The 144,179-nt window shown below is 38.5% G+C and overlaps 1 protein-coding gene and 2 long non-coding RNA genes across 7 annotated transcripts in view; 2 read left to right on the forward strand and 1 right to left on the reverse strand.

Annotated features, from left to right (window-relative positions):
* LOC310888891 overlaps positions 1–712 on the reverse strand; it is a 12,559-nt gene extending 11,847 nt beyond the window's left edge. For all 3 annotated transcript variants that reach the window (XR_014576240.1, XR_014576241.1, XR_014576242.1), the window contains exon 1: positions 1–712. This exon is cut by the window's left edge and continues 1,011 nt beyond it. This is a non-coding gene — a long non-coding RNA (uncharacterized lncRNA).
* Positions 713–47,351: 46,639 nt separating this feature from the next.
* On the forward strand, positions 47,352–103,354 carry LOC310893003. The gene is made up of 3 exons (XR_014578640.1): positions 47,352–48,129; positions 102,088–102,203; positions 103,131–103,354. It is a non-coding gene; the product is annotated as an uncharacterized lncRNA (long non-coding RNA).
* Positions 103,355–130,106: 26,752 nt separating this feature from the next.
* Positions 130,107–144,179, forward strand: part of KITLG (KIT ligand) — a 59,168-nt gene continuing 45,095 nt past the window's right edge. The window contains exons 1-2 of one of the 3 annotated variants that reach the window (XM_083821384.1): positions 130,107–130,177; positions 131,003–131,225. In XM_083821384.1, coding sequence (XP_083677510.1) covers positions 130,122–130,177; positions 131,003–131,225 — 279 coding nt within the window. In that variant the 5' untranslated portion in view covers positions 130,107–130,121. Of the gene's footprint in view, positions 130,178–131,002; positions 131,226–131,800; positions 132,070–132,366; positions 136,369–144,179 lie in introns of those variants that run through there. The other 2 variants (XM_083821385.1, XM_083821386.1) reach the window with 2 other exon arrangements.

Consider the following 144,179-nt stretch of genomic DNA (forward strand, 5'->3'; position numbering starts at 1 on the left):
ACAACAAAAGCTCAGGGTCTAAAACAATCATGACTTAAATATTTAAAGTAGCCTTCTATACAGCAGGTGAATTTTAGCTTCTATGCATGTAAATTTGAGTAGATTTTCATATGCGTTCGGATAAATGCTAATCACTGGAAGAAACATTCTTTGTTCTCACCACCAGAAGGCCTCCTTACACTATGAAAGCTGCTACAGCAAAGCCATTATGATTTTTCTCCAGTTAGTTTACAGATCAGTGAATAAATTTTGTAGATTTATTTGTTCACAAAACATGCAGTCACACACTGCTTTCCTTTCATCCAGAAACTAGTTTTACAAACAGATATTTTTTAAAAAACGAGTAGCCACTTGAAAATCTGTGCTGTGAACTTAAAGTAACTCTTTAATGTCCATTGAAGTTAAGCCAGATAGTCATGTGAAAATAATTTACATTACTTTGGTTTTGCCACTTCAACCTAAATCCAGTGATAAAAGAACTGTCCAATTCTTTCTGATGTATGTGAAAGCAGCTAACACCAATGATTCAACTAAGTGAAACTATAATTTAAAATTATTTTCTCCCACATAGAAATCTACATAAACCAACTGCTCCATATTCATTCATCACCTATTTTACAATGTAAGCACTCTTCAGGCATTACACATCTACAGGACAACATTTAGACTCAGATACAACAAGAGGCTATTGCAGTAGATATTTTTCTTTCAGAACATTTAACCAAATAAGCATGTTCTTCTATTTTCCTGAAAACATCCAGATGAAGTATGATGAATGCATTCTACTTAGTGTTTTTTTTTGTTGTTTTGTTTTTTGTTTTTGTTTTTCCCTTCAACCAAATGAGCACCCACTACTTCCACAGCTGGAGGTCTCTTTTCGAGCTATCCATACCAGTGTTGGATATTTATAGAGTGGGCACCAGAGCTTGAACAGGTTTTTGAGCAGATCTGGGCCCTGGAAGACAAGGTACCCCCAAATCAGTGTCTATGTGAGGCAGGTACTCCCAGCTTTCCTGAATTTCAAAGTCTTTGGAAGCTGCTTCTGTGAAGATCATCCCCCTACAGCTCCTGCTGGATTTCAGTTGTCATACTGAACCACTAATTTGAGAATTAAAACTATGGTCTGGCTCATCATTCTTGAAAGATTACCAACCCCTCTCCGCAGTAGTTATGGGCTCCATGTTCCATGAAAGCACCAGGAGCACAAAATTTCCCCTCCCATCAGCACCAGACATCTCTGTTCACCAGGGAAGCATTTTGATGGCTAAGGACATTCTAACAACAGATACCTGTATGACCTGTATGGTATGGGAATACGTAACCTCAGTGGGTTGTTCTCAGCTTAGTTGTAGGTTGTGTTTGTGAACCTAAGTATCTCCTGTAATTTCTCATCACCTCAGTTTCTCTAGGGTAGAATGGGTAGAATCCATTAACATTTGAAAAGCTTTCTGAGATCTTGAGATGGAAGCCAATGCATAAGTGCAGATCAAAGAAAACTGTGCACCAATACTGATAAAAAGGAGAACACCGCAGCTCAAGCTATAGCCTTAAGTATGTTATTAGTGTAACCTCAGTGAAATTTATCTGCATGAGTGGAGGTTGCAAAGGATGCCCAAGGACATGGGTAAGCTCTTGAGGATCTGATGGGTGTCTTCAAAGTTTCCCCAAGTATCCTCTCACTTCAGTGGGAACGATCAGTGTTTATGACCTGGCAGGACTGGTTTGTAGACATACAATATGTTTGTAATCTTATTTAACATCTGTTTAAACAAAGCATTTGCACAAAGAGATCCCTGATACAGAAGGAATGAACTAGAAGCACTTTTATCTGCAAGAAACTAGTTGAAAGGAAGAGTGAATGATGAAACCACTTTTTTGAGGTAGTTGGTGATTTATGGAATGAGATATATGCTAATATGAAGAGCATCACAAACATGCCTAAACTAAATACAAGTATAATAATATAATCTCCTCCTTCACACTCTTATGCAAATAGGTATAAGTAAACATTCTTTAAAAAAAAGGAATAAAAAAACAACAAAAAAACCACACCACCATACCAGATAATTCTGCTGGTCCATTAATATTTTTAAGAATATAACCCATGATTTCAACCCTCACAAGGGAGGAGAAAAAAGGACGGAACAGTCAGAACAGTTAAAGAAGAAAGTCCTTTTCTGACCCGAGTCTTACCAAAGTTCTATTTTTGGCTTTCCCACAGCAAATGACAAATACTTTATCCTGTGACATAAGCCATTGTCAGAAAGGAAACCTAAACTGACTGTGACTCTGATCTTCTCAAGTAACACTGTTGGATCTAAAAATCTGTAGTATTTTTAAACTTATGTCATCCTTCTTAAAGTTGTGGCAAAATGGCAGTGGTGTACCCTCACACATTCTTTATTCTCAGACTGAGCAAAGTAACTTATTAATGTGGACACTAAGTCAAGATTCTGACTTTGCCTGTATATATCCAGCCAAAATGATTTTAATCTCAACATTGCAATCAAACATCTTTATTTCTGCATTCAACAGAATTACCGTAATTATCTGAGGTTCTTTTATTTCTTTTTTTTTTTTTCCTCCCCCCTTCAATTGGAACAAACATTAAAAAGCTGCTCCAGAACCCTAAGCACCTGAGCTATAAGTCAACAAATAAATGCTGCAGACTAGTCCTCAGAAATCACAGATGTTCTTACACACAAACCCACCCACAATGAGCTTGACTCCCCACCTGTCCCCCACTAATCATTTTGCCTTCTGCAGTTACCTATGCAATATATACACCGGACAGCACACCTTAATAACTGACAAAACAGAGCTCTAACAGACAGGACTTGAACAAAAGCAGAAAGTTTATAGTTTAGAGTGCCATCATATTGCTACAGCTCAGATCCTGCAGAATTGTTCATTAATACTCGACACTGAAAGTTGGAGAGGATATTGTTATTGCAAAGTAAATCAGGGATTTTCCTTTTGACATCATGAATTTGAGCTTGGAAGGTTTCCAGCAGTACTAAGGGAAATGACACATGCTCAGTCAACTTGGAAACAACCCCTGAGCACTTGGAGAGACTCCTCCTGGACTGGCATCTCTTTTGAAATGTCCCCCATGTTCAAGGTCCTTCTTCCAGGCACTGCCCCTTCTCTTTTCTGTTCACTAGAAATGTGGGTCTCCCTTCATTTTATCCTGCCTGCGTCACCTATAGGTCCACTGAATCACCTGAAACTCCACTGAGAATAGACACTCTCCCTGTCCACTTCTCTCATGTTATTCTATGCTTCTTATTCTCTCCCAGACACCTTTCAGTAAGTGTTTTGTTTTTCTTCTGTATTCTGCCTGTGTTGCTACTTGTATTCTCTTCTGTTTTCTATAGCCCACCCAGTTTCTGTCTCTAGATGGAAACTGTAACCTCCTTCCCATTATTTCTTCTCCTAGGATTAAACAACAATAACAAAACAAACAAACAAAAAAACAGCAACCACAACACCATTCTTGCACTTACCAGCGGGCACTGCCTCTGCCTTCCAGCTCTCTGATTGCTCTGCTGCCCCGAAACTGAGGGCTCTTTAGTAGACATTTTAGGTGAACTAAAAATCCCAGATATGCAGGTAAACACAGCCCTGGCATCAGGACTGAATTAGGAAATAAATTTAATTCTCTTATAGAATTTTTTATACCAGAGAACATAAGTATCTATGTCCAAAAGTGTACTGTTGAAGACTTCTCAGCTGTCACAGAAAGTTGAGGATGTCTTAACTTGTTGCTTTTTCCGTTTTTTCAGACTTGAAGCTCTGCAGATTAACACCTCACTGGTACTTAAACCCAATGGTGAGTTCTAAGAGAGGCAATCTGTTTTTCAGTACATGTTTAGCAGTCAGGATCTCACAAAATAGAGAGGTATATGCCCCTTCCTTCTGAAATACTCAAGGTGTTCTCAGAATTCAAGCAAAAAGAGAAAAAAAAAGTATTAGAAGACTAATCACGATGTGGGAGGCCCATGTTTAATTCTGTCTTTTGAGGAATTCAAGCTAATGTTTCCTACTTCTCAGTATCAAGTCCTAAAATCAAATAATAGACCCTGCTGGTCTAAGCCCACAAGAAGAAGTACTGTGTTCTTCAGACCTAGCTTTACAATCATGGGAGTTTCAGAAAGGGTCGAAGGTGTGGACCTCTCCACACTGAATAACTTTGTTGCCACACAATTTAGATAGCAGTGGAGTTTCCCAAACATGGGAAGTAGTTTTTCCAGTTGTTTGTTCCTCTCTGCAATACTATGTTTAATCTACATACTTAATAATAGCTAATTCCAAGAAATAGGTTGTTGCCACCAAATGAGGTTTTCTGGAGATAATTTCCACTGTCTTTCTCCTCAAGCCCAAAATTTGAGTAAAACTTACAGATATGCTGAAAAATTTATCAAAACTGTTGGTTTTCATATAATAATCCCAGTGCAGCCCTGTGCTCACAATTGCATTGATGCAGTATATTTACATAGTGTTTACAGTATATTAATCTGTTTTGGCAGGATTTTATAGTGAGACTTATCTATTACCTTTTTCCTCTGTTTTTCCCCCTCATCATTCCAAACCTTGGAAGATGATGCAAGTAAAATGGCAGTTTCTCATACTACTATTGATAGGGGCTAAGATATGTCAGTCACAAGTTGGCTAATGACAGAGGTTCTGTGCCCAGGCAAATCCCTCTTATAAACAGTAGTGGGTAATTTTTGTATGTTTTAGAAAAAAATTTTCAATTTGACTTTTAGCCATACCACAAAAGTTTGTCATGCAATAGAGAGAATAAACAGACAGTAAAAGAGATTTTTTACTATTATTATTATGTAAGGTTTTATTGCTACATATTCTGTATCCAGTATGGTGGTTAAGCTTGTAAACCTACCAAGGTCAAATTTGAAATTCAGAATAGAAATGAATTTGTTTTTGTCAAGATCAATTTGTGGTAACAGCAGTTTAATCAGCAGGGTGTAGTAACTATGGCAGAGGACTGTCAAACTGCCAGTTGAGTCTATGGGAAGCCTACTATCAAATGGGGTGATGGTTACTATTACAGTCCCATCATTTTGGTTTTGCTGAAATATTCTTACAGAAACATGACAAAGTAATTGATGGATGTAAGACAGAAAGAAATGACTTCTCTTTGACTGTGTACCTTCTCAATAGATCCTCTACTTCCTTCTTTGTCTTACTGTGTAAAAAGGACAAGGAGGACAGGAGCAAGAAGGTGAAGGTTCTGTAGAAAAACAAACAAAAAAACATGAACAAAAAAACATGAACACTTTCTTCATCATTAAAGACTGAAAATTGCGTGATAGGATTCTGCATCTACAACACAGAACTTAACCTGAAGAGCAGAAGAGGATTCTTCTTCTACAAAGCTTGTAAAGTTACATCAGTTATAACATAGCTGCTAAAGACACTGAATAGTACCTAGAGAAGTTAAAAATAAATAAATAAAAAAATCTCAGAGGAAGCCGTAGAGGGAGAAGAGTGTGGACCAGAGAAATGCAGAAAGACTGATGCCCAAAGACATAATTACCAAACAATTAAAAGTACTGCGCAAGTGAGAAAAGAAGACATTTGAAATGACAGAACAGCTGACCCCAGTAGATAAGGAATAACTTCTGCGTTCAGAGTGGCTTGGTAATACCACACACATGTGCTGCCCACAGAAAGTTCATTCCAATTCCTGTCCAAGGTCACTTCTTTGGGATTGCGCAAGAGGCAGAAATATTTCACTTTCTGGTATTCTCCCTTTGGCAAGCAGCTTTCTTCATAGCAGCTTTGAAAATATCACACAGCAAGGAATGTACATAGCAGATGCCTTAGAAGAGCACTGAGTAACATAAGTTTCATGCACCATTCTCTTCCTCTAGGCTTCTGTATTGCATATAATTGGGGGGAAAGAGGGACAAGAGGAGCAGAAGTCTCTCTCCCCTTTCTTCCCCCAATCTGGTTTTCTAAATTTCCCCAAATGCCACTATCTGCAATGTATGTACAAATCTGTACAAGAATTGCCAATAACCACATGTAAAAATCAGTAACTGTCTCATCTTGCATGATGTCTACAGATAAAGATGGAAAAGAAACTCAGTGATGTGTGAATTGTTACCCCTCGAATTGTCAGAATTTTCTAGTTCAAATTAAAGGCAATTTGTAGCAGAAGCTTCTGAGATACTCTTCACCACCCCCCCCCCCAAATCACATTACTTGTTGCTAACAGATTTTTCCACTTAGTAAAAGCCTGTAGCAAGAAAAATCATTCTCTTGGAGTCTTCTCCAAGCTCAAGACAATAATGTCGTTTTCTAAAATTAGACTCAATTTCAGGTCAATATAAACAAAAGTGGAGAGGCCTAAAGTAGTGTCTGTATTTCCTTCTCTCTTTCTTTGCAATCTATTTCTCTAATTATTTCTTATGGTTCTAGTGTAATCGTTTTAGCTTGATTATCTGCATTTAGATATAATTTGCCTCCATCTCCCTCAGACACAGACACATTCTGTGCTGCAAAGATATACAGCTCTTTCTGGATAGTCAATTTACTGCCATTACAGTAAACACGTCAATCTTCTAGTATTAAATCCTGCAGCTAAATTGTAGGTCTTGTCAAAGGTTTTGAAATTTTGTTACAGATACATCCAGAGGGAGGATCAAGCTTTACTTGCTGATTTCTCCCTCTGCCATTCTTCAGTCTGAGGTTCCTTCTTGTGCTTTAGAGTGTTCCAGGTGTGTTAAAGTTCATTAAAAACAGCAGAAAGAAAAAAAAAGAGAGATGTTGTCAACATTCCCATGCTGCATTGCTAGTATGTGGGCATAGAAGGGCACATATACCAAATGTTCCCATCCTTCTATTGTAAAGCTTGAGAAGCATGAGCAATCATATTCTTCCCCATCCATCTGTTAAATGTGTCTCATTCACCTCCTAAGAAGAGGTGCTTCAATTGAAATTGCTCATACCACTCATAAATACAGAAAAACAGCTATAACAAAACAAAATAAAGTTTTTGTGCATTGGGCAAACATCTTTGGTTTAAATTTAAACTGTTGGGAATTGGGAGAGTTTGTTTCTAAAAAAAAGAAAAAAAAAGATTTACTAAATTTATTCTACTTTTGTAATACACTTGGATGACAGACACATAGGGTTCGAAGGGATGTGAATGAGGAAAAAGTGCTTCAGGCCATATTAACCATTTGAACCACTCCCTCTGCCCCAAACCAGGATAAAAGGTTAGGTATGGAGAGGATCAGAAACTGATAATCACATAGAAGTACAGCAGGATCACATGATCTCAGCTAAGAGAGATTTTAAAATTAAATTTACTTAGACAGGAATGCTGAAAATATGGGCAGAGTCAGGAAGGACAGGCCAACTTGACTCATGTAGGCAGAAAGGCATGTACATAATTCCTGCATATGCACACATTTTAAGCATCAGTTGAGGTCAGAATCCTTTTATGCTCTTGCACTCAGTTACCCCTTAGGAGTTTGATAGGGAAAAAAAGGACAGAAAAAAAAACACATGGGGTACAGAAGTACCTCACATGTTGAGAAACTGAAGAGAGACCACACTGGTAATTCTGCAGGGTCAGCACAGAATGCCAAGGACAAGACTTGACAAGTATAAGATCACAGCTCTTTGTCCCACAGTTCCCAGGCTCTGTAACATATTAGCCTCCATAAACACAGAGTATGGCAGCAAGCCAAGATTTTCTCTTTTTACCCATCCTGACTGCTTAAAAAAAAAAAAAAAAAAAAAAAAGCGCAAGCTTTACTGTTTGAAAGAGTTAACAGAAACAGCAATAAAGCTTCACCAAAGACAGGCTGGCTCCTGAATCAAGGGAGTAAAAGAGATAAGGTGACCTTGCTTGAGAAGAGCAAGGCATTTATTTGAGCAAACGACTGAAAGGGAAGTCTGCTTGTACTTAGCCAAAAACCTGGATATTTATGGCTTCAATGTGCCCTCCAAGCTCTTCATATTAACCCACCCCCACATACAAAGACTGACCCCTAGATTTAGTGAAAAACAGTATAGCCTAATAACATTAAAACAATGTACTGTCAAGTGTCCCAGTCAATTAAGCCCAATGTTTGCTGTTCCCCTAGCAACCTAATCCTAGGGTGTGTGGATATTTCATCTTTTTCCTTGCAGCTAAATAAAACAAGGACAAGAAACAAGCTTGAGCACTAGCCTGGTGATCACCCACATAGTTTAATTACTAGCATGCTCCCACGCTGCTTTTGCTTATGCCAGTTTTCTGGGAAGTGGTGCCTAGGCCTGGCTAGAAGGATAGCCCATATGGGGATCAATTCTAATAGGTAGCATAGATACCATGGCACCAGGTTTTGTTCCTGCCGGCCTCAGTCTTCCAGCATTATCCCCAGTTTGTCTCTCTGACATCTACCCTAGAGCAAGCAATGCATAACCTTCACTTCATGTATGAAAACATCATTCTTATGAGAATCCAGCATAATTCCCCGGTTAATGCAGGTTCTTTGTACTGGTGGGATGGGGGAGGGGAAATACATGTATGTTTTGTGATTATTTTTCAGCCCTGGAAGGACACCTTTCAAGGGTTAGATGAGATCAAACACTATGTATTGTAACCGGGGCTGGTCCATTTTCTATCAAGGTCAGAAAATTATTAACATCTTCATTTATCAACAGACACATACAGTTTGCACCACTGCAGAAAGTTCAGCAGTTCCACATAGCCTTCTGACAATTAAAAAAAATGCTAAACTGGAGCTGAATTTTGTCATAAAAGAAGACATAGCAAAATGAATTCTCTTCCATTTTTGCCACAATAGCAGCACCGTGATTTTATCTACAAAATACTGGTAAGCTCAAGGAAAAGATACAAGCCAGAGCTGTTTATCATTACTCCACATACACCTGCAGGCAGCGTGTGCAGGTCAGTGCACTGACAGCTCTCTCACTTCTGTTTGAACAGATGGAGTAAGCAACAGAAGATGAGCATGTTCCTCTAGCGATCCTGCCAGCACTATGGTTTCTATATATCTACTGTAATACCTTAAAATTGAGATGGCCTTAACTTAGACTGAGGTGTAATTTTCTAAAGAACAAAAATAAACATGAATAACAAGTATATTAAAAATATGCCACACATGCTGCTCCTGAATGTCCATATTGTCAAATGCTGTGCATCCCCAGACTTCTCACCTGCACTGCCCTAATTTTATTTCCCCCAAAGACTTCCATAATGGACCAAAGATTCCAATTTCTTCTTTAACAAATAAAAAAGAAATGAACAACAACACATTATGTATGGTCTGATACCTAAAATACTTGAAATTTCTAGCAAGAGTTCATTTTCCCTAGAACTCTGACTTGGCTGAAACTTGGTATATGAGTAAAAATCATAGCTCTTGGCACCCAGGCTTCATTATCATAACAGAGATCTAAACCTATGCAGCCCTCTATGTGCTCTCTATCCTACCATGCCATGGACTTGCACTGCTATTATTAGTAATACTCTTGCTATTCTGACTTTCAGCTGCACCTCAAAAGAGTTCAAAGACCACAGTTAGAATTAGGGACCAGTACACTTGGGCACGTGCAGACACACACAAAGAAATCCTTCGGCTTCTGTCCCAGAAGTTCATAATTACAATTAAGGTTTATATTACAATAGTAATTAGAGGTGCCAAAAGAAGTTGGGACCCATTATATCATAAATACCTCTACTGCATAAATAAATAGCAAAATATATTTCTTACTTTGAAGAACCTGCAGTCACAAGCTTTCAAGCTTCCAACCGCAAGTTAAGTAACAAGGATTGACACACCTAGTCTAAGTAGGTGATTAATGTCATTGCTATCATCTGCGCTATTTACTCTTTCCTCCATATAGGACAGAATCATGCCTAATTGAAAAAAAAAATGCATTCAGTTTGACAGAGAATATAAGACAGGAAGAAGAATGAACTAAAGACACCTGTTCCTATCAGATACTTCATAAAGGGTTATAAAGAGCACAGTATGGTTTCATTAATGACTCTTTTTCAGTGCTTCTCATTAAAGAAGTTCTTTCTTTTGTCATCCAGCAAAATGGATTTAGTTCTGACATTACTCATAGAAACCTTTTCCTCCCGTCCTTACAAAATCACCAACTACCTGAAGAACTTGCATGCTTTTTGCTCTTATATAGAGATCATATGGAAGTGACAAGAAGGTGGGAATTTTATTTGCTAAGTATGAATAGTGGGATCTGTTGTCATTATATTAAGGTTACTGAGATGCCACCAATATCTGCCCACTACTTGAGTTCTCAGTTCTCCTTTCCGGTCTCTTTCTCCTCCCTTCTCAAGTCAGTAGTTTCTTACAAATAGCAAGCCTTGAGTCTTGAGATCAGGTTATTCAAAGAATACCTGAGGCTGCAAATCGAAGTAAATGGGATCGTGGAGTTCATGTCTCCTGGTTGGGACAGAAGCTAATGAGCCATCTACTACTATACAGAGATGACATTGGAGAAGGGCTCTTAAACCTCATTTCCTCAGAGGAACTCTGTGAAAGTATTCAGTCACAAAAGGAGTGAAAGGAAAGGTAAATGGACCATGAATGAAAGTTGTGATTTCTTCTTCCTTGAGAATAACTCAACTTGTCTTTTTTAAAGGACTTTTTGGAGGACTGTTTAATTTTGCATACTCATGGGATGTGAGTGTCCAAGGCAACACCGTACACAGTGGTTCTCTTCAGTATGCTTACTTGAATTTACTGGTGCAGAAGTTACCTGATAACAGAGTTGATAAAAATACATTTTCAATTACAGTTTCTGTGCATAAAAACCCTAGATCTGACCATTGCCAGTAGTGAATACTATATAAAGGCTGTGTATACAGCAGCAATATAAACACAAGGTACAGAAACAAGATGTATTGCTCTCTGTGCTAGCCTCCCTGGAACTATTAAGTAAAGTTGAAGTTCAATGTTTAGGCTTTCTTAACAAGGGTGCCCAGCTCCTCATTGCAATACCTACCTTGCTGAATTTCTTCTGTGTAGAACCAGCATCTGCAGCTCATACACTCCCAGTTCTTTCAGTGCTATATGTCTGTCAATGGGGATCAAGATAACCAAGTGTACTGAGCAAAGCATTGTCAAAATGAGCTAGTGGGAAAAGTGCAAGAGAGACTCTTGTACTCACCCTCACCAAGGCATGGGGAGAGAGGCAAATTTCTGTTTTTAAAAAATCACAGCTGTGACTCCTGAGATACCCTGCCAAAGCCTGCCAGGTCTTTGCCTCCCCTCAGCACAGTGTTGCAAATGAGATTTCCCTCTGTAGTCATGTACGTGAGTAGAGATTTGAACACCTCTTTTCTGACGCACTACCAAAGGTTCTGTCCACAGGGTTTTAGGGGATTTCTGACCAATGCTTCATTATTCTATTCTTTGTAGAATCCCTGAATATGTTTGAGTGATAGAGGGGCAGACCTTTTACATGTTAATAAAAGCAGTTACACAAAAAGTGTGTGTTCCTACCCTTGACAAACAATAAGGTAAAAATACAAACTGGAAGACCAGAGATCAAGGGAAAGGCTCACCCACTGAATAACAAAAAATTGAGGCTGTATATATAGCTCATTTTTACCTAGGCAATTCAGGAACTGAGATTTTCATTCAGATGAATTTTTGATAAAAATTCACAGAAATACAACAAGAAACACCCAGTCAACAGAAAGCCAATTGTGGAGGATGAAATCTGCCCTTTTTAACACAGTTGTCACTTCTCAACGTGACAGTATATTTCTGTCTCCTGTATTAGCTGACAGCGGAGTAGGAATTTCAGATTTCAGGTTTAGATATCTCCATCCTTTTGTAGACCTAACCTCAAGTCCTTCTATGCAAGGCACTCAGACAGTTTGTGCTAGCACAGCTAAAAGCCTTACTGATGAACAGTATTAGGTACCATCTACAACTTCAGCTGACCTGTTGAACATAAATCATGATAGTGGGTCATACTTACAAGTGAATTTCAGACCATTGCATATTTTTAAAAACAGACCAAGGAAACAACAGACCAAACCATCAAAAACTAAACACTGCATGGAAAACAGAATTCTTCCCCTATCCAGGAGAAGACAATCTGTGTCTGACAGAGTGTGTCACATTCCATGTTACACTACTGAAGGTGCTGAGTTTGCTGATGGTATGGGAAGTATTTGTAATAAAAAAAAAAAAAAAAAGTATAATCAGGTGTATTAATTACAAAGAAATATTTAATATAGTACAATTTTCTGTCTGATGCCAGTACGTCAATTACATTAATTCTCTTATATGCCTGCAGCCACAGGCATGTCAATACTACACACTGACGGAAAAAACAAATTCATGTCTTATTAAATTTGCAACTGTAGCCGCACCCATTTCACACCTGAATTTCTCATCCTCCAGGCAGATTTCACTTATACATTTTCAGGTAAAATTCTCTGTTTATGAGTTTGTTTCACCACTTATGTTCTTAAGTAGGCTGTTTCCTTCTCCTCTAAACGTTATATCTGTGTGGTCAACAGAAGATCATCAGATCATGATCCATCAGCAATTTCTGTCTTCCATTCAGAGCTAAAATCATAAGAATAAAACATATAACGTGAGGCTCATGTTGTATCATTTTTTTCTCTGTAAAGTAAACTCAGGAGTTATCATTCAACAACTTCATGTATTAACTTATCATGTGCTTTTAAACGTGAAAGCAACTAGTTTGTCTTTTTAATTACTTCACTTTTTGCTGTACTCTGTAGTTAGACAAATTCACACAACTGATATTCATTCTTTTGTTTGCATGCATGCAAGTGAGACCTGACTCACCTGACATTAGAATTTGTGTGTGTGAAGATGTGCTTATATTCATAGAAGAAAAGCACTGGTAGAAAAACAAAACAAAACAAAACATAGGAATAAAGTACTTAGACAAACCAGTTAAGATCCATAGAGACCATTGTCAGTTGCACCTTTACCTCTAATTGCTCTCTCTTATTCCATTTATTCACTGTGAGACAGAAAAACTTTACTGAAGGACATTGCATAAGCCCTTGTCCTGCTTTCTAGGACATCCTGGCCAGGTGGCTGGAACACTGGTCTTACTGGTTGAACTTGTACATTTACATTCCCTCAGGCAGACGAAGGAGGTGATTTCAAGCCTCCCACAAGGGGAGCTTTCTAATCACCTGGTTACTCGATGAGGAGGCAGGGTGCATGCAACCTCACTGTTCTTTCCAGTGCTTGTGTGAGGCCTGTCCAGAGAGTCCTTTTTAGAGAAAATGCACATTATTTGGGCAGATAGGTGGGTACATTGAAAAAAATGTAATTCATGGGGCTCAGAAAAGCTCAGATACCTACTGTCTATCATTGTCAACAAACCAATTGTCAAAAAATACTTTCAATGTGCAGGGAATTTACTGAGGAAAGTTTAAGCACTTTATGCTTTGGGAGTTTTCAGATCCAGAGGTCATTTTAGTAGAGGTTTTGGAATTGGAAGTGTTTCTCTTAAGCACCTGTACACACAACAGAGTGACATTTATATGAGTACTGAGTCCTAGCGAATTGCTGGGATATGTGAATGTGCTGGAAGGTAGTTTCTTATTTTTTTTCCCCTCCCTCTATGAACAACGAAAGTCATCATCAGCAAAGGAGACCAGTCAGCAAGTAGTATTCCTGGGCAAAGAGATGGGATCGGTCTGTAAAATATGGCTCCCCACTTAGCACATGAAGGCCACTGTGTGAGTTGCTAGCTCTTTCCTGTTGAACTAATCATTTGTGTAACTGTTTTGAAAGCCTGTATACTGGGGAAATGTAATTCACTTAGATGTTCTGCACTTTTTTTTTTTTTCACTTTCACTTTTTTTTTTTTAATTTTCTGCATTCATCACTTTTCCAGGGTGTTGCAATGTTTTTGTATGATCTATATCCCTCCTGAGGACCAGTTTCTTTCACAAAACAAAATGTAAATCTGCTGTGAAATCCTCAAGAAAGGTGGACACAGAGATCAGAATATAGGCTGGGATCTGAAGAATTTCTACTTTGCTGTATACACTTTGTAGTGCTTTAACCAAGCACTTTTAGTTTTTGAGTCAAAGTTGTTGACATGATTGGAACTAAGATGACAGACATTCATTAGTTTTTATATTTCCTCCACTATATAATGAAGATTTTGTTTCTCACCGTGAGAGTTGTTTTGAAGGTTGTAAGTCAATTAATGTTTGAAAAAAAGCTACCTAAATGATAATAATGAAAGTAGCTATAGTCTAATTAGTCTTGTTATTCTTTACATCGCTATCTTATGTGTAGTTACTCATCAATGTCCTCATGCTTCCTTTTCCTTTTCCTGAGACGTCATTATAAGACAACTGTTTAAAGGCAACAGATTGCTCACAGATCCTGAGCAAGCCTGGTAAGTACAAGAACAGCTCAGGTCTCTGCTTTTCCTATTTGTTTTTCAGACTATTTGCATTTAATATGTACTGAACTCTTCTTTTTGTCTGTGTCTAATGTCCAAGCATTTTAAAGCATAAACCAGAACAACATTGCCTGAGCTAGTAGGAGGGGATAAAGGAAATCCTATACTGGTGGAACAATTACAGGAAGCTGACACAGCCATTAAGATGTTTAGAAGAATCAACCACGAAGAAAGTGGTTTTGGTGTGGTGCCAAGTTAGAGAAGGAAATAGCTTGTACACAGGGATGAATTAAAAAAAAAAAAAAGTCATAAAACAAAAGGGAAAAAATGATTGTGTTAATATTTAGCTGAAAATGATCTTGCAATATTGGGACAGTCTGTTACCTATTTGCATTCTGTAAAAGAGTTAAACAGAGAGGGATTTCCTCAAAACTGATAATACACCCAGCAGGAAAAGACCTCTCAAAACCTTGTGCCCATTTTCATATGGCCTGACTATGAAAGTGAACGTGATTGAACTACATTATATTCAGACTCTATCCAAGTGGCCCATTAGGAGCTTTTAGCATTTGGCATAATTTCATGTTGCCTGAAAGTCTCACCTGTAATTTGCACTCATTAGAAAAATGGAGAGGTAGCTGTGACTTCATTCCCCACCTTCAAAAGCTTTCTAAAGCTATGGTTCTTTTCCTTGGTCTCCCAAATTTTATTGAGCTAAAAGACCTTGAGTTTGCATAATGTCGGTAGAGACCTTAATTTTAAAAGATAAGATCTCCATACTTATAAGGCACATTCCCATTCCTCTGATGTTGCTAATGCTGGTCAGAAAGTTCATGTTCCATCATCAAAGAGCAGTTTATCATATTTCACCACCTTGGGGCTTGCATGTGACAAGTCTGCATTTGCGCCATCTCTCCAGAATGACCAAATGTACACAACCCATGGCTGAGAGGTGCAGAGGATGGAGACAAGCACAGGAGCTGACAGCAGGAAGCTTAAGCCACTGATGCCACGGCAAATAGACAGAAACTATCCTATGAGGACTGAAAAATCTTTTTTTTCACAGACAGAAGAAGAAATAAAATACAAAGAGTGTTGAGATTGAGAACTGCATCTGGGCCTGGAATGCAGTAGAGGAAATGAAAGTCAATGGTTCTGGCTGAACAAATAGGAGAGAGAGAAATAGATACACTTGGTTGCTTATTAACATAAAATTAGAAACCACTGCTTGGAAAACACGTGGGGTAAAGAGTGGAGAGATAAGCTCATCAAAGAGCTGGGATGTGGGAGGGTCACTGGACAAGTTGCTTTAGAAAGCTGAGATGAAGAGGATAGAAGTAGAAAAGTGGACCAGATATGCTGGATAGTGAGGTGAAGGTCATCTCAGCAAGATGACTGACAGAACTGAAATAGCTGAAGAACAGAGACTGAGACAAAACATGTTGTAAGGAATGGATGGGGAAAGGGATGCACTGAAGAGGGAAAGAATCAAAGTCAACAATTATAAGAGTCAGTGCTAATTAAAACTTAACCTGTTCCATAATCTTCAGCAGAGCCTTACCTTACAGAGTCAGTCCCGCTGTCAGAAAATATCAGTGAGATCCACAAGCAAAATATCAGCCTCATAACATCATTAGCAATGTCTGCATAGAGAACCCATGTATAAATTTGTATGAATTAAAACTGAAGCTACCACTGCATCTCAAATGCCCCAAAAGTAATCCACTCTTGAGTCTAAGATGGGAAATGACAGAAAATGTCTAATCACTATTAAAACCAAAGTCAGCTTCCATAATAAATTCACTTCTATTTAACTTCTTTTCATGAGTGTTTATCTATCTGTTAGGATAAAAAATCTTTTCCATTCTATTTTTTCTCACAGCTAGGACATTTAAATTCTAAAAACAAATCACTGTTTAATAGTATTTAAAAGCTAAACAGATTGAGCCATTTCGGTTTCTCTCAGTTTTCAGATAAGTCACTTTTTTTGCTATAATTTTCACAAATCCTTTCTTTTTCTGGAGATAGCAGATGAAGTCTATAACTTAAGTGTCATTGTATTATGCTACCATCTGATTATTGGGTTAGTTAGTTAGGAAATTGACATCCTGGATAAATTTACACTGTTATTAAATAATTATTTTAAATGATTAGAAGATTGTTCAGATAACTCAGCTGGGCTTTACTGGTAGGTCAATAAGTTGCCATTGTAAATAAAAACAAAGAGGTTATAAAGAAATATCAGGCCTGCATATCAGCTTCTAACTGAGCTCACGGCTCTATACTTCTGCTTATGTCACGGGGCATAATGTTGACTTTTTTTTTTTTTTAACCTTAAAATAAGCATTAGTATTTAAGTGGATGGCCATTCCTAGGAGTCACACTGTTTCCGTAATACCTCCTTGCATAACATTATTTACATACCTAAATATTCACTAGCAGATCGGTTCATTTTTGCCTGAATGTAGTAAGAAAAATATCTTAGGAAAGCTTTATCATGAATTATTTGTTTTAAACTTCAGAATATATGTCTGTGCCACTACATTATAGTACTCTGGTTACATAATTCTGCAGTTAATCTAGAGTTATAACATGAATTTTATAGATAAATTGATTGTTGGTAATGACTAAAATTATGATATGGACCCAGACTTTCAGTTCATTATGAGAAATAATTTCCCTCAGAATGTTCTTATCTTCTCCCTCTTAAAAGGAAGCCACATAGTCTGGCATTTCTCAAAGGCAGGTAAAAGAACTAGAACACACATATCCTATTCATACTGAAAACTCTACACTTTCCTTTTGACTTCTATGAGAAAGGTCATGTCTGCCAGGGGCACTTTGCTTTCTGTATCATAGAATCATAGAATCATGGAATGGTTTGGGTAGGAAGGGATCTTAGGGACAACATCCACTAGACAAGGTTGCCCAAAGCCCCATCCAGTCTGGCCTTGAACCCTTGCAGGGATGGGTTGCTCTAGGCAATCTGTTCCAGTGCCTCACCTCCCTCATAGCATAGAATTTCTTCCTCATATCTAACCTAAATGGGATCTAAATATCTTTTAGTTTTAAGTCATTACTGCTTGTCTTATCATTACACTTCCTGATAAAGAATACCTGCCCATCTTTGCTGTTGGCCCCATATAAGCACTGAAAGACTGCTAAGGTCACCCTGGAGCCTTCTCTAGGCTGAAAAACCCCAACTCAACCCGACTGTCTTCATAAGAGAGGTGCTCCAGCCCTTTGATCATCCTCATGTCCCTCCCCTGGACTCATTCTAATACATCCATATCCCTCTTGTGCCAGGGGCCCCAGAGCTGAACACAGTACTCCAGGTTGGGTCTTATGAAAGCAGAGTAGAGGGAAAGAATCACCTCCCTTGCCCTGCTGGCCACACTTCTTTTGATGCAGCCCAGGATACAGTTGGCTTTCTGGGCTGCAAACGCACATGAGTTTCTCATCAACAAACACCCCCAGGTCCTTTTCCTCAGGGCTGCTCTCAAACCTTTCTCTGCCCAGCTTGTATTTGTGCTTGGGATTGCCCTGCTCCAGGTGCAGGACCTTGCTCTAGGCCTTGTTTGTCATTATGAGATTGACACAAGCCCACTTCTCACGCCTGTCCAGGTCCCTTTGGATGGCATCCCTTCCCTCCAACGTGTTGACCACAACACAGCTTGGTGTTGTTGACAAACTTGCTGAGGGTGCACTCAATCTCATTGTCAAAATCACCAACAAAGACATTAAACAGCGCCAGTCGCAGTACTAACCCCTGATGAACGCTGCTCCTCATTGGTTTCCAGCTAGATATTGAGCTATTGACTGCAGCTCTTTGAGTGAGACAATGCAGCCAATTCCTTATCCACTGATCCATGAGACAAAGGTGTGGTGCGGGAGTGCAGGACAATGTTAAATGCTTTGCACAAGTCCAAGTAGACGACATCAGTTGCTCTTCACTTATCCACCAATGCTGTAGCTCTGTCACAGAAGGGGTTTATATGAATGTATTCTACTAGACACAGATTTGTCTAAAGAACTATCTCTTCATTAAATATAGTGCTGTATGAAGGACATCAAGGTGCTGGAGCATGTCCAAAGAAATGCAATGAAGCTGGTGAAGGATCTAGAAACAAGTCTTATGAGGAGCAGCTCAGGGAGCTGGGATTGTTTAGCCTAGAGAAAAGAATGTTCAGGGGAGACTTTATGGTATTTTACAATTACCTTAAAGGAGGTTGTAGCGAGGTGGAGTTTGGTCTCTTCTCCTAAGCATCCTGTGCTAACTCGAGGGGTAATGGCCTCAAGTTGCTCCAGTGGAGGTTTAGGTTGTATTTTAGGTGAAATTTCTTCACTGAAAGAGTTGTGCAGCATTGAAACAGGTTGCCCAGGGAAGTGGTTGACACAATCCCTGGAGGTCTTCAAGAAACATGTAGATGTAAAACTTAGTAGCATGGTTTAGTGGTGGACTTAGTACTAGGTTAATGGTTGGACTAGATGACCTTAGAGGTCTTTTCCTAGCTGAATGATTCTATGATTCTATGATATGAGAGAGCGTAAGTAATCATAAGTACATTGTAGTACTGCTTTGCCCAAATGGCAAAATATTTATGTAAGATGTACTGATTACAAATCTCCTGCTGAACCATCCCATTATCAATAAGACAATATTTGTGATTTCTTCAGTTTTCCCTTTTATAAAAATAGGAAGTTATGCAACTTCCTATTCCTAAAATTATTCTTCCTAAAATTATTACATTATTACATTAAATTATGTAAATTATGTAAATTATTACATTAAAATAATACCTTTACTGACTATTAAGATTGAGTAAGAAATGCCAGATGCATCAATACCATGCCAGTTAAACAGTCTACTGTTTATTCCTTATGACACAAACTACTAGTTATCGGAGGAAAGTAGCATTTTAGTGTGTGTGATAATTTATAATACACAAGTAATTTGATTTTAAACATTAAGGTGTGCAAAAGACAGTTTATTTATGCTTCTTTCTAGCTAGACTTTGTCTTTCCAACAATACTCCATTCCTGTGTTAACTACCCTTTGCTTTTTTGTTCTATCCAGTTTTGGCTGTTAGAACTGCAAAGACAAATTTGTGTATTCCCTGTAAATCTCTGCTATTTGAAAGGGAAAGCATTTTCTAAAATCCAACAGATATCTTGTAATAAATGTGGGCTGTCATGTATCATAGTCTGATAGGATTTAGTAAATACAGGGGTTTTATCAGTAACTATCACATGGATAATATGGCTAGGTCATTTTAATATCCTTCTCTGTGGAGGCAACAATGATAATGTCACAGAATACGTCATTCACCCAAAAGATTCATTCAAGCACAAGCCAATAGGGCAACAAAGACTGGTACTATTCACAAAGCAAAAGAGAAAGCCTCAGGCATATCCCAGTCATGACACAGTTCAGAAGGCTATGCCAGGGTTAGAGAGCTCCATGGAGAGGTCCCTGCTGCCTTTGCCCATCAGAAAGTGGAGACAGTATAAGAAATTTGTGAACTCAGGAAAAGCATGCTGCACAGAAATATTTTATCTGGCAGAGAATGAAGGGGGGCGGGGAAATGGGGGTGGGGGGAAGAAGGCTTACTGTTGAGTGTTGTTAATTTCAAGGGACAGTTGCACACCCTCACTCAGCCATGGCATTTTTTTCTGAGGCCAGTGAACTTGATTTAAGGTGAAGGAAGCTGTGAAAGATCAATGGTGTCCCCAGGGAGAGCACTGAAGCACCCCTGGATCACCCACAGCATCTGCACCCCACTAGCTCCCACACTACTTAGTGTGGCCGTGGATTGCCCCTAGAACAAAGAGAAGATGCTTATATGTAAGAAGGCAACAAGCCAGGTAGGGTATCACCTTATCTGTCCAACAGCAAGCATGAAGAATAGCAAGAAAACTTCATTTTTCTCTGTTTGTTTGACGGGCTAAAGGAATATAAGGAATATACCTCTCCCTAATCAGGATTCTTGCTCCTAAATTCTCTCTTATCTTTTCTGTCAAGAAATGGCTTAAAATGCAGAAAAAAGAAAAAAAAAAAAAAAACACCTCCTTTTAGTCAACTGCTAACTAATCAACATACCTTCCCTGGGGGGAGAACCAGTTCAATCATTTCTTGCAGTGATATGAACATATTTTTACCTTAGAGGACAGTCCAAACAACAGGCTATGCAGTGTCATGGAGTGCATTCCTTCCCTTGATGGTTTACTAGTTTGAATGAAATAATGTTTTTATCAGATACAAGAATGAAAGCAAACACCTGTGTTAGGACACTTGCTGGGAAAAAGCAATACCTAGTTTCTAGCCCCTGCTGTAGGCAATGCTTTGTGCAAAAGTCTGAAATGATATCTGAATTCCGTGTATCTGTATTGATAAATTGATAAATTCTATTTAACCACTAAATCTTACTTACATGAGGCCCCTAAATCCCGTGGTGAGCAAAGCATCTTTTGTATGGGAGTAGTTTAGACATCCTCTGCTCTGCAACTTGACTCACACACTATGCAAGGAAAGCAGGTGCCTAACGTGGATGATGTAAATCCATTAGATAACCAGTTATTAAGACTTAGAAACAGTCTGTACTGTGATATTCAAGGCTCTTTTGAGAACATAAGCACTCCAGAAAAGCACTAGTAGAAACATGTACCTGCAGAATGTGACTGCTTCCATGGTTCAGCCAGCAACAAATTGGGCTTTTGTGGATAAATATTCTGTGCTTAAAAGCAGAAGACGACCCAGGTCCTTTTGCAGACCTAGCTCTACCTCTAATTTTATACTTCGGGGTTAACACACAATGATGTTATGCAATGATCATTTAGCATATTCTCCTTGGGATTTAGGACTTCCTCGTATTCAAAGTCCTGCATAGCTGGAAGGGTATCTGGACTTTTGGACTCAGTGATTGCATATTCTTTAAAAGGAAATTGATTCTACAGGCATTGAGAGTAGATAGGTTGTGTTCCAGGAACAACAAATAAAACACTTTTTAACATTTCAGATACTGTAGTCCAGAAATTTTAGTTTGCTCTCAGTAGTTCATACTGAGATGAATATGGATAGAAAATCTGCCTATTGATAAAACTGCAGTAAATCTCTTCTTTCACCTAAAGAAGAGGCAGAATTTGCTCTTCCACATATGATAAATAAATAATAAATATACAAATAAATAAATACCCACAATGATTGCTCAAAAAATTAACCACTGTAACAAAAGGAGATTGAAGGTTTTTACTAGAATTACATTTTAAGGCTGTCTTTCTTTCAGAAATCTTAAACAGGAACTTGATGTTACACACTCCAGTAACCAAGGAATCTGTAAATAAACATTTTTTTGGGAAGATGCAACATGGTTTGTTCCAACCAAAGTCAGGCACAGCAGAACTGTCATTAGTGTGATTACAGCAGGTATGAACATTGCAAACAGGGAGCAGTAGCTTCCACACCATCAATGAGGAAACAAGAATTGCAGTTCACACAACTCTAACATGAAGCAGTCTGAAGTGCCAGCTAATACAGCCCAGTTCTCAGGATATACAAATGAGCCCTAACAACACCATGTAGATACGGGATTCTTAACTGCTTTTAGTCTGAAATGAAACATTAACTTAATCCTGCTGGTATATCTGGCTGGTATATTACTCATTGCTTAATGGAAAAAAAAAAAAAAAAATCCTGAACTAAAGGCAAGGCCACTTTCCTTGTATTTTTTGTGTCTCCCTCTTCAAGAAAAATAAAACTATGGTTGCAGTTTGGACATCCAAATGTGGTCAGACTATACTTCTCAAGTCTTACAACTAGTTGGGAAGGTATGTTTTCTCTATTCCTACTGGAGTTACATTACTCACTTTTTTTTTTTCTTTTTTTTTTTTTCCCTTCAAGACAGTGACCTACAGCTAGAGGAACTGGACGTATCATGCGCCTCTATAAAAAGATGGTTTGTACAAATAGATTGTTCTCAAGAGAAAATAAAATATAATATTATCCTGATAGGGGGCCTACTTGAAAATTATTGTTCTCATAAACTTTAATGCTACTGGAAACATCCCCCAGAATGAAGCCCAGTTCTCTTGGTTATTTCTTGGATATAAAATTAATGCAGATTAATCCTTTACTGACAAATAAAAACATTATAGGTGGAAGTTTAGTTCCTTTTATATGCATATAAATATAAATCAGCATTATAAATCAAGCAATTTTCAATTAAACATGATCAGTAATTTACTTCAATTATGTTCATATAAATATTGAAGACAGAATTACTTTTACATTATTGATGATGAAGTAATAGCTTTTCATAGTAACTGCTTTTCACTCACATCAGCAACAACAATATCTTTTGTTTAACAGATTATAATAGGAAGAATTATGGCCATAGTCCTTGCACTATGATTAAAATACTCCACTGCAAATAGAAAATATAAAGTTACCAGCACTGTAAGAAAGTTGATATTGCAGAATTTCTGCCGTGCCCTCACCAGTTTAAAGTTTGATGTTTTGCTTCACGAACAAGGTGGGAAAGTCACAGGTTTGTGCTTCAGACTTCTCCTTCTGATCTATGGATTTGATTGACAAGGGCAAGAAAATCTTTGGAATCCTCAGGAGAAGAGGGGAGAAATTCTCCTCAGTCTCTGATCAGCCCCTCAATTTTTTTGAATGAGTTCCTCCCCTGCAATGTGGGTATACCATTAATATTTTGCCTAAGTATTTAGCATTTAAAAGGACAAATCCTACATAACTTAGAGAAAGTGCAGGATACTCATATGTACTGATTTATGCTACTTCATCTCACCAGTCCAATTCAGGCACCAAAACTGGAGGCCTAAGTAAATACTTTCTCCTCCTAATTCAGATGCCTATGGTAGGAGTCCAGGTTGCCTCCTACAGTCCTTAGAATCAGAGAAAGAAAGAAAGAAAGAGAGAGAGAGACAGAGAGAGAGAGAGAGAGGGAGAGAGAGAGAGAGAGGGAGAGAGAGGGAGAGAGAGAGAGAGAGAGGCTAAGGCAATGTTGTAGTGGAAGATATGCCTTGCAGGATCACTCATTCTTGATTGATTCCTGAACACACACAGTGACTGCACTCTCAGGTGCATGACTACTTACAGGTAATTCCATTGCCTGACTTGAGCTGAGCTGGATCTAAACCTTAGCTCTCCACTGAGCCAATGGAGAGTTTATTATTGAAATCACTTAAATTCCTCACATAATCTAAAACACGTGGCTAAAAATTCATAGAAAGAACTCTGTCAACACTGAAATGAATATCTCTACCTCCTTTCAGACTTAGAAATGAGTTAATGCTCATAGCTATTTCTCTTGCCAAATTTGGTGTATTCATTTAAGGAGTTAAATATGAATCCTTGCTCTACTTTGCTGGTAAGGAAGGAAAGAATGTCTCTTTGAAAAAGTTTTTTATGCCCTTCTCTCATTCTTCCATATACTTTTCAATTGCTGTTGTCATATTTTCCAGTCTTAACATCCCCCTGAGTAATTACTGCTGCACAATTAAGAAAACATTTAGAATGGAAAAGTCATTTGTTAAAGTTTCATTCTAAGCCAATGGCGTATTTTCGTGCTTTGACTGATAACCTTTACCCTGACAACTTGCTGGGATCTGATGGCTGTTTAGGTTCACTTGTTACTTATTCTCCATCTGAATTGTCTATGACCTGACCTCTCAAGTAGTATATTTTCTTGCTGAAACTAACTCATTTTGACAGGTCAGGAGGGTCCAGCTTGACAATCATTAGAGCACAAAAGACATATTTACTTATATTAGTGTGCAGTGCCTTTTCTTCACTACTGTTCTTCAGTGGTGGGTAAACCAGAACTACCTTTTGTCCTAGGACAGGGTTCTGTACTGTTCCCTTGACATTCTCTGCATATTTACAGTAAGTGATACAAAAAATAATGTTAGTGTTGAAGCAATAGGTTAAAAATATTAATACCCAAAATGATTTTTTTTTTTTTAAATTATGCCGTACAGAAATTAGGTAATTTATGAAAACTACTCCATATGCAGAACATTGGTGTGTAGAAGACTATATGATATATATTCCATATTTAATTCATATATCCAAATAATCATTTTTAGAGCAATACTAACAGATATTCTAAAATATATGCATTAAAATGAGTGTGTCTCATGGTGCCAATGAAAATTTGTAGGCCCAACTCCTCCTTCCACCCTTCTCCATTGCTGTAGATCTGCCACTGATAATGGGGTTGTGCAAGAACAAAGCTAAAGACGCTGAAGACTATAATAGGAGGTTGAAAAAGCAGAAATGATCAAAAAAAAACCAAAAAGTAAAGTTTCAGTCAGCTTAGCTGTTTTCCCCAGCTTTAATAAGCATATGTAATGCTACACAAAAGTGGCTAATATGGAGAATTGTTTAAGGTATTGAACTCCCCTTCCTTGTCTATTCACCTTTTTAATATTATGGTTATACCCTCAGCTTTACATTGCTTACAATTATTTTAAAAGTTCTTCAGGACTCTTTTCTTTGTGTGCCTACACCTGTCAAGTGGCATTTTGATTTCATTCTATTCCTGTCTTGTTATCTACCCCTATGTTAATTTTTCACATTCTTGGACAGATGTTCCAACAAATATCTGTCTATACAAAGGGTATGGTACCTTTTGTAAAGAACAACCTCATTAGGACCTTTTTCCAAGTGTTTCACAAATGCATTTATTAGGAGTAAGCATCAGTCAATTCTTATCCAAAATAAATATGCCAGAATTGCTTACTTTGCATATTGATACTCTACATATTCAATAACAAGATGAAACAGAATTGAACAATGGGAACAGACAAATTTCAAACTGATCCATAGTATGTTAAACTGAATAGCATAGAGAAGCTTATTAGGACTTCTGAAAGGACAATCAAGATTTGAAATCCTTGAATTTGAATTGAATTTGAAGTAAAACAGAATTTGAAATTCCACATTGCAAGTTCAAAGGGATGTACAACAAGGGGAGTGATCTGAAGTACTACTAGACATTAATGGAACTTTAAAAAGCATCACTGCTTAAAAAAGGTCTTAAGCATACAAATATATATATTGTGTGCACCTGTTTAAATTACTTTCTAAAAGTAAATAAACTGAATGCATTAAATGAGAAAAAATAACAATGCAAATATTATAGATGCATAACCTATCATGACAGTATGACATCATTCAGAGTAAAAACTTCAATTTCTGCCATGACATTACCTTGGAACAATAAGTGACACACCAAAGTTTGGACAAAGTAACGATCATTACTGGAAGTAGTGGGAAAAAAAAAACAACAACAAACATTTTCTTAGGAAGGAATGGGGATAGGCATGTTACAATTCTACAAATTAATAACTAACAGTCAGCTGTGAAAGTAGGTCTTCATTTTTAGTGTTTTCTCCAAAATCAAAAGTCAAATTGCAATCATGTATATTGATATGCATCTCACTTAAAGTTGACAAATAGAAGTAAATTTTTTTTACATAACACTTAATTAATGGCATTCTGCAGACCATTGCTTCAAATCCATAACAAAGCCAAAAATTTAATAGGATTTTTTAAAAGATTAGACAATTAAAGAGATAAAAAGAACTATATAGGTGTGTGAGAGAGATTATGTACACATACAAGATATTAAAAGAACTTTATTAAAGTTGTGACATAATCCTTTCAAGTAAGTAGGAGAATGCCAATATTAAAGCTGCCTGCACAACATTAATTCACCCTTTTATGAATGTGATTATAATACAGGCGTAAGTTAAATGATCACATCCTTTTTCCCACAGGACTTCTGCCTCTTTTTAGTCATGCTGCAGGGACATGTCCAGGCAGAGTCAAGTTTATCTGCCTACGCACCCAACAAATCAACGGTAAAAACCCCAAACCTAACAACAACAAAAACAACAAAAACCCACCTCTGGTCCAGAAGCTGTACAGTCATGTTAACAAAATGCTGCATTTGATTTAACGTGCCTTCTGCAGGAAGGCTACACGACTTCCCTGCTGCAGCTGGCTTGCTTCTGGCCAGGGGGATACAAGTGTGGTACTCGGAGCTATCTGCAGTCAGCTGTGGAGGTTTGCCTGTGGTTATATCTTGCCTGTGCATTCATATGTCTTCATTGGCAGGTGCAGATTTTTAGTTTTGAGAATATTAAATTCAGGTCTCTTAAGCAGCTTATAACTATATTTTCCATTCTGAATTTGTTCAAGACAAAATGCTGCTATGAGTTACTGGCATGTTTTGCTGAGTGACTAATTACTCCAGGAAATGTTGCACAAAGTATTTTATGTCTCTGAACACTTTTTTTTTTTTTTTCTTTTCTTTCTGGTTTTAAAACAGGTTCCAAGACAATATTGCCCGTGAATAAGCATCTTTCAAGACAGCAGTAGTTACCACAGGGAGGCCAGAAAGTCAGTTACCAAGACTGAGAGGAGTAATATCCAGGAAAAGGTGGCCTCTACCATTCTCCCTCCCTATCCTCATGTTTCTTCTGCAGAAATCATTTGAATGTGATGTGACAGGCAGTGATGTGCATGTACTCTATACTGTAACAGTGTATTTGAGCGTTTCTTGAGCATTCTTATCTTCTATAATATAAAGTAGCCAACTGATACCAATAGAAAAAATAATGCGTGTAAATTTTTTATATTAAAAATGTAGTTCTGTTTAACATTAGCCCTATTAAAACCACACATGGAAAATACTTAAAAATATCAATGTCATTTAGCTTTGAGGGCATTTTCATAGAATCATAGAATCATAGAACGGCTCGGGTTGGAAGGGACCTTAAAGATCATTTAGTTCCAACCCCCCTGCCACGGGCAGCGACACCTATGACTAGACCAGGTCGCTCAAAGCCCCATCCAACCTGGTCTTGAACACCTCCAAGGATGGGGCATCCACAACTTCTCTGGGCAACCTGTGCCAGTGCCTCACCACCCTCTGAGTGAACAATTTCCCCCTAACGTCTAATCTAAATCTCCCCTCTTTTAGTTTAAAACCATCCCCCCTTGTCCTGTCATTGTCTGACTGAGCAAAAAGTTGCTTTCCATCTTTTTTACAATCCCCCTTTAAGTACTGAAAAGCTGCAACAAGGTCAGCCTGGAGCCTTTTCTTCTTCAAGATGAACAGTCCCAGCTCTCTCAACCTTTCTTCATAGGAGAGATGCTCCAGCCTTCTGATCAACTTTAACATTAAACCAAATCACTTTAACATTTTACCAAATAACATAATATGCAGATCACCTCATTTATGCACAATGGAAGAAAAAAAAAATTAGAAAAATGGTTTCAAGCTTACAGCTGAATGTATTAACTTATACCCTGAAACCAGGAAAAATATATGACTTTCCAATCCATTTGCAAACACTTTTCTAATTTCTGCTGGTGTAAATCCAGTGCAAACATGCTGACTCAAGTGAAATTCTTTAGGGAAATATTACTGCAAATGAAGTTAGAATCTGGCATGAGAGATCAAAAAGCATTTTTAGAGAAACAGATAGTTTGAAATACTGGATTATTCTGGTTTTTATTTTTCTCTTTAAGACTACCAATTTAATTGTCTGGAGAATGCATCTTGCATTTTCAAAGTTGTTCAGCATGCTTACGGTCCACCTAAAGCTAGCTTGTATTTTTAAGGTACTCCTAAGCACACGTTAATGCTTAGACCCCCTAAAACTCTTATGACCACCTGTAGAACATTTCTCCAGGTCAATTCCCTGAAATAAATTGTGCTTGGAGTGTTAGTTATAAAACACTGCAACATTTATCTGTGAGTGTGGAGAATTACTGTGAATGAGGCATTGAAAATTGAGACTCCTAGAGCTCACTTTTTTAGCTTGTAAACACAATGTATGTTAAAAATAATTTCATTTATTATTTTGTTGATGTTGTTGTTGTAATGACAACAGCTCTTGAAACAAACAAACAAACACACACACACAATATTATAAAGAATTGAAATATCAAAAAAATATGGCTAAGGCTCTTATCAACACAGGAATAATTTCCCAGGTGATTTTCCTATTGTAGTATTTTATAGCAGAAGCCTCCTTCAGGCTAATTGTTCTGGGGAATTCAGTTTATTCCAGAATCAACACCACAATTGTTCAACATAGAAATACCCTGTGCTGGTCTGTCTAACCTAGTTCCTATGGGTAAAATGGAAGCTACTGTTTTAAGTTACTGTCTAAACACAAAGAAGGAAATAATGTGGTGATAAGAGCTGGATGAGGTGTATACTGAGTTGAGGCAATTGAACTAAAAGAGAAAAACAGACTGACCACAAAGGCAAGGCTATGGGAAAAGGCAATAGGAGGGTGAGTTCAGACAAGCCAACAGGGAGCTGTATATAACCCCTAACTGAAAAGGGAGGTATGTGAACTACATGTGGTGGGCAGTTGCAGCCATTGAAGAGTTAAGAAGATGTATCATGTACTGAATAATAGATCAGCATAAAAATAGCATTTTGGTGCATAAAAGTAAGCCATGGGGATTTTTATATTTATATGCAGAAATACAACAACAGATTTAATTAGTTTATGTGGTGAGTAAGTATAAAATAAGGCACTCATTATGATAGTATCTAGTCAACAAAACTGACCAGCTAAAACATTTCCCACGACTTGCCCAGAAAGTGCTGAAATTTACTAATTCTGCAACTAATAAATAAGTAGACATTTTTAGCCTCCTGAAAACTATATCACCACTACATCACTCCCATTCTCAGTAAATTGTTTATTAGGCAGTATAGGGTTATTTTTTCAATTTATACCTGTGTATACATAGATGAATTCAAACTTCTGTAACATGTTATATAGGTGTCACCGTAAGGCATTTATTTAAATAAGGATTCTTTCTGTGAAAATTAAACTTTGGAGAGATGCTGTGCAAAGATGTTGCCAGTACATAACTTTATCTGGAACTGCTTGCTTCATTTTCCAGATGCTCTTGGTTTAGGTATGCGATGTTTTGTTCCCCCTCTTTGTATGGCTTTCAACCAGGGTATGCATAATAGGTATCAATATGGTCACTTTAAAATAAGAACAAATTGAATCTATCAGCACTTCTAGTACTGATTATTCACGGATGCCCATGAAAACATTCTTTGGAACATTTCAGTTAAGTTTCTGGTCGCATACTCCTAAGGAGAATTTGATAAGAACTCAAAGTCTGTTATCATGTTCCTAACTCTAAGAAAAGGGGTTTTGTTTTGTTGTAGGTAACACTTTAACTCTCAAACTGATTATGAAACACTTTCCACTTCAAGAAAGCTTCAGACTGCATATTCTCAATCGCAAGTTGATTATAACAAAAACTGTAGTAATATGTGCATAATCAAATGGTAGCTATAACACCAGAATTATACCAAACTTGCTGCCAGAAGACCTTTCTGTACTACAGTCACATTCTCACTCTGCTGTGCACAGTACACAGAACCAATAAACAATGAGTAATAGTAATACCCAATTTAATAATCTAGTTATTAAAGTGGATGGACTGTTTTCTCATAAAGCTAATCTTTTTTATAATTAAGTTAGGTCCATAAAATGGTTCCAGAGAAAGCTTTGTCATTTTTAATTCTAACTCATAAAATTCTATAGCCTATTGTTCTAATACAGACAACACCTGTGCTTCTCCTTTCAAACTCAAATATTTCTGATCTTAGAAAAGGTAAGGGGATGAAGAAACAAATGAAGCACAAGAAAAAAATGCAGTAGGACCAAGCAATGTTGCCATGATACAATACTTCCTTACTGAGGATACTTCAGAGATCTTCTTGCAAGCTAGCCAGCCATTTTGTATTCTTTGTGAATGTCAAAGTCCATGTGAAATCAGTAGAAGCTACAATACACAAGCAATGATCATCTGATCTCATTAAGAATACCTTTAAAGCTTTTCAATCATGGTACAATGCATAACATACATTAAAGTTTAACAATATTGCTGCAGTATGGATCATACTTAAAAGGGAATGTGAATTGCAAACCACATCCTTCTCCAGTTAAACAACCCTATGTCAATGGCAGCATGTGTTTATACAGAAAAATAATATTTGGAAAGTATTTTTCCTATTCCTAACTGTCATTTAAAGTGATTTAATGGTTAGAAGGAGGGGAAGTCACATCATATGTCAGGTATGTTCTTTGCAGATCACTGACTGCAAATTGGCAACAACAGTTCTAAATTGTGTATGATTTGCAAGAAATGAAGAACTTCATCTTGCAGAATTCTGAGTACGTTTTTTTTTTTTTTGTAAAGTTTTCAGGTCATCAGAGGAAGCCAAGATCAGTAGCATTTTGTACGCTTGAGCAAAGATATTAATCTTACTTTATACTAGACTATTTCTGGAGACAGGAAACCAGACTTCTTTCATTTTAAAGGTACCTTAAATGACTTAGATGAAGTACACTAAAACAAAAGGTACAACCAAGTAATTGCCTTGTCTTTGCAGAATACTGACACTGCAGAGATTACAGTTTGAGAGCTCCTCTTATAACATATTTACCTGAAGAGCTACCAATACAGACCTTGAACCCAAAATACTAGAGAAATGAACTAACCATATGAAATGATGAATAAGATTTCTTACTTAATTTCTTAATTAATTATTAATTAATTAATTAAATAGTATGTATTATTTCCAATTTTAATATTTCTCCTAGTTTGAGTTTACAACTATCTTATTGGCTGTCATTTGCAACTCGTGACTGACTCATGGGTCATTTTTTTATATAAACATAAACGAGCTTTCATTTCAGATAAAAAAAGAGAATTTTAATTTCAATTCACAAAAATCTGCAGCAGCTTTCAGAGATGCAGCTTTTATTTTGCTTAAAGGAAACTTTTTTCCCATTTTTTACACCAAAAGTTAAACAAATAACCGAGTCACAGTGGAAATATGAACAGAGAGCTACAACAATCCCATTAGATTAAAACCTAGAATTCTACTGGTGATTAGATCCAAGGATGTGCTCAAGACCAGCATAAAATGTGGATTAGAAAACCCTTTCAATATTCCTCTCTTCATTTAGCACAGCTAAAGGAGCAGCAGATTTAAGGCTTGCCTACACCTAGCTTCTTGTGTAATGCACCAATTCATACCAAAGTATTCACAACTACCTAGGAATGAGTAGTCTAGATGTGGTGCACACTACTGCTACCTTACAGGAGTTGGTTTGACTTAAGATCAAAAGTTCACCACTTTCTGAAATGCAAAACTCTTTGAGTTATCTCAAATTGAGCAACAGTTAATCCTAAATCTAGGGTTAAAACAACTCAGCTAAAAGTAATAACTGAATTATTAATTAATGAAAGTAATATCTTACACAAAGGCAAAGTTTTTTTATAGACTGATTATGTCTCCTTGGAAAGGGGAAAGAGAAAGAAGAGGACTACAAGGGTGGGACAGGTTCATCTTTCTGATCACCATTTTTTTTCTGGAGAAGTTGGGCTTCTTGATAATTTGTTCATGGGGATAGGTGATTATGAGGAGGTGCACGGACTATTCTCCTGCTGCTGCAAGCAGCAATTGTGGCCAGAAAGACAAAACCTTTACAGAGCCATTTGACAGAAGCTGGGGAACACAGGTCAATGGAGCAAGTAAATGAGACAGTAGAGCCTATAATCATTATAGAATGTATCCTGTAACAGCTAATCTTATAAAGTATTAGACGTGATTACTTTTCAGATTTTCTTTCCAGTTTGAAGTATCTTTATTCACGGCAGGTTCACAGAATCATAGAATGGCTTGGGTTGAAAAGGCCTTTAAAGATCATCTAGTTCCAACCCCCTGCCATGGGCAGGGATGCCACCCACTAGTTCAGGTTGCCCAGGGCCTCATCCAGCCTGTCCTTGAACACTTCCAGGAATGGGGCATCCACAACCTCTCTGGACAACCAGTGCCACACCACCCTCTGAGTGAATTTCCTCCTAACCTCTAATAAAAATTTTCCCTCTTTTAGTTTAAAACCATTCTCCCTTGTCCTGTCATTCTCTGACTGAGCAAAAAGTTGCTCTCCATCTTTTTTATAAGCCCTCTTTAAGTACTGAAAAGCTGCAATAAGCTCACCCCAGAGTCTTCTCTTCTTCAGGCTTCAGAACGTCCCCAGTTCTCTTCACCTTTCTTCATAGGAGAGGTGCTCAGCCCTCTGATCATCTTCGTCGTCCTGCTCTGGACCCTCTAACAGACGCACATCCTTCTTGTTCTGGGGGCCCCAGACCTGGATGCAGCACTCCAAGGGGGGCCTCACAATGGCAAAGTAGCGGGGGACAATCACCTCCCTCAGCCTGTTGGCCACTACTCTGTTGATGCAGGTTATATATATATAAAGCCTGACCACGTTTTAAAAATAATTTCACCAAAAAGCAACATATGATCATTTGAAAGAGACCAAGAAAATGTAGTAGTTGAATAATGTGTTCAGTTCTTATGCTTTGTTGCTTCTTTATGACTAAAGAAAATGAAACTAGGACAACAGCTAGGAGAGCTAAACTGGACTGCCTGAGCAATAATTAACCAGCTTAATAAAAGTTTTGGCATGTAAGTATAGCTTTTATTAATAGTTTCCTCGGTCTTCCTCTGCCTGCTTCCTGTCTTTTTCACATTTCTCTTGTCTACTTTAACAATAAGCTTTTAGCTTCAAGTTGCTGCCAAAATAAGCATTAAAAATTCTGATTTATTTATCTGCTCTGATGTACAGAGATTGTGATATATCTGTTACTTTCCACAGATGCTCTCCAAATATCTAGATAGCTGGCTTAGACAGTAGGTGGTGGCCTATTTTTTCATTTTACCCCTTCCACAAAAGGGAATTATCACCCACTTTGCAGCTCACTCACGGGACTCCAGAGGAGTGACTTTTTAGGATGCTCCAGTTACCATGAACAGTAGGTGGCAACCATGTTCCCTGCTCTTGGTAAAAATACCCTTAAAATCCTAGCTCCCCTAGGCTTGTACCCTTTATCTGAAGCTGGAGCTGCCCCAAAACTTGTCAGTAATGTAGATAAAAATGTATGGTAGGTAACTTTGAAGGGAAGAACTTGAAGCAGAATCTGTGCTAGGCAAGTAGACATTGAAAGTGGTTGTTGGCAACTCCTACTCTTTCTGCTCTCCTTGGGCCTCACAAATATAGTTGCAGCCAATACTGAGAGCTGTTCTCTGCAGCTCTCTGAACTGTCATGCTCTTCCTTCTGCACTCTCCCACTGACCACTGATGTGTTAGCGCACGTTAGACATGGAACAAGCTGTATCACTGGCAGTCTGCTGTTCTAGCCAGCTCCCTAAGTTGTCTATGCCTAAAATTGATCCAGACATGTCATAGTTACCATGAGACCATGGCTACTGACAAAGTGAAAGCTGATATGTTTTTCCACAGGAATCTTAATACTCAGTGATATCTTCAGAATTGCATTCAAGAAGAGATTGCAGATCATTTAGTAAACCACAAGTGTAGAGGTAATCTGGAGATCCATTACCACAGCTGATGTTTAACTTGCTAAAATTACAATTGTTTTTAGCCAAAGAGAACAATATACTCATGCTGCTATATAACAGAATATATTCAGAAGGGTTTATCAAGGAGTTCCACAGAAATGATCTAGCCACAGTTGTAGCTCTCCTGGTGTTTGAGAGAAATTTCTAAAATGGTCCTTTGAAGCATAGCAGCCTAGTGTTTTTCTCCACGTATTACTCATTTTTTCTATTTTTTTTTTTAATACAGCAATTTTTAGACATAACTTGCTGACATTTTAAAAGAATTCATCAGACTTTGCAATGTTTCTGTGAATATCTGCAATTGTGAAAATGCTGATGAAATATCTAGCAGGACAATCAGGTGTTCTCTAGTTATTCCTTGGTAACAGCTACAATTCTCACCTGCATAGAGCATGAGTTTAATTTTAAAGTGTTGTGCTGCAAATTATGTTACATCTCAAGTAAACATGAATTTTGTGTTAAGTTCAAGGACCAATTATACTGTCTTTATATTCTTAAGTTCTTAGACTAGAAATGAGAAATGAAGCCAAGAAGTTTCCATTTGATAGACATGAAGAGGTAATATCTCTTTCTAGACAGAAAAAAAGTAGAGGCTTTTATTTCATGTATTGTGCACACTCAGCCTTGCCCATTTCTTTTAGCTATATCAGATGGTGTAATAAAACGTGTTCCTTCTTCTTACAAGTCCTGTGCAATGCAGTGCTGAAGAAGCACCTCTAATGGAATCTGCCTTAAAAGCAACCAGCACCTGCCATGTCAGACCAGCAAGACTGCTATTGACCACTGCTGAGTTTACACCTACTGACACTAGAGGAAATGTCATCAGTACAGCTACTGTATTTGTGTGTTCTAAGGTTTTTCCTCACCCCCCCCCTTTTTTTTTTTTTTTTTTTTAACGATTTGACATTGGTTAGAGGATCCCAATTCTTAACTGTTTTCAAGTGAATCAGGTCAATCATTATCTGAAGTTCTTAACAACCCATTGGAAAACAGACAAACAAACAAACAAACAAACAATAAATACAGGCAGCAAAGTCATGACAGATTTTGTCTTTTCTTTGCCAAGACAAGGCTCCAGAGCTGTTTTTTTAATTCATTTACCTAGTAGATGAGACTTTTCTTGGTCTAGTGTATCTTTCCACTGCACTATTCTGCAGTTGCTTTGTCACAATAGATATACTTTCATCTTAAGAACAAGCACTAGAGCCTCTTAGAAGGAGGAAGTAGGGTTAAGTGCAAGAATATTTAGCTACTCTTTGCATTTGCATATTTAATATTCAAATGCACTATAATAGAAAATTCTGTTTAAAAGTGTGGCTATTGGTTAAATATATATATAATTAAATCACTTAGAATGACTGATACCAATATTTCTTTCTTGAGGGGTGAGGGATAATTTTAAAATGGAATCTGACTTGTTATTTTATTAGTTCCCTCAGCACTAATCTGTAGTCCGATGTGAAAGACTTACACAGCATCAGACAAAATGCAGACTTCTGTCACTCTGTTCCAGTTCAAATATTGTTAAATATATCACTTTTGTTTAGATTTCATTAACTACCGGAAACACAAACCAACTTAGGAGTCTGCAGTATGGGCTGACCGCTGGTCCACCATGAGCCAGCAGAGTGTGCCCAGGTGACCAAGAAGACCAAGAACATCCTTGCTTACATCAGAAATAGTGTGGCCAGCAAGACCAGGGAAGTGATAGTCCATTTGTATTTGGCACTGGTAAGAGCGCTGTTGTCACTTTTGGACCCCTCACTAGAATTAAGATATTGAGTTTTTGGAATGCATTCAGAGAAGAGCAACAAAGCTGTTGAAGGGACTAGAAAACAGGACATATGAGGAGTGGTTGAGAGAACTGGGGTTTAGTCCTGAGAAAAGAAGGCTGAAGGGAGACCTCATCACTCTTCACAGCTACCTGAAAGAAGGTTGTCAGTCTCTTTTCCCAGGTGACAAAGGACACAAGGAAATGGCCTCAAGTTGCACCAGGGCAAGTTTAGATTAGATGTCAGGAAGAACATCTTCATGTAAACAGCTAGTCATTGAAACAGACTGTCCAGGGAAGTGGTGTAGTCACCAAACCTGGTGGTGTTTAAGAAACCTGTGGATGTGGTGCATAAGGACATGGTTTAGTAGCGGACTTGGTAGTGTTAGGTAATGGTTGGAATCGATGATCTTAAGGGTCTTTTCCAACCTAAATGATTCTATGATTACTGAAGCCATACAGCAGAAGTGGGACTAATTTCACCTTATTTCCATTTAAAAGATAGAGATGTGGTCTACATTAACTAGAATGTCTCTAAAGTCAAGAGAGAGAAAAAGAAAAATAATGTTTCATTAATTCCACCCATCTCAGGAGTATATTAGGAAGGGTAGCAAAGGTGCCTATTTATCTCTGTCAGCTTGGGCAACTATGTAAGTATAATGTCATACTCAGCTTTTTAGATATCCAAATTTTCAAAGGTAAATCACTGGGGAGGTGGCAACTGGTAGCTCCATTTTAGGGCCAGATCTCTTAAATGATTTCATAAATTAATGCAGGACTCAAATGTATACTATGTAAGTTTGTGGACAACAATAAATTGGTAGGAGCTTTTGACTCCCTCAATGGCAGAGAGGTCTTGCATCTTGACAAATTAGAGGGCTGGTCAATCGCCAGCCCCATGAAGTTTAACAAGAACAAGTGCTGGATTCTGCATCTGGGATGGGGAAGTCCTGGATATAAGTACAGACTGGGGGATGAGAAGATGGAGAACAGCCCCACAGAATGGGATCTGGGTGTTTGGGCAAGTTGAATATGAGTCATTAATGTGCCTTGGCAGCCAAAAGTACCAACTGTAAGCACAGCAATGCTAGCTGGTCTGGGGAAGTGATTGTCCCCCTCTACTCTGTGCTGGTGCAACCTCACATTGAGTGCTGTGTCTAGTTTTGGGCACCACAGTGTAAGAAGGATATAAAATTATTAGAGAGTGTCTAAAGAAGGGCAGCTAAAATGGTGAAGGGTCTAGAGGACAAGACATATGAGAAGTGGCTAAGGTCACTTGGTTTGTTCAGCCCAGAGTAGAGGAGACTGAGGGGAGGCCTCGTGGTGGCCTGCAGCTTCCTCATGAGGGGAGCGGAGGGGCAGGCACTGATCTCTGCTCTGTGGGGACAGGACCCAAGAGAACGGCACAAAGCTGCATCAGGGGAGGTTCAGACTGGATATTACAAAAATGTTCTTAACTGAGAGGGTGCTTGGGCTCTGGAACAGGCTCCCCAGAGAAGTGGTCACTGAGCCTGCTGGAGTTCAAGAATTGTTAGGACAATGCTGTTATACTGTTTTTAGACTTAATTACTTTTTAGGTAGTCCTCAGTGGAGACAGGAGTTGGAGTCAATGATCCTTGTGGGTTCCTTCCAACTTGGGATATTCTATGATTCTATGATTCTAAATCGCTTCCTAAATTGCGACTTTTTTTAAAAAAAAATCTTTTTTATAAAAGAATGGATGGTAAAAATAGATGGTGAAAAAAAGTGAAAACCAACAAGATCAGCAGGCAAGACAAGTATTTACAATCCTGAAGCTAAAGGGAGGAAGGAACATACTTTACATGAAAGTATAAAGTGTATTATTAATACGTGAGCTGTATTATCTTCTGAATATTTCTATTCCTTCACTAAAATATATGAATTTATTTCCTGGATCTGATAGAAAGTACTCAACTGCTTTGGAAAGTCAAATATTTATTTTATCTTACCTGGTTTTTATTTTTTAAAACTTAGTTCCTTTGCATGTAAGTCCCTAATATGTGGGCTATTCCTCTCCCCTGTGTGGAGTCTTGGTGAAATTTTCTTGGATATTTGGAGTGCAGCTTCCATGGAGCCATTAGTCCCTACATGGAAGTGCCCGCATTGAAGACTTCCCTGGTCTTGAATAAAATGAAATCACTTCTATAGCTTCAGTGGAAGAATTGAAAAATGAAATTCGTTTGTTTCCCAGTACACACATCTCATGTGAGCTGTCTTGCTAATGGAAGAACTCTGAAGAGCTCTAAAATTTGGGGTTTGGCTCTTCTAGGGGTCTAATTAAAGTGGATAACCTCACACAGTTTCCAATAAAGATCCATCTGGATAGGGAGAAAAAAAAAAGTAGAAAAACAAACAAACAAACAAAAAACTCAAACATTTTATTCTGAAAATAGAAAGGAAAGCAAATAAATGTAAAAGAAAACAAGGAAGCTCAATATGAAATGTTTCACTGGTATGCAGTACTGGCTATGACTCTATTTGTCTTTAAAGCTGACAAGAGTTTCAGTTACAGTTAATTCAGCTCAAAGCACATCATTTACATCTTTTTTATTTTTTTTATTTTTTATTTTTTCTCAATAAGAACAACACAAGCTAAAGAAAACAATCAAGTTCATTCTTGGAATAATACCAGATGTCAATGTTTTAGACTTGATCATACTTAATCATAAATTAGAAAGTTTAATGGCCAGATTCTATCCTTCACTTCATGTCCTCTTTCCATTTGGCTGGAACTCTTCATAATGAATTCCTTTATAAAGCTGTTCACATAGGAGTGTTATTCACTGGCTGCTGCTCAGCCTTAGTAGGAGGACAGAGAGCAGCAAAGATAAGAGGAAGGAAAAAAAAAAAAAGTAGAAGAAACGAAGTATATCTAACAATGACTGCCTAAACTAAGAATAAGTTGGCACTAACAGGGTAATCTTGATCTCATCTCCTGTTTATGTATCTAACTACATTTTCTGTATATGTCTTCAGATATCTAAGAAATTAATGTACTTGCAATATCCAGCTATCAACTTATCAGTAAAAAACCAGTACACATGATGTTGGAGAAGAATAGTATTTTAAAAGTTTGCATCCTGAACTCTTTTGGTCCCTTTTCAGCAGGAATCAGTTGCCAAGAAAAAGATACTGTACCAACAGGGCTGTTTCAAAATTGGTATTTATTACATTATCCAGTGGTTTTGTGATGGGGTTAAATGTCCACTGAGTACAAGGTCAAGTCTACAAAATGAATGTACTTGTGACCTGACCTACTTTGGAGTTCATACTGCTCCACCAAGTAAAAACAAAGTCTACGTAGCTCATTGCACATTGCCTTTACTCTCCTCAATCATACCTCTGTCTGAATTTTTGGACTTTCTTTACCAATAAGACCTAAAATGCATTAGAAGGAAGAAAGCAAACTGTAGCAGTCTGTTCCTCTCTACATTTCACAGTATCCTCCTCTAACCACCTGGTCTCCAGTGCTGTGATGCTAACAAAGGAATCAAGTCCTGAGAGTCTGAAGAGCCCAGCTGATTTCACACATTTTATTTTAACTATTTTAACTAGCATTTCCTTCTTGAAATGATCAGTTGTCAGGTAGCCTTATTCCTTTAATAACTCACTGTAGAACCTAAATAAAACATATGCATACTCTGTGTCCTGATCACAGTTTGAGAGATACTGGCCACAGATTTAAGCAGGGCTTTTGCAGGAATGTACTGTACCAGATCTCCCAGATATTGTGAAACTAATAAGAGGCTTAAGTTTCAAGCTTTTTAGATGACTGTTCCATAGCCAGAACCAATGTTGTATTTAAATCTTTTCTTCTAGGCAGTGAGGGAATACAGGAATTGCCATTATGCTGACAAATGGTATGCTATGGGTGTTCTACCACATGCAAAGATGGATAAAGGGTGAGTTATCTGCTGCCAAAACCTTTGCGCCTTTGGAGTATTGAGTACGATAGCAGAATATGCCATTGTTTTGTCTACATTTAGGATAATTAACTCAGATACCGAAGTAAAATCTCCCCAGAAGAAAATAAATCTATTTGAAAGTTACATTGGTTAACGGTATGCTTTGTTTTCATGGTTATTCCTTCTGTGGCATTGCAGATCTTCCCATCTCTCCCTAGAGAGAAATGTAGTGGCAATATACATTACAAAACTGTTGGGAGACCTTGTGATAGCAGTTACGTTTCATTTGAGAAATAACTGTGCAAAGCAATGTAGCCCTTTCGTAGGTTTAGAGGTGCCTTTCAGCACAACCACATGGAAGTGCATTATTGTATGCCCTCATTGAAAAGGAAGAATGGTGAATGCTACAAAACCCTGTTCACTGTTTTGCATGGCTGGGGGAACAGTTTGATAACACTGATCACACTCATGCCCATGCCCCTGTGTCTAGTAATATTTTTGCCCTTTTCACTATTTGAGGATAATGCCTTCCTAGCTACTGTTCAATTACTGTGTTCTTATCCACATCTGAGATATGGAAACCAGAAGTTATTATTTAACCCTGAAGGTTATTTTTCCAGTTAGATAATCTAAGATAGATTGCTGTACCACAAAATCCAGAAGCATACATCCCTTCTGCATGAACCTACCCCTTTTTTTCCTCTGCCAAACCATTCCTGATCTTGAAAACAAAACCAAAAACAAACAAACAAAAAAATAGCTTCAGAGATCTCTCACTTACTGAAATAGTTCCTACGATTTTTGCATTTCTTTCCAATACTAGTGGATCTATGTAGCCGCAGAAATGCATTCAACAAAATCTATCAGAGACGGTGGTCAATCCAGTGGGGGAAAAAAAAAAAAAAAAGGATATAATTGCATAGTAGATGACTTTTTGATAGGAAGAAGTATTTCAATTTTCAGAAATAAAAAAAAAAAAAGGAAAAAGATTAATAAACTGGTTTGCATCAACTAAGGTAATGAGAGAAAACACTGGACAAGGAAAAAGTAGGTGAAAGAAAGTGAAGCAGGAATTACTGACTATGATTAAGTTAAACTTAAAAATGGTGAATGCTTGAAGGTTTTTGTTGTGCTATTTGTATAAAACTTGAAGCAGCAAATCTAGGTGTTTTATAATGGTGTGAAAATACAGATTAGCTTCACAATCCTGTTACACTCACCTGAATTTTACTTTGTCTGTTAATAAACAGGGATACAGTCTATCCATAGAGGCATCATTCATGCCATTGTAACTATTGTGTTGTCATTCAGTGCACTTAAGATTCACAATTCCCATTTTATGGATTGTTTTCCTTTTTGTGGTCAGGAAACTCACTTCACTTGAAACGTAAAGACAAGTTTTGTTCAAAAATAAGCAACACAAAAGGCTTCTAGGAGAAAACACTTTTTCATTTAACTGGTGACTGTGGGTGTTTGGCTGTTTTTTTCCCTGGTAGGAATGCCTGTCTCAGATTTAAACAGCACAGCTGGGAGATCCAACCTCTTAGCCTCCAGCCCAGGCTGCTTGCACACAGAAACTATATTTGTCAGCCAATGTTATACATTCTAAAGAATCCAGATATTTCATGACTTTCTGCTTGAAAGAGCCTTGGGCAGCCTCACTTGAGACTTCATAGCATATGCAGAAGAGATCAGACAGTTCAGCCAAAGGCGGGCATTATTATACTGGCTTTACAAATGCACATCATATTTTACTGCTTTGTGTGACCCCCTCAGAGCAAAACCATCTTATATTTGTGAATATTAGCTATATCACCGATATTAGTTCAAAGTGAGTACAGTTTGGCACAAAACTAGAATATTCCATTCACTAGCAGTATCATCTTACATCCAACGTGCACTCACAGAAAAGCAAAGTAACAAACTGTAAAAGAAAGAAAACTGAGAACCCATACTATCAATGCAGATTATCTGGGATTAATCTAACACACAGGATATAAAGCTTTCTGTGTTCACATTTAAGCTGTGAGCATCTGGTCTTGGCCATATTTGGTCTACTACCGATGAATGGAGAAATCTGTCATCTGTGGATACCCTAACAGAACTAATAACTTCCAAATAAATGTCTGAGCAAAAATAAACGACTAAGGAGAAGGTCTGTTCATTGCATTGCTCCAAAAATAGGTGTACATTAAAATAGAGTCAAGTGTTATACAAAGTGCCCTGGCAACAAGAACTAATATTGCAGTGAGTTGTAAGTCCCAGGAATGCAAAGGGAGTTGGGCAAACAAACTGAACTGCTGAGTTATAAACATAGGCTGCTGCAGAGAGAGGCAACAACCATAATGAAACATGTAAAGGAAACCTCAGCATACCACAAATCTAATGCCCTACCTTCTGGCAAAATATCACAGAGGTAATAAAGAATTTGAAACTTTTAGAAAAAGATGATTGGGAACTTCTGTTGCATCAAAAAGGCACAGCAGGCAAAGTGGGAACAGTCTCCAGAATATGATGGCAGGTAAAAATTTTCTGGTGATGGCGAGAAGAAAAAAGAAGCTTTCAGCATTTTAATTGCTGCTTTTAATCCTGTCATATTATCAACAGCCAGTGCACTATAAAATTTCACCTCTGGAGATATGTTGTGGGAATATGTATAGCCTCTTCCACATTTCTTCAGTAGTTCCAGTCATAAAAATAAATTAAAACACTGATAAGATGGAAATATTTAGTTGACTAATAATTCTGTTGAACAAATATTTCAGATACTTTTTCAGATTATTCTTATGACAAGGAAAGCAATTTCAAAGTGGTTAAGGTGGACTGTGCTTTCTGTATGGGATGCTGACACTGGATACAGAAAAGCCAGTTAAAGATTTTGTTTTGGAGAGTAGCACAGCTACAGTAATGCATTTCATGAAACCTAGTTTGTGGTGATGTATGGCCTTCTTCCTGGAGTATTTGATTGGATATACTGAGTACAGGAACACCATGTTAGACAAACACACTTTAAATCCATGCAGAACCAGCAATTTGAGGCTGCTAGTTCTGCATACCTTGACTTCTAGGGACCAGGTAGTTGTAGTCCTAGCTAATAAACTTCAGCTAAGAAATCTATTAGTTTGGAAATGCCAAACTAAGACATGGATTTCAGTCCTAATGATGTGTATAAAGCATCTTGCTAACTGTATTACTATACACATAGCAACAGGTGTAAATACAGACTTACCTTTAGAACGCTGTCAATCTCTTCACTTGTCTGATCTTCTGTAGGTTTAGTATTCACAGTGAACAATAAAGAAAAATATAATGGAAATTTAGCACAAGAGGTGAAAGATAAAAGTGAAGATATGGAAGACAAGGAGATGATTGTAGACAACCAGCACAACTTCACCAAGTGGACAAGGGAGCAGCTACTGGTATCATCTACCTGGACTTCTGTAAGGCCTTTGACCCAGTCCCCCACAAGTTTCTTGGCACTAAATTGAAGAGATAAGAGTGTGATGGATGGACTGTTAGATGGATAAAGAATTAGCTAGATGGCAATATCCAAAGACTCGTAGTCAAGAGCTCAATGTCCAAGTGGAAACCACTAATGAGTGGTGTCCCTCAAGGGTCCATGATGGGACTAATACTATTTAATATCTTCATCAATGGCACAATAGTGGGATTGAGAGGACTGTCAGCAAGTTTGTGGATGACAAGAAGCTGAGTGGTGCAGGTGATAAACTAGAGGGAAGGGATGACACAGAGACACGTTGACAGGTTTGAGAAGTAGACCTCACGAAGTTCAACAAGGCCAAGAGCATCTGGGCCAGGACAATCCCCAGTATCAATACAGACTGAGTGACAAATGTATTGAGACCAACCCTGCAGAGAAGGACTTGGATGAAAAACAGGTTATAAAACAGCAATGTGTGTTTTTGGCCCCAAAAGCCAACAGTATCCTCTGCTGCATCAAAAGAAGCGTGACCAGCAGTTTGAGAGGTGACTCTCCCTCCCAGCTCTGCTCTTGTGAGACCCCACCTGGAGTACTGCGTTCAGCTCTGGGGCTGCCAGCACAAGAAATATCTGATGGAGCACGTCCAGAGGAGGGCAAGAGAAATGATCAGAAGGCTGGAAAACATCTTCTGCAAAGAAAGTCTGAGGGAGTTGGGGTTGTTCAGCCTAGAGAAAAGAAGGCTCTCAGGAGACCTTATAGGAGCCTTCCAGTACCTAAAGGGGGCCTACAGGAAATCTGGAAGGGACTCTGGGTCAGGGTGTGTGATGACAGAACAAGGAGTAGCAGTTTTAAATTAAAAAAGGTTAGATGTAGATTAGGTTTTAGGAGTAAATTCTTAACTCAGGGGGTGGCGAAGCACTGGAACAGCTTGCCCAGAGAAGTTGTGGATACCCCATCCCTGGAAGTGTTCAAGGCCAGGTGGATGGGGCTTTGAGCAACCTGGTCTCATGGAAGGTGTCCCTGCCAATTGCAGGGGGGTTGGAACTAGATAGTCTTTAAGGTTCCTTCCAATCAAACCATTTTATGATTTGATTGGAAACCATATGATTCTATGATCTTGTCTGTGATTCTATGATTCTGTGATTCTACGATTCAGCTTGTGTCTTGTTTTGGAAAAATAAGGAATAGACAATAAATTAATATTTATTTGAACTACAACATCAAGAATTGCCAGATTTCTACACCTCTTTCATTTTTGTAAAAATATATAGGTTAAAAGAATTTTCATGAATGAGTGAGGAAAATCAGGAGAGGTTGCATACTTTCCCAGTAGATACATACACTTCATTAATGGAAGCAATCCAAATTTAGGTTATATACATATATTTGTATATAAGAAAGTATTTAGCCAATCATCAAACTTAAATGATGGTTGCACTACTTTTCAGAAATTATCACCTGCTCTGCATGAGTTAATCATGAATGTAAACAAGTAGCCTGAATACAATTACACTAGGTAGAAATTTACCTCAAAAGTTATTTATTTCTTTTAGCTTCATTTCAATACTTTTTTTTTTTTCTTATTAGAAATTTCCAAGACCTATCCATCTGAAGTGTACCCAATTTCTTTTCAAGCAAGGTATGATTTTCTCAAATTTCAAATAAGCTTCTCATTATAATGTAACCATCTTTGAATGCAAAAAATGAAATTTGTTTACCTCTATTACTGTTCATACAGAAAACACGTTTACCTGCTTTTGAACAGAAATGTTTTTCATTCCTTTGCAATAAAGCCATACAGTTATCCTGTCACCTCTACAAGGATAAAAACAGGAAAGAGCTATTAACACTTTTATTTTGATATAGTGCTGAGTTTATTATCTCTGTGCTTCAGAAGACCTTAGCATTTACCGCCTTTTTCTTACATACAAAAAATGCAGGATCCCTAGGAATATCAGGACAGGGTTTTTACCACCAATACAAATGAATGATTATTAGGTTTTATTAGCACCCATTTTTTCATTGTACATTTTTAAATTTTGAATTTTTTCTGCCTCATATTAAAAATACGGCACATTTTTCCAAAGAAACCTCACTCACCATTATTCTCATTGCCTCTAACCTAGGAAAAGGCATTTATGAATAGATAATAAACTAGTTACAAGATTCTTGTTGTATTCTGTCTGTCTGAATAAAACAGTATCAACTGATTTTATGAAAATTCTTGTTTGAAATGACATAGATTTCAAAGGTGAACTCTATAGATCTATTGACTGTAAAACCAGAAAACGGGCTCACTAAAATGAAATGACAGTAGGAAATCCTTTGGGTCCTTTATTCTCTGGAATTCAAAGATGATAATCGTTGGGATGCCAACACAGCATCTTCATCAAGCAAGTTCTTAACCAGCTGATCAACATCTCTGACATTTTCCTGCCACATTTGCTCTCCTGCATTTTGGAATCTCCAGATGTCTGACTTTGTTTTGTCTTTTTTGTTTTGTCCATGTTAAAACATAAATTGTCTAATCGTATACAGGTTTGGCTGCATTTTTTTTTTTTTTCCCACTCCTCCAAATCATTGTATTGGCTCTAAACTTTATAGATAAAGCCTTTCTGATTTCACATCATTTTGAAATGTAAAAAAGTCATCTGTGGTCGTTCTGGCATGGGATGGGCAACCAGGTGCTTTCATGTCATTCATCTCCATTCTCCAAGATAGGTAGAATCCTCACATAATTTTTTTTTTTTCTGCTTTATGCTGAAAATCTGACATCAATTTAAAGACTTTTCCTTTTTTTTTTTTTTTTCTCTCTCTGATAGTCATGGCTTGGTTATACTCACATGAACTTCTAGCCCTGAAAAGTGCTACCAGATTCTTGTGTTTCTGACCACGCGGGTTGCTAGATCTATTTTATCTTTCCTTACTTTTCTTGAATCTTCAGGTGAATCCCATTGTCTGAGAACTCACAACTCTGTAGTGTGAGATTGCAAAAGTCCTTCTTTCTGTCTCTAAGTAAATCACCAGGCATCCTTTCATGAAAAACAGTTTTTCCTCAGTTAGAATTCACAGCCCCTTTTTCATTCTAGTTCACCAAACTTGTTTGTTCAGGAACCCTGCACAAAATGTGGCTAAAATACATTTTGGACCTGATAATATTTGCTTTCTCCACAGAAATTTTGGAACATTTGCACTTATATTTGCAAACTGAAGACAATCCTTATTTTCAATTTCTATTGAGTAATCATATATGTAGTAATACTTTATGCATTTTCTTTACCACTTTCTGTGTCAGTAAAATATATAACATAGCCTCATGTTGAAAAGTGTAACTTCTGAATTTCTTCAGTTAACAAGGGAAAAAGCAGACAATATCTACTTTGGTCCTGCAGTAGACTCTTCAAGATATGAAGAACAGCATGCTCAAAAGCAAAAACTACTGGAAAACAAAACAATGCAAGAAAAAAAAGCAATCTAAAACATCTAATGAATAAATAAACCAATAATTGCTCTGGGAAGTATTTCCAATGAGAAAAACAAATACAAGACAATTTATTCTATAATGGATTGTGAATCGTGAAAATGTATGATTTGTCCTCATTGCCTCTAAGTGAAATATTTAGCTCACAGGAGTTTCTTTTCTTGACGTGTTATTAGAATTTGGTTTCTGGAAACAAAACTACCCAAGCAGGCTATGTTTATAAATTCTGACCAGATAGAAGAACAATAATTTAAGTGAGACATATGCATACAAACAAAAATGGAAAGGTTGACTCTGGATATGAAAACAAAAATTACTTGTAATGTAAAATGGTAAGACTTATTTTTGTATTCTGTCCTCCATTTTATTTTCTTGTAAGGGAAAAACAGAACTGTTCTTACTGAGATAATAGTGTCTAGGGTTAGCAGAAATTTCCTAAGGTCATTTCTGCAACTCTCATAAGTATTAGGAACATTTAATTAACAACAGCTTCGGTGAAAATGGATTAAGTCAAACACATCGAGTTTCTAAACCATCACTTGTTACATTGCTTCTGGCTCTTTTGGGGTGCTGTGTAATGTTATCAAAGAAATATTTAACTGAGGCAATATAATATTTCCCATAGAGAGCATAAATCCATTTGCATTATTATCACCAAATGAACCTTTTTTTTTCAATAACACTTAACATAATTAAAATCTATGAAAACAGGGAGCAGATTATATTCTGAAAGTAACAAAAGATTAAATATTAGAGCGGTGGATCTTCTGATTGAACATGTAAGCAATTTTGCAGGTTGCTAAGTGACCCTATTTATGATTTGTGTTGTTTAAATATGTTTTATGTACTGTTCGCATTGGGTGCAGGAGCCCCTGTGATATTAGGAGGCTGCAGAGCTTCCCTGTGAGGCGAGGTCGGGGCTGCCCCATGCCGGACACTGCCAGTTCCAGCCCACTCCAACAGACCCACCACAGGGCATTGCTGGGCCCAGGGAAAGAGAATTTAGGAAAGGAAAAAATACCAGGCAACAGTGAGGAAAAACAGTGTGAAAAACAGCCCTGTGAACACCAAGGTGGGAGAAAGAGGGCGAGTAGCTGCTGCAGGTGCTGGTGCAGAGTTTCCCCTGCAGCCCACAGAGAGGACCCCATGGCTCACGGAGGACCCTGTGCAGGTTGGTATGCCTTGAAGAATTTGTTGCCAGTAAAGAGGAGTTAATGCTGCTGTTCCAGCATTTACCCTGAAGGGCTGCAGCCTGTAGAAGACGAGCAGAGGAAAAGCATGAGGAGAAAGGAAGAGCAGAGGGGAGCTGTTGTAGACTGACCACAAGCCACACCCTCTATCCCCCTGCGCTGCTCAGGGGTGTGCAGTGGGCAGAGTCAGGAATGAAGGAGTAGGGTTGAGCTTGGAGAGAAAAACAAAACAAAACAAAACAACAACAAAAGGTGGCTCTTGAGCGAAGGTGGTTTAGCTTTTGTGTTTATTTCTCACCATACTACTCTGCTTTTAAATGGCAATAAATTAAATGAATTTTCTTGAAGAGGAGTCTGTTATGTCCACGATGATAACTGGTAAGTGACCTTCCTCTCTTTATTTTTATCCATGAGCTTTTCCATCTTATTTTCTTACCCTGTCCTATTGAGGAGGGGAGTGGCAGAGCAGCTGGGTGGGCATTGTCAGCTGTCCATGGCAAACACACCACACTTTTGTGTGCTATTTCCAGGTACAATGGTACAATTGTCCAGGTTTTGATTAGTATAGGTCAAGCTGTAGTTGCTAAAAATCATCTCCCATTATGTGAAAATCTCATTGAAATAAATACTCATGCTATGCAGTGAAATTATAAGGCAGAGATAAGGCAAGGAAAAAGACACACTTTAGGGCCTGGGTTTCAGATGATGAAAGTTCTGTGATTTTTATTTTTCCCATGTACAGAAACATTCCCATTACTACTGAAAACAAAATTTCACAGAAGTACACCATTTATTGCAATTAACTATGTATAGAAGTAATATGCAGAAATTGTTAGGCAGTTTCTAGGCATGTCTGGATATACATTACACTATCTCACACACATGTCAATATAAAAGTGAATCTAAAAGTTCATGAAAATGCATGCCTATAGGAGGGCGGATGCTTAGATTTTTACTTTTTATGTAAACACAAAGATGAATGGCTTGCTACTGCTTATGAATTTTCAGAATTTATTTTATGTACCAAAATTTATCTGCGTGCATCTACACTGCAAGCTTACAGTTTGTAAAAGAACACAATTGATAAGCTATAAACAATAGAGTGATGATAATAATTTAGACAAATCAAGTTTGTTGACTCAAAAATATATAATACTTTAAGTAATTTGATTAGCTTTTTAAATGCTGTTTGAGGTATCTTTGACAACTGTGACAAATTGCCTAAGTTAGCGAAAAAAAAAGTGTGGTTTAACAAGAATATACATCAGATGCAGCTGTGATGCTCACCCAAAAAGAACAGTGGCTTTTCAACACATTTTATTAAGATGAATTACTGGTGAGGTTCTTAGTTTTGGTTATAATCGTCTAGAAGATTTACAACTGTTTGGCTTACTATTTGTCAAGTGTGAAGGAATTTAGAAACAAAATCATGAAGCTCTAATCTACACAGTCGTCTAAAATCAGCTTTTCAGAAACTATGTTGTGACTTTGCTGAATGGAATTGCACAAGTCCAAGGTCTCCTGACTTATGAATATCTAAGATGAAAACCAGAAGGAGTGCTTTGGTAATAGAAAGCCAATACTTTGTGCAGATTTTTGGTGAAGAATAAGGAAATTCTTTTGCAAAAGGCTATGAAACATCTGATATTTCTTTTGATACACTGAGCGCAATTCAGATGAGAATATTTGTAAAGAAAATGTCTCCTATCAAGTCATATATAATGTAGGTAGCAGCTAAGAGGATAATAATTTTTGTTTGGACACAGGCACCTTCACCGACACAGCTTAGGTAAGTTAAACTTGCGTTAAAAAATCTTACATTGGGTAGTCATTTTGATTTGGAGTTTACTTCGTATGCAGGAAGTTATGTTATAATAGTAAATATTTATAACCTCTGAGAATCTTACCTTCAAGAGGAGTGTTTGTACAGCTAAAGGAGGACTAGTAGCTACAGAAGAGCCACTGACATTTTAGAAAGTAAACACAAAAATAATCCTGGCCTGACTCCAATGTGCAAAGCATATGACACTGTGAAGGAACAACTGGAGTATGGTTAAACACAACCTCAGTTTGAAGTGCTTTGATTGCTTGATGTTGAAACAGAGTAGTAAGTTTTATACTTTCAAAACCATCACATGAAGATACATAATCATCCATATATTTTAATTCAACACTGAATGTTTTTCAGGCAACTAGACAGAGTATTTTTTTAAATGATTTTTTAATAAAGTACTTCCCTGAGAATGGAAGTCTTGCCTGTTGAGACACCCCAAACAAGGGCAGGTAGCTATTATTTATATACAGCAGCCCTGCTTTGTGCACTGACCAGTCTGGGCACTCAAAAAGCAGCAGTGTACTTTAGGCATTGCAAAGTGCAGTTAGTAATTTACTGCCAACAAGTCTGTTTCTAATTACACTTCTGTGTCTTCTACTAGTTAAAGCTTGCCTACCCACAAACCATTATCTATACCCAGATTCTTAACCAGACTATATGGGAGGTAGAAAGCATAACACTGGAATTGGTTATCAAACAATAAAATATGGTGCCTGACTCATGCAGAGACTAGAATACAAATATTGAAACATCCTGCTTCCTCAGGCAAGTATTTTGTTAATCCCATTATACTGTGCTACACATTCTTCTAGTGGTTACTGCCTTCTTTCACATTTTTATCATGCCCTTTCTAACTATTTATCCATACATTAAACATGCAATCACATACCAGCAATTCTTATCATATATTTAGTTCATGCACTAGCCACAAAGCAACAAATAACAAATTATGAAATTTCCTTGTCTAAATGTGTCCATTGTGCAACATCCTTTTTAAGGGTGATATAAATCAGGTCACAAATATTTCATGTCATTTTCTGTGTACAGGTGCTAGCCATCTCACGGGCTAGCTGAACACTCATCTGGGAGCACTTAACCACATACACAAGTGAAAATTTTCAAATAGAAAATATTTCACTAAACTCACTTTCATTTAATGATACTCCTACAGGTTGTTATTATTAATGTAACCCAAATCCTTATATCTTTTGTTGTTTTCTGCTTTTAACATAGCAGTTTTCCTGATGCCACAAACTTTATTTCACTTTCATACAATCAAATTCAGTCATTCTTCAGACTATTGGCAATAGTTGAAAATCATACATAATTCCTTAGCAGAAGCTTAATTTTTACAAAATTGGTTATTACAGACATAAACTGATTCCAAGAAAAAGCCATATGGTTTGGGGATATAAAGTACATTTGTTATCTGTTGCCCAACATGTTTGATACACCATATTTAATGAAATACAAAGTCTGCCTTAGAAAAGATAAGCACATCTCTGACCTGTTTCAATAAGATGCCAAAATGTTTGTAGCACAGCAAGGTATTATTTGATTAAAACCAAAGATTCATATTTCAGTAGTCTTAAACAAACTTGTACTTAACAAGGATAGTTCTTACAGAAAAATCAGTCAGTTTATTTTAAAGATTCCACATTGTAACTATTTTAAACCGTGTGTTTTAAACTATGGAGTATACTGGTGACTGTAACTGGTCTTTAGAAGTGTTCCCTTTAACATTTTTTTTAACTTATTTAACCTTTTCTGGAAAAAGTAATAAATAGAACTATGCTTTGCAGCTGTGAAAAGCATTTTCTGAATTCTAACCATAACCTATGTTACAGGAGTTGGAGTCAAAAATCCTTGTGAGTCCATTTCAACTCAGGATATTCTATGATATTTTTACATTTGTTTAAACAAATATAATAATTTTACTTGAAGAGAAGCTTCACTTCATTCAGAAACAATGGGAGGTGGCAAACACTTTCAAAGTGAACACTTTAAGGAACTCATATCACAAAATATAAGTGAATAAGTTGCAAAAAAAAAAAAAGGAAAGAAAAGATAATGGAATCTTTCGAAATCAAACAAGCAGGAAAATGCAAACATACTTCATTTCAAAAATGTATTATTTTATAAGAAGTTTCAAAATCTGCATTATTAATTCTTCCAGTTATTGACAGTAAAATTGTGGTGCTTAATCTGTCCACAGGGCTATCTTTTGAGTCATCAAATAAGTATGTACCAAATCTAACCTCAAGAAAAAAAAAAACAAAACACCAGTCATTCATACATCAGCCTGTTTGATACAGCAAGTAGCCGTACAAATTATCTTTACCACTAACATTTATCTATTATTTTTATTCCATTCTTGCACTTAGATATCATTTTGTCTCTTGGAGTGAAGAACTTGAGCAGATCTTTTCTGTATCATGAAGAAATTATCTTCATGAAAGATTGTACATCATTTTTGTCTTCTCTAGTAGGAGATAAAACTCCTGATAATTTGGAATTGTCATGAATCTTCTCATTTTTAACTTCCTTTTTGAACTGTAAATTTCATGATTTGCTGCAGTATTCCAGTAAAGCAATGCCAAAAGTAAGATAAAAAAAGTGAGATTAAATGTTTTTGTTCCTCTCTTTGACATATTACACTGTTTTTTAATCCAGTGGATGCCTCAGCTCTTTCAGTACCAAAAGCATCTGATTTTGCTGAGACCCCAAATCAGTTTCAGCCACAGATATCTGTACTGAGTGAGGATACTTTTTGCCTTGGTACACCTGGTACATGGTCTTTTTTATCCAAAAGTGCAAACTTACACATTTTCATACCACTCATCTTGTTAAATTGTTTCAATTGTTATGCATCACTGTTTTGCCTTCCTAAGCATGAGTTATTGTCCTAATTGCAATTTTGTCAGTGGTAACTTCATACCTTATCATCGATAAAATATGTTGAAAATGTTAAATTAAGAGTAATACTATGTTAGAAATGCCTGCGACTGCAGGTCTGTAATGCTACTGTAAGTCACTGAACTCTTGCTGTTGATCTAGCAGTAATTCATCTAATGAAAATGTAGTGCAATATCACAGATATTTATAAGTCTCTACAAAAAATGCATGCATCAATGCCCCTACAAACAATACTTTTAACCTCATAAGGGAAAGATATAAGGGTAAATATGAGTGTTATTCTTCATAAACCAGTTATGACTGGCATTAATTTGATTACGCTCTTTCAATGTTTATTAATCAAGTCTGTTATGAAGCACTATGTTATACTTTAAATCAAAATTGGATGGGCAACTGTAAAGATCTAGATCATGATCATTGGATTTGTTTATTCAGTAACTATTGAACAGAAAAATCTCTTGAATGTTTTACTGACAATTTTTTCAATACCTGTTTACTAAGAGAAAAATAACTTGCTATGAATTTTTCCTTCCTAACATGCATTATAAATTTATTTTCCTTTATATTTTCATATTTTCTGTTACTGCTTTCTCTTTGTCTATCTTTACCAATTTCCCACACTTCCTAGTTTCTGACTGATGTTCAGTAGCATCTTCTCCCATATTTTACTTCTTATGAGTATTTTTGTGCATTTCTTAATTTACTCTCTAAATGCTGAGTGATTTTTTTTTATCCGAATAGTCTTCCTAATTGCATGATAGCAAGATTGACAGCATCTAGCAGATGCTTTTAAGTAGTATCCAAATCTCATTCTTATCTTGCTAAAATCTTTCTCCTATCTGATTTAGCTAAAAATATTTTTTGGCTTTATGATAAGGTCTCTTAAAATCATTACATGTATATTTTACATTCATGCATTCAGTATGCACATTGTAAATGTGATTCACTGGAGCATAATGACAGATGAGGAGAGGCTGAGGGAAGAGCTTGCTTGGCATGCAGACAACAAAGCTTTGTGGGGACTTAATAGCAGCTTTCCAACACCTAAGGGGAGGTTAACAAGAAGGTAAGGCTAGACTCTGTACTGAGGTGAATGACAGGAGAACAAGGAAAATTAAGATGCAAACCTTACATAAGGAAAAAAAATCTCAGTGACACTTACCGAGGATTGGAACAGGCTTCCTAGGGATGCTGGGTACTTGTGGATTTGTCTGATTGGATGAAGCCCTGAGCAGCCTGATCTGATCACAGAATTGACCCTGCTTTGAGAAGATTGGACTAAAGACTTCCTCAGGTCCCATCCACCCTGAATTATTCCTGATTCTCTGGGAAGATCACTCATACCGACGTATTTATTTTTAATTGTGTTTTCAATTCTCTTTCTGTGAGACTGAGGCTGATGTTAGTATTTCTCTGGGTTGGTTGTGATTATGCTTTAGGTTTAGATTTTCAGAATATAAAGATGTTTAGAAATTTTGAAGATGTTTTAGAATTAGTCATGTGAGACCTCCAGTTGTCATTCTGAGTGAGATTATCTGTGATTACACAACTAAAATTCACATGTGAATGCTTTTTAAGCCTTCCTCTTTGTTGTTTGCTCTGTACCGCAGATACCTTGTTGACTATTAGAGAATCACCATTTCATGAGCAACAGGCCTTTGTCAACCAATCATTTAAAAACTTAAAAATTGCATACATTGCCAATAGTAAGTTGTGGTAGTGTCACAAGGTATCAGTTATTAGTAGGGATAATACCTTGTCAGAGGAGCTAGGGTGACATAGGATGAGGAATACTCTGTTGACACAAACTGATTGGCTCCTCAGTCCCAGGACAATTCTTTAATACTTATGTCACTTGGCTAAATTCTATTCTCTGTCATTTTCAACCACAGTCTGGTCTATATTCAATGTTTTCTTGCACATACAATATTATCATGCACTGAATATCATACGTCTGAGTCTATTCAGCTGATGTGATGGAGGCCCAGATTGTCCAGATTCATTTCTCAGAGCTATATGAAATTGTATTTTCAAGTTTTAGAGAGTAAAGAGCAATGAAAACAGGCAAAACAACAGCCTCTTCTCTAGAATGTTACTTTTGCTTGGCTATAGGCATTCCACTCACTGTCTTCTTTTTTTCAATCAGAAAAATGTCTGAGCACACAAACCTTATAACTTTAAAAGCTAACACCTTAAAGATGTCTATCGCCATAATACTGACCTTTTCAATACGTTGTTAATGTTGACATGTTAAAGTGACTTTAAATATTCATACCATTGAGGATTCCTTTGCTTTCTTGTCAGAATTTGTGACTCCTTACTATAAACAACCCCAGTATATGCCTGAAGGCTTGTGACTCTTTCCTTAAAACCAATCACACTAGCAATCTCATTTTAAAGTTAGTATTAAAAGTGGGATAGGCTGGAGTTTCCCTATTACCATAATCCAGACAGAACTTGCTGCATACAACTGAAGCATAAAAATTTTCCTGTTATGTGGTCTGCCAGTTGAAGTGGAGACATTTGGCAGGACTTGGCCTGTGATTCTGAGGAATTTTGTCCACAGTACATCATTATAGTAGTCATTACTTCCCCAGCATTTGGCTGTACTATGCAAAGTCTACACTCTGTATATATTGTTTGTATGTACTTTGAGAGTAAGCTGAAGTGTATGTTAATATGAAGTATAGCTGAAACCTTATGTTGTAATGTAAAAAAGAGGCAAAAGTGTGTCTTTGTCACAGCATGTAAAAACACACCCTCAGATTTTTCTCAATGCACATGAATAACTTGGTTAATGCTATCTTCCTCTATTTCATGACATAGATCTTTTCAGACATCCTTTTCTATCTTCGCCTTTACTTCATGGAAATATGTATAAACCACTGCTTTCATTTGTGGGCAATATGGAGTGCATTGTCTTTTGTGTACAGTAGATACAGATCTATGTATCTGCGTTGTTCTCAAATCATTCAAAACCAAGGAATTGGTTTAATTCTGAATCATCAAAAAGTATTATGTAACCTGATTTGTTATGCAAGACAAAATAGTTTGTACATCATCGGAACCCTCTGATTCAGTTAAATGTAAATCCCTATCTTTCTTATTGACAGATGCCTTAGGAAGGGGAGGAGGGGAAGAAGAAAGGGAGAAAGAACTTGTGTCTAACTACTTCAGATACTTTTTCTTTAAATTCCTTCTCCTGGCCGCTGTCAGAAACACAAGACTGTGAAATTCTTACATTTTTATTGTGTCTTGGAGACTTAATAAGGAAAGAGTATCTGAGATTTAAAGACTATAAAGAAAAAAAAAAAAAGAGGTTGGGAAACAGGCTTGACGTACTAGATGGAATTTTACTATCTCTGCAATGAAAATACCATGCCAAGACCAAAAAAAGGTCCTCTCTGTTAACCCATTGCAGTTGCTAAATAACCAAGTTATTGTAGACAAGATTTCCAATTATATTAAAATAATTATAGTCTTGTATAATTTCATCCATCTGAAAGATGGGCTTCTAAGTTACTTTGTCTTCAACATAGATTTTCTCTATAAACAGTTTGGAGTGGTAGGGAGAAGTTTTTGCATTTCATATCCCATGTTAGGTACCCATCGACTGGATTTCTGCAAGAGCATACATTCAGAGGCAAACTAAAAACGAAAGGACAAACAGAACACAGTTATTAGATGAACAAATGTGTGAAGTTAGGGATGCAAAATACTATTCATTGGAGGATCTAAATTTCACACCCCCAAACTGTAGGCAAATTTTGACTCCTGAAGTTCTTCTCTACTTGTAAAACGAGGATTCAGAAGTCTAGTAGGCTTTTGTAGTGGTTAGCCATGTGAAATTCTGTATCTTTATTTCTGTATTTTCAATTGTATTGTCAATTACAGTACACTTTTTAGTAGACTGACAGCACCTTTTATTCTAGAAAGCTGGTCAAAGTAGCAAGCCTACAGTAAAAGATAAATTGTTAATCATTTTCATTTTTCTGATGAGGAATAAATGTACATGCTATTTTCACCACTAATTTTAATTAATCCAAATCAAATCTCATATATGAGCTGTCAGAGGAAATGCCCAAGCCATTTGTGAGAGTATAGTTACCTAATGTAATGTGAAGAAGCCTCTACTTGCTATTATTTTGTTTAGCCATCATAGATGTTTAATTATATTCCTTTGATGTCAGTAAAATAATTTAACTTCCCCTGAAGACATTGAAAGGCATCTGTTTTATTGAAGAAGTATTTTCCCATGCCCCAATCTGAGTTTTAAGCATAAGTACTTACCTAACTCATAGCTCTATCTTTTAAAAGTTCAAAATAAGTTTTGCGCTCAAATAAGAGTTCAGCCATTGCATTTTGCTTTTAAAGTGTAGTCAACTATACACATAACAAAGTTTCTGTTTCCATAACAACTCCATAGCTGGAGATATATTTGGAAGCTGTTCTGTTGGAGCAATTTCAAATAATTTTATTTCTTTAAATAAAAAATGTTGCTAAATAGCAGAAAACAGATCATAGATGCGTAATTTATAACCATATTTGAAATTTAACATTGGAGACACCATATTTGATGGTGTATAAAGCAAAGAATTTAGTCTGGCTCCATGATGTTTCTAATGTCCAATTTACAATTAAATTCCTTCTAGCCCATAATTTTTTAAACAAGTCCATAAAAGAGAACTTTTAAGTGGCAGATTCAGGAGCAAAACATACTCTCCTGTTGTTAATTACCATTAGACATTGTTTAGGCAACTTCTGTGCACTGTCTACTACAGCATTTCTTACTTTTATGTTTCCTAGGCTAGCAAAGCATGTTATAGAAAGATGTGCTACTAACTGAAGGTAAAAGCTACATTTTGTATGTCCATTTGCTTAAAAGCTGATATCATGTAAAATGTGTTAGCATCATTATACCATGTTTCCAGCACAATTACAACAGTGTCCTTTGGAGAGCATCTGTCAGCTTAAACAATAGTATAATTTGAAACCTCCAATACTCTACTACCTTTTTATCTAATGAGATACAGAAAGTGATACATGACTCACTATCATAATTATATCTTTTTTTTTCTTTTTTTTTTTTTTCTGTTTTTAAAATATCTAAGCCTTGGAAAGTATGATATTTACTTATGATTCCTAATAAAATAGTTGGGCCTTACAAATATTATGCATTTTTGTTTACACTGAGATTCTCAGTACTAAGGTACCTCTAAAGAAAAGCTGGAAGAAAATAACTTCAGAGCACTGAAGGAATCATATTTATTGTTTTTTTCCCCTTGTGTTGTTCCATTGCAGTTGGAACTATTATAATATTCATTTCCACTCTGCTATTTAATAAAAAAAATTACAGGCAAATAAAAATTATATAACTTCATTTTGAAATCTTTCCTATAAATTCTGTGAACACAATCAGTATCTTTCATTGGTTATTGTTCTTAAAAAAAAAATAAATACAGAGCCAGTAAAGATTATAGGCTTTTAAATCAAGCTTTTAATCTTCACCCTTCATAACACACATAGAAGACTAGTGGAAATCTTCAAAGGACACTGGAACAATCAAAATAGAAAGGCAAGATCTCACAAAAGGAATTCATACACTTTTGACAGATCCAAATCCAATCCAAATGCAACTAAATGCAGACTATTTCCTCAGGTAGACGTACAGTCATGAAAATGCTGCCATGCTGCAACAATAATATATATTAACCTATGCAAAGCTTTTTTAGCCACAAATACCAATACCCAAATACAAATTCATCTTACTTTCACCTGCATTCTGGGTGTTAAAATATGTCTCAAGGAAGTGTGCTGAAATTCCTTTCCATTAGCTATAGAAGAAATCTAGATTTCTCACTTAGAGAAGGTCACTAATTTTAAAACATTGGTATTAGGTGAGACGTATTCCATTATAGCATTACCATCTCTATTCTAAAAATACCTTGACATTGGAACAGAGTTCACCTGTTAGAAACATTTCTTTCTTTCTTTTTTTTTTTTTGTATTTTTAATTTTCATTGCTTATTTAATGTAGTATCATTATGAAATATAAAATGAGAGTATATGCAGTTTATATCGTCAAACAACAGTAAAGGAATGTTAACGTGGTTATTTGTTTGTTGTAGAGTGAATAAGAATTAAAATTCTGTCTATTGCTATGGTTGTCCTTTTGGATATGTGTATCATGTTGTAATCATAATAATTGCTTTCTGGTTTTTAAATATAATCTATTCTACTATTAATTATTTCCATGTTTATAACAATATTTTCTAGTAAAGAAAACCATTATATTATTTCCATTGCATATACTGTTTGTTTCATGTGCAATGATATTCATGTAGTTCTTGTGTCTTACACATTCAACTAGGAAAATTCATTTCAATAGGTAGTTTTATATAAATTTACAAAATACTCTGTACTTTTTTTCAGAAGCAGTGTATGCAATTAAAATTTAGTACATGCTATGCAATGTATTTAACGTTGATTTATTCTTCAAAAATTAGAAATCAGTTCACTGGGACTAGAACTGAAGGTTAATACCAAAAGATGAATGGCATATGTTGCCATTATAACTAGAATTTAAGATCTGCTTAGTTCATCTAAATAATAATATGAACTTATCTAAAGCTCTAAGTAGCTTAACTATTAATAACACAGTACATAAAATAACATCAACAATAAAGCATCTCTTAATTTGAAACTCAGCAAACTCCTTTCCAACCTCTAATCTTTGTGGGATGCTAAGTTTCCAATACCTTTTTTCTGCCCTCTCAAAAGATATATTATGTAACCTGAAACTGAATACAATTGCACACAGGCAGTTTGACTCCAGTGATGCTGGAAGTAATGTTTGCAGTTCTAGAGCATTTATGGAAAACACATCTGATTGAATGTGTGTGTATGGTGCAAAGGGAAAAGTGAAGGAGAAATGAAGAGGAGAGTGCAAAGATATCTATCTTTGTTCTATCAAGTTCTCTTGAGACTGACATCTTCTTTCTGGCATCAGCTGTGGTAATACAACATTGGATAATAAACATTTTGTAGACTTACATGATTTATAGCATCTTAAACTGCTTCTGGAAGCAATTAAGCAACCAGTGCAGGCCTTAGAAGATGAGATACTGCCTTCCTCTCACTGGTGAATGGCTCACTAAATTGATTGCTGCATCTATTACCAGTTTCAGTCCCTGACAGGCTATATTAGCTTGATGCACTAATTTTAAAATAGAACAATAGAAAGCAGTAGCAAGATCTGCATTCAAAGGATGGCATATTATTATCTAAACATGTATCATAACAGGCTTACTGTGTAACTTATAGTAGGAATATCAAACAGAAGTTAGGAAGCCTAAAACTGTTTTAAATTCCGATTCTCACAAAGTTTAGCAGGCAATGGCAGACTCCTGTTCTCAATCAACTTCTTTTATTTTGTTGTTGTTGTTTTGTTTTGTTTTGTTTTGTTTTTTGCATCTGCTTCCATAAATCAATATTGCAGTCTCATTTATGATCTAAGTTTCAGACAAGCCACTCCCTGTCATGCCTCTAGCTCACATAGATAATGAATGCAGTCCTTCATTGCAAAGTCCAGACCCTAGAAACAGAACGACACATAAGCAGCTTACTAATGATATCATTTCCTCTGCCTCCTAACAACTTCCCTAATAATGGGAATACATGACAAAGAGGAAAACTGGAATCTATGCTTGAAACCACTCTGGGGACAGGCTATCAATTCAGATTTCATCTAAAGACAAGAATGAAGAATTATTGTTTGCTTATGTCAAGATCTTCAGGTACACCATGCAGTTAGTTCATGATCAGATCACCAGCAGATTTCATATAACATCAATGTGAACATCTGATCATTATCTGTTTCCTGGAGGAAAATCTCCATTGTATTTTTATGTCTACCTGACATAAATGGAAACCAATTTTATAATTTCTAAACAACCAAACAACTCTTCTAAATACAAACTAGACCATAGGTGTGGAATTGTGTCTGACTGATGTTGCATCAATGCTAGCTAGAGAGCTATGGTAATACACTGAGCAGCCCAGCTGGTTTCTGTTTATAGCTCACAAGCTAATAACAGGAGCTAACACAGTCTTAACAAAGATCAGGGCTCTTTTTGAAATAATTTGTTATTTTACAATACTGCCACAGGTAAAATAATAAATTGTTCTTTAGTGAAGCCCTGATGAATGGTTCAGTAGCCATTGGCTCAGTAGTAAAGTAGTAAAATTGGATAGTAAAATGGATGTTTTACAGAGTATGATTAGCTGAATAAAAGGTGAAGTGCAAGCATGTTTAATTTCTAAAATATCATAAATTAAATGTAAGTATTAATACAGCATGGCATCATTGGCCTTATTACTATTCTTGGCATACTCCTTGAGGATATGTAATAATTGCCTTTGGATTTTTAATATTCATTTGCTCATTCATTTTAATAAATGTACAACTGCAATTCTCTTGCCAGGTGATTATGGTGGTAAAAAAAGGTTGGTTTTAAATATCTAGTGTTGGACTAAAATTAATAGAATCAGGAGCCAAAGGCCTACTCAGAAATCTGGGAAAACAAACACCTCTTTACACCTCTTTTTTTTTTTTTTAAATCACTAAGAAAGCCATTAATCCTCTCTTAAAAACATTCCATCTGTGGATAAACAAAACCACAAAACCATACTGAAGGGGGAGATTAGTCACCTCACAAATTAGGCTGTAGCTAAAGGAGAGATGTTTAGTGCCTTCTGCTGATGAGCCCTGGGACCCCTGTAGCCCTGATCTAGAGGACCATGACTGTGGAAACAAAAAATTCCCAGCCAACTTGGAGCTTGTGTGGGGTTTGCTGCTCCACCTGGATGAACATAAATCTATGGGGCCCAATGGGATTAATCCCAGGGTACTCAAAGAGCTGGTTAATCAAGAACTCTCAATTATTTTTCAATGATCTTAGGAACCTGGGCAGGTTCCAGTCAATTGGAAGGTGGCAAACGTTGTCCCAGTTTTCAAGAAGGGCAAGAAAGAAGACCCTGGTAATTACATCCCTGTCAGTCTCCTCCAGTCATAGCTAAAATTACGGAGAAGGTTACCCAGAGAGTTACTGAAAAACACTTGAAAGACAATGCAGTCATTGATCATAGCCAACACAGGTTCGTGAGGGGGAAGTCCTGTTCAACACACTTATTTCCTTTTATGACAAGGAAACCCAACTAGTTGACCAAGGGAAACTAGCGGATTTAAACAAAGCTTTCAATACTGTTTCTCACAGTATCCTTCTGGACAATGTTGGGCATAGAGCTAAACAAATACATAATATGATGGGTAAACAATTGGCTGATAGGTCAGGCTGAAAGGGTTATAGTAAGTGCTAGATTCTGCATCTGGAATGGGGAAGTCCTGGATATAAGTACAGACTGGGGGATGAGAAGATGGAGAGCAGCCCCACAGAATGGGATCTGGGTGTTTGGGCAAGTTGAATATGAGTCATTAATGTGCCTTGGCAGCCAAAAGTACCAACTGTAAGCACAGCAATGCTAGCTGGTCTGGGGAAGTGATTGTCCCCCTCTACTCTGTGCTGGTGCAACCTCACATTGAGTGCTGTTTATATATTTGAGCACCACGGTATAAGAAGGACATAAAATTATTAGAGTGTCTAAAGAAGGGCAGCAAATACGGTGAAGGCTCTAGAGGGCAAGACATATGAGAAGTGGCTAAGGTCACTTGGTTTGTTCAGTGTAAAGAAGAGGAGACTGATGGCAGGCCTCATGGCAGCCTGCAGCTTCCTCATGAGTGGGAGTGGAGGGGGAGGCGCTGATCCCTCTGGTGACTTGATATAGGACCCGAGGGAACAGTATGAAGCTGTATCAGGGGAGGTTCAGATTGGATATTAGGAAAAGGATCTTCACTGAGAGGGTGCTTGGGCTATGGAACAGGCTCCCCAGAGAACTGGTCATGGCACTGAGCCTGCCAGAGTTCAAGAAGCGTTTGGACAATGTCCTTAGACAAATTATTTACTTTTTAGGTAGTCCCAAGTGGAGACATGAGTTGGTCTCGATGTTCCGTGTGGGTTTCTTCCCACTTGGCATATCCTTTGATTCTATGATTAAAAAGCAGAGAAATATGAAGGAAAAAGCTCCTTTGCATATAATCCTGATACTGTAATGATATGCTAATCTATTCTGGAATATGCCATGTTTGCTCAGCTAAAATTAATAACATCCATTTTCTTAGAACAAATGTCTCATCAAAATCAAAATGAGCCACCTATTAACAATTCATGTCTGATTCATTTTCTGAGCCCATTCTAATAGACTAATGTTCATTATTCGAAAAATTCTATATTTTAAAAATACTTAGGTAATGTAATACTAAAGTGAAGCTATTAAAATTAATTTTAAAGTTAGCATAATTACTCAGGTTACCTTCAGGTTACTTTCATCGGTCACATACAACAATCTACTTTCCTAAATCCCTTAATCTGAGATGGGATAATCCAGTTTTCCCAGTTCTGTTCTTAACAAAACTACTGTGGGCCAATGATTATTATAGACAGTTGAATGCCATTGTTCGCCATTGTACTTGGTCTTCTCCTCCAATAGCCAAACCCACTAACAGAGAGCAGTGATAAAGCTGTTAAGTTATGTGGTAAAACACTGTTCTCCATGCACACCAAGAAGTGCAGAGGAACAATTGCGGGTGGGGGAAAACAAATCATAGCTACTTCCAGGCCCATCAGAGGTGGGCTCAGCTCCTCAAAGGCCCATGTATAGAAGCACAGTGGAGCACACAGGTATGGTGGCAGGAAAGGGAACCCAAATTATGAATGCAGATGAATAGACACCCTGTCTGGACCCCTCCCAACCCTGTTCCAGGAGAGCCTCAGTCCCCACATGCAGGTGTGAAACCCATCAAGATGAGTGAACAGAAGCAACTCTCTGGAGCATCTTTCAGTAGGGTTACTGTCTAGCAGTATGGGGCACATTATGAGATGCAGGGAAGAGCATTTAGGGATTGCACAAGACAAGTGATGAGATCTTTAGGTGAGGGACCAAATGTGGTAAAAGGGAGGGATCAAGACAGTTTGGGAAGAATCATGCATGGGAAAATGAAGGGATAAAGTGGACTGGCAAAGCATAAACAGTGGGTCTGTCAGTGGACTTGTCTGGCCATGCACTACATGGAGACCCTGTGTGCCTTCCTGACAGCAGCTGGAGTAGCATCATGGTGCAGTGCCTGGAGCAAGTGTGGGTGTGCAAGCAGGTCTGTGGCATTACCAAAGATCAAACCAGATTAGCCTGCAAGTAGATGAAGTAGCCTGGGAGCAAGGGAGTGTGTGTCTCCAAGGGTGAGACCACAGGAGAACCTGGCTATAGGGGAGTCCCAGGTAGCTGTCAGAGGGAACACAGGGCCTGGGGCCAAGATCAATTGGTGCTCATGTGTGATTCTGTGTGTTTACATGTGTGGATCTTTACCAGCAACTGGAGTTGGGCTGCAGACTCTTCGCACTAGCAGACCTCCATCATGCTCAGTCAGAGAGGGGAGCTGGACAAGGCCATTGGTGCTGTTTGTGTTTGCATGAGTATTGAGAGTGTCCATCTGTGTGTGACTGGCTGTGTGTACATATGTATTTGTGGTGTTGTATATGTGTGTTTTCATGTGTGCTTACTGCGAATACATGCTGTTCTGGTTTTGGCTATGATAGAGTTAATTTTCGTCCTAGTATCTGGTATGGTTCTGTGTTTTGGATTTAGGCTGAAAATAATGTTGATAACACACCAATATTTTAGTTGTATTATTTAGTTGTATTATTTAGTTGTATTAGAACAGTGCTTACACAGAGACAAGGACTTCTCAGCTTCTTGCGCTGACCTGCCAGCGAGGAGGCTTGGGGGTGCACCAGGATCTGGGAAGGGACACAGCCAGGACAGCTGGTCCAAACTGGCCAAAGGGATGTCCCATGCCATGTGGGGTCATGCTCAGCAATAAAACTAGGGGAGTTAGTCAGGATGGACTTAGGGGGAACTGCTACTGATTGGGGACTGGCTGGGCATCAGACAGCTACTGGTGAGCAATTGCACTGTGCATCACTTTCCCTGTATATTCTTTATCATTTATTATCATTTATTATTATTATATTTGTTGTTATTGTTATTATTATTATTTCCATTTCATTTTCTGTCTTGTTAAACTGTCTGTATCTCCACACGCAAGTTTTACCTTTTTTACTTTTCTCTTCCCCCTCCCACTGGGGTAGGGGGAGTGAGCAAGCGACTGCATGGTGCTGAGCTGCCTGTCTGTTCAAATGACAACATGTACTCAGGCTCCCTAAGTGGGGAGACATGGGGTCGTGGAGCTGTGCAGCCTTGCCTCCATTGGGCTACTGGATTCAGCAACTCCCTACTACTGGTTTTGCAGTAATGCCTGATTAGTGCACTATAAGCCATTTTATGGATGAATTTATTTGTCACATATATACATTATTACCCAATTGATTACAATGAGTATTATGGAATAAATAAAAATAATAACAGGTACAAGATTTAAACTAACATTTTCCTAACTCTTTCTAACTCTAATTTTTCTGTTTCAGCCTTTCTGCCCTTACTTGCTATAAAATAAATAAATAAATAAATAAATAAAATGATTATTTCATCTACTAAAGATTCTTACTATTACTTAACCAACACCAGAAGGGCTCTGCTCACTTGGCTTTGGTGAAGTATGCCAAAGGTTAAAAGAAACAGAACCGTACTAAAAGTGAATGTATTTTTATTTTTTTATTTCTCAGTGGAGGCTGGTAAGATGTGGATATTCTCTAAACTTTTATTTGTCAGTTGTGATGGGAATAGAATAGCTAAATAGCTAACTTTAGGACATTGGTATTATCTAAATCTGCGTCAAGTATTGATGTACAGCAGCAGATATCACAAACTGTAGAAAAAACTATTAGAATGATGTCAGTTTTTTTTTTTTTTTTAATAACCCCCCTAAAAAGATCAGAATAGCAGTGCTGACACAGTCATTTACCATGCCTTTAGAAAGTGGTGATAGGAATCCTGTAATTGTGAAAGCTTTCTAGATAAAAAAAAAATAAATAAATAAAAAATAAAAACATATTCTCTCTCTTTCTTTTTCTTTTCTTCTCCCACAGTCCCAGAGCCAAATTATAGTGGTTTAATGTGGATTATAGAAAGTGTTCTATGAGTGTGATACAAATAGAGGTGTGATAAATTTATTTTTTTCTATTTACAAATAAATAAATAAAATCTCTTTTTCTCTACATGTTGTCTTTTCACAAGTAAAGTGAAGGTACTATGGATTTGGGAACATTCAGTAGATGAACAGGTGGTTTTGTTTAAAAATTAGAATATTTATTGACTGAAATTTGGTTAGCAGAAAGGGAAAGAGATCTTTATTCAGTTCAGTGAAATCATTTGATTCAGAAAATCAGTTGTTCCGAGTTTGCCCTCAGTGTAGTTGTGAAAATGCAGAGAAAGGTTGGTTATCAAGACACATTTCTCTTCTACGGAATCACTGCTGCCCAAACATGTAACAGCTCAGTGCCTACAGTAAAGCAGCCTAGAAGTTATATTTAATTGCACTGACTAGTGATATCTGCATTGCTTCGACTATTGCAGACAGTTGATGTAGCCAAAGTTCCAAGATTTTAATATTATCTTTTACACAGCTCTTCACAAATGGAAGTGGTTTCTTCATCTTTTGACATGATTCTAATCAAACTAATCTCTCCCTTTTAGGCTTTTTTCTGTTTTGTGAAGCTTCAGCTGTTCAAAGCAAACACAGATGAGTTTATAAAACCAATCCTTTCATTTTTGTTTTGGTTACAGCCTATTTAAACAAAAGTCTCAGAAACAAATATGTCTGTGTAAAAGTTTTCTGCACTTTTTCTCCTTTAGTTAAGACTTGCAAAACTCCCGCTTACTTTCTTTGTGACAGACAAATATCTAATAAAAAACTAGGGATTTGACTTGAAAATAGATGTAAAGGACCAAAAAGAAGGACTTTTTTTTTTTTTTTTTCTCAAATAGAATCTCTCAGACCTCTTTATATGACTAATTAGAAAAAAACAAAAACAAAAACAAAACAGGTAAAAAAAAAATAATCCCCTTAATTAAGACATAATAAAGACCGCAGAAGTATTATACATCAAATCAATAATTGTTTACATGGTATTTCTTGGTTATGAAGTTGGCTTGATACATCATTACCTCACTTCTTAAATAACCCTTCCTTTTAATTTCACCCTGCCCCCCCTTCCCCCCCCCCTTTTTTTTTTTTTTAATCTGGAACCATATTACAATAACACGATTAGATACCTACCTGTCTGTGAAATTTACAGTAAGAATAGAAAGGGCTCCTGAGAGGCCAAAACCCATTTTCTGTCATAACTGATCTTTGCCTAACTTCTCACAGTTTTGAGAATGTTCATTTTATGCTCCCTCAAAATTTCACTATCCTTCGTGATAGATTTTTTTCCCTAAACTCTAACCAGATGTTTTGCTGCTGCCTTAGCTCAACATTTGTAATTCTGTCCACCTTGAATACAGAGAACAGATGGTGCTCTCTTTTCTGCAATACCACTCTATTGCTATTGCGCTCACTGTTGACAGTGTGAAGACACAAACAGCAAATTTTGTTTGGACAATATGTAAACAGCAAATAGCAAAATGAAGAGAGCTCTTGATTTTAATTCATTTTTTTTCCAACCCTTTGGAACTGTAGAAAATTTACCCACAGTGAAAATTTCAAGACTATATGACAGATCTAGAAGTGCCAGGTCCTGATTTTTACTGTCACTTCGCATTTCAGTGAAAGTCAACAACTTATGAAAACCCCACTCTTGGCAAAACTGCACATTGCACATTAGTTACTGAACACTTCCTTGAGCACAAAGGTTCAAGTTATTACTGCTATACTACACTTAAAATAAGATAATTTTTTGGATCTATGGTGACTCAGGAATGCATGTTCACTAGGCACTTCACAAATGGCCAAAAAATGGACTTTCTCAAGGCAGATTATTGTATAAATGTGAGACACAACAAATGGATAAAACAGTATATGGTCATATGATATTAGCAAGTATAATAGTGCTTCCACTACCGCCAAATTTTGAAGCTATCATGGCAAATGAGTATTTTAGTGAAAAAATGTAAAAGAATAATTAAATTGCTTGGGGGATTTTTTGGGGAACTACACATGGGAGAAATCATAAGCATTCTTGTTTAAAACCTAGTAAATGGGAGAAAAAGATGCAGTACTGGCTGACTGGAAGTGTCATCTGACTTTTTGCTATGAATGAAATCTGAAGAATAGGATAACATTGACTATAGTTTTGAAAGTAAAAAGTAACTTCTTAAGTAGAGAAGAGTGGGTGTCAGGCTACAAAGTAATGTGTTACATGGGCAGGAGTATAATCTTTGTAGCAGAACTCAACAGAAGCAAGCATTATGCAAACCTATAGATTTGTTTTGTCAATGTAAGAAAAAAAAAAGCCGTTGTAATAAATCAAATGTGAAATTATACAATTTTTTACTGTGTGGCTAAGTAGGAGAAGTCTTACATGAAAAAAAATCAACCATTCATTAGTATCAGAGAATGAAATGATCCTTTCCTCATTCACAGACTTGGCAATAAAAAGTAAAAACACAGTAAAACTCTGAAAGTAATATAGGACTCATCTTCCAGCCTCTTACAGCGGAATTCCTAAAGACCAGCTGCAAAATTCCATCCACATTTTTTGATTTGGCAGAGTAACTCAATTTCATTCAAGTCACTACCAAACACACCTAACAAAAGCAGCTTTTTTCTTTTTGTTTCTTTGCTACAGATCCTACACTTCAGAAAAAGGTATTTGTAGACAAATATGTGGAAAAAGAAGAGGAAAAGTTAAAAGGTCATTCTACCTCATCCATTTATTCTCCACTTATTTGTGACTCAAACATGACTAATAACTTTTGCTAAACAGAAGAATGAGAGGTAATTTTCCCATGTAGCAGTTACCTGACCATTAGCAGAATCCCTTCCTAAACCCACCAGATGCATATCTCCCAAGCTGGAAGGATATGCTTGTCCGGCTCTTTGATTCAAAGTAATTAGCACCAGACTTCCTGAATGAGAACATGTCCTGTGGAAACAGAGGGTGTGTCCATAGCATTACTTTAGTTGTTTGACCTTTTTAAGTTCTAAAAGTTCATCTTGCAGAAAGTTTCTGAGAGGGTTGCTGTGTTTTTTCTTCTAAAATTGTTTGAAATACACCTTTAGAGTGTCTATTGAAATTAGAATCCAGTGTTCTCCAGCAGTAAGTGAGCATAACATGTTCCAGTATAACAACAGTATCTTATCTCAATCAATAAAAAGATTTTTTTCTTTAGGCACCATTTTAGAATTTGGATTTCATAAAGTATACAACTAGTGCTTTTCCTAGTTAATAAACAAACATATTATGAAGGTGTGATGGACTCAAATATTTGCATTAATTAATGGTGTAAAACATTCTAGGCCTACTTTCACTGAAAATTGTGGGTTTCTTCTGGTGGGTCACAAATTATTTGAATGAAATGATAATTTTATTTCTTCTACAGCACCTAGATCAAGTTAAATATGTTACTGGATAAAAATATGAGAAAAATCTGCATGCTCTAGGAAGTAACTGGACAGTCCAAGCAGCATAGTTTGGTTGTGAATCAGAGTTTTAGGAGGATACGCATCTGTCTATAATTTCAACGTCGTATGTGTGACACTTTACTTGCAGTGCGGATATCTTCTGTGATGCAAGTCAATTTGTGTTTAGCGTCTCCAGTCAATGCACAGAGAAGATTAGCCTTTCCAGGCTGGCGTCTGTAAAAACAGTACACTCAACAAGGAGAGGCTTTCAGAAAACCTGAAACCAAAAGATGTACTCCGTATCTTTCCTCTTCTCCAGGTTTAGAACTACTAGGAGGCAATAGATCATAGGATAATTCATGCCTGAAAGGATCACATCTGCCTCTCCAATCAGAGCAGGAGAAAAATAATTAAATTTTCAAATCAGAAAGAAATGCACCCTTGGACACTGAACCAGGCTGGTTTGAATTGCCAGATCCCTGCAGCAGAGCAGGTTCTCAGGGTTTGTACTTGCATGATATAATCCGGGCACTCAAAAGCTATTTTGTTACTCAGCAAATGCAAACACAAGTCGAATTGCTTGGAGCGATCTAGGGCCCATGTGACCATGTGAAAAAAGCAGTGAGCTTGGGTAAGAAACTCAACCTTGCAGTAGGGCTGATCAGGTTTGGTGCTACAGTTAGTTACAAAGACTCTTGGCTTGTTTGCATTGGAACAGGAGCAAGGTGAGCTTGTGTCTCCTGAAGCAGATGTAACAAATATGCCCTACAGAAAAAAAAAAGCAAAAGATTAGTTCCTTCAGGAAGCCTGGAAAACAACATACCCAGTAGAGAGTTCCCTGAGGTAGGTTTTTGGTGTTCCAGGATTTTTTATCTCCCAAGGGAAATTTCCTTAATGTCAGGCTTTGGCATCTACATAAATCAAGTTTCAGAATTGTAGTGAGTATAGAAGTAGCCCATTCCAATTACTGCAATGAAGCATATACAGGATAAAATACTGGGTGGCCACTTTTAAAGAAATCAGCCTTCCTACACACTGAATGAGGCAAAAAAATATGGAGAGGAAAAAAAAAACCACACTATTTAAACTTTTAATTAAAGACTATACCATGTGATTCATATTCATAGGCTAGGGAGGGAAGATAAATTAAGTTTGGACTAGCTATCTTGATCTGGTGTTCCTTAATTTCTCAGTAGAATAAGATGGGATAATAAGTGGGATTTTAGAAGAGATTGTATGAACAGGAAGAGAACTTGTAGTTGAGAAGCTGCTCTGTGCAAGGGAACTCTTGAATAAAATACAAAAAAAAAAAAAAAAAGTAAAAAAAGTAAAAACCAGAAGGAACAAGCAACAGGCAAGTTTGGCTAAAACGCAAAAAGTTAAAAGAGAGGAGAGTAACAAAAGTTGATTAAAGAGGAAAAGTATATCTGCTTACTATTGTCCATTTCAGTTGATAGGTAATTAACTGAAACCAAATTATATACTTAAATTTACACCATATTTCAGCCTTACATGTTTTATTATTTCAATAGCCATAAGAAATTAATAATGATAACATCACTCTGAAAAATGTTTTCACAGACAGAGAAACATTACAATACTAAAGGGTAAGTCTATTGTGAACACAGGCATATAATACAAATCACACATTGTAATCTAAATAATAATAATAATAATAAAAATGAACATAAAGAGATTTTTAACTCTACATGTAATTTCTCAGTAATTTTTTGCTGACTCAAATTTAGATGTCCAAACAATCATGCAGGTTCCCTCTACTAACACAGGAGAAAGAAAAGCATCCTAACTCATGGGACATACTTCCACAAATATAAAACTAAAAACTCAGTAATCAGCAGTGTCCCTCAGAATACTTTGTGCTATCTATAACAGGAAATTATAGATTAGCTCACTAACAGTGTTTTGTAAAACATTAATGCCATCTCATTCTGAATATCCAGCCATTTACACACAAAAAATATTTTGCAACAACAGCCTTTCAACTCAGGTAAAGGATTTAAAGATTTGATTTCTACTGCTCTTTGTTGTTGTTGATTTTTGTTTTTGTAGAAGGGGGTATAGGTATTTAAGGAAGACCAAAATCCACAAGGTACTTCTGTACTAATACCTTCTCCTACTCTCTACAAGGAGAGATAGTAATGGTTAAACTTTTTTGTAATTTAGACAAGCAATAGTTCAGATATCTTTTTATGTTCACACCAATATCACTTGCCTGCAGTACATAGGAATGTCAAATTCATGTATAAGTGCATTCAGTGATACTAAATACGAGAATGATATATTTGAAGTCTTTATACAAAACACCATGAATGATCTGAATCTCTTGCTAGAAGATAAATATCTGGACACAATTAAACTATGGAAACCTTTGATCTTCTTTATTTAATTTCTGATCTTAGTCCAGAACCTTGTTCTAAAGGTGTGAAGCAGTTAATTTCTCATGGAATATCTTTTAAACATCATGCTATCATCTATTCAATGTAAATTCCAAAAGTGATTTACTCAAAGCACTTCATATATTTAATGATGAGAATTAAATGCATTAAATGAATTAAATGCAGGGCAAGCAGGCGATCAGGCCCAGTCAGCATGGGTTTATGAAAGGCAGGTCCTGCTTGACGAACCTGATCTCCTTCTATGACCAAGTGACGCGCTTGGTGGATGAGAGAAAGGCTGTGGATGTGGTTTACCTTGACCTCAGTAAGGCTTTTGACACAGTTCCCCACAACATTCTCCTCAAGAAACTGGCTGCTCGGGGCTTGGACTGGCGTACGCTTCGCTGGGTTAGAAACTGGCTGGATAGCCGGGCCCAGAGAGTTGTGGTGAATGGAGTCAAATCTGGTTGGAGGCCGGTCATTAGTGGTGTCCCCCAGGGCTCGGTACTGGGGCCGGCCCTCTTTAATATCTTTATCGATGATCTGGATGAGGGCGTCCAGTGCACCCTCAGTAAGTTTGCAGATGACACCAAGCTAAGTGCGTGTGTCGATCTGCTCGAGGGCAGGAAGGCTCTGCAGGAGGATCTGGATAGGCTGGAGCGATGGGCTGAGGTCAACTGTATGAAGTTCAACAAGGCCAAGTGCCGGGTCCTGCACCTGGGGCGCAACAACCCCAACCAGAGCTACAGGCTGGGAGATGAGTGGCTGGAAAGCTGCCTGGCCGAGAGGGACCTGGGAGTATTGGTTGATAGTCGGCTGAATATGAGCCAGCAGTGTGCCCAGGTGGCCAAGAAGGCCAACAGCATCCTGGCCTGTATAAGAAGCAGTGTGGCCAGCAGGGCTAGGGAAGTGATTGTGCCCCTGTACTCGGCTCTGGTGAGGCCGCACCTCGAATACTGTGTTCAGTTTTGGGCCCCTCGCTACAAGAAGGACATGGATGTGCTCGAGCGAGTGCAGAGAAGGGCGACCAAGCTGGTGAGGGGTCTGGAGAACAAGTCTTACGAGGAGCGGCTGAGGGAGCTGGGCTTGTTCAGCCTGGAGAAGAGGAGGCTCAGGGGCGACCTTATCGCTCTCTACAGCTACCTTAAAGGAGACTGTAAAGAGGTGGGGGTTGGTCTGTTCTCCTACGTGCCTGGTGACAGGACTAGGGGGAATGGGCAAAAGTTGCGCCAGGGGAGGTTTAGGTTGGATGTTAGGAAGTACTTCTTTACCGAAAGGGTTATTAAGCATTGGAACGGGCTGCCCAGGGAGGTGGTGGAGTCACCATCCCTGGAGGTCTTTAAAAGACGTTTAGATGTAGAGCTTAGCGATATGGTTTAGTGGAGTACTTAGTGTTAGGTCGGAGGTTGGACTCGATGATCTTGAGGTCTCTTCCAACCTAGAAATCTGTGATACTGTGAAATAATTCAAAAATGATAACAAACTCTTTCATATATGCTTCCAAATGATTTTGCATTCTTTCAGACATGTACCCGTAATTTTATGATATTGGGTACATTTCTACCTGTAGTTAAATAACTGTTTCAGAAACAGTTTGGGTTTATTTAGTGTTGATAAAATAAACTTTAATATTAAGAGTATACATTTCTGTTGCTTTGGAATTTCCAATAAACAACTGTGTTCCACACATTTGCAATACACATGGGATATAAAGAAACAGAAAAGAATTACAGAGTCTGTGAAAATAGCGTTAATTCCTATTATACGTTTTTATACTATTATGAACTCATAAATGAAACAAAAAAGAAGAGAAAACTTTTATAAAAATGTGAAAAGCTTAGTTGCATTTTGGAAACTTAGTATTTAACAAAACATTTTCAAATCTTCATGATGTGGCCTTCTTAAATACTTGGAGATTTTCTAGCCCTTCCTAGGACTTTGCTAAAAAAAAGTTCTCTTAAAAATACAATGCAATAATTCTGTTGTGAAATGAAATACCATGGAGTGCTAGTGATGGCAAATGCAATTTTAAATTAACATGCAAGGTTATTTATACTGTTGGACTGATATAAATTCCAAGGCAGCAATTAGATCAGTACTGAAGAAAATTAATCTCTTTTCCAGAAATTCATGCTGATATTACAATGAAAAAAAAAAGAAAGAAAACAAACAAAAAAGTATCTTATTCTTTTCTAATTGTGTGTTCCAAAGCTTTCAAAATACTTGTGAAACTTTTATTTAAACTTGTAATTCTAACAGGCTTGTACCATAAAGCACAGAGAATGTATAAACGCCCTTCTGCAGTTTCAGGATGGTTTGCAAATGCAAACTGTGCATTTACTATGTGTGTCTCATAATATTCCAGTGATACAGGTCTTTATATGGGAAATATACACAGAAATGGTTTAAATAGGAAAACTCAGTCCTGGGTAGAACTCAGGAGATAATGGCTGCTGGATAAAGGCTCAAATTGTTACAGACTATAAACTGGCTAAATCATAAAGAAAGCTCTATCAAGCAAAAGATGAACCCAAAGGTTAAAACAGTTTTAGAGAATTTCAACCTCATGTCACCAGTTCTGAAAAGTTTCTTACTCTTTCATACCTACCAGAAAGAATGAATAGAAAGAATGGTTACATGCTATACCTGCTTGTGTGTGTGTGTGTGTGTGTGTGTGTGAGATAAACAATCTCATTCAATTCACTTTGAAAATAGGAAATTAAGGCATTGCATCATTCCTGGGGATTTCTGGGATATTACTTCAGAAATGTGTCAGAAAAATTTAAGTTGCCCAGGTTTCGGATTTTTTCAGAAAAAAATATAGCAATAACACTTAGGGTAGCAGCCACCTAGATCAGAACCTGTGTATAAAGCAATACCACAAATACAGAGAGACAAATGAGCTTTAATACTGCTCTCTCAGAACAATTACTCTGTTTAGGTCCTGTCACAATGAAGTTTAAAGTTCCTTCCACAGTATTAGATCTGAGGACTCCTTGTTTCCGTTGCCACCGTAGGCTGTTTTGAAAAGCATTCCTCATCATTACTCTTCACAGAAGAAAGAATATGCAATCTCGCAGTGCTGCAATCACCAGATTAGGATTGACTACCCGTAAAAAAAAAAAAAAAAAAAAAAAAGGGATAGGAGGGATAGTTCACCACTTCAGGGCAAACGATAGCTACAACAACCAACCATATAGATCCTACAAGGATACCAAATCTCCACACCTTCTATATTAGGATAAGTATACAAATCTAGATAAAACACCTACATGCTTTCCCTTGTCTCAGTTTCCTCAGCAGTTTGAAACACTGTGATCTCAGATTAGAGTCCCTTAGGGTGTTTTTGATCTCTGCCCCTGTAGCTCATGATTTCTGATCTGATCCTGTTTCACCTGTGTATCCAGTTTTCTGCTTCTGGTGTTTTCCTCTTTCTCTTAAATTTACTGTGGTCAGTGACAGATTACTTCACACTACCTTAATGAACTTCCAGAACAAGATGCTATGTTTCTTACCTATCTTCTTCTGTAGTTTAGTCTTAAAAACTGGCAACCATCTCCAAAAGTGAAGATGCTTATGAAGGCAGGGGCCTTCTTCTGAAGGCAGAGAGAAGTGAAAAAAACATGATGAAGAAAAGAGAACATAAATAGACACCAGCCAAAACATAAACATCTTGTGTTCTACTTGGGAGACTACTGTACCTTATGCAATGTTTAGAGTGATTTCTTAGACAAGGGAAAACATCTGAATTCTAAAATGCTTATCTTAAATGTGAGTTATTTGGTGGAATTCAGTTTCTTGATGAAAAGTTGCACTTTTTAAGGAAAAGCAAAATATATTTTATGCTTTTTTATTTTTTCAAAAGTAGATTTCTACTAAAACTCACTTTCAATAAGCTGCCCTAATTATATTAGTGGCCATTTTATATATGCTTTTTTGACAGAGTTGTAATCGTATTTTTTTTTTTTTTTTTTAAGATACAAGCAAGCATATAACATTAACAAAAAGGATACTCTTCGGTGTGAGGAAGGGCAACATTATAACTTCATGAGAAAACTTGTGGAGGTATTTGATTATAGTGAGCATTAAAGAAAATATAGGGAATCTGGAAAAAATGAGTAATGAAAAGTCGAAGTAATACCACTTGCAGAGTCATGGGGCTAGGAAACCCGACAAGATGTTAGATTTACTATTTTATAACTAGGATCGACATTTTTGAGAATGTTCAAAATAATAATGGTAAGCTTATTCTTGATGCTGTAATAATGGAGAGTTGATAATGTCAACTCACCATAGAATTTAAAAGGTAAAAACAGCAGGTTTTGAAAATAACATGTATGGTACTTTTGGATGGATTTATATAAGGCCAAGAGGCAACTGCAGTGATGACAACAGTGCATAAGGATCAAAATAAGTCAAGCAGTCAGTAACACTGGTAAATTTAGATACTGAAAATAAATTATTGACAAAAATTATAGCATTTCTCTACAGTCTGTATCCCTACTACAGTAAAGACAAAAACAGTACCTTAACAAAGGTTATTTGTGAATCCAGGAACAGTAATATTGCCAACTGCAAAATAAGTGCAAAAAGGCTTAGAAAGAAACATAAACATCTAGTTTTGACTATCTTAGTCTTAAACTGACCATGCAAACTTGAAACAAGAGGAGAAATCAGCATTAATGTTGATAGAATGGAGATCACAGAATAACAGAGTAATTCAAGGGTGTGTTTAGATTGCACTAGGAGGGAAAAGTGCGGAGAGGAGGTTTGGCAAATTTAAATACTGAAACTTTTCATTTCTGATTGATATGATCTTCTTTTATTGGTTTAATCCAGGATACAGTGATTAACTTTTAAAACATTTTTTCCCCCAGATCCTTATGACAATTTAGTGATTCTTTTAGTGATGCTGTCTTACAGGAAGTCAATTTGGAAATGAGAAATACCATTTAGCACAGATATATAAGTTTTCTGCCTGTAGATTTCCTATCACATTTCTGTTTTTTACTTGCTATACATTAGAATTAGATGACACCCCATTTTCCTTACAAGGTAAAAATGGACACAATACATCCTTTCTTTGGTAAGCTAGAACCAATTAACATATAAACTGATATCAGTGCCACAACAATCAAGAAAACATTTGATGAAGTTCTTCATACTGAAGTAGAGAGGATTTCCTTCCAAGATACTTCTGGCATGTCACACTGTACTTATATATATATAGGATTATTTTTATCATTATTATTAGGTTCTGGAAGTAATTCTGATAAATTTATCTACATAAACAATTCAAAAAGACAGATATTGCCTAGGTAGGTACAATACCTTCTTTACTAAGTTTTCAAAAGGTATTCAATACATCAAAAACTCTTATGTTTTTGATTGTATTAATTTCACAGATGTGTAAACTCACATTTGTACCAGCTGATGGCTGCAGTTGTTAGCAGCAGGTGCTTCCAGTAGGGTTGAGGATAGGATACCTATTGGAGTAGATGGGATAAGAATTATTACTGACACAACTGAAAACAATTTAGAGACAGAAGTGCAAAAAATGTTTTTTAAAGCAGTTTGTGAAATGCATTGCAAGACATGGAGTCCGAGGTAAATGAGAACACAAAAAGAGGCATTCCTAGGTGGGAATGTAAAGACTGTGCTTCTAGTATGCATGGGAATGCAGACACAGGGCTATTGGCTAAGAGAAATATTTTAATCCCCTTTGATCAAAATGAAAAATATAAACAGTTAAATAAATTTTGAATTTAAAATACTACTAAAGCTAAAGTGTAATGAAGATGTGGGATGAGAATTCCCTGTGCTACAAAATGGATTATCTTGCTATCCATAATCATAAGCAACTGCTCATTACTTTGCCAGTCTGCACTCTTAATTTGTTTGAAACAGTCTGAGATTTTGCATGTTTACCCTGGAGAGCTAATTTTCTCTCCAGGATTCTCCAAAAGTTTTGGCAGTTGCTAGTGCTTTTCCTGTCCCTCCAGGAAATGAATGAGTTGATGAGGTTTGATAAGAGAACCTATCTGATGTTCCCTTGAAGACTGGGCTGAAAACTAGTTGTTTTCCTGTATGGGACGGGAAGTTGAACCATCCCGTGGCATCAGTGCCTTTCCCACAGATATCTCATTAGACCTAAGCAGCTCAGTCTTTTTGGAAAAGCTTTTAACTGCCTTTGTGATTTAACATCCAAGCCAGAACTAGCACACCTCCTTTAAAGTAACAAACTGTCCCCAAATGCAACAGTCATTTTTCTTCAATTCTTTCCTAAATTTTCTCCAATCCAGCCATTTACTGACAAGAAGAAACAGATTTTATGGAAGTAGCTTTAGCTACTCATCTTAATCATGGGAGACAGATTTGGCAGTTGAGATTCACAAGTAGGGCTCTAAACACCTTATCTGTTCAGACATTATACTCCCCTGCATAGTTATCTTAAGGTCAGTTGATTTCCAGTTGCTGTACTAGAAAAAATACTGCTTACACAGCAGTGCCAATAGTAGATATTGAACTATTTGCATTTAGATATGGACCACTTGCATACTGACATCACAAAAGAAGCTTATATCCTTTTAGATATTTAAACAATTAAAAGTCTTACATTTGAAAATAGAATTGCTAACTAAACACCAAAAAGTAAATTTAAAAAATAAGTAAAATTAAAGAGAATCTGTTTTGGAAAGGAAGATTTCAGACTACATTACTACAAATCATTTTCAACAATAATATTTCAAAAATAGTCCAGAAGAGTTTAACAAAGTTTTTTTTCTTCTTAACAAGGGAAGCTAGGCTCAATGTCCTTGACTAATTGGGTATTCCCTTCTAGATCACATAAAAATATTTTCAGTGGCTTTTAATGTGCCTTCCTGCTGATTTGAAACAATATCACACTTTGCCTTCGTTCCCTATAAATAGCTATTCAAACTAAAAAATAATAAAATAAAATAAAATAAAATAAAATAAATAAAATAAAATAAAATAAAATAAAATAAAATAAAATAAAATAAAATAAAATAAAATAAAATAAAATAAAATAAAATAAAATAAAATAAAATAAATGTTTTATCAAACACTGAAGTGTTAAAAAAGTAACAGGTAGATATTTCTTATAGTTACGCCAATTACGAAAGCAAAACAGGTAGAAAGGAAGACGCAGGGAACTAAAAACTGGTGAGCCTAACCTCTGTGCCTGGCAAGATCATGGAACAAATCCTCCTGGAGGCAATGTTAAGGCACATGCAGGAAAAGGAGGTGATCTGGGACAACCAGCATAGCTCCACCGAGGGTAAATCATGCCTGCCCAGTCTGGTGGCCTTCTATAGTGGAGTAACTGCATTTGTTGACAAGGGAAGACCGACTGATGTCATCTACTTGGACTTCTGTAAGGCCTTTGACAACAATATCACAATCTCTAAAATGGAATGATATGGATTTGAAGGGTGGACCATCTGGTGGATAAGGAATTGGCTCAGTGGCTGCACCCAGAGTGTAGTTGTCAATGGCTCTATGTCCAGGTGGAGACCGGTGACAAGCAGTGCCGTTCAGGGGTCTGTCTCGGGGCTGGTGCTTTTCAATATCTTCATCAATGACATAGATGATAGGACTGAGTGCACCCTCAGCAAGTTTGCAGATGACACCAAGCTGAGTGGTGTGGTTGATATCAAAGAAGGAAAAGATGCCATTCAAAGGGACCTGGACAGGCTGGAGGAGTGGGCCCATGTGAACTGCATGAGGTTCAACAAATCCAAGTACAAGGTGCTGCACCTGGGTCAGGGCAACCCCAGACAGAAGAACAAAGAACTCATTGAGAGCAGCCCTACAGAGAAGGACTTGGGGGTTCTGGTGGACAAAAACCTCAACATGAGCCAACAGTATGCACTTGCAGCCCAGAAAGCCAAGTGCATCCTGGGCTGCATCAAAAGAGGAGTGGAGCAGGTCAAGGGAGGTGATTGTCCCCCTCTGCTCTGCTATCATGAGGACCCACTTGGGGTGCTGTGTCCAGGTTTGGGTCCCCTAGCACGCAAAGGATGTGGACCTGTTCAAGAGAGTCCAGAGGAGGGCTACAAAGATTGGAGGGCTGGAGCACCTCTCCTATGAAGAAAGGCTGAGAGAGCTGGGGATATTCATCCTGGAGATGAGAAGGCTCTGGGGAGACCTCAGTGTGGCCTTTTGATACTTAAAGTGGTCTTATAAAAAAAGATGGAGAAGGATTCCTTACTTGGTTGATAATGGAAGGACAATGGGGAATGGTCTTAAACTAAAAGAGGATAGATTTAGATTAGACATCAGGAGGAAATTCTTCACTGTAAGGGTGGTGAGGCACTGGCACAGGTTGCCCAGAGAAGCTGTGGATGCCCCATCCCTGGAGGCGTTCAGGGCCAGGCTGGATGGGGCTTTGGCCAACCTGATCTACTGGGTGGCATCCTTGCCTATGATAGGGGGTTGGAGTTAGATGATCTTTAAGGTCCCTTCCAACCTGAGCCATTATATGATTCTATGACTTTATGAAAACATCATTATAAAACTTACCTCTAAATCTGTTCAGTGGAACCTTGACAGGACCTGTGGTCTAAGAGGTGTATTCTCTATATTACTGTCTCACTTGGACCATCAAACTAATAAACTTCTTCCTCTTATCTCTTTACTAGATCCATAAATCCAAATAAACCCATTAACTCTCAACTCTTGCCACACTTGTAGAATTTCCTTGGTAACTTTTTTTTTTTTTTTTTTAGGTTTGAAAGGGAATTATTATACCAAAAATCAAAATCAAACAAATAAAAAACAACAACAACAACAACAACAAATGAAGTAAGGACAGAGAAAGACGCTGTTCCAACTTAGACCATTGCTGTACTTCTTTTTAATACCATTGAAGTTCCAATGGCATTAGGAATAACAACAGTATCATTCTATTGTGCTGAAAATTTTGCAGTGTGGTATTTTAAAATCACTTTTAGAAAATTATGTTTTCTAAATTATGTTATCTACTTAAGTGCCTAAAATCCCTAAGCTATTAGTCTTCTGTGACAGCAAAGCTACCTTAGGGTTCATAATTTTATAGATAAAAATTCTACAGCAGACAAGACTGGAAAGAATATCTCCTGGACAGAAAACATTGAATTAAATGACATAAACAACTTCACTGAAGATCTTAATGCTACCTAAAAGCACAATTGTGAAAAAATACCAACCACCCTTTTAAAATAAAGATTCTCTTAACATCCTGAATCTGCAGTATGTAAGTTTGTTAAAAGGGAAAAAAGCCTGAAGGAAATTGCTTAGCACTAACAGAAGGATTTAAGACATTCCAGCTTGAAAAATTTGGGAGATGAGTGGTTAGAAAGCTGCCTGGCAGTGAAGGACCTGGGAGTATTGGTTGATAGTTGGCTGAATATGAGCCAGCAGTGTGCTCAGGTGGCCAAGAAGGCCAACAGCATCCCTGAAACAGTGTGGCCAGCAGGGCTAGGGAAGTGATTGTCCCCCTGTACTCGGCTCTGGTAAGGCCGCGCCTCGAGTACTGTGTTCAGTTTTGGACCCCTCGCTACAATAAGGACATCGAGGTGCTCGAACGAGTCCAAAGAAGGGCAACGAAGCTGGTGAGGAGTCTGAAGAACAAGTCTTACGAGGAGTGCCTGAGGGAGCTGGGATTGTTCAGTCTGGAAAAGAGAAGGCTCAGGGGCGGCCTTATCGCTCTGTATAGGTACCTTAAAATAGGCTGTAGCGAGGTCGGGGTTGGTCTATTCTCCCACATGCCTGGTGACAGGGTGAGGGGGAATGGGCTAAAGTTGTGCCAGGGGAGTTTTAGGTTGGATGTTAGGAAGAACTTCTTTACTGAAAGGGTTGTTAGGCATTGGAATGGGCTGCCCAGGGAAGTGGTTGAGTCACCATCCCTGGAGGTCTTTAAAAGACGTTTAGATGTAGAGTTTAGTGATATAGTTTAGTGGAGGACTTGGTAGTGTTGGGTCAGAGGTTGGACTCAGTGATCTTGGAGGTCTCTTCCAACCTAGATGATTCTGTGATTCTGTAATTCTGTGATATATAGAAGAGAGTAGTGCAGGTGCCCACACAGGAGGTATTTTTAAAATAATAGTAAAAATAAACTCAAGAAAATTTATATGACTTGATTCCAAGATGAATAGCTGATTATTAGTTTCACAGCAATGAAACTGCAAAATAATAATGGAAATTTCAAATCCATAAATAGAAATGAATATGTTTACTAGAAACACTGTAGGAGGAAATTTAGTGGAGGACTTGTCAGTATTAGGTAAGAGGTTGGACTGGGTGATCTTGGAGGTCTCTTCCAACCTAGACAATTCTGTGATTCTGTGATTCTGTGGTTCTGTGAGGAACAGTGTAAAAACAAATCTTGCTCTCACAGCTACTTTTGCATTGATTTTATGAGGTTTCCCTGGGAATAAGAAGTAACATGCCTTCTTTTTCTTTTTGTTTTACAAAATAGCTGTGGTCTGAGGTTGGTAGGGACAGACTTCTGAAAATGTATTAATTGTTTTCGCATTGTATAAAAAATATTTTTCATGCTATATATCCTCTTCAAATTCATCTAAATGTAGTAGCCATCATACTGCTTGTGAACAAATGCATTCGAGAACATTCCTGAAATTAAGAAATTAAAAATATGAGCAGACAAACAAGTTATTCCAAGGTACACCAATGTCTGAGTCGTTGCCACATCAGTTTCTTTTCAGGAACTACCCATATGCAATGTTTTTACCTTGAGGCACATACTGGTAAATGTTAGGCAGGTTATGCCTTTCTGAAGAACATACTGTCTCATGTTTCCACAGATTGAGAATGTGCAGTTTCTGTGGAAAAGCCCTGCTGTAAATTATCTTAACTTGTAAAAATAAATAAATAAATGAATAAATAAACACACACCTGTATTCCTAGAATTAAAGAATCAAAGACGCTTTTCACAGCAGAGAAGGGAGATAATGAAGAAAAACACAGCCATGGTAGATGAATTCACATCTATCTTCTAAGAGAACGATAGCTTGACCATTGTGTCATATGGAAATGGTTGGGACACATAGAAAACTGTGGTGATTAGCTTTAAATACCTGATATCATTATACATTTGTTTCAGAAATATTTAGTTACAAAAATTAACTACAGTCTAATTAAATCAATGAATCCTACCTCCTGTATAATAACTGCAGAACAATATCTAGTCACTCCATTGCACATCATGGCTTGTATTTATCCTGTTTATAATCAACATTCAGTTTTGGTAATAAAAAATCTTTAAGAGATGGAATGATTTTTAACAGTTCTTACAGCACCATTTAAAAATATGAGCCTTATTCTTACTTAGAAAATATACAACTTCAACTTTCTGAACTTCTGAAACTTGAAGTAAAAACACTTCAAGTTTTCAGACTGAGCTTCTCAGTTTAGGGCAGATTTCTGATATTAGAATATATGCTTATATATAGCTGCTATACTTTCTGTAATTATTATAGTGTTGTAAAATTATGTTTTATAAATGTATAACAAGATTGAATATGGTAATCCATTATGAGGCACAATTATGCTGTAAATGTAACTTCTTCTTCAGCTCATTACTGCTTTATTTAAATGGACTCTAGACCTAGATACAGATTTTTTTTTTTTTTTCCAAAAAAAAAAAATCATGTGGGAGAATTTGGAGGTCTGAGAAGAGAAAGAATTAGTTGGATATTCAGAAATTTAGGAGAGGCAATATGTGTGTGTGAGAGACTGGCTGACGAAAATAAAACTGCTTGAAAAATTGAGCAACTGTGCAATGGAGGCTGGCAGCGCTGATTATAGTGAAGAACCTGCTTTTCAGGACTAAATGAGACATGACTGACAAAATGAAAGTAGCCCATGCAGAGCTTTTGGGCCTTATCATATTGATAACTATCTACTATCTACTACATGTAGATGACTATCAATATGATGTAGCTACAAAACATACAGAGAGGAAATATAAATATGGTCAAAGTGGCTACAAATATATTATTTAGATGTGCTTACAGCAAGAAAAGGGTTCTGCTAAAACTAAGCTGGGAGATAATGAGAAGACAGAAATACATTTGGGGGCCTTTGTCCAGTTTCCAATTTTACATATGAAAAATATCAGAACTTCAACCTTCTCCAACCAACACATTCATGGTTTCAAAGGAAAAGGTCAGCTGAATAAATGTGGAGCAGGCACTACGGTAAGGGTGAAGGTTTATATAAAGTTGTGGGACAGAAATATTATGTCCAAACAACTTGTTTAACATACATGCCATCTTATCTCCAAAATTATTAAAGCTTTCATCCATACAAAGGTGGAAAAGGTTTCTATCCTGCAAAACAACCAATTACTACCCATTCAGCCTTCCACCTCACAGAGAGCATGTTATAATTGCCAAAAGGTGGATTCATGTCTTTTACTTGTTATTTTTACAAGGAAGATTGGTTGCAGACCATTTGTTGCTTAGGTTGGTATGTTCTCAAAGATGTTTCTGATTATGTTGAAATATGTAAGACAACTATGCAAATTATACTTTTCAAATATCAAAAATATTTGCACTTTATTTTTCTGTAAAAATACTTTTGATCTGATGCATTAAAATCACAACAAACACAGGAAGTTGAGACACACTGTAGACTTTATATATCCAAGGCTACAGTGAAGTCTTTAGGTTTAATTTAAAATATTTCTGCCATAGCTGGGTTTTTAGTATTATACTTCACTGTCGTAAAACAAATTAACTATTTTGTTGTAACTTATCAGTTATTGGCACTGGTAGATTTTTTAAAAGGTCACTGTTATGGTTTAATCCAGCAGGGAGCTAAGCACCACACAACCATTTACTCATCCCCACATCCCCACCACTACCACAGTCAGACAGGGGAGAGAATTGGGAAAAAAAAAAAAAAAACCTCATAGGATGAGATAAAGACAGTTTAATTGGACATAAAAGAATGGATAATAAAAATAATAATATGTATACGAAATAAGTGATGTACAATGCAATTGCTTACCACCTACCAATGGATGTCCAGCCAGTCCCTGAGCAGTGCCCCCCCTCCAGCCCCCCCCAACCCCAGAGCCAACCCTCCCAGTTTTATTGTTCAGCATGACATCACATGGTATGGGATGTTCCTTCGGCCAGTTTGGGCCAGCTGTCCTGGTTCTGTCCCTTCCCAGCTTCTTGTGCACCCCCAGCCTCCTCGCTGGCAGGACAGCAGAAGCTGAGAAGTCCTTGATTCTGTGTAAGCACTGTTCTGCAACAACTAAAACATTGGTGTGTCATCAGCATTATTTTTCTCCTAAACCCAAAACATGACACATACCAGACCCAAGAAGAAAATTAACTCTATCCCAGCCAAAACCAGGACTATAATGATTACAAGCTTTTAAAACTCATTGCCTAATAATGTTTTACATTTACTTGTGTAGTAATTTCTGTAACCTCTTTACATTTTAAGTCTATATTTAATTAAGATCCCTTCATGAATCCAGACCAGTCTAGAGCCATTGCAGGTAAGAGATGATCTCAGATATAATCGCTAGTGTACTTAAATTTCCATTGAAACTAGGCAGAAACATCATTTTCTATAGGGATGAGAGTCTGGCAGTCACTAATGTATTTCAAAATTGACTAGATCTTTTATTCTCTCCATCTAAAAGAACTGGAATACAGGGATAAGCATTTAGTGAGAGGAAACCATTAAAATGAATGGGAAATCTTATTTTATACAAACAATACAGTGATGCTTTCCAGATTCCTACTGCAATTCCTTTCATTTCATTGAAAGGCAAAAGCTTTAATAAATTATTCAAATATTACTCTTAGTATTTTCTATTCTGGGCGTTTTTTAGCTTTTTAGGTTTAAATCCATAGCATGCAACTTTCCAAGTATAAAAGGAGAGAAAAAAAATCAATGAAAACATGGAACAGATTTTTTTTTTTTTCCTGTGGTGGAGAAGTTCTAATATGTGGCATTTGAATTCAAACATGGGGAGGGGGATGTACCAGTGTTTTCCTCTAAACAAGAGAATATAGTTCCTGTTTCCTTTTTAAAATCAAATTATCGATAGACAGAAAATGTAATTCACTGAACATCTGCTGTTCTTCTCTTAGATCAAATCATTTAAAATTAAAAAAGTGATTCTGTATGAGAAAAGACAGGGAGAAGGTGCTGATCAGCTTAAATGCCTTTTCAAGAAAAATATATTTCAAGATAGGCAACCCTTCTTGCCTTCTCCTTCTCTATACCTCCTTACTGGTTTTATTTAACATCTCCGTTAGTGACACAGACAGTGGGATTGAATGTAGTCCTCAGAAAGTTTGCAGACGTCACCAACTGTGTGGTGCAGTTGACATGCTGGAAGGAAGGGATGTCGTCCAGAGGGACTTGGACAGGCTTCAGAGGTGGGCCTGTGAACTCATGAAATTCAACAAGGCCAAGTGCAAGGTCCTGCATCTAGGCCAGGGCAATCCTGAGCAAAAATACAGGCTGGGCTATGGGCAGGTTGCAAGTAGCCCTATGAAGAGCTTGGGGGTGTTTGTTGATGAAAAACTCAACATGAGCCTGCAATGTGTGCTTGCAAAGAAGCGTGGCTAGCAGACGAAGAGTCGTGGTTTTCACCCTCTACTCCGCTCTTGTGCAGTACCTGGAGTACTGCATCCAGTTCTGCATTCAGGACCTGCTAGAGTGAGTCCAGAGGAGGGTCACAGAAATGATCAGAGAGCTGGAGCACCTCTCCAGTGTAGAAAGGCTAAGAGATCTGTGGATGTTCAGTCTGGAGAAGTGAAGGCTCTGGGAAGACCTTACAGTGACCTTCCATTACTTAAATGGGGCTACAAGAAACATGGACTCTTTATCATGGATTGCCCCATCCCTGGAAGTGTCCAAGGCCAGGGGCTTTGGGCAACCTGATCTAGTGGAAGGTGTCCCTGCCCATGACAAGGGGGTTGTAACTAAATGATCTGTATGGTCCCTTCTGACTCAAACCAGTCTATTATTTCATGATTCTGTTTGTCACCTCTGGTGGCAGAGCAGATTATTTTCTGGCTTCAACTGTGTACCAAATTTGGGTTGTATTCACCTTTGAAGCATAGGCTAGGACTTGTTATTGCAGAAATTCCTTGTTTCAGAAAAACGACGTTTGTTTTACAAGGTACGAATTTTAACTAGAAACTCTTTCAAGACATTTTGAACCAAATATACAGGAATTATGATTTATGCATACTTACCCCCAATGTGAAAAAAAATAATAATAATAATACCATAGGCACATTTGCTCTTTGTAAAGCAGCTTACAATGGAGATTGTTATCCTTTGAATACCTAATTCTAATGCCCAAATTCAGTGGCTAAGTCACTGGGTGGTCTGTCAAGCAAACAAGAAGAATTCGTGTGGAAGCCTTATTTTAAAGATCCCTGATGAACTTAGAATGTTTGGTCATGAAGGGGCCAGGCATTGCAGACCCTGCTCTGGGGAGATTACTGCAGTCTAGATGCCCCATGGAAGACAAACTGAATCTCACTCCACATCATTGATCTGCATTGCTAAGTGTAACATGAGAAAGCATCAGCATGTATACAGATTTCAAGGTCTTTCTGTGTCAGTGTCTCTCTTAGTGATCATATCTGGAGTGTTCTGATTTTGTCTGTTCCTAGCAGATGGAGAACCATCTACTTTCCATCGTTCCTTGGCAGAGTAGTAGACAACACATTCATTTAGTACATTAATATTTATATTTGAGGGTCTTATTTAAAGTACATCTTTGTGAATCCTGTTCAGACTTACATCCACAAAATATTTTTAATTTAAATCCAGTTCCTTCTTAAAATATAAACACTTCTATTTCTACAATGTTCAAAAACCTGCATGTATTTACAAGACCTTTTTCACCTCTGACATTTCTTGTTTTAATAAATTTCTCATCATTATGAAGAAAATTAAATATGGCGTACCATATGTTAGCTGCTTGCTATAGGCTGACAAATACTCTCATGTCCCACACAACCATGTTTTTAAAAATCAGTGTAAGGGAGAACCTTACAGGCTATAGACCTGAGGCCTAGAATGTCCATGGCTGAACTTCCCAACTGAAACCTAGCTCTGTCTTTACTCAAAACCAGGAATGAGGCCTCAATACACAAGACTATACTCCTAATTTTAATGATGTTTTTTTTTCTCATCAAGTAAGCAAGAATTAAAAATGAAAGTAGCATTGCTGCAGGTCAGAATAGAGTCTGTGCTATATTAAATGAGTTGGATGAAGCTGTGCCTATTCATATCATATTTCCATGAAGCTTATGTTACAAGTCTACATTTTTGGTTATTAAAGCCAAACAAGTTGAAAAAAATATATTTTCAAATAAAAATGTATTTTAGTTTATGTGCTCCTTGCACCAGAACCTATTACAGAGGCTAATACATGCTGTTGTGTTTTACTATTTTCTTCTTGGGTAAGTGTTAGATATATGATAACAGTAATAATCTAGCATCAAAAGTATACAATAAATAAACACTGAGTTCATTTTCAAACACATAAAAATACTTGCAATGTTTTGTCCCTCATTAGCTATTTCATCTTCTTTGGTTCAGCTAATTGTAGATGTCCAGAGGCTTATACAGGCTTCTTGACTTCTTTATCAAAGGTTCTGCAAGAACTTGTTTAAAAAGGGTGTTGATATTACATACTTCAAATCTTTTGCTTATTTAGTAATCCTGAACATTAGCTTTGCTTATGCAAACAGAACTCAGAGCTTTGTTTCATATTTTCCTCTAGGTTGTTATTGATGGCAAATAGTAACTGCTTCTCAAATTACTTTTCTGCCCTTTGTTTTGCTCTGTGATTTGCTCTGAAATGACTCTGTTACCTTTTGTTTCATTTATGTTGCTGTCACTCAAGGATATGGTCTTTCTGGAAGGAATCAGTGTTCTCAGCTGCTCCCTGCTAGTACTTTTGGGTGCCATGTAATAAAATAGTGCTAAAAGAAAGAGTACATGTATTATTTTTTCTTGCATACTTCATGTTTGTATCTGGAATATAAAAGATATCAAAAAAAAAAAAAGATATCCTTAAGTATTATCTTTTACATTGCACCAACCCAAGGCTGAACCAACCATCCTTAAAACCTTTTGGCATACTTTCTAACCTGTTTTGGGGAACTGTCAATGACAGAAATTCTACCTTTGCTAGAAAATTATCCTTTTTTTTTTCTTTTCCTCTAACATTTAATAAATTTTCCTGCTTCCTGACTAGCTGCTCTTTAATCCTTGTTCACTACCAGCTGGATGCTGAAATAGAGAAATAGAGTAAGGATTGTGATCTATCTGTAGTGGAAGCACTGAGAAAGTAGGGAACATCACTACTCTTTTTTAAAAATAAAGACCTAAACCCTAGATAGCAACCCAACACATCTTCTTTTACTAAGAACCTGCTAAAATCTGACCTCTCCCAATCCACTCTGCACTAAGACCAGTGGACATCACGAGAAATGGCTGAGGACAGCAGGAATGGGCCTTCCTCACCATCTGTAGCTCGGGATGAGCACAGGCCCTTCCCTTACCCTTTTCTCCTCAAGAATGAGTTTGGGTTAAGTAGGACAGTGCATATATATGTGTCTCTTGTGAAAAAAATGTCATTGGGTGTATTGAAGTAAGTGCTCTTGTACTGGGGCAAAAAGATATTAGGGGATGAAAAAGCAGATGGCACATACGCTTTGCTTTAGGGACACCCACTAATGAAGCATGAAACAGGTCTAGAAGCTAGGAGATGAAAAGCAACAGCATCCTGACAGAAGGAGAAAGCTCCATGTGCACCGTACTCCCCTCCACTTCTCTCTACCACTCCTTTTCCCTACCAGCACCAAAAGGGAAATCCCATCCTGGCCCGATAGGGCATGTGTGAACCACCTAGCTCTTCCTCTACGTGTGCCACATCCCCAGCTACTTCTGGTCCGTCCACACAAGGGATGCTGTCAGAGCATTCTGACCTTGGGAAGCTGTTGAGGATTCATCCTGTAAATGGCCATACACCTCCATTGGTGATTTTAGATGTCACTGGATGTAAATGTTTTGGAGTGCATTCTCCAAAACAGCAGTATTGACAGAATTGCTGTTTATTATGATTATGCTACACCCAGGTGAACGTAACCCCAGTTCTTCCCCAGCATGCTCCTCATATGTGTATGTTCCTCTCTTTTCTTACAAAAGCAAGTTGTTGCTTGAGCAGTGAGACATCCTCCCTCCTCTTATCAGGAAATGTTTACACCGGTCTTGGCCATGCTCCACGGGTTTTCCCATGCCACAGCAGTCTGTTACAGGTTTCAAGACGGGGTGGCCTCTGTCACCAAATGGCTACCACTCCAATGGATATCAAGAGGACTTCCAGACATGCTCTGGATCAAAACTATGACAAGAACACTTCTAACAGTGTCATAGTGGAGGTGACATTCAGAACACTCCCAGGATTGTTTAGTTTACCAATAGGACTCAGCATAGGCTGAGTTTTCAGAAAGTACCCCTTTCATAGCAAATTTCTTCAAGTTTGTCCTGGTTCCAGTTAGGACAGAGTTAAGTAGCTCATAGTAGCTGGTAGGGTGCTATGTTTTGGATTAGGATGAGAAGAGCGCTGATAACATGCTGATGTTTTAATTGTTGCAGAGCAGTGTTTACACCAGGCCAAGGACTTTTCGGCTTCTCGCTCTGTCCTGCCAGCGAGCAGGCTGGGGGTGCAGCAGGAGCTGGGAGGGGACAGACCCAGGACAGCTGACCCAAACTGGCCAAAGGGGTATTCCATACCATCTGACGTCATGCTAAACAATATATAGGGGTGGCTGGCCGGGGTGGGGGGGGGCGGCGGCTCGGGAATAGGCTGGGCATCAGTCAGCGGGTGGTGAGCAATTCCATTGTGCATCACTTGTTTTCTTACACATTATTATTGTTAATACTATTATCATTATCACTATTATTATTATTATTGTTATTATTATATTCCTGTCTTAATAAACTGTCTTTATCTCAACTCACCGGCTTCACTTTCCCGTTTCTCTCCCCCATCCCAGAGAGGGAGGGGGGAGGGTGAGCGAACGGCTGTGTGGTGTTTAGCTGCCAGCCGGGTTAAACCACAACAGTCCTTTTGGCGCCCAACGTGGGGCACGAAGGGTTGAGATATCGACAAATCTGACCAGAGTGTGTTAAACTTAAATTGGTATAAGTATTGGACCTGCTTAATAGTTGCTAGTCACGATGTTGATTGCCTTAATCTCCAGTCTGCTGTACCTGTATTCCAAATTGAGTTTTATGGTGCGTTACTTTCTGTATGTGCTCCCTGTTGCACTGTTTATTCTTTCCGGGCCCTGGTTTAAGATTGTTATGGTACTGTGCGGTGTAACAATGGCTTATGAAATGATGAAATATCTGGTCACGACTTTAACCTGGTATTTGTACTCAGCACTGACGTCGACTCTATACTTTGGAAACCATATCTCGGAAACTATTAGCAATTACACCTATTGCCTGTTTTCGTTAGGGAGCCAATCTGTGAAGGGGACAGGGGAAGACATGTTTCCCTACCTGTTCACTCTCCCTTTCTCCTTCACCACCACCCTCTTATCCCCCGAGTTAGTTACGGTGGTTCTCCGAGATGTTGAATATCCTTGGGATACTCAGACCAGCCTGCTCTTGTTGTTATGTCTCCTGAATGCGCTTCAGGTTTTGTTGAGGGTTAAACAACTACTTAGGAATCTCATCCGGAGATCTGTCTTGAGGCGGGATAGTTGCGAGTGGCAGGGAGTGTGGGAGGATATGGGCAGGTTTCTAGAGCAGTGGTCACCTCCAGTGTTTTGGACATTCACCCCTGAACAACTGCAAAATCCTAAAAAGCTGGCAGAATGCTTGAAAAAAAGGTGTCATGACTCTGGCAGTTCCAAAGTGACACAAATCACTGTAGCGTGCTGGGGTCTGGCTTGTGCCTATCGAGCTGCAATTGATGCTACTAGCAACCTAGCTCCAGCTCCTGCAGCCGCTCCAGCTCCTGCAGCCGCTCCTGCTCCTGCAGCCATTCTAGTTCCAGCTCCTGCAGCCGCTCCAGCTCCTGCAGCCGCTCCAGCTCCAGCTCCTGCAGCCACTCCAGCTGCAGCTCCTGCAGCCGCTCCAGCTCCAGCCCCTGCAGCCACTCCAGCTGCAGCTCCTGCAGCCGTTCCAGTTCCAGCTCCTGCAGCCGCTCCAGCCCCTGCAGCCGCTCCAGCTCCAGCTCCTGCAGCCGCTCCAGCTCCTGCAGCCACTCCAGCTCCAGCTCCCGCAGCCACTCCAGCCCCTGCAGCAGCTCCAGCTCCTGCAGCTGCTCCCACTCCTGTGTCTGGGTCAGAGAAACGAGCTGTAGCAGTGCAAGTTGACCCCGCAGAGGGTATTCCAACCCCTGTGGCAGACCCTGTGTCTGGGTTAGAGAAACAAGCTGTAGCAGTGCAAGTTGCCCCTGTAGACAAGGTGAAGAAATGGTATAGAAGCTCAGGTTGTTTAGAACGCAAACAGTCTTCTGCTAAGTCTGGGCATAGTGAAGACGAGGCTGGGCCATCAAAGGTGCAGGAGACTGAAGATGAGGATGGGGATGTCGAAAAATCAACAGTAACTACCCGGACTCTATACCAGCATGAGCTACGAGATGTGCGAAAAGATTTTGGTCGCTGTATAGGTGAGCAGCTTGTCACCTGGCTGCTCTGGTGCTGGGACACTGGAGCCAATTATGTGGAATTAGAGGGCAAGGAAGCCAGGCGGCTGGGATCCCTTGCTAGGGACGCATGCATTGACAAAGCAATTGGAGATGGAGCATGATCTCGCAGTCTCTGGAGGCGTCTCCTGTCAGCTGTGCAGGAAAGGTATCCCTTCAAGGAAGAACTTGTATGTCTACCAGGCAAATGGACCACCATGGAGAAGGGAATTCAGTACCTGAGGGAATTGGCCGTACGGGAAGTAATTTATAAGGACCTAGACGACGCACAAACATCCGCAGATCCAGATGCAGTCCAGTGTACACCACCTATGTGGCGGAAGTTTGTATGGAGTGCACCATCATCATATGCCAGCTCATTGGCAATAATAGCCTGGAAAGCGGAGGAGAATCCCCCAGTGAATGAAGTGGCTAAATTACTCCGGCAGTACGAAGGAAATCTCTCCTCTTCCCTACAGGCCTGTGTCTCCGCTGTGGAGAAACTCTCTGAAGAGGTCCACCAACTTAAAGAGAATTTATCTTCCCCTCCACCTGAACGAACCAGTGTCCACCAGCTAAAAGAGAATGCTTTGGAGAAACTTTCTGAAAAGATCCACCAACTTGAAGAAAGATTATCTTCCCCTCCACCTGAACGAAACAGTGTCCACCAGCTAAAAGAGAATACTTTGGAGAAACTTTCTGAAAAGATCCACCAACTTGAAGAGAGATTATTTTCCTCCCCACCTGTACAAACCAGTGTCTCAGCTATTAGGGGTAAACGTTCATCTATGCAAGGAAGACAATATGGTGGGCACACACACCGCGCCACCCTGTGGTTTTACCTACGTGACCATGGAGAGGACATGAGAAAATGGGATGGAAAATCTACTGCGACCCTAGAGGCACGGGTACGTGAATTGCAAAGGAAAACAATTGGGAAAAAGGAATTCTCTGAAAAGTTTGCTGCTCCAACTTCCAGCAGGCAGTCCTTTAGACACAGAAACGAAGATTCTGACCAGGACTAGAGGGGCCCTGCCTCCAGCCAGGGGGAGGAAAGGGACAATCGAGTTTATTGGACTATGTGTATTCGATGGCCTGGCACGTCAGACGCACAGAAGTATAAGGCTTTGGTAGACACCGGTGCACAATGTACTCTAATGCCATCAAGCTATAAAGGGCCAGAGCCCATCTGTATTTATGGTGTGACGGGGGGATCCCAGCAGTTAACTGTATTGGAGGCTGAAGTGAGTCTAACCGGCAATGAGTGGCAAAAGCACCGTATTGTGACTGGCCCAGATGCTCCGTGCATCCTTGGCATAGACTATCTTAGAAGAGGATATTTCAAGGACCCAAAAGGGTTCTGCTGGGCTTTTGGCATAGCTGCCTTGGAGACAGAGGACATTAAACAGTTGTCTACCTTGCCTGGTCTCTCAGAGGACCCTTCTGTTGTGGGGTTGCTGAGGGTTGAAGAACAGCAAGTGCCGATCGCTGCCACAACTGTGCACCGGCGGCAATATCGCACCAACCGAGACTCCCTGAGTCCCATCCATAAGCTAATTCGTCAACTGGAGAGCCAAGGAGTGATCAGCAAGACTCATTCACCTTTTAATAGTCCCATATGGCCAGTGCGAAAGTCTAATGGTGAGTGGAGACTAACAGTGGACTATCGTGGCCTGAACGAAGTCACGCCACCACTGAGTGCTGCAGTGCCGGACATGCTAGAACTCCAGTATGAACTGGAATCAAAGGCAGCCAAGTGGTATGCCACAATTGATATCGCTAATGCATTTTTCTCCATCCCTCTAGCAGCACAGTGCAGGCCACAGTTTGCTTTCACTTGGAGGGGAGTCCAATATACTTGGAATCGGCTGCCCCAGGGGTGGAAACACAGCCCTACCATTTGCCATGGACTGATCCAGTCTGCGCTGGAGCAGGGGGAAGCTCCTGAACACTTGCAGTACATCGATGACATCATTGTGTGGGGTGACACTGCAGAAGAAGTTTTCGAGAAAGGGAAGAAAATAGTCCAAATCCTTCTGAAGGCCGGTTTTGCCATAAAACAGAATAAAGTTAAAGGACCTGCACGAGAGATCCAGTTTTTAGGAATAAAATGGCAAGATGGACGCCGTCAAATCCCAATGGATGTGATCAACAAAATAACAGCTATGTCTCCACCAACTAGCAAAAAAGAAACACAAACTTTCCTAGGTGTCGTGGGGTTTTGGAGAATGCATATTCCAAATTACAGTCTGATTGTAAACCCGCTCTACCAAGTAACCCGTAAGAAGAATGCTTTTGAATGGGGCCCTGAGCAACGACAAGCCTTTGAACAAATTAAGCAGGAAATAGTTCATGCAGTAGCCCTCGGGCCAGTCCGAACAGGACCAGATGTAAAGAATGTGCTCTACACCGCAGCCGGGGAGAATGGTCCCACCTGGAGCCTCTGGCAGAAAGAACCTGGGGAAACTCGAGGTCGACCCCTGGGGTTTTGGAGTCGGGGATACAGAGGATCTGAAGCCCGCTATACTCCAACTGAAAAGGAGATATTGGCAGCATATGAAGGAGTTCGATCTGCTTCGGAAGTGGTCGGTACTGAAGCGCAGCTCCTCCTGGCACCCCGACTGCCGGTACTAGGCTGGATGTTCAAAGGAAGGGTCCCCTCTACGCATCATGCAACTGATGCTACATGGAGCAAGTGGGTTGCACTGATTACTCAGCGGGCTCGAATAGGAAACCCCAGTCGCCCAGGAATCTTGGAGGTGATTATGGACTGGCCAGAAGGCAAATACTTTGGGATATCATCAGAGGAGGAGGTGGTTCGTGCTGAAGAAGCCCCACTGTACAACAAGCTACCGGAAAATGAGAAGAAATATGCCTTGTTCACTGACGGGTCCTGTCGTATTGTGGGAAAGCATCGGAGATGGAAAGATGCTGTATGGAGTCCTACACGACGAGTTGCAGAAGCTGCTGAGGGAGAAGGTGAATCGAGTCAGTTTGCAGAAGTGAAAGCCATTCAGCTGGCTTTAGATATTGCTGAACGAGAAAAGTGGCCAGTTCTCTATCTCTATACTGATTCATGGATGGTAGCAAATGCCCTGTGGGGGTGGTTACAGCAATGGAAGCAGAACAACTGGCAGCGCAGGGGCAAGCCCATCTGGGCTGCGGCATTGTGGCAAGATATTGCTGCCCGGGTAGAGAACCTGGTTGTAAAGGTACGCCACGTAGATGCTCATGTGCCCAAGAATCGGGCTACTGAAGAACATCAAAACAACCAGCAGGTGGATCAGGCTGCTAAGATTGAAGTGGCTCAGGTGGACCTGGACTGGTAACATAAAGGTGAATTATTTATAGCCCGATGGGCCCATGCCACCTCAGGCCATCAAGGTAGAGATGCAACATACAGATGGGCTCGTGATCGAGGGGTGGACCTGACCATGGACACTATAGCACAGGTTATTCATGACTGTGAAACATGTGCTGCAATCAAGCAAGCCAAACGGTCAAAGCCTCTTTCGTATGGAGGACGATGGCTGAAATATAAATATGGAGAGGCCTGGCAGATTGATTACATCACACTCCCTCAAATCCGCAACGGCAAGCGCCATGTACTTACAATGGTGGAAGCAACCACCGGATGGCTGGAAACATATCCTGTGCCCCATGCCACCGCCCGGAACACTATCCTGGGCCTTGAAAAGCAAGTCCTATGGTGACATGGCACCCCAGAGAGAATTGAGTCAGACAACGGGACTCATTTCCGAAACAACCTTATAGACACTTGGGCCAAAGAACATGGTATTGAGTGGGTGTATCACATCCCCTATCATGCACCAGCCTCTGGAAAAGTTGAACGATACAATGGACTGTTGAAGACTACACTGAAAGCAATGGGTGCTGGGACATTCAAAAATTGGGATACACATTTGGCAAAGGCCACCTGGTTAGTCAATACCAGGGGATCTGCCAACCGAGCTGGACCTGCCCAATCAAACCTGTTACGCACTGTAGAAGGGGATAAAGTTCCTGTAGTGCACGTAAGAAACATGCTGGGTAAAACAGTCTGGGCTACTCCTGCCTCAGGAAAAGGCAAACCCATTCGAGGAATTGCTTTTGCTCAGGGACCTGGATGCACTTGGTGGGTAATGCAAAAGAATGGGGAGGTCCGGTGTGTACCTCAAGGGGATTTGATACTGGGTGAGAATAGCCCATGAGTTGAATTGTAGTATGTTAATTATTATATAATAATGTATGTCATCACTACCATGATTGCTATATATCATAGATGAAAATGGTGATTAATTAGAATGTATTGGAAAGAGTGTAACCTGAGCATGACATAAATGGTATGGAATAAGGGGTGGATATCTGTCCTGGTTCCAGTTAGGACAGAGTTAAGTAGCTCATAGTAGCTGGTAGGGTGCTATGTTTTGGATTAGGATGAGAAGAGCGCTGATAACATGCTGATGTTTTAATTGTTGCAGAGCAGTGTTTACACCAGGCCAAGGACTTTTCGGCTTCTCGCTCTGTCCTGCCAGCGAGCAGGCTGGGGGTGCAGCAGGAGCTGGGAGGGGACAGACCCAGGACAGCTGACCCAAACTGGCCAAAGGGGTATTCCATACCATCTGACGTCATGCTAAACAATATATAGGGGTGGCTGGCCGGGGTGGGGGGGCCGGCGGCTCGGGAATAGGCTGGGCATCGGTCAGCGGGTGGTGAGCAATTCCATTGTGCATCACTTGTTTTCTTACACATTATTATTGTTAATACTATTATCATTATCACTATTATTGTTATTATTGTTATTATTATATTCCTGTCTTAATAAACTGTCTTTATCTCAACTCACCGGCTTCACTTTCCTGTTTCTCTCCCCCATCCCAGAGAGGGAGGGGGGAGGGTGAGCGAACGGCTGTGTGGTGTTTAGCTGCCAGCCGGGTTAAACCACAACAAAGTTTTACATTAACAACAAATCTTACATTTGCTACATAAAGCCACACAACTAAAGACATTCATGACTTAGAGATTTGCAGAAAGAATTCTGAGCATGACTGTTCTCATTTTTTCTCTCCACTGATCAATATCCAGAGACTTTCAATGATCTAGTTCTTAGTACACAGAATCATAGAAGCATAAAATCATTAATAGAATATCATAGAATATCCTGAGTTGGAAGGGGCCCACAAGGATCATCAAGTTCAACACATGGCTCCACTCAGAACCACCCAAAAATGAAACCATATGTCTGAGAACATTGTCCAAATGCTTCTTGAAATCCAGCAGGCTTGGTACCATCACTGCTTCCTTGGGGAACCTGTTCTAGTGCCCAGCACCCTCTCAGTGAAGAATCTTTTCCCAATATCCAATCTGAACCTTCAATGATGCAGCTTCATGCTGTTCCCTCAGGTCCTACCACTGGACCCCAGAGAGCAGAGATTAGCACCTGCCCCTCTGCTCACCTCTTGAGGAAGCTGTAGACCATGACGAGGGCACCCCTCAACACCCCTCAACCTCTTCTTCTCCAGACTGAACAAGCCAAGTGACCTCAGCTGCTTCTCATACCTCTTACTCTCTAGACCCTCTAAGATCTTTGTTGCCCTCCTTTAGACACTCTAATAGTTTTATGTCCTTCTTACATTGCGTTGCCCAAAACTACACAGCACTCAAGGTAAAGCTGCACCACCACACAGTAGAGCAGGACAATCACTCCCCTCAGTTGGACAGCAATGTCTTGCTTGATGTACCCCAGGATTTGGTTGGCCATTTTGGCTGCCAGGGCACACTGTTGACTCATATTTAAATTGCCATCGACCAGAACTGCCACGTCCCTTTCCATGAGTCTACTCTTCGGACAAAATTGTTTACCATTTAAATATCTCCCTTCTGTTTCCTTGTAAAGAGTCCTTAAAGAAGCTGTACTCATGATTTATTTTATGATAGTCATATGAATCATCTCAAGTGTTTTTTTTCTTTTTTGTCAATTAAATAATTAAAAGAGAAATGTATGATAATCTCCAAATCCTCTTGTTTACTTGTTGTTGCTTGAACACTGGGAAGATTCACGTAACATTTTCCTATTTTTGTCTCCTATGACCTAATTATGACTATTCACAGCTCCCCTACTTCTCAGTCCTGTTTCCACATTTTTCTACATAACATTCACTGATTCAGTGTTATTGGAAACTAATAATTTTAGTTTAAAGCCTTCCTTACACCATTAGCCTATCTGTGTTCAAAGGCATTTTTTCTCCTCATGACACGACCTCTGTTTCTGCTCCTTTACTCAGCATTTCACTCCTGACAGACAAAACCAAAATTTTTTCCAGTTCTATCATTAAGAAGTCATAGATTCACTCTCTAGGTTGTGCCTGTCTGCTCCTGTGCCTTTATCTGTCACCAGTGACGGTGACTAGTTCATCTGGTTCCAACCACCCAGCCATGGGCAGCGACACCTAACACTAGATCATGTTGCCCAAAGCCCCATCCAACCTGGTCTTGAACACTTCCAGGTGTCCACATCTTCTGGGGGCAGACAGTTCCAGTGCCTCGCCAACCAAAGAATGTACTCCTTATATCTAATCTAAAATCTTATTTTAGTTTAAATCCATTACCCTTTCTCCTATCACTATAGTTCCTATTAAGGAGTCCCCCCCCAGCTTTCCTGTATGCCTCCTTTAGGTACTGGAAGGCTGCTGTAAGGTCTCCCCAGAGTCTTCTCTTCTCCAGGCTGAACATCCCTTACTCCCAGCTTCTCTTCTTTGGAGAGATGGTCCAGCCCCTTGATCATCCTTGTGGCCCTCCTCTGGACTTGCTCCATCAGGTCCATGCCCTTCTTGTGCTGGGGACCCCAGAGATGAACACAGCACTCCAAGTGGGGTCTCACAATAGTTGAGCAGAGGGGGAGAATCACCTCCCTTGATGTGTCTGCTCTCTACAGTTCCACTTTAAAAAATTGATTTCTTTTAAAATTAATTGAACTCTTTGGAAGAGACAAATATTCTTGAAAGAATTCTTTAATGTTTTTCTTGATAATGATATCTTTAACAAAGTGGATAACTCAGAAGTGGTTAAAGAGCAGTCATATCATTATTTTGTCATGTACGCATTAAGACAACATTAAAAATATATAATCACACATGCATTAATTTATCTGTATTCTCTAGCTTTTGCTTATTACTTCCTTCTTAGTCCTTTGAGCTGTCTGCAAATACCACTTACCATTTACTGGAATATCAGCAACATGTAAAAGCTAAAATGCAAAACTCACAGGTAGTACTCACTTAGGACCTCCAACATATTTGAGAATAATAGATTACTATAAGGAGCAGAATAGTGGAAACATGGACAGAGTACAACAAAAAACAGACTCTGTTAGACTTACATTGAATATCACCTTGTATTAGTGTTAGTCTTGACAAAGTAAGATGCCAATTGTAATAGCTTTATCATGATTATCAGAATCTGATCCAAATGAAAGTAACTACAATACATTTTGGAGAAGGAAATCCAGAGACGAGATACTTGTTGAGAGGTGCTGTATCTCTTAAAGACACCTTGTTCAACAAATTAAATGTGAAAGATTTGGCAGCAAAAATGCTAGAATAACTTAGGTTTCACACAGAGAGGAATCAGTTCAGGGGTTCTGGTGGACAAAAAGCTCCACGTGACCAGCAGCAGTGAGCACCTGCAGCCCAGAAGGCCAGCTGCATTTTGGGCTGCATCAACAGAGGAGTGGTCACCAAGCTGAGGCAGGTGATTGTGTCCTTCTACTCTGCCCTTGTGAGGCCCCACTTGGAGTACTGCATCCAGGCCTGGAGCCCCCAGCACAAGGAGGATGTGGATCTGTTAGAGCAGGTCCAGAGGAGGGCCACAAAGTTGATCAGATGGCTGGAGCACCTCTCCTATGACGAAACGTAGGAGCACTTCTCCTATGAAGCTGGGGATCTTGTTCCTGAAGAAGACAAGGCTTCGGAGAGACCTCGTGGCAGCTTTTTCAGTACTTAAAGGAGGCTTATAAAAAAGACGGAGAGTGACTTTTTACACTAGCATATAGTGATAGGACAAGGGGGAATGACTTTAAATTAAAAGAGGGGAGATTTAGATTAGATTTTAGAAAGAAATTCTTTACTCACTGGGTGGTAAGGCACTGGAACAGTTTGCCCAGAGAGATTATGGATGCCCCATTCCAGGACATGTTCGAGGCCAGGTTGGACGAGGCCCTGGGCAACCTGATCTAGTGGGTGGCATCCCTGCCCATGGCAGGAGGGTTGGAACCACATGATCTTTAAGGTTCCTTCCAACCCGAGCCATTCTGTGATTCTAAGTCACACTGTGGGGAAGTAAAAGTTTCTTTCTCCATTACTGTCTAATGTCAGAAAAATAAAAATATAGACAAACTGGAAATTGTTCAAGAACCACAACATTTTAAAACGCTTGAAGGAGGAAGACACCCAAGATTTTTTATTTTTTATTTTTTAATTAAGATATGGTTAGAGAAAATGACTGTTATTCACAGGTATTATTTATGTGCAAAAGCTAGGAAACAAAAACTCAGCTGGTATAATCTGTGCAGTTTAACTGAGAACAGAGTATGCCAGTTTATATTAGTGGAGTACAGGGCTCTAAGAACAGAGACAAAATTTAAGTTGATGTGAGGATGTAGTAAGAGAATTTAAGCAGACTGTAAAAGAATGTAAAGAACCATTTTAGATCTAACTCCCAAAAGAAATGGAGTAATGGGGGCCACTATGATTTAGAAAGTAAAAAGTGTAAAAAAATGGAATTAGTAATGACACAAAGTAAGATTATCATCAATGTGACTGTGGCTTTTTTTTTCCTTTTAAATTTGTTTGATCAAGGGAGAAGATGGAAGATTTTTAGGATGTGATGTGTATTTTTTTGCATAAGATTTTCTTAATTGTATACACATATCTAGATTGCAGTAAACACCACATACTATTGGTCTCTGGAATTATTATTCTGACATTTATACAAAAAATGACAGAGGATAATGCTTTCCAAAAAAAAATAAAAATATTTTAAACAGTGTTGTCTGATATCTGTAAGAAGTGTTCTGCAGCAACACTGCCACTTGCAGCAATATGAATTCCTACATGTACTAAAAGGAGGGCACTCTCCCCTTGTATCAGTCATGTCATTCAGTCATTTATTGTGCTGTATATATATTATGTTCTTTTTTTATGCAGCCATTCCAGACGGTAGACTCACAAGTTTTGAACACATTCTTGTCTTTCACTCACTCACCTTCTTCTCTCTCCACCCATGTAATATGCAATTATTCCATATAAAAAGAAACAGATGCAACAGGAGAGACTGAAAGGGTATGTCTTTGCTGTTAACATAGCTCACTTAGAGCCTGAGTTCTCCCATTGTGCACACTGTTCATGCATTGAAGCAAACTATGGGCTCAAGACTAGTGTTAGTCAACTGCCTCAGTAGTATAAAGTACTTTACTGCAGAGTGCTCTGCAGAAACTGGACCATGGGAAGATATAGGAATCATATCCAGGTGTCCCATACCCTGGAACAGAATTTGGACTACCCCACTCTTGAATATGAAGACGGGGAGGTGCTGTTGTGTGCAGGGCTAACTTCAAGAAGTGCAGCCTGGGAATGCACAATGAGCTGGACTCTGCTTGGGAAGAAGCACAGAGGAACATTTTGACAGTTGATCTCAGCCTAGCAGAGGGACTCAGTCCTGCCAAAACTGTGGCAGTTCTAAAGGACTGGTGCCAAGAAACTAATTCAGGGGACTGGAAGTATGCAAGGAGAAATGTAAGCACACACAGTGCTGAAGTATTCAAATTTTTAACCAACAGGTGATGCTGGTTATAGTGCCTACTGGAATGAGATGGGAAGATTTGAGAGCCTGGAAAGAGAAAGCAAACAACTCTTTCAAAGGAGTGGAGACAAGGCAAGATGTGATGGTGACTAGGTGAGGAAAGTCATCTGTGGAGGTGAAGAAGGGCTGGTGAGAAGTACTGTGGAGTCAAGAAAGAAAAAAGTATGAGTGGAAGACAATTGTAAGGAGATGTAGATGAGAAGGAAGATGAGGGAAAAAAAGGGGAAAAAAAAAAAAGGAAATAGAAGTGCCTGAAGTGCCTGTGCCAGAGAAAAGGGATTGGGAAGAGAAATCAGGGATGGGAAAGAGATAGGAATGGTCCTGACATCAGGTTAGAGAACAAAAAATGAGACCATGCTTTGAATGAATGTGCAGAAAGATATGACTTCACCAAGGACTATCTGTTCTGAAAGCCTGGAGTGGAATTGGCAGGGCCTGAGTCTCACTAAGCACTAGTAATGTAGCAATGTTTAGAACTAGAATGTTTGGAGTTAATCTTGCAAGTTTGTCATAATCAGAATTTCTGAAAGTCACTAACAAAACAGATGTATAAATTCTCTTTTTGTTATTAATAAATGACTGCATCATTAAGAAAAATTCTATTTAATATGTTTATACAGAAACCATAAAAACAGAATGTTGCACAATCTGCTTTGTTATACTCTTGGCCAGAGTTTAAAAAAAACATGTAATGAAGTGGTTAAGTTCTAGCAGCACAGCTCTGGTGACTATACCATAGAATGTGTTTTAAAGGTTCTCTTTAATTTTGCTACAAAATGTATGGCTCTATATGAGCAGCAAGGTAACAGAGGTATAACCATTCCCTGTTTTAATCTCTTAGATGGCCAAAGGAGAGACACAGAGTCACATGTGCTTTAACAGTTTTCTATCCCTGAAGTCATTTCCAGGGAGGAAAAGCCAAGGATGACTATATTATTCTTCACACTACTAATAGGTGTAACTTCCTCCTCCTCTGGTATCTGGAGAATACCTATACTATTTTTGTCATTCCTCTCACAGGAGGAAGGAACTGAAGTAATTCCCTACACTGACAACATCAGGAATCTTGGTCTATCTTCTCCCAAAGGAAAGTTAAGGACATAAGCTGTTAAGATTCAACTCAGGTATCTACATATATCTGAAAAGAAAGACTTATTTACCTACCTTGTCCTTAACTAAATCTATTTGTAAAGGTGAATGTTTGGTTGTGAAAGTAAGATTCTGACCTTAAAATATAAATTGTGGAACAGGTATTATGTTTCTATTTTTTTTGTGTGTGTTGTATCTGTTCAGTTTACAGATAGTAAATGTTCTCATATTTGTGCCAGCCTTGCTTATTCATGTGTTTTCTCACATATATGTCAAAGAATTGGCACAAGCACCTTTTGAAGTTTGTGGAAATATATCCACTAAAATATATCCAACAGGCTTAAGACTAGACCTAAAGATTCCAATGATAAAATTTACATCCAAATCCTGTCGTTTCGAATGGGGTGTATAGGTTTAAATGACACCAGAATTTCACAGTTGAACAGGAATTATTATTATTTGTCATGATGCACAAGACCTATATTAAATGTGTCTGTGTGTCCCCTTAGGACCCAGTTAGATCTCCACAAGCTCTCCAAGTATCCAGAATAAACACAAAAAAAATGCAGATGGCAGTGTATTGAGGTGGTACAAGATCTAGCCATAAACAAGAATCAGAACATAGCTAACCACAGTCACAAGGCCTAGTGCAAACCACTGTAATTTGTATGTCAGAGAGTTAACTGTCCTGAGTACCATGCCAAGATTGTTGCTGGTTTTCTTTAGAGCTGTCTTGGTTGTCTTCACATAGCACTTCAGCCCAGGGCATAATGCAATCTATAGCTCCTGTGCAAAAGTGCCTACAATCATAGGAAAAGTACACGCGAAGGGCAGAGGAAACAAAAAAATATATTAATACATTAGATTTTATCCTCAAATTTCCATCACTGAATTTACTATCTGGATGCTTCTTTTGCACAGCAACTGTTATAAAACATGTAAAAAAAAAAAAAAAAAAAAGGGGGCTTGTCAGTAAAATAAACATATTCCCAATATACAGAGATCTGATGCATGGAGCAAGTGTGCCATTTTTACAGAAAAATTTTAATTGTAAATCACTCCAACAACACCCTTCAGGCCTCTATATTTCCCTAAGTTACACAAAACAATAATATGAATGATTACCAATATTTTAAACATTAGTATGTAAATGAACCTAGCTAATGTCAGTGTAATTCTACCATAATATTAGGAAATCCAGAACTGAAGTTTAAAGGATAAGTTTTTTAGCTTAATGAGAAAAAAAAAATCCACAAGAATCAATTTTTAATCATTATGTTCACAGAACAATTCCTTATTAATTAAATTCTCAGTGCTGTCTATCTGTGCTATGATGTCACATCATCAATGGTAGAGAGGGGTCTCTATCTATGACATCATCAAACTAAAACCCAACTGCAGCTCACTAGCCAGATTGGTCCCACAATTAGCTGGCTGCAAAAATGTTTCTCACAAGAACTACATTCTCTGTTTCACGCCCTTTTCACTCCCCACAATGTCAGGAGTCACCCCTCTAATACATGAGGTTCTTATCTCCCACATCTGCCCCAAGCCTTAGCACTGTAGCTCCCTTCCTTTCATGCTGTTTCCTCAAAATGGCCATGCTGCCTCCAGATTCCTCCTGCTTTGCCACATATATCCCACTCACCCTGCCTAGGAAGGTCTTCACTTGTCCTCACCTCCAGCAGAGTTACCCAATTAAAACTCTGAAACCACTCGTACACTTCACAGTGGCAGAAGACAAGGACTTCTTAAGTCACTGAGGAGAACAGCCCCACATCTACCACCTGCTAACAAGTGGGGTTGCTGAGGGACAGGCCAGGGAAGGGCAGCACACCAAACGATTTCTTTCTTGTCCAAGCAGTGAGAAGAAGAAATTCCTTGTGATGTTACATGCTCTGCAGGTCATTATTAACTCAAGAACATATGAGAAAAGTGACCACTACTGAGTAAACGACAAAAAAAAAAAAAAAAAAAAAAGCTAGATTAGTCCTCTTGCAATTGATTGATATTTAAGAAAACTTAGTGGCCATGAGAATTCAGAAATCCTTTGTGTATTTTGAAAAGCTTTTAAATGCATGTTCCCATCAGCTTCCTTCATTTAACACCTCCATACTCCTTGCACTGCAGTCATTAAAGAAATACCAGAAAAGAACTGCTAGCTGAAGGCTAAAAACCTTTCATTTCTGGCACCACACTGTAAACTAAAGCTGTAGAACATTACAGTTTATTTGGGGAAAGCAATCAAGCTAATCAAATTAAAATGCTTTAAATGTTTCTGATAGATTTGTCAACAAACTGGTCTCTTGTGTGAATTTATCTTAAAGCAAGAGGCTAAAGCAAGCTGTTTTATCACTGTGGTGGTTTTACCCTGCTGGGCAACTGAACTTGACTTTAACCGCTCTCTCACTCCCACTCCTCAAAGTAAAAGGAGGAAAGGAGGAGAAAATACAACGGAAAAGGCTCAAGGGTTGAGGTAAGGACAGGGAGGTCTCTCAACAATTATTGTCTCCAGCAAAACAGATTCAGCATAGGGAGATTAGTGTAATGTATTGCCTATCACTAGCAGACTAGCATAGTGAGAAACTAAAAGCAAACTAAAAACATCTTTCGCCCCCATCCACCCTCTTCTACCTCCTCCCCCAGAGCAGCGCAGGGGAACTGGGAATGGGGGTTGCAGTCAGTCCCTAACACTTCATCTCTGCTGCTCCTTCACGGTCACTCTCTACCCCTGCTCCCCATGGGGTCCCTCCCACGGGATACCATCCTTCCTGAACTGATCCTGCGGGCGCTTCCCACAGGCAGCAGCTCTTCAAGCACTGCTCCAACATGGCTCTGTACCACGGGGTCCATCCGTCAGGAGCAAAGTGCTCCAACACTGGTCCCCCACAGGCGGCAGCTCCCCCCAGACCCCCTGCTCCTGCGTGGGCTCCTCTCCACGGGCTGCAGCTCCGGCCCGGGGCCTGCTCCTACGGGGGCTCTCCATGGGCCGCAGCCTCCTCCAGGCCACATCCACCTGCTCCACCGGGGGCTCCTCCACGGGCTGCAGCGTGGAGATCTGCTCCGTGTGGGACCCATGGGCTGCAGGGGGACAGCCTGCTCCACCAGGGGCCTCTCCAGAGGCCGCAGGGGAACTTTCTGCTCTGTGCCTGGAGCACCTCCTGCCCTCCTTCTGCACTGACCTTGGTGTCTGCAGGGCTGCTTCTCACTCCTCTCTCCCAGCTGCTGTCACAGCGCAGTTTTTTCCCTTTCTTAAATCTTTTCTCACAGAGACTCAACTAATGTTGATCACTGGCTTGGCTCTGGCCAGCAGCGGGTCCCTTTGGGAGCCGGCTGGATCTGGCTCTGATCTGACATGGGGCAGCTGCTGGGCTCTGCTCACAGATGCCAGCTCTGCAGCCCCCTGCTACCAAACCCTTGCCATGTAAGCCCAATACAGAAAGAAGAGAGGGAAGGGTGACACTAGTGGAGCCAGAGATCTGTCCACGATGTTTGGGTGTGAGAGCAGCCAAACTCAAACAGCAGTCATTCACATGCACACTCCATGAAACAGCGGCTTGATGAACTTGTACGTAGGCTTATTACATAATGGCACCATTCTTCAGCTATGGACACCGAACAGCCAATTTTGAGTGTAATCAGCTTATGTTCTTTTCTGCAGTCACTTGAGTGCTCTTCTCCTGAAGTCCCATTCATCAAGAAAGAAAACTCCACTAAGATCAGGGGAAACATGCACAATTACTGCTTAAGTGCTGACCCTCATGAGGGAATAGTGGGAAAAAGGAAGTTTTGGTAAACTTTTCCCTCAAACACCACTCTGTTGTAAGTAGTTGCAGCTGCAGTAGGCTCTGATCCAATGCGGTCCAGACATTAAAATTGGGAACATAAAAAAAAAAAAAACCTTTTTTTTTTTTCTAAAAAGAGAAGGAACAGATTCGATAGGCAGTGAGTTGAAGCAAAACTCAAAAAAAAAAAAAAAAGAAGTGTGTTACGCAATTACGAAGATCATATATAAAGGGAAATAGCAGAGATTTGGTATTTAATAGATTAATATCTTAGCTAACAGTCTTTGTAGACCATACAATGTTGTTTTGGCTCCATTTTCTGTAGTAAGTTGTGGGATAATGTCTGTGGTAAGTAGGGAGTTAGCCTACTGTGATACAAAAGGACATGGATTTCAGACTTGGCAGCTAGATACTTCAAATCCTAGGCAAAAAATGCGAAGATTTCATAATCATCAGAATTGCACAACTTCTTGTGGTTTTCTCATAGCTTGCCATTTCATTGAAAGAAAACGTTTTTATTTTTTCTTTCCTAAAAATATAATAATACAGTGTAAACCATTGTAGTGCCAATCCCTTCACCCAGATTCATGCAAAAATGTCTTCTGCCAACTGCAGTTACAGGGAAAATAACTGTCAAGTCTCAGTAATCTAATCAGTTCTAGCAAGGCTGTGTGAGAATGTAGAAATTGGGAAAATTTCTGATTTTATTATGCAGGTACAATAGTTGAAACCATAACTGAAGGCAAGGTGCTTTTGGAAAATCTTGCTTACTCCTCTCCCCTTTTTGCAAGGAAAGCCTGCTTTTTATACATCTTTCAAAAAACAATTTACTACTGCAGTCACTGGAGCAAATATTTTTCCTATTTATCCCAACTATTTTTTTGTTGTTTCAAGATCTCTTCCTTTGTAGCGACTGCCATTAAAGATGGCAGCTTTAAAGTGGCAGTAAGCAATCTCAAAGGTTTTACTAATGTCCATTCTTACAAAGATCTAGCTGATGGTGAAGACAGAGTCTACATATGTCTGATAGAGCTACAGAAACTTCTGCTTTTGGTGTTTCCTTCTCTGCCCTTACCACCAGTTCCTATTCTTTTCTAGCCACATAGTGATCTCAGAGCCAGTTCAGCAGAAAATTAATTCCTTTTTTTTTTTTTTTAAGTGAAATGTTATTTTTTCAGTGTAGATATTTGAGCATTTGAACTGACTCTTTTTGCAGATTCAGATTACTTCAAGTGCTGGCATGAGAGGTGTGGCATATGGAGCTGGAGTGGACAAATGGTAGTATTCTGGCAATGCCAGTACAGATTAGCTTAAAAGTGATGTTGCGGCTTTATACTCCTTCTTGAAGTCGTCTGTATGAAATGTCTAAAACAGCTTAAGTTAGACTAAACATTCTATTCCTGTCCCTTTCTGAGGCTATATATTGCTATCTAAGTAAGTGCTCCAGCTGGGCTGAAGAAGATATGTTAAAAATGTGCAGTCATCTTATGATTAGCTGGAGATGAAACTTTTTAGAGCAATAGTGCTAAGAGAGTATTGACTTACCTAAGTGGAATTATTTTTTTCTGTGTTATGCATTTGGAACATGTTTGTGAAACAGATTACTAATTCTGTAAGAAACATCAAGTGAAACAAGCTAATGTACTCTGTACCCTAAATTCAGTCGCCAGTAAATCATATCCCATGTTAATAAAAATAGTCAGATATGGCCAACACAACTATTCCCTGGTTAATTAGAGACAATGGTAAAAATTGCTATTTTGGTGGATATTACAGTTCTTCCTATAGTAAATTCAGCAGGTTATATCACGAAGTCGATTATGGGATAAAGAGAACAATTATAAAGAGAGAGGAGAGGTAGAAGCAATGACTTTGAAAATGTATACTCTATTTTATGTATTTTGCTAAAAAATTATTAGTCAGATTGAATGCAATGAGACAAAAGAGATATAATTGTATTTTAAAGAGTTATATGAAGATTTCTTTGGGTTAGGTGAATCCCTAGGGTCCAAGCAGACTGTTTTATTCTGCTCTTCTGACATTTATTAGCATATGACTGTGCCAAGACATAGGCAGGATGCTTCTGTAACAGAGTCTAACCAGATATACTAAAGCATTTTTGAAATAATTGCCCGTATGCTTCACTCACACTCTTAAACAGATAGACACTGTGATGCAGAAGATTTCCCTACATAGCATCATTTAACCTCTCTCCAGTCTGGAGTTTGGAAGGAAGCTGGCTTCCAAAATGAAGAATTCTAGGAAAGCTTATAGGGTAAATAATAGTGCTTTAGAAACTGGACAGAAATGTTGTGTTTTTACTCTCTGGAGATATGTTCTACTTTAATTCAATTCAGCTGTCCTCATCACGATTTACTGAGAAAGAACGATGCTGTAAAAGTGACCACAATATGCTAGAAAAAATTGGCAGCAGCAACAGAAAAAAAAAAAAAATGTGTTCAATCCCCAAAAGAATGATTAGCTAGGAATAATGAAGCCTGTTAAAATATACTATAAGAGGTAGCTAAAAGACCATAAAAAGGTGAAAAAAATGAGTTAAATCTGCCAGCAGCAAAGTACAGTTTAGAGACTATACTGAAGGTTCAAAGGATATGCATATTTCCTGTCATGAAAGATTTGAGAAAAGCAAAAGGAAGCCAGCATGGCTAAACAACAGTGCTAAGAAAGATTATTGAAGACAAGAAGGCATGTTTGAAAATGTTGAAGTGGTATCCAAGTATGGAAACTAGAGAGGGTGAAACTTTGGCAGGTTAAACATGAAAATGCAGTAAGGCAAACCAGAAGACCACTTGAGGAAAGTTTGCAAAAAACAACAATAAATATTTTTTTAAAATATATCAGGCACAGGAAGTCTGTCAGGGAGTCCAAAGAGCCAGGAGATATTCAGAGGATAAAAGGAGCACTCAGGGAAGTTAGGGCCATTAAAAACAAAACCAAAAACCAGGTTTACAGGTACTAATACTGGGACTATGTCATTCAAAATTTTATAAAATAGTGAGTTTCCTGTAACTATTGCATTTGTTAAGGATAGAGGAGTTTAGCGTCAGCATAGAAGCATAGACGGAAAGCATGAGATATCATGACTGGATGTTAAAATGATAGATAAGTTTCAGTGAAGATTAATGTAAATGCTGCACAAAAGAAGACAAAAGTGATAATGGACTCTGACCAGTACCCCAGAGGAAAGAGATCAAGGACACCTCAAGTACTGTGTTCAGTTTTGGGCCTCTCGCTACAATAAGGACATCAAGGTTCTCGAGCGAGTCCGGAGAAGGGCAACAAAGCTGGTGAGGGGTCTGAAGAACAAGTCTTACGAGGAGCGGCTGAGGGAGCTGGGATTGTTCAGTCTGGAAAAGAGAAGGTTCAGGGGCGACCTTATTGCTCTCTATAGATACCTTAAAGGAGGCTGTAGCGAGGTGCGGATTGGTCTATTCTTCCACGTGCCTGGTGACAGGATGAGGGGGAATGGGCTAAAGTTGTGCCAAGGGAGGTTTAGGTTGGATGTTAGGAAGAACTTCTTTACTGAAAGGGTTGTTAGGCATTGGAATGGGCTGCCCAGGGAAGTGGTTGAGTCACCATCCCTGGAGATCTTTAAAAGACGTTTAGATGTAGAGCTTAGTGATATAGTTTAGTGGAGGACTTGTTAGTGCTAGGTCAGAGGTTGGACTAGGTGATCTTGGAGGTCTCTTCCAACCTATATGATTCTGTGATTCTGTGATTATAATAGACGTTTCTATGCTCAGCACTCAGTTACTATAGAAAAGCAAACACGCTGTTGAAAAGTAGCAAAAAAGGAATACAGAACCAAAGAGTATCATTAGGCCACTGAATAAACTCTACACACTTTCTTCCATTAGAAATAGGAGTCATCAAACAAAACTAGTGATTGGTTGGGTCAAAACAACCAAAATGTAACGTAGCTGAGCTATAAGACTTCTTGCCACAAAATTCTTAAAGAGTTAATGAAAGACAAAGTGATTAAGGGCTATTAAAAAAAAAACATCATCACTGACACAAAAATTTAGTCACTGAGCCAAAAATTGATGGAAGCCAGGAGAGTATTCTGGGGAAGTGATACTGTAGGCTCTTTCTCTCTCTGTGTTTGTTAGACTGGAGAAAAGAAGGGGGGACCTAATAGCAGTATTCCAATACCTGTGAAGAGGCTACTGAGAAGATAGAGGGTGGACTAGAGTTCTCCTGAGGTCCCTTCCAAAGTGAATTATTGTGATTCACTAAGCTTTGGCACTGTTGAAGACAGGTTACTAAGCTAGCTGTGCTTTTGTCTGATCCAGTACACCAAATCTCATCTTATATACATGTTGACATTAGAACACACAGTTATAAATTCAAGCTCAAACTCAAGGTCATGTAAAAACTCACTATCATTGCAAGGCGAATTAAGGAAAGAGTCACTTATATGTGAAGAGTCAAGAAATAAAATTGACTTTCTGAGATTTACCTTCATGCTTTCAAAATAAAAAAAATATTGAAGTCCTCACAAACCATATAATTTATTGTGTCTGAAGATTTTATGGGAAACAATATCAAAAATAAATTAATTTATAAACTCAATATATATCATTTTAGTAAACAATGAAGGCTGCAGTTTAATTGGCAATTTAGAAGTCACAGGACTGACATATTGCTAACAAAAATGTGACATGTTCAGGAAGAACAAGCAAGGAAAAATGGGACAAGACATTCTACTCTAAATTATGACTGCTATATGATGTAAAGTTGTACAAAATGTTATATGTATCAAATATATTATCTGATATACAGGAATAACCAAGAAGCCAAATGGAAGAATGTCCATAAATGGAAGTAAAGTAGAAAAAAGAATAGGTACATTGTCTATTGTAGTATTGTTACTTTAATTTGAAAGAAAGTTTTTATTCTGAGATATTGCAGTACACTAAGGCCAACTTTTTAATATTAGAGTTAGAGGAAATTATAAGGGGACTGTTGCTTTAGAGGAGACTAACAGATAGAGAAAGTGTCTGAGGATATGCAAATGGACAATTATTTTTATGCAACTGATCGGAAAATGATGGAGTACAAATCTAAAAAGAGCAAAAAAGGGGAGGAGTGAAAGCAACCAAATAATAACAATAAAAATATTATAAAATTTATCTCAGGAGCATGTGGCTTTGATCTCTTGGGAAGGTGTAATAAGGAGAAAAGTAAAGTAGCAAAGTAAGTACTCACTGAAATAAAACTTATCAAACACACAATTAGTCTGAGACACAAAAAAAAAAAGAGAGAGAGAGAGAAGGAATGGATTTTGCTTCATTAAGTGCAACTGAAGAAAAAAAAAGAATCATGCAAATAAAAAACATAAAACGGCAAAAGACATCAAAAGACTTAATATAAAGGAACAGCAGAAGTACATGGAGTAAATCAAAAGCTACTGTTAAGACATTAAGAAGTTGCAGGTGAGGAGAGTTGGATGAGAACAGAAATGAGTTAGCAGGAGCGCTGAAAGACAAAGCAGCAAGAAATTAAAGGAATGCTAATTTTGGTTTTGGGGCCTTTTCTAATTGAAGGCCAGAACCATCAGGAGATGGTCACACTGCCTTCATACCACTCTCAGGAGCAACAACAGCATATTTTAGGTGGTAAGGGCCTGAGGTAAGGGCCATGGTGGTAAGGGCTATGATGTGCTTTTCAATGGAGTTGTGAAAAACATATGGTAGCATATGCCACATCACAACTGAAAGCAGACATTTCTGGACACTTGTATGGCTTCTACTGGAATGCCACACAACAGAGTTGCAAATGCAGTATTGTATCCAGAGTTATTTCAGCTCAGTGTTGGATTGAGGAGGCAAGCCTGATACAATGACTCAATTAAAATACAATGGTCATTATTTTGTTTGTACCTTTAGTACTATTAATTATTGGACTTTTTTTTTTATGGATATATATTCATATGCATGAATATGATTCAGTGATATATAACTTACTTCCCAGGCACACAGAAGTCTTTTTTTTTTTTTTTTTCTGAGATTTGTTTTATTTAAGTTTAAGTTTACTGTTTGCTGAAATCTTAACTACCTTCATGATACATACAAAGCTAGCTGTTAAAATGTTTCAAACTGCAGAATATTAACATATTCTGTAAAGTCATTATTCTGCCTTCCAGGTCTCACATAAATGTAAAACATATAGTACTGTAAACAACTGTGATACACTTGTTTAGGAAAAGAAGAGGTTTCTGGTCTTGTCAGCATCAGGCAGACACAACACTCTTATTCTTTGCCCTTTCTAAGCTCTTTAATGACATTTAAAAATGCAGGAATCAGCACCTTGTCCGAAACATTGGCCAACATTTATATCCCAAATTTATAGTCACTTCCCCGTTTTCTTGGTGCTAATTAGGAGTAATTATCTTGCTTAAATGCTCTTTTAAAAACAAGAACCTTTTACAAAATCTATCAAGTTCTGAGTATCTTAGTTCCTATGAAATGCAATTCTATTTAAAAGAAAAATAGATAAAGTATTAAGATATTCTAACTAGAATTTAGAAGCTATATAGTACTTTCTATAATTCTTCTATTGTAGTTCTATAATGCAATTTCTCTTCAGTCTTTCTATTAGTCAAGTGATAATTTAAGAATTAGAAAAGACTTGTCTTACCTCTCAGCTAGAACTTTATTGTGATTAAAAGTGTGTAACATGTAGTACTCCAGCAGTTTCACCTGCATGGTTAACGTGACTATAATGACTGCTTATCTTGCTCTGGGAGATACCAAATTCACTTTTTCAAATATATGCACATCAGCAGCATCTGTGGAACTCAAAACAAAAGGAAAACATTCACTGTGACCTAAAATGAAGACTTATCGGTAAGAAATTTGTACATGAGTTTTACTCTTGCAGTGACTAGTCAAGTGATGGAGAACATTAGCAGTAAATTCATCAGCTTCTTCATAAATTGAAGAATTATATTGCTTTGGATAAATCAGCCCCACTAATGTTCAAAACAGAAAGCAATAATCCACTGAAACACAGCTTCCTTGCTTTCAGTGAGTTGTGTTAATAGATAGCGTTCATATTCTCATATTCATTTTACAAAAAACACAAGCTGCTAAACCAAACACTATGAAGCATACACAAATACAGAATCTTTTCACCCAAATGACTGACTGTTCTAGGAACATGGTGAAATTTTTTCATTGAAATAGATGATTCTCTGATTTTCAATTAACCACATAGTTGTTATGCAAAAGATCCATTTAAAGGAAACACAGTTTGCTGGGCTATAATCATGTCACATGTTGAAATTTTATGCCATTTGTGATACACAATGCTATGCTGTTCTCTTCTCACTATGTGTAGACTGTAATAATTAAAATTATAAAAATATATATAAAATACATATAACAATCTATAAGATATGACATAAAACAACATAAAGTATGTAATATTTAATATGTAACATGATATATTTAATCATAAGAATTATATAAAACAGATCCACATGGAGAAAAACTGTTAAATACAGCAAACATTTCCTAATTAAATATGTAGGATAGCATGAGAAGTAAGTGGGAAGACTGAAAACATCTGGAATTCATTCACTGGATAAAACAGAAAATCAAAACAGATAAGAAGAAAAACAAGAAATGAAAGTTAAAAAGTTAAAAGTTTCTCAAATATATTCTTAAATATACTCTAAATATAATTGCTTTCTATATAAGGACAGAAATAATTATTCTTATAACTACTCAGGAGAGAATCACCAGAACTGTTCAGGAAACAAGCAGCAGAGACTAATTATCCAGTCAATAAAAATATTGTCTTAGGACTTCTTGTCTTCTATATTCTGTGACATCTTGACTTCTATATTCTGTGACATGGATTTCTTCACTTTCATCACTGTGAGCTGAACCAATAAACAAGATTAAAAAGGTACATGGTGCCTCTGCCTCTGAGCTTTTATGACCACTGGCAAGTTCAAGAACTGATCAAAGTTAGAGCTCCAATTGTGCAGTGAAGGAAGAGTATCTAAAAATGCATGATTTGTGGAGTGCTTTATGCTTCCCAGGAAATGATGGCATGAAGAATGCATTCCCACCAAGCAACTGTATAAAATATAAGCCTCTAGGTGTTCCCATAGACATTATCTACCACAGACTATTCAGCCTTTCCAACTTCTAGCTCTGGGCTAGTTCCATGGAAAGTCTTAACAGCCTATAAATATCTCTTCAGGTAGGTAAAGCTACATCTACATTAACAAATACCTCAGCAAGTAAAAGCAGATTGGAAGACTAAAGCTGCTGCTGCCCCTACATCTGCATTATTTATGTCTCAGGGGTCTTCTCTCAGACTAGATCTGGTCTGATGCCTTGAAGTGGACATTCCCATCATGAACAAGACTCAGCTACTCAAAGGACTGGTCAATGGTTTGGAACCCCCACTAAGGGTTGTGTACATCTGTACATTCCTGGAGAAAAGCTTCTGGTTTAGTTTCAACCAGACGGAAACTAATACACATGCACAAAACCTGCTCTATAAACCAAGCCAATGTGCCTTCAGTGGAGATGACTGAGTGCAGTTTGAAAACTGCACTACTGCACTGCATCAACACACTCATGCACGTGTCCTACATCCAATACAGCAGTGGCAGTGGTCTTTTCAGCTGTCTAGGCACAATGTAAAATTTCTGTTGGTAAAATCCTAGCTCAGAACCTCAGTTGTGCAAGCAAAATTGAATTCCACCTTCATCTTCACAGAAGTAAAATTTGCCTTCACAGAGCAATGGACATATTCCATAGACACTGCACTTCTGGAGGGTGGAGGCAAAGCCCTGCTGAAAATCCTGATGTGCTTGCAATGCAACCATCTTCAGGAGAGACAAGGGAAGAGGGTTTATGGCCAGGAGCCACCTAGCTTTCTGTGCTTTGTTCCTCCTTCCACTGCTGGAGCCACCCACTGTTTGTATGGCCTTCCCTCCAGCAAGAGCGGATAGGGTAGAAGTGAGTAATCAGACAAGTGCAGGATCAAGCAGCAGGGCTATGCCTGCTTGCTAATGGAACAAGAGAAGTCGCTCAGTCCTGTTTAAGGAGGACAATGTCTGGAGAATTACTCCACTGTAGCAAGACGTTATTTTGCTCCTATTAACTCTAGGCATCTATGGCTAAAACAACTGGAAGGGCGTTTCCTGTTCTTCTTAGCCTACTGTGAAAAATAATTGTGTGCTTCTTGGACTGCAGAAGTCAACATGCAGAGAGTTGCCTGTGCCGTGGAAACAAAGCACAGGAAGAATTAATGTGGGGCACAACTGCTCCTCTGCAGCCAGGGTTGACTTGGAAACTGGCAGAACAATTGAAATAATGTACAAGGTAAAGAAGCGAAAGCCCCACATCTCCAAGTCATGAAACTCAATTTGTGTTAATGGGCAATAAAAATTATCGGACACATACAACTGCCATTGTCAAGAAAGACAGGTGGGTGCTAAAATCCAGCTGTGTGAAAAAATGATTGTAACTTGATGGAAGGAAAATGAGGGAAAGGAAAGCCAGCATGGTTGTGGAGCAGTTGTGTTTCTCAGGTTGCATAAAATGATTAGATAAACTTACAACTTATCTGTGCATCTTTTTGCAGGTCAGCTGTTCTAGTGTTTTTCATTCACAGCCTTATTTAGCCAGTAATAAGACAAACACTGATATTTCTTACTCAGTATTTGACTTCCTCTATTTCCCAGTGCAAAGTTAGCTTAGCACTTACAGGTCTAACCTTGGCTAAAATGAAATTGGAGAAGGTCTCAGAAAAAAAAAAAAGAGAGAGAGAGAAAGAGAATGCTATTAATCCTGTCAAAGTGCTTAACATTGGTCTAAACTATTTTTAAAGCACTTGTTTAAATTTTAAAGCAGTAAGAGATCAAGAACAAACACACACATTTCTTGTCTCCCTTGTGTGTAAGTAGTTTTAAAGGTCAAGCACAGCTTTTTCGGTTCCTGAAACAGCCCTTTGCATTTTTTGAAAGTTAAAAAACATAGGCCAGATAATCAGCTAATGTAAATTAGCAGAGCTCTATCATAGTCAATACAGCAGGCAAATTTACACTGGATGAGGTTCTTGCTGCTGTTTTGTAAAATTCCAAGGAAAAGATTACAGTGTTTTTAAAGAAATATATCCTGAAAGAAAGATGCAGATTTCCCTGTCCGAGTCTCTGCCAGAGGGAATGAACTCATAAGTACCATAAATCAAGACAATGAAAACAGGCAGTTAAAGTCCAGTTCTTGTGATGGCAAAGTATACTGTTTCTTTAGTTTTGCAATAGAAAGTGAGGCTGTGTGTTCATCTGGTTGGGGGTTCTCTAGAGAAACAAAAAGAGCACCATAGCTTCAGGATGTTATTCCATTAATTCAAAGAAGCGACATAACAGTCATTTGAAAAAAAAAAATTATTCATGCTCCTCACATGATAGTTCTCTCAAAAGATTTTTAGAAGTCTTATTGGTGTCCCTTGGACAGAAGTCAGACAGCAGCTTGGAGCTCTTGAGAACTAAATCAGGAGTTTCAAAAGGCTAACTTTAGAACATGACAGTAATTACTTTAATTGAAGTGTACAGAGTGTTTCTTCTGAGATATCAGAGAAGAGGTTTGTGAATTTTTAAAAGAAGTTATAATTCACCTCTGAATTTTTTATTTTTTATTTTATTTTATTTTATTTATTTATTTATTTTTGGTGCTGTTTCTTGCCGTGGTGATGAAAAAGAACAGAGTGGTATTGCAGAGCTCCCTTCCAGATCTGCAGCTAGTGCAGATCTGAAAGCTGATTAAAACCTGATCCAAAGGACTGTCAAAACAATGATATCACAGAATCACAGAATCACAGAATCGTCTAGGTTGGAAGAGACCTCCAAGATCACCTAGTCCAACCTCTGACCTAACACTAAAAAGTCCTTCACTAAACCATATCACTAAGCTCAACATCTAAACATCTTTTAAAGATCTCCAGGGTTGGTGACTCAACCACTTCCCTGGGCAGCCCATTCCAATGCCTAACAACCCTTTCAGTAAAGAAGTTTTTCCTAATATCGAACCTAAACCTCCCCTGGTGCAACTTTAGCCCATTCCCCCTCATCCTGTCACCAGGCACGTGGGAGACATGACCACTTGAGGAAACAAAATCAGTATTATTAACCTCATCCTACTTCCATAGAAGTCAAGGAAGTAAATTTTCAGTGGGAATAGCATCAAACACTTAGGTTTCTTGTTACTCCTTAACTGAATAGCTTTTTAGTGATTTCAGTAGTTGCTTTTTAACTTAAAATTCCTCATAAGTAAAGCATCTTGAAAGGCCTGATATGAACAAAATGAGTAGCTCCCTATTATAAAATTTTGTTATTAAAATCAGGCTCAATCATTTTCCCAGTGTTTCACAAAAGCATATTTCCAGATCCAGGAGGATTTCTGAATCCGTCTTTTCTTCTCCACTCCTGTTCTGTAATCACTGCAGTTTAAAGAGCATATTCATGTGAGAACACTTTATTTTCTAAATATGCACAACTGGTATGTTTGGATGGTTATTTTTCAGAGTGAAATTCTGAAAAGACAGGATCCTTCTCAGCAGGTCAGGTATTACAGGCTTAAGTCACAAGTAACGTTTTCCTTCACCTTTACTTTTCCATTTCAGTGCACGCAAATAACAGCTAGGTCATAAAAAGCTTCTATAAACTTCTATAGCAGAACTGTATTGTAAACATAATTCAAGGATTCGACAAAATAAACACTTATGTGAGTACTCTTAACTGAGCTGTAGTTACATAAGGATTACTCCTAATGAATTAAAGTTGCAAAATATAGGGACGAATACCCATGCTGGAAATTTGGTTGCCTAAGAGGATGCTAATTCCACATTTAACATCTGGAAGGGCCCCAAACTAAGATGGTCTATACCCCACATATAACTAGTCTTTCCTAGTGGATAAGGACTCTGAAGCATGAGTCACAAGGGGTGGGTACTGGGATTTAGGCCACCTAAATATAAGCTTACAATAGAATTCTTAAATATGGCAGTTTTTATTATGCTGCTTTTTAAAATTATTATTTTTTATTTAATTCAAGTAGTTTCTACACAAGGAGCAAAATATGGTATTCAAAAACAAATACACAAATATCAACACACAGTCAAGATTTAAAATGCATTGGTTTTGTGATCTTTTGCAAAAAGATCCATGCTTAGGAGGTGTTTCAAACTGCTTTTAGCACACAAGGCAGTTGCTCCCTTTTGGTGCATTTACATTATCACCTTCAACTCCACAACACAGCGTGGTAAAAATGCTGCTTTTTTCAAAACTTATATGATGGGATTTAGCTTTGCTTCCTGGAGATTCCCCTTATAAGCCAACTATTTTCCTCTTCTCCTCTGTTTTTACTCTGTTCAAAACCACTAATAAATCAATGTGTTAATTAACATACTATTACTTTTTGTTTGTATGGAGTAATACATACTTAGAGACTGGAATAAATATTATAAATCTACACACAAGGAGGGCAACTATGTTCTGGGTGAAGCATCTTTGTTATCTATGTTCCCTTAAGAAACACTAATATGCAGTGTCACTATATAAGGAACCTCCAGTATTACAAAGCTTGAGTTATCTTTTTAAACCACATGCAAAGATTACGGCTCTTCTGGCATGCGTTCTTCAGCCTATACTAAAACCAATGCTATCTTGGTTTTATGATAATATTTTTAGGAGGCAAAAGTAAGGACTAAGAATTTGAGGAAATGCCAAATTAATGGTTAGTTGTACATTGGTAATTCAAGACATTTTATCTCTTTATGTATCTGTCCCACACATTAAATGAAAGGGGAAAAGTAAATGGACATATAATTAGACATTCTATATAATTAATTCATCAGACACATAAATGTGATTTCAACAGACAGTATATGAACCACTTATTAAATTCTGGAACATTCATATAGTATGGTCTAATGGTATAATGAACAGATTTTCTTTAGAGAATTCCCTATTTTTTTAGAAAGGAGAGGGGTGAATTTCCCTATTTATAAATTAAGTGACATCTAGGGAAACTCCCCTAAATTTAGCTCTTCAGCATACACACCTGAACTTGAGCTGCCAGTCACATTTGAATAGCTAGAAGCTAAGGCTGGCTTCCATACCTCAGCAGAACATGTGCCACCACCATCACCACCATTCCAGAAAGCCAAGTCCATCCTGCTTCCTTTTCTTTCCCATCATTAGAAACTTTTGTGTGGCTGAGTCTGTTAAACAGAGACAATATGCCCATTTTTTTCCTTCAATTTTCACTTCCACTATCACTATCATTGCTCTGAAAGTTTTGGGTCATTCACAGTTCTGCATGCACCTCTACAGAACAGACGGATTCAGTCTCAGGTTGCTCATGCTCAGCTAGTATTTTAGCAGACTGCTCAAGTTTTCCTGGGGAATTCAAGTCACGGAAAATAAATTGCATTTTTTTGCAATTTCTGTTTTAGACAAATTCAAAGCAGCTTTCATGAGACAAAGGAAAACACAGTTTTCTAGCCTAAATTGTTTATTTGTAACAGCCTTAAAGGAGGTATTAGAACATTTAATACAGATACAAGAAAAACGTAAAATGAAAATGGAATATATTAAGCAACCAGGCTGTTTCCAGCTCCCTGTATAATTACTATAAACCTGCTTCCACTCACCCTGTAGATGTTCTTTATGTCTGGAGACAGAGCGGAGCCTCATTCCAGTATGCAAGTTCCCCTTGTATATAATTTCTTTTCTGCCAAGTAAGAAACCTAAAGACCTAAAGTGGTTAGTAGACGCATATGTGGGCCCAGAATTCCACATGTGAATGCTGCCATTTGTCTCTTCCTAATTACCATGAATTCTTTCTTTGTGCATTCAATGGAGATGGGATTAACGCAGCTATTCTGTTTAAAAATCAAACCTCAGCATCGTCAGTTGCAATGCTCCAGTAACTAAATTTATGGTATCTTATCTTGCGGAAGAATCTTTGCTGTGTTCCAGGACCATTTGTTAATGTCACTGTAGCTATTGAAATAGTACAAGTTCATTATATTGTTATTGTACATACAGCATAACAAAGAGCCAAACAGAAGGTCAAATTTTGATCATGTGATTATGTATATAAATCAAGATCATTTCCACCAAGTAAAATGAAATTGCTGGAATAGATGGTTAAAAACAAAATTTGTTATTGTGGCACCCACGGAAACAGTGATTATAAATAAATACACAGACACACATACAAAGGATAGAATATATAATATTGTACCTTTGTATGTTTGGATTTCTCTTAAAAAGCAAATGGGAAAAGATCAAGGATACAATGGGATTTTTCATTACTTTACTGAACAATAAAATCCAATATGAAGCTTAAACTGCTTGAAACAAGATCTTCAATTTACTAAAGGAATTTTCAATAGGGAGAATACATTTTGCTTCAAACCATCAGTTTTGCAACCTTTTTAGCTACTCCACTTACCTCAGGGAAACTGGCAATTGTGAAAACAGGTTTCTTAAAACTGACTGCAGACTTTTTTAATCCCCTTGACCTACAGTTCATGCAGGTTATATAAAGTTAACAGAGACTAACTCTGTCCCATAACATTTCCCCCTGAGTCAAGGAAAGAATCAGTTTCTAACACCATTCTTAGTTCTTCTGTTTCTAGTCCCCTTACATCCACTCAGGGCACTGAAGCAGGCAGACCTTCATAAGGATATCTGAATATAAGTCTGAAGCATCCAAAGTCTCAAACATGTCATTTCATCCCAAGACAAAAGGAAAACATGGACAGAAAAGGTTTTAGATTTCTGAAGATCTAGTCTATGCCACAACACAAGCGAAGGATCAGTTTCTGTTATTATAAAAGGATGGACACGTTCACACACGTTTTGAAAAGCACTTGTTGCCAGCATTATTCTGCTGTAAAAGACAATGTTAATACATTCCCAGTTTTCTCCAACATAATTTATTCCATTTCTAGCTTACCTTCACCATGTAATTAGGTCTTTTCCCTTAATTCTGGCATGGTAACATGTGATTTGTGAAGTCCTTAACACACCTTCTGATCCTTACAGCAATGAAGAGATGCACCACAACCTTGCATAGGTTAGAGAAAGCTCTCTTTGCCCTTATCTCCACTGTATCACCTACTACTTCTATAAAAATTGTGCCAGCAAGTTCTATTGATGAAAGAACAAACAGGAGATCGTAAAGGACATCCATGACAGTACTTGAGACAGAAATGCTTCTCATCATTGCAGAGAAGCATCACATACCTGTCTATAGGGAAATACTGGATATTCATTCATTGGGACAAAGAAAGATTAAATAAATTTATGCACTTACATTCCTTACATTATCCCTCTGCTGAAAGGACAGCAAGAGACTGCCTTGGCCTCACACTCCTGTCACCTGCTATTCTCTTCTACAAGCAGAATTTAACATCTTTGTCATACGCTGATTAAACCCCATTTAGGAATTATTTCTTCCCACTGCTCCTTTTGGAAGGCAGTTTCAGAATATCGGTCCTGTGTAGTTTGCTTGTTTCCAGCTTAAACTGATTATTAGCCACACCTATCCTTGTATAAATACAACTAGCTTCTTGTTTCTGCTTTACCTATATATTTCCTCGGCCTCCACAGAAACACAGAATCTTAGCTTTTTGCCTACCAAACCAAGTGATCAAAGATCTTTTTCTATTTCCACAAAACAGACTGTTCATTCTCCTAAATAAGCCTTCTTTATTCATGATCAGAATTTAGAATAACCTTTTAAGCAAGAGTTAACAGATTTTTTCATATTATATTATAAGAGATCTTATGAAGGCCTCATGCCTCAACACATCTCTATTGTTTCAGGGTGTATGGTGGGCCAGCTATCATATCTGCCTTTTCCACAGCTACCAGTGTCTCTGAAATATAAGAATACAGCTAATCCTGCTTTATTTTATTTACAAAGCTTCTTGTCACTGAAAAAGTGGTATTTCAAACAGTAGAGAAAATCACTGTTTTCCACATTCGTGATTTCTGCCTTCTAGAATTGGATTTAATATTTTATTTTGCAAGGAAGATGAATGTGTTAAGAAAGTAAATGTGCTGCAGAAGATGAAGTAGGCAGCTTGAAGCTGTCTATTTGTCACTAGCTGCAGCATACAGCTGTAGAGCTCCAGGATCATGTGCTGCCAAGGGAACAGCAACCAATTTCAGGGCCAGGGCCAGAAGGCAAGAAGTTGGCAAGGAAATTCTCCTCCTTCCCCTGTACACAAAAGCAGAGGTACAGGGAAGGAGAGATGACTGGGTCTCTGTCTTAGAGAGGAGGAGGAAGGACCATTCAAGTACAGAGTGCCAAAGCTCCTGGGAAAAGAATGCCATTAGGGGCAGCAGGATTTTTTGATGGCAATTTTTAGCAGCTGGCTCCTGTCAAATTTAACTAAATAATTTCCAGTACAGGCCTGAAGTGTTCAGTCCTCATCTCTAGATAAGCTCAGCTCCTGTCTGTCAGAATAAACATGAATTTTTTAAGCCTTGTTTTAACAGTGTAGGCTATGATAAAGGAAAGAGAATGGAATTTATCAAAATCATACTATGATTTTCCTATAAAAAGGCATTAAAAATGTTAAATTATTGTCTTAGAGAAAAACAGAGATCTGTTAGATATAAGAAAAATAATAAATTACCAGAAGTATATTAATTGCTCTTTTGTAAATTCTGCAAAAATTAAAGAACACAAAGGAACTAAATGATATTTAAAGACAGATTGTTTAGAATAAAAAAGTAATTGTATTTTACAAGATACAAAGCTTATGCAATTAATCACAATATGATTAAAGAATAACTTAAGAAAATGTATATAAGACTGGAATTAAATGGAGAACAAAAATATCCACATTATTTTTTTTTCTCTTTATCTCTCTCTCATTTGCTATCCTAATACTTTCTGAAATAATCCATTCACTTAACCTAGGAAGGACTAAGGGAGAAAATATGGCAAATTACCCTTCTCAAGCTGCTGAAAATGATGACTGTTAGACAGTATTGCATGATACAGAGAAAGAGAAAGAAAATGAAAATTGTTAAACACAGTCCCCCAGAGCTGGAAACTCTAGGGAAAGATTTGTCACACAAATCTGTCCTTCTGAAAACAATACATTAAATTCATATTACTTCATAAAGGAAGGCAGACTGAAGTACATTTCCTTTTTATAACCACTCTTTAAAATTAGCAAATGACTTAATAGATTGGATATATTACATGAAAATTATTACCATTTAAAAAATGTTACGTTTGTGTTGCAGCCCTCCATTTTGGATTATTTCCAAAACTGTGTGGGAAAAAACATACATCTCATCTTCATATTTCTTGATTCTCTATCCTGTCAGAGCTCAGGGCTGGTGAGTAGGTCAGTACTGCCATCTTAATGAAATTGACAACCAAAGCAAAGTAGTTTAATTCTGTATTTTCTTATGCAATTAAACCCATAGTCAAGTAAAGAGTCAATTTGCAGGATTTAAACTATTAGGCAAAGTTAATTTCAAATCTTTCTCATCAATCTAACTGGATACGATATCTCCTCTTCTGAATGAGGCCTCCTTTGACAGCTGTACTCAAAACACACAGTCACACAGAATCCTTTAAAATAGGGAAAAATCATTAACTTCCAACCTTTCCTTCTCTCTAACTATTATTTTTAAAGAGATATATATCTAAAGCAAATTCGTGGTCTCCCAGAAAGGGTCTGGTCTCAGTGTCTGTTCTCCCTGTCGTCTCTTCTTCAGCAGTTGAAAAGCTTTAGCTCTTTTTTTCCCTGTAGGAATACTAAGGGATAACAAGAGTAGGCAATTTTTGTCACTGTACAATAACCTCTTGTTGACAGTGAAATCTTACTTGGTGAGCTCCAATACTAGAGAACCTTCAAGTGAAGAAGATAAAGCTTAAAGTGAAGAAGATAAAGATAAAGCTATGAAGTAATTCTGCATTTTCTCTTTCTCTTTTTCTTCTTTTTTTTTTGTTTTTTTTTTTTTTTGTTTGTTTGTTTGTTTTCTACTTCATATTATAGACTGCTTTGATTGCAATTCCAAACCTCAAAGGAGAGGAAATTCCAGAATTAAGGTTGACTTACTGCACAGGTGCTGTGGTTGGGCATTTCCTGAACACCTGTTTTACTAAACTTTTTTTTTTTTTTTAATATAATTTGCAAATACTATTTTTAGTGTCAAAAGAGGTAATCCAAACCACAGCTTTGGACACGGACCCATTCTCTGGCCCTAGGGTAAGTGGCATAGGATGGTTTTTGTCCATGCAGCCAAACTCTCTTCCTCCCCCAAAACAGGGGGAACTGCCTGTTGGAAGCAGTTCTTGGCTTACAATATTCCTCTGACTGAGCTCAGGCTTGGAGAACACTGGATGGACCAGAACTGTGCCAAACAGAGTGCTAAAAACTAAACACCACAGACCTTTGCATGCCAGTACTTGAGCCCATACTTAGTCTCTGTTTTGTTTATTAGTGTACATATTGCCAGTAGGTTGGGCAGGAGGATCAAAAAGCAGTAGGGAAAGAAAAGAGCTATTTATGGTAAAGGACAACTTTGGCCCAAGAACAAACATGTATAAATTAAGCATGAATATGTTAGACTTCAAATTAAAAGTAGGTTTCCAACTATGAGATGAGTCAAATTCTAAAACATCATTCCCATAAACCAGCAGGGGCAAGAAACTTAACTCATTTTATGCTGAAAATGGGTAAACCTTTGAAAGGGCTGAGCGATATAGTTTCTCTTGATGGCAAGGGAATTCAACCTAGTATATCATTTTATTTCTGCATACGTTTTAATCCTTCCCACATTCCTAATGCAATCTGACTTCATCAACCAAAAAGTGATGACATAATATGGCTCTGAAGTCACTGTACCTGATAATGTAATGTATCTCTCCCTTTCTTCAGAGGGAACGCACTATACAAAAAATAATAATAATAATAATATATATATATATTTTTCATTGAACAGGAATAGTCTCAGTTTTCCCTGTAAACAGTGAATATTTATATCCAATACCGCTTACACAGCTTTTTGTTTTCAAATGAACCCATTTTACCATGAAACTCCCTAGGGTTGTAATTACTGTGAATAGGATGACATAGACTAATGCAAATCAAGAGATGTAGGAAAAAGAAAACTGGGATCAGATATATGCATTTCCCATACATTTATCACCTCTAAATTACTGGAATCAAAATAGGAATATATCAAGGAACTACTTAAGCATGGCATAAATGCCAAACAGTTATTTTATTTTGTTTGGAAATGGAACTGTACACACAAAATAACATGCTTTTTTTTTTTTTTTTTGAGATTGTATAACTATAATTAATGCATTAGGTCATACAAACTGACAGAGAAACAACTGAATTTTAAAGATAATAAGCAGTGGTTGTCTCATACTGTTATAAATATCTAGTTCACTGTAGATGTCCAAGATGATGTATCAGCTTGAGTCTGCCTAGCTCCAACATTGCCTGCCTTGCTGACCGTACAGCGTAATTGTTTTCTTTTTCTTCCAAGGTAGAAAATAGGGCAAAATGGGAGGTAAATTAAAAATCATATGAATATTGGGAAAATAATTATTGTTTAATATAGTAACTACAATTCTTTGTAATGATGTAGGCAGTGTGCATTACACTGTTTGTGAATATGGTCCTTGGAAGCATGAGCTCCAGGACTTTTGAATATTCATGCCTTTGGTATTCCTGTTTAAGAAGCAGTGACAAAATTTCTTGTTCCTACCTAACTAAAAGCCTGTGGACACTAAAATTCCACCTACTGTAAATATGGGGATAGAATTTTATCCCAGAAGTCAGACCAACAGCAGCATCTTGAAGAAATCTGTATGTGTCGGATAAATGACTGCTCTTCTTTTCATCCAGCATGTCAGGGGACACTCCAAAGTAGACAGCTGGCAAACTGCAGGAAGACAGTACTCCAGAATTAGGACTAACTGCACCTGTTGAACAGAGAATTGAGCATTGCTCTCCAATCTTCTAATCAAACTCAATTTCTTTGCAAAGAAAAGGAAATTGCCCTTGCAGGTTGGGTATTCCACCATTGCAGAAACAATATAAAGATGTTTGGACCCTGGTAACCAAGGCCTTGCTGAACAGTGCAGAACACATACCCACTAGCAGCTATCACTGCATGGTATACTGAAGTTACTTGCCACCTCAAGGCTTGGAAAACAGCCAGTTCATCAGTCCTGATACAAACTCTGTCCTCTTTCTGACTGAACATGAAGACCAGTGCTGGATGGGCACCATTTATCCCTTCAGCTTCTGTTAACGTGAAAGAAACAGAGGCGTGTCATCAGAGTAACCACAGTGCGCTCCAGCAGGTCTCCCGGATCTACACAACTGAGTAACTTTCAAGATCACACATGTAACTAGTTCCTCAAAAGCAGACGTAGTGTTTTTGAATGTGATCCCGGATGAATCAGACCCCTCTTAGAACAGATATGAAAAAGCATGTGAGTTAAGACTCAAAAAAAAAAAATCTTTCAATTGCTGCCATGCTCTGATCTTGGAACCCTAGTGGCTGCAAAACGTCAAAAGAGTTTCAAGAAGCCTCAGATTTCTGTTAATGTCTATAAACATCTGATGGGCCATCAGAAGCCAAAGGGCTTCTGCCAAAGATCACAGAACTCTGGCTGCACCAGTTTTTCCCAATTTATGTTCTCCATGTGCCCTTTTTTCTAGTTGAGAATTCCCTCATGCCAGTGAGAGGTCTTTGGATGCTCATTTAATACTGCTTTAGAACCTATGTATATTGAAGGAATAGAAGAAAGAAGCTTTCATGTAAATCAGGAAATGGTCATGTATTTTTCAGTAGTTTCAATTGTATTTATTACAGGCTCTGATCGAGTTCTAATAATGTCAGTGCAACTTCCTATTCTGGCCTTTATGAGTTGCAAAAAAACGTTTCTTATTAAAACAGAGTATCTTTGGCATGCTAATTATCCTGCTGTAAAATCCTAATGGAAATAAAACTGTCACTTTACTGTGAAGTAAAACAGCAAAGAGAGCAATGTACAAAAATAATTTAAGTTTTTCAGTAAAAGTCCGTCATTCCTTCTTTCCACCAGTCCAGGAGAGTAGTAAGATGAACAAGGTCAACTTTCCTTCCAGCGAAAACAAAGACTGCACTCTAGGTTTGTCCACCTGCTTACTTTCGAAGCTGCTTCTGGGCAAAGGAATATTACACACTACTCTGCAACTGCAGCCTCCTTCAGTGGAACTTCTCAATCAGGTTTCCAATGCTCTGAAGCCACCTGGCTCCGTTCTTATGCTGCACTACCTTCTTCTTCTTTTTCCTGTATCTGCGTGGCTTTTGGATAGTAGAGTTGTTTTCTTTTTTTTTTTTTTTTTTTTTTTTAAGAAAGAGCTTAATGAGATACTGAGCTACTGTCAGTTCAACAAATAATTTTATTGACTGTTTTTTGTTTGTTTGTTTGTTTTTTTAGTTTGGAGATATCTCTATTCTAGTTTGCCAAATGAATTGACTAGTGATTTTACCTTAAAATTATATCATTATCTCCAAAATCCCAGTCCGTACTAATACATTGTGGTGAATCAAATGCTTATGTGAAAACTGCATCCCTCAAATTAATCTTTAGAACCAGATCACATGAAGCAAAAAACACAGCTACATCCTGTGCTCTTACGGTGTGCACTGAAATAAAACTGGCTTCATAGTGATGTAGGTGCCCCCATGGATCTAAGTCTTGATTGAGTCATTCCCTTACTTACTGATTAGTACTACCACAGAAGTTTTCCCTGACATTTGTATAAAGCACAAGGACTTATGGTGCTTTAAAAATAAATAAATAAATAAATAAAGTCACTTTGGAGACTGTTAAGCATAAGAAGAAGTCTCAATTAGAAATTCAAATGAAATTTTGCTCCACGGTATGAAAGTGGGCAAATGCTGCAGACGGTCTCTGTGCCAGCAAAGGCCCCCATGCACTCACAGTCTGTAACAGATGAGATGGGACTAGTGTGTTATCCTTCTAATATCTACATTCTGTTGTTTGCCCTCACAATTTAGATGGTTTCATAGGAGAATCTTTTTGAATTTTCCAGACTGTCGTGGAGCATTTTTTAACTCTGCAACATCAGCTGCTGAAGCTAGATCTGATTTTGCATACTCTTTGATTCTGGCTGCTCCAACAAGAAGCAAAGCTACTGATGCACCAAGTGAGCTCATTCATAGTGGTAAGCTCGCTCTCATGAGCTCCAGCTCATTCTCATGGTTGGAGTTATATAAAGCACAGCAGATATTCCACAAAGTTCTAGAATAAACAGCATTTAGCAGCCATTTCTCACCTGCAGACTGTGGTGAGACTCCAACATTCACAGTAGACTGGAAAGGCTTCCTTTATGCTTTATGCTTCATTTGTTGCTATTTCCATATACATAGAACAGCACTCCTGGTGAAGGACAATCCTTTTCAGTGGGTGGAACCAAATCCTATGAAGACGTGGGATGAACAGCACTATTTCCATAGCTTCCCTGTGAAGAAACAGGTTTTCACAGAACTGTGAGAGGAGCCTGTGTTCACCCTCAGGCATTTAGAACTGCAAATGAGGTAAACCATAAAAGACTGAATGTGGTTTGCAGTTATGGTTTGGAAACCTACCACACAATTCTCTAACAGTCCATGGCTAACCTGTGCTTACCTGGTAAGTCAACAGTCACTTCTGTGCTGGAAATGCACAAGACTAATAAAAACATGTTTTCTTATGGGTTTCGGACATAAGTAATTAATGTGTTTAAACTATTAAACTCTGAGTTTCGGAGAAAAGAATTTCCAAACTGTACTGAGGCCAAGAAAAACAGTAATATGCATGTGAATTGTCTGCGTGAAGGAAGAGATGAAAAGGGCATTAATCCATTATAGCTGGGCTTGGTTGAACGCAAAGGCAAGTTCAAGGACTCGGATAAGGGATGGACAGAAAAGATGGAGGATGCCTGGGTGGTAAAGAAACCCATTAGAGTCCCAAGTCTTATCCTCTCTGCATTGACAGGGTTACGCAGGGCATCCATTTAAGCTTTCCTGTGATGACTAATGTTGGACTGTGACAGAGCTCAAACCAGAGAAAGACCAGAAGTGTTTCCCATAAGGTAGGTAACTGCTATGACAGACTGCTCTTTCACACTTTCCAGTGCTTCTCCCCAGGAGACTAAACCTGTCATCTGTTCAAAGGAGGAAATATGCTGTAACATTTTAATTTCCTGGCCCTATTTACTAAATGTGTATACAGTGAAAGCAGTAAGGGTTAATAACTGCTAGGTGATATAGAAAATATCCTTTCAGCAGGTGTATTCTTCCTTTTTTTTTTTTTTTTTTTTTTAACAGGCTTCCTCCCTTTCACTGCCGTTTAGAGGCAGAAGGACATACAAAACAGTCTGATAAGAAGGTAACAAAGGAACTGCAAGGTAATTCAGCAGTGTAGCAATCAAGAAATGAAGAAAAAAAAAATTGAATTCAGCAGTATCCTGATGCTATAAAAGAATATCATTATCCGACTTTTCTGTATTGGATGTAGAGGCACAATGAAATTAGATGTTTATCTGTCCTGCACTGAAACCCAAATACTCAGTGGAGCTGAGGATGCGTTCTATTTTTTTTTCTTTTTTTTTTTTTTTTTTTCCTGTGCCTTAAAAGCTCATCTTTACTTTGGCCAGAACTCTAGACTTTTGAAAATTTATCATTAATTCTAGGCTAAAGCTAGACAAACTTTTCCAAGTGGAATGCCTTACTGTGCACTCTGTGGTAGCACGTCTAATCTCCCTTGGGAAATGACCACTGACTTGGGCAGATTATTCTCTCTTCATTCATCGCTATCGTGCTCTTTAATCATCACTAAAGATTGCTGTCTCAGGAAATAGCAGATCCATAACCCGCTCGTCTTTCCACCTAATGCATGCCGGAGGTTTCGTCTGCAGGAACCTGACAGCTGTCTTCTCAGATGAGCACTCAAATCCTGCCGCTGCCGCGGGATGGGTTTGCCAGCAGGACGCCGCACGGCAAAACCCCAGCGCTTCTCCCCACCCCGCTGTATCATTTACACAGCATGCAAATGCTCGCAGCACGGTGCAACACCTGCAGGATGCCCTTCACGCAAGCATTAGGAGGCACTGCTCAACAACTTTTCTGCGGCTGGAGCAGGTAAGCAGCTTTCTGTAAGCTCGCTGGGGCGCGCAGCCCGTGCCGGCCGCCCATGCGAAGGCAGCACCGCCACGGGGGCCGCCGGCCGGGGCGAGACGGCGACGGGCGCGGGGTGCCCGGTCCTGCGTTCCCCTTCCCGTCGGGGACCGACGGCTCGTCCCGGCCGGCACCGATTCCCCGAGGGCACTGGGCTTCTCCAGCAGCCGCGCCCCGATGCAAAGACGGGCAGCGGGGTAGTACGAGCCCCCCGCCCGCCCGGGCCGGCCCCGGGCGCCCCCCGCCCCGTCGGGGCGCCTGTGGGCGTCTGGCGAGTCCCGGCGGCGCCGCCCGCAGCCCTGCCCGCTGCTCGCTGCCCTCCCGCGGTGGGAAGGGGCAGGCCGGGCTGGTTCCTGCGTCCAACTTCCCCCAAGTTTGCTCGGGTTTCCCCCCCTCCCCGCGGGATCCGCCTCGGCTCCGCGTCCTCCGGGAGGAGCGGGAGGGAGGGGAAAGGCGTGTCTTGCCGGGGCTGCCGCCGCCGCTGCTGCCGGAGGCAGATCGGGGATATATAAAAGAGCTGGCCGGGCGCCGGCTGCGGCTCCACTCTGTGCCTGCGCTCACGCCGCGGCGAGAGGGGCGCAGCGGGGCGCGCAGGGCGGCGGCGGGGAGGGGGAAAAGGAGGAGGAGGAGGAGGAGGTGGTGGAGGAGGAGGAAGGCGGCAGGCAGCGCGGGGCTCGCCGTGGGCAACCCCAATGCGTGGACTATCCGCTGCTGCATTATGCTGGAGCTACAGTTCATCTGAAGGGAGATTGCACACGGCCGGCTGGGCTGGACTGCAGCGCTGCCGTTCCTTATGAAGAAGGCACAAGTGAGTGCGGCCGGGGGGGGCGGCGGGGGGGATGCCGCGGGAGATACCTGCCTGCCTGCCTGCCTGTTGGCAGGGGCCCGAGGGCAGCTTCCCGGCCGAGAAGGGCTCCCCAGGAGCGGGCAGGACCCCGGCGGCTGCTGGCTTGCACGTCGGGGCGGCGGGAGGCGGCTGCCGTCGGGTGCCCGGCCGCCGGCCCGCCAGGTGAGGGGCGCCGCGGGTGGGAACCGCCACCGCCCAGGAGCGGTTTGGAAGCTGGGGAAGCTTGGAGGGGGGGGGGGGGGGGGGGCGGATTTTCAAAAGGAAAACAAAACAACATTTACCGCCAGGTCTTGTTCTCGGCGCCCGCAGCCGGTGGAAAAGTTCCAGCAAGCGGGCCGGATCGGCTGCCTAGCCGTAAGAAACCTCGGAAGGCACTTGGAAAAAAATTGCCGTAATAAATCAGTTGCCTGTGTTACGCTGCTGAGCGTGGGCTACACGAACCGAGTGCGAAAACATGAAATAATTTGAGGCAGCAGTGCTGTGGCTGCTATTCTCAGTGGCTCCATTCAAGCCGCTTCGGCGTGCCGCACCGGGTCGGTGTTGTAGCTAGCCCCTTGGCATTCCTCCCCTCGCCCTCCCTCACCCCGCCGTGAAGAACTGCTCTGTACCCTTGTGGGGGTATGTGCCCTTATTCAAGTTCTGTACAGATTACAATTGCCACGCTGTGCGTATTTTCAGAGGAAGGCTAGGGGCAGGCAAAAGTAGAGAAAAGTGGAAAATTCATCTCGTAACAAGCAGCAGCTCAGGGAAACTCTAAAGAGAAAAGTTTACGGCTTAACTCTGCGAGGTGCTGCTATTCACCATCCTGGCTGACCTCCGTGAGAGTCAGGGCTGCTCGGAGCTGAGGCTGAGCTCCCAGAGAGAACTGCGCAGACACACGCACTGCGGATCCCACACTGGGGGCTTTCGCCTTCCCCTTTCCTTCTTCTCAAGAAGCGAGATACTTTTTGCCTTCCCTTGTCTCACAGCAACTGCTGGGTTCCCCACACACTGGCAGCCTGAAGACATCACCATACGGTCATTGGAAAAGACATAAAAATTAAGAAAATGGGAAGCACCTTACTAAGGTCTTTGGGGCAGTTAAATACTTTTTCAAGAGATGACAGGAATTAGAAACACTTGCTTTTTGAAACATATAAACTTCAGCTGGCCAAAGCACTGGAGAATGCACCCATGCTTAAGGAGGTATTAATTGCTGACTGTTAACTTTTGCGATGCTGAATTGCAGTGAGGTATAGCCCTAAATGATCGGTTTGAATTCTAACAGTGTACATCCATTGCTGCTGTTCCCTTTAGGTGACTAAAGATGCCTTGCACCTCCAAACTATTGTTTCGGACCTTATACACAAACTTGGTCAAATGTGCTGAATAGGTTATTAGTCGGGAAGGGCCTCATTAAGCTGTAAGAGCTATATTTGTGTGCTGAGTTTTATGCATTCGCTTGATATTGGAGTGGAAGCAGTGAAGTCGTAAGATGTTATCCTAGCCCACGGAAACGTGTGCTGGGCTGTTTCTTCAGAGAAGAAAAAATTGCTCAGCAAGCAAATGAAGATTTACAAGTGCAAGCAGTCAAGCGTTTCATTTCCTATGAACTGTAAACTTCAAAAACCAACAGAGTACTTTTGCAAATTCAGAGCAAAGCAGGAATAATCCATCTCTCCAGCTAAACTGGGAAAGACAGGCAGTCCTGGCATTCAGTACCATATGGCTTGACTCAGGGGCTCAGGAGCTGTAGCCCGTGGAACAGCTTCTTGTCATGGTGGTGAAGCATCTGTCAGCCTTCAAGCAGTTACGCTTCCTGCTTTTTGGAGACAGTGACAGACTCCTAGCTTTCCAAAAGATTGTTTCTTTCATTTTAAGGATTAGCAAACAAATGTGATACCAAACCATTAATCATTCCAGGGAGATCAGAGCAGGAGATACTTCAAGGAAGACTTTCAGCTGAAAACATGAAGACCCTTGTACAAAAAGAGAGCAAGTGATGTGGATACAAGAAGGAGGACTTAAGCACATTGTGGCACTCAGCATGTTAAAATGAATCTTCATGCTCTCCTGTGGCTACTTTTCTATTGTCTCAACCAATATCTGGCCTAGAGAAGAGATCAGGATTGGAAAGCTAGAAAATAAGTTAAGATTTCTTAATATAAATTCTGCAGTAGACTTACTACAGAAAGTGAGAACCTCTACCTCACTGTACCTGGAAACATTTAGTAATACCTGGGTAGAGCTAGAAATAAATCAGGGATTTTGATATTTAAGGTAATATTTCTTGGGGAAAACATATAAGTAGTGTAGCTGAAGGAGCAGCTGAGTCATACATCGGTTCAAATGAAGTGCTGAAAGAAAGGAGGAGTGCTGAACGCTAGGCTAGAAGTGAACAGCTTGGTCAGTTTATTTACTTCAGTCTTAACCTGACAGACAGGGGGAACCGTAGAAGCATGTTCCCCAACAGTGTCAGTCCTAACAGGATTTTTTTCTGAAACTGTAGAGTCTGATAGTTATATAAACCCTTGTTTTAAATATACCAACCCCTCCTTTATATACATATATAAAGTTTATATATATATATATAAGTTTATATATATATATATATACACATATATATATATATTAAAGTGGTAATCCCTTTAGAAATACGATTAAACTTTTAGGGTCCAGTCATACAAGTCTTTTTTCAATGGGACTTTTCCCATGAATTAACCTTACTGAAGGATCACTTGTATGAGAGGATTTGCAGGGTTGCATACTTAGTAATTAAAACTATTATTGGAAGCGAGTTTATGTCATTTTGCATGCCAATACTATAACACAAGAATACCGCTGATGTCTGGACAGCTTTTTACATTTTGAAAATAAGATGACTGAAGCTAGTGTGTGATACAATCTTACAAAAACATGTAGCAGGTTTCTGATTTCCTTGTTCTAGGTTGGATTTGAAGACAATCTAAATAGGATTAAGTTACTGAGAAATAGGCTACAAGGAGAGGTCATGCATGAGGCTAACTCAGGAGGCTTCTGATGTTACGGACTGTCCGGTATTTGGGTTGTGCACTTGATCTTCAGCTGTGGGTTAGATGCACAACTTCTTAGAAACCTCAGTGCGAGAAGGGTCTTAGATCCGAGCTTGGCTTTTTACCTCTAAATGCACGTATTATTGCTAGTAGTTAAATGATCTCCTTATGTTGTCCTGTCCAGAGTATGTTTGTGGCACTGATGTGGGAGCCTCTGTAGGCATTGTTATGGGAAAAAATTACCTGAAAAAAAGAGTTAGTATGCAAATTGCCTGTTCCTGGCTTATATTGGTGGGCTAAAACAGAAATACAAAGGAGATATTTGATACATTTGTGTGAGCTTGCAGAGCCGTTATTTGTAAGTTCTGATCTTCAATCTGTCTTGCCCATTCTGCAAGAAAATGAACGTGAAGCACTAGAAGGTACTTGGAGCTCATGGTGAGCATAGACCTGCTGCTCATCAGATAGACAGAACTTGCTGGAGCCTGGAGGATGTTGCGCTATTCACTTTGAGTAATGGGATAAGGTCTCTTTCCTCTTTCCCTGAGTTTTGATTCTGTTAATGGGAGGTCAGTTTGTGAAAGTGGCAGCTGGGGAGGACATCCTGGACAGTTTGTTCTTCATAAATTGTCATATGGAGAATACACAGCAGATAACTTGGAAGACTTTAGGGTAGGGGAGTATTTTGTAAGGGTTTCTCCTCCCCCCTCCCCCCCCCCCCTTGCATTATGTCTCTGTTAGTTTTTATCTCTGTGAACTACATTACAGTTGGCTTTATTGTTTAGATTGAGTCTTCTGACCCAGTCTACTTTCTGACCTTGTTCTGCCATTGCACAAAAGTGTAGTTTCTCCTTCTGTGCAAGACATTTCAGCTGTTCAGGTACAGCTCTGCAAGCTGACAGTGCCATTCTCCAAGTTTTGTTATGTGACAATGGTATGCTGGCTCATGTAATCGCCATATTGTACACGAGTTAAGAGTTGGCAAGACACAGCCCTTGGCTTAGGTTGGGCAATGCTCAGTATGCAGTATGTAAACACAACACCCATTTATTTGAAGCAAGGCAGGAAAAATCTCCCTACGCAATTCCATTTGAGTGGTGTGGGAGCTGACAGAGGAAAATGAAAGCGTTTGTTCTTTCCCTGGTCTTCGGTATGCCAACCCTGAGGCTCATCAGCCTTTTAAACACACTGCAAATGCTTGTTTCTTTTTCCTGTGCACTTGCGGAAAAAGGAGATGGACCAATATAAGGTGAGTCGAGAGGGATTAGTGTTCCTCGTTATTTTGGTAGATCGGCTGTTATTTGCATTGTGTATTAATTTCCTGTGGAAATCTGCAAAACCAACATTCAGAAGTATTATTGATACTGAAATAACTGTTAGGAGGCTGTAAAATATAGATTTCTTTGCTAGATGTTTTTAATTATTGGCAAAAGTGTCAGGTATTTATATTAGTATGAGAATGAAAATTAAAAATACATTCCAAACAAAAAAAAAAATAGTGTTAGGTGTTTTATTTGATTAAAACTGGTAGCATGCATAATAACTGTGGTTAATGAAAGTCGATACACTAATGAAGACATTATTTCTACTGTAAGTCTAAATAGAAACCAGTTAAGGAGTTTAGATTAATGAACACTTTGGATCAAAATAACGCAGGAAATAAATTATCCCCTAATTTCCTATTGTTATCTAATAATCACTGAGTGAATGACTCATTGCTTTTCCTGTTTAAACAGTGTTTAAATTACACAAGGTAGATGGGTGGGATAACCATTTTAAATCCAATTAGGAATTTTCTGCTTTATGCATGTTCTTGTGCTCTTGTTTCTATGTGGAGCAGATTTAAGTTTGGGTGCAAGGCAAAAATAGCCTCAAGTTTAAGAAGTCACTACCGGTATTCCCTAAGGGAGGCCCATGTGGTATTCACTGCTGGTGCCGTGCTTTGGAGCATACTGTTTTACAAAGTGGTCAAGTCCTGAGCCTCCAGATCAACACCTGAAGTGATGCTAGACATGAGACAAGGTGGTGCAGGCTGAGGCATGCGGGCTCCCCCCTGCAGGCGCAGTGCTGTGCACTGACGGTGGTCAGTTCTTCAGGGAGCTCCTGGAGGGGTCTCTCAACCAGGTCTACTGCAGACCCTGCTTTCAGACACCTGCTAGGCCTAAACCTTCACTGCTGTTAAACAGCACTTGTAAATATGTGGGAACAGCAGTATTTGTTGTTTTGTTTGTTTTCATTTTCTTCTTTAGTGCTTCAAATCTTACTGGATGAAGAAGATCAGATACAGGAATGACCTTCAAGGTTCTATTTAGCCCAAGCCTTAAGAGCTACCTCTTCTCACATCTATGATTTGGTGCCTGTTTAACAGCCATTCACATGGTGTTTCTTAATGTTCCAGTGAAGACTTTCTAGGAATCAGGCTGAGTATCTTGGTATTCCCTCCACCCGTATTGACTTCCCACTAGTTTTGGGCTGTGGAGATGGGGAGTCAGAGAGGGGTGTGTGCTGGCAGCCATGGGGCTGGAGCACAGCTGGATTGCAGACCAGCTCAGACCAATACTACCTTGTTTAGGCTGGACCATCATAAGAGGATGAGTGTGTGGTCTACAGAGATTAATTGTGGATTTGCCTTGATTCAGTTCATAGAGAAAAAGGCTAATCTAAAATAATTTACTTGAGTACACTCACTGGAGTGAGACAGACCCAGATTCTAATATTTTCTCTGGGGGGAACTCAAGTCTCTAAGGAAGGTCTAATTATCCACTCCATTCTGTTGAATCTGTTCTACTTTGTATAAGTAATTATGCTTTGTGCCAGAGGAAAAAACAAATTAAAAAAGCATAACTTTAGTGTTGCTCCAAATCTGAACTGGATCCATGCATATGAAGATTTTAACTCTTCTGGGTTAAGTCATACTTTAAGACCAAATTAAGTAAGCTACTAGGTTTATTTGTTCAATCTCAAAGGGGGCTGACACATGAACTAGGAATGTAGGGGGGATTACCTTTCAGGCCATAAGGCCAAAATCACAGTTTGTGAATTATGCCAGCCTTTGAACTCCAGAAAGATTTAGGAGTCTGCAAATCAAAGTCTGTAAAAATCAGTCAGCCAGTCCTACCTCTTTGTGTAACTTGTATTTCCAAGTGTGATCATCCATATGACTGAACCTAGCTTCAATACAATCACGTTAACTGTCTCAGTGAAAATAAATTCTCATCTAGTGTCTTCAGCTGGTCTGCTGCCTTTCGTTCGTTTTGCTGCCAAGCTCCAAGGACTTTAATTTACTGACAGTTAAGGCCATGTATAAGTTTAGTCCAGTCTGCTCTACCATCTCTTCATTAGAAATATCTTAACAAGTTTAGAAGCACTCTAAGTATTGCTTTGGAAATGTCTTAAGTATATGAAGTCTATTTATTTATTGTGTGATAGGAACTGAATTCTACATTTGCTTTGGCTGGGATCTCTGTACTTGATGTGGGCAGGATCACATGTACTGATACTCTTGTAGTGTCTTTCTTCATATGCGAATGGCACTTCCTTCTTTTTTTTTCTTTTTTTTTTCTCTCCTTGCAACTACTGAAAGTCAGGAAGGAGTCCATATATCTCATCCCATTTAACCCATGTACACATATATACAGAGGAGCACACACCACGCAAAAACAGTGATACATATTAAGTATTCTTTGTCTGTATGTCAGCCTATGCTTGTGCACAAACTTATATGCAGTTTAGGTCTAAAAGTGGTGTGCAAGCCTTCTGCCCAAGAGGTTTGAAAGTCTGTGTGTAACATGGGAATAGCTGAACCCTGGGAATGTCCAGGTTCAGCCTAGAATAACATGTGTGCAGAAATACGTGCCAACTGTGTGTATTTCCTTTACAGCAGAGACATAATCTGTGTGTGAATTCGCACTGTGCTTTACAGAAAAAGAAGTAAGGCAGAGGATAAATGAGTACTTTAACACAATAGAACTTACTCAGAATAAAACTTTATCTGAGTCCTACACTGGATAATATTAAACCATTTTGTCAACTGGATCTATAGCTTTTTCTTTGTGTGTTTTTGTTCTTTGTGAAACATAGAATTCAGTGACAGGTAAAGTTAATTCCTCATTTTCTGAGGAAGAACTTAGTGATCTTTTTTTTTTTTTTTCCTTTCTGAAAGAGGCCTTATGATGATATATGAAAAAATAAATGCATTTTATTTGAATACGGAAGTCAGAGGGAAAAAATACAAAATTTTCTTTGCTACATTGTACTTGCTAGGTAGCAGCAAACCAATATATGCATTCTGTTTATGTATGATACATCATCTCTGGTGGATTCATAGGTCTGTTTGGTAACACGTGACCTTTCATTACTTTTGAAAAAAGGTTATCCTGGCGATATTAGCCAGACTGTGAAACTAATTTTTGCATGTCCTGACAATTTATTTCGATTTAAAATAGAGAATAAACCCTGTGCAAATCACACAGCAACTCTCTTTGTAAGAGTTGCTCCTGGACAAAAGAATGAGCTTACGGTGTGTTCAGCACATACTGAAATCTCAGGATAATGCACTGATGTACAAGGTTTATTATTCTGAAGTATGCCTGTAAACATAGAGGTGTTCAGGGATTCTGTCAATTGTGTTCGTTTCATGTTGATCCAAAAAATTCCTCTGTTTATGGACATTTCATAATTGTGTATAAAATGGGAGTAGGATACCGAGCTGCTGACTTTTGTGCTCAAACTGAAATAATGGACTGAAGTAAGGCAGTGAGGACTCAGCGAGGACTCAGGATTGATACATTTAAATTAACAATATGCTGCATATATGCAAAACAATTCACGAATGAAAATAAGTGCCTAGAAATTTAGGGAGATTGAAATTTAAACATGCTAATGGTTTTTTATAAAGAAGTCCTATGTTCCAGACCTCTAATTTCCAGCCTCCATTTGCTAGTTATTAAGTGAAGTCAGCAAAATTTGTCTTTTGCAGAAAATGACAAGCAGACAACATTATGCATTATGTCTTTAAACTGATATAGATCTACATGTCAGATCTTCTTGAAATTTGTTTTTCTTTTACAACTTTGAAGCATGCGGGAATAGGAACATCCGTCAGCCAAATGAAGTTAGGAAGCTTGTATAACACTGCTTGGCACCCTCTTTCATTTGGATTTAAAAAAAAAAAAAATGTTATTGAATAAACAGATCTTTTTGGTGGTTATTTAAAAAAAGTAAAAATATCTCCAATATTCATAATTGCTGTCTTTTTGAAATTACTATGGCTCCACAGTGTGTGGATTGCATTTCCATTCTAATAGCAAAAACTATCAGTGCTGTACTTGACACAAGTTTAAATGGTTCTGATGTGTATTATATTCTTTATTTTCAAGGAAATATGAAATTTATTTATAAACTCTAAGTTTAAATACTGTCACTGAAGCTGCTTTGATCTTCTGTATTACAATCCCTGGCAAAGAATGTGCCCTAGATATGCCATGCAGTCTCTAAATCCGTGTCCTTTTAAAATTCTGGCCATAAGCATAGTCTGCCTCAAACTGTTTTGTTAAATTTCTTCAGTATTTGTTCCTTTAGTAGTGTAAAGATGGATGGTGAGAGCCCTCTTTTCAGACTAGTAAAATCAGTGAAAATCTTGTTTTTTAGAATTTGGTGAAGACTGGACTCCATTCCCAAGCAGTGTTCGTAATCCCCCATAAATTCTCTTCTACTACAGATGGAGGAAGATTTTGTCCCTTCCGATGTATGTGACCAAAATTTCTAGAATTCATTTTCTATTGTCACATCTCAAGCACACATCTAAAAATGATTGTGCATTTCTCCATCTTTTCTCTCTCTCCCCATTTAGACAGACAACAGTGCTACACTAATTTCTTCATGCACCTTTCTTGGCCTCAGCTGCACTTAAGTCACTTTAAAATGAAAGTTCTGCGCTTCTGAAAACCAAAATCTGGAAGGTTTCTCTTTCACTGCTCTGTTTCTTTCCACTCATTCAAAGCTTCATCTCTGGTGAGTGTTTTCTATAGGTTCTTAGTAGTCTGTTGAGTGGCCATTTTTATTTCCTATCAAATTTTTGAGACCCACTTCAAAAATTAATCTCTTGAATAACCTCTGTTTACTGCATTTAATCTTGTCTGTAAAAAATTAAGCATCTTGGGATTAGAATGAATCTCCTGTTCTGTGGAATATCTTAATTTATGTGATCACAACACATAATCTAACTGAAGAGCCCTCTGAAATATTGGTCTGCCACTCTGGAAGTGACACTACTTCTTCCTCCTTAATATATTAACGACATTTGTGCTTTTTTTGGAAGAGTCAGATACTTATTGAGATCAAAGGAAATTCTTGTAGAAGTAATTGTTGCTGCTTTCTGCTGTATCTCTTAGCTTTATTATGTAACTATATTAGAAATATCTAATTCAGTGTTTTCATTTGTCCTTTAAACCAAATGGGGTGAATTTCTTGTTTTTTCTTCACTTTCTTTCTCATCAGCTTTTTTTTTTTTTTTTTTTTTTTTAATCTCACATGCAGGTTTTAGTGATCAACTAGATATCTGCCACTAATAGATTGTCTGCAGCACTTTTGGTCATTTCACGCTGCAACAGAATGTTGTCGACCTCTACAAATAGTCTGAGACATACGTAAAGTTAATCTGATTTTAGCCTACTGGTTTATTTCTATTGCAACAAATCCCTCATGTTTTGCACCCAAAAACATTACTTCAGTTGCTGTTGAATTTTACCTGTTTGAAGTGGTAGTTGTCCAACTGTGATGTGCTTTTTGGCTTTATCTTCTATAATTGGTTCATCTTCTTATCCTACATGTTCCATTACTTATTTCAGATTAAATGGCACAATTCCAGCAATAGGAAGAATTTTTTTCTTGTGCAAACTGACAAGTATCACTTGAATAAACTTGATAAGGAACTACATCTCTTATGATGCATTAACTCAAATCTTACTGGAATTTTAGAATATAGACATTGAAAAATGTATACTTTTGAGGAGATTTGCACTAATCTCAGTGATGGGATATATTTTCTGTAGGATTCATTCCAGAAGTCAAAAAATTTTTGTGATAGGTCAGGCAACTTAATGTTCTTTTAAAAGAGCAATTCTAGGAAACTCTGGAGAACTAGCTGTATAAATCATCTAAGAATCATATTAGATCACGTCAATATTTACATGAGTTTTCCTATCAGCACGTCTGTAGCAAGGGTGCAGTTGAACATGCGTCACACTTGTTTCACTACTGATAACTATAGTTCTTTCTAATTCCCACAAAATCGTTTGACCAAAAGTAAAGCTCTATAAGAATTAAACTTATTACATGCAATTTACAACTGCATTTTTTCATAAGTAACCCCCATGAAAATCATCACTAAAATCAAAGTAAAATTGCAGTTTCTTTCAAAGGGTTTTGTTCTGTTTCATCGTTGCGAATGTTGTGAAGATATCTACATTTTATCAGTTACTTAATCAGTTACTTAAATTAAAAGTACTGTATCACTGGTGTCTTAAAAATTATATGTTAAAGGCATGTGCATTTAACAGGCATTTATATTTCTCCAAAATTGTAAAGAATTGAAAAATTGTGCTTGCATGTTGATATATATCAGAGGAATATGCGCGGTCTTCCTGAAAACATAGGGGATTTGTGGAGCTAGCAGTTGTTAGACTGTACAGCATGTAATTAATCCCCTGCACCACCACTACACACACACACACACACACACACAGCCACACAAAAGCAAACAAAAAAACAAAACAAACAAAAAAACAACAACAACAACAAAAACACCTCAAACCCACACACAAATCACCTGGATACTAGAGTTACAGCTTGTGTGGAAGGGTCTAGAGTTTTGGGCAGGACAAAATTTACAACTCAGATTAATTTTACAGTAAAGGCAAGGTGTTCATAACTTGGAAAAAATCAGTGATCATGGCGTTCCCTTCATTTTCTTAAATATGCAGTAACTCTTAACACATTTACTCTTAATTCGTGTCTTCAGAGTTAATGAATATGTCCAGAGTTTAAAAAAGATTTTTTCTTAACAGCTTGACTCTATTGTTGTGTTGTCAGTAGATCTGTATTTAAATCACTCAATAGGAGGAAGGTGGGAACTCTATATTAAGAGCTCAATAAAAGGAATAGAAAATCCCAGCTCCTGTAAAAGAAATGTTTTAATGTAGTAAGATTCTTTGTGTTTCAAAATGGGTGAATAAAGGGAAAGTGATGCCGTGACCTGCTTAGATTGTCTCCCCTAAAAAGGTCTAAGAAGAAAACAAAGTAGCCCCATATTGTACCTTCCTTACCATAACAGCCTGAGGAAAAATGGTATCGGGACAGAAAGCAAAGTGTAGGAATAAGTTGTTAATTTGTAACATGGCAAAGCCTAAGTGGTGATGTTCTTTAATTGTCAGCAACCTCATATAGTCCAATCTGGAAGGAGGGTTTACAGATTAATGACAACATGTGCAGGCTACATAAATTACTCAGGTTAATTGAAACTAAAAGAGATTCTGAGGAACTTTTTAAAGGTTTAGAGAAGACAGGAGAACAGATGGCATGATGGCAAATGGAGTTCATTGTGTAGAAGTGCAAGGGGATGCATTTTGGAAGGAGTATTTTGAACTAATTGTAACTACACAAAAAACAGTAGTTTACATTAGTTGAAAAATGCTTCCAAGCTCTTATTTAATTTTCTTGTATCTATACATGGTTAAGAAAAATGGATGAAAAATCTGTGTGTTGTACCTGCGGTAGAACAAATTAACCAAGATACTGGAATGTAGAGGAAGCAGAAAGAGAAACATCAGAAGTGTAACGTTTTTTATGATGGTGACAGCCACCTTGAACAAAGTCCCTGTTGCTCCATCAGAAAAAGGAATATAGCAAAAATAGTAATCCCCAAATAGACAAAAGCATTCTATGGAAACAATTTGCATATGAAGGTGGACTGAAAGCTGAAGGAAAGAAACTACTGAGTGAGATGTCTAGGAAGAGTGGTATACAAGTAGTGGAGAGAATGATTACGGGACTTTACTGATC

Source organism: Anser anser (genome assembly GCF_964211835.1).
Source record: "Anser anser genome assembly, chromosome: 1".
Lineage (NCBI taxonomy): Eukaryota > Metazoa > Chordata > Aves > Anseriformes > Anatidae > Anser > Anser anser.